Source organism: Cavia porcellus, unplaced genomic scaffold, assembly GCF_034190915.1.
Source record: "Cavia porcellus strain 051 isolate PalLab524CR breed Dunkin Hartley unplaced genomic scaffold, mCavPor4.1 scaffold_28, whole genome shotgun sequence".
In the NCBI taxonomy this organism is placed as follows: domain Eukaryota; kingdom Metazoa; phylum Chordata; class Mammalia; order Rodentia; family Caviidae; genus Cavia; species Cavia porcellus.
Genome location: NW_026947511.1, coordinates 29,367,829 through 29,484,334, shown reverse-complemented (window position 1 = coordinate 29,484,334; position 116,506 = coordinate 29,367,829). Strand labels below are relative to the sequence as shown.

The following is a 116,506-nucleotide window of genomic DNA, read 5'->3' as shown; positions in this document are numbered from 1 at the left end:
CTACTACAGCTCAGAATGCAGTGGCGTGGAACATTTATTATGCCACAGATTCTGTATCAGGAATGGGACTGGGCCCTGGTCTGCACCCTGCACCCATCGGGAGGACTCCCAGGCTCTGGGCTGGAATTGCCTGGGCTCCTGACTTACACTGTCTGCCGGTGATGCTAGTGTCTGCCAGGTCCTGTGCTGGGGTTACTGTCCACTGCATGAATGGCTTTACATGGCTGCCCATCGTGCATCACCTGCAAGAGAGCAAGGAGGAAATACATGGTGTTTCATGATCTAATCTAAAAGGTCACATACGGTCACCTCTGCTTCTCTTGTGGGTCAGGGTCTCAAACATCCACCCAGGTTCCAGGGACATAGGTCACCTCTTGATGTGGGACCTGAGGTTACCTTAGGCCTGTCATGATGGGCACTTGATCTCTTTTCTTTATTCTATTTATGTGATACGTTTACATATTTTGGCCTAATGTATATTTAACATTTTGATTTATATACACTAACTTTATTTTCCAAGACGTATCTCTACATCCTTCTAATTACCACCTGTCCTTACAGGCAAAATGTTTTCCTTCTCAGTGGCATATTTTATTGGTACTGGTAATTGAACTCATGACCTCACGCTTGCGAAGCAAGTGCTCTGCTGTTGAGCTATATTTCCAGCCTTTAAATGGCATATTTTAAAAATCCATTCATTTTTTACCTTTTACTGGGAATCTTTAGCCCATTTAAATTTTATGTAAGTACTGGTATATGTATATATTTGAGTTAAACTCTACTGCCTTCTCCTATTAGCCCAATTAGTCTATTTTTTTCCTTTCTTGTGCTTTTTTGGGGCGGCTTGATGCATTTATTTTGGTTGATTAATTTATAGATTTATTTCTTACATTTATTTATTTATTTTGTCTGTTTCGTTTTTATTGGTACCAGGGATCAAACTCATGACTGCCTGCTTGCAAGGCTTAGCCGCTGAGCTAAATCCCCAGCCCCTATTTCTTACTTTTATATGTTTAATACTCGATATTGTATTTACCCACCCACAATCTATTAGATTCTAGTATTATTTAGGAAATTCTCCACTTTCTCAGGTAATGCAGGTGCCTGAAAACATGTCAATTCCATTTGCCCTACCCAAAATTTGTGTTACTTTTCACATGTAATTTAATTATACATTATTTTAAAACTCACAAGCTATCACCTCCTCTTCACAGCCCATATTAATTTCTATCCACTCACACATTTACACCCTGAATTGTTCCTTATTCTTTCCCGTGTTTTCTTCCTCCTACAACTGTTTCTGTCAGCCTGAGACACTCCTTTTGTATCTCTTTTGAGGTCAATCAGTTAGCCGTGGACTCAACTTATTGGTCTGGCGATGTTTTTGAAGTATGTTTCCAGTGAGTCTAGAATGCTCATTGGTGGTTGTTTTCTAGAGAAGTCATTTTGCTATGGTTTGCATTTTGAATCACCAGAAACCTGAGGGTGCACCAGAAAGCATGTGGTACTGGGCCAAGCCACACGAGGAACTGGGTACATTCAGCAGTAGGAAAGGCGGCCCATGGAAGTAAGGTTGGGGTGATGTGCCAGGCTTGGTCTTGTCCTCCTTGACACGTGAGGGTCAAACTAGGCCTTGTTGTGAAAGTGTATGAGCCTTCTATTGCCATGGCAAAGTAACAGACAATTTAAAAGAGGAAAAGGTTTTCCTTGGCTCACGATTTTAGATGTTCAGTCCATGGTTATTTGGTCCTGTTGCTATGGGCCTGTGGTGAGGTAAACGTCACATCAGTGTATGCACAGTGGAACGAAACTGCTCACTCACATCATGGCAGCTGGGAGGGGACCAAAAGAAGAAGGAGCTGGGATGCCAATGTACTCTTGAAAGGCACAATCCCAGTTACCTGACCTCCTCTCAGTAGGCTCTGCCTCTTAAAGGGCATAAAGTTCATGAGTTCAAGCCCATCCTAGGCAATTTAGTAGTGTAGCAAGATTTTCTTTCAAAATAAAAAATAAAAGCAGGGTGTGATGATGCACACCTGTAATCCCAGCACTTGGGAGGCTGAGGTAGGAGGATCCCTGTGAGTCTGCAGCCAACCTATACTACATAGTGAGTTCAAGGACAGTTTGAAGTACACAGTGAGACTGTCTCAAATACAAAACAAAACAAAACAAACAGTGGCAAGTGACAGCTTAGCCTGTGTGTGGTGACATGGAGCTCAAAGCCTTGAGCAGATACACCAGCCCAGTCAACCTGGCTGTCCTCCCCCATCTGACCGTGGTGCTCCTGGCCATTGTCATGTTCTTCACTTCCCGGTTCTTCATCTACGAGGTCACCTCTGCTAAGCACACACAGGACATCTACAAAGAGCTCCTTATTTCTCTTGTGGCCTTGCTCTTTACAGGCTCTGGGTTGGCATCTACGTAAGAGCCTGGCAGCTTCACTGAATTCCTCCTTTTGTAAATTAATTTTTTTAACTGTTGTTAGAAGTGTGCCACCTGCTGCTCACAGTAAAAGCAGATGGGAGGAGGAAAAGCCCCACCAAAACAAACAAACAAACAAATAAATAAATAGTCTGGGGATGTATGTACCAGAACCAATGTAAAGGTTCTGGGTTCGCTTCCCAGTTTAAAAAAGAAAGGAAAAGGAGGGAAGAAAGGAAGGAAGGAAGGATGGAAGGAAGGAAGGAAGCAGTCAAGCAAGCTGTTATTATTACTGTTAGGAAGCAGTGAGTTTCCTGTCTCTGCAAGCATTCAAGCAGAGACCTGGGAAGCCCTTATCTGAGCCATGGTGGAGAGAATTCCCGCATCAGGTGAGGATGGATGAGCTGACAGCCAAAGCTGCCTCTGCCACCCCAGGAGTGTGTGGAATGGTCCTGAAGAGCCCTGCTGTCTTTAGCCACAGGCTCTGTTCAGGGGACCCTCTTTGGGCAGCTGGGGTCATCACAGTGTGATGCTGGGCCTCTGCCCTAGCACTGGCAGCTGGGAAAATGTGACTCAACGACTCTGTCTCTGTCGGGTAGGAGAGGCTGCGGAGAGAGGCCACCACCCCAGGTGGGAAGCAGCTGTGATGGGTACTGAGCTGGAGTCACTGACAGGACACTGCCTTATGCATACACCCTGGTGCAGGCTGCAGCGCATAGCTGTACCCTGGGCAGACAGCAGTCCCATGTGTCAGTCACCTGCTGAAAGGATACCAGCATCTTCTGTCAGTACAAAACTTCATCAAAGAATGGGTGAATTTAGAAGTGCCTTCTACACAGGGTACAGCTGGGAAAGATACCATCTCCAGAGGTAGCAGAGAGCCTCGTGAGCTCCTGCCGTCCTGGCCCATCTGTCTGTCTCCCCTCTAGATTGTGCGTCCTGGGCATGCTGTGTGATGCTCACACCTGTAATCCCAGGGCTCTGGGAGGCTGAAGCAAGAGGGTCAGGAATTCAAGACAGAAACTTAGTGATTTGGCAAGAACTTGTCTTAAAATAAGGGCTGACGATGTAGCTCAGTGCAAAGGCCCTGGGTTCAGCCCCAGTACTGGGGAAAAATTGTTGCACAGCAAGGAAGCCTGCAAAGCGTGGACTCTTGCTCTTCCCCAGGCTGTTTGGGGGCTCCTGACCTCAGGCTTCTTGGCTCCCTAGGACTACCATGGGGGGCAGGGTTATGGTAGAAACAGGGTTGGGACTCAGTTCCAGGAAGGCCTCGGGGCTGGGGGTGGATTGGAGTCAGTCTGAGAGTGGCTTCCCTGTGGCAGGGTGCAGAGGAAGAGGAGGAAGGAGGCCTAGCAGCGGTAGGAGGTGCAGAGGGGTGTGGAAAATCACCCCAGCCCAGAGGCGCTGCACGGGGTGGGGGTGGGGGTGCTGGAGGGCTTTCATCAAAGATCACAGTGGAGCCCCAAGATGCTAGGGCTCGAGACAGGGGCGGCCAGGAGGTGTGGGTCAGGGGCCAGCAGCCCAGTGGAGAGAGGGTATCAGTGACCTGCATTTCTACAGTTACTGGGAAAGCGACACCATTCCTGTGTGTTCATTTGGAGGCTGAGATGTGAAATATTATAATCTGTGGTATTACAATGTTTCCAGCACCCTGTTTTTTGTGTCAGCACAGACTTTCCAGAGGGACTGGTGGGTTTTGGGGTGTAGTCTGTGCAGGTTCTGTTGTATCCTTTGAATGTGTTAAATGGTACCCACACATTATATTTTTAACTAAAATGGGCAAAGGTTTTGGAGACTTTGCTGTCTGACCTGGAGCCATGGTTGGAGTTGGGGTGTCTCTGCCCTTCTTAGGGCTCCATCCAGGCTCCCTTCCTGGACCACAATGGTGACTGAAGGTTGCTGCCAACCAGACAGGGACATAGGCCAGCTGTACCCCGTCGCCCCCTGCTTCAGGCACCTTGCCTGGCAGCCACCCAGCCCTGCTCTTCTGGCTCCTTCTCACCTAGACCTGGACCTGTGAGAGAGGAGGGTCACATTCAGCCTACATACCGCCCCCCATTACCAAGCAGCAGAAGACAGAAAGCCTCACTCCACTCTAGATGGGGAAACAGGCTTGGATAGAGACAGTGTCTCCCACAGCATTAGGACTGAAACCCAGGTCCCCTACTGTCCAGGCAACCACTCCTTGACGCCCCCCACCATCTGTTTCCAGGTGAGCTTCCAAGGTCCAGATGGCAGGAGAGGGCTGGCCTGTGTCAGCGTCAGGCAGACGGTGAGGGTGTCCTGGGGACCCTAGTCTGCCTATGGGTGAGATTCCTGCCCCAGGCCCATTACCCCTCCCTGGGCCATGGTGCCCACCAACCCTACACACACACACACACACACACACACACACACACACACACACAGACACACAGAGCTGTCCTTTTCTCCTTTATAAAACCTCTGCTGGGGAGGCCTCACTGAGTGGCTGCTTGTAGTCCCTGGTGCCCAGCTGGCAGGCAGTCTGAGCTATGGCCTGTGTGTGCATGCTGTGCCCTGCCTGCCTTGCCCCGAACTGGGTCATACGCTGGTTGGGTTACCCATGCGAGTCCTGGCACAGACCCCTAGCCACAGGTCCCATGAAGTCATAGCTGACAGGGCCCACAGGCACCACATACTCTGAGCCTGAACAGGGGTACAATCCCATGGCCAGACACATTGGGGACCCCTGTGGTAAGAAATGTTTGCTCACACGTTACTTCTTAGAGACTTTACCGTCCTGACAGGCACAGGGACTCCCCATGCTGGGCCAAAAGGAGCTCACACGCCAAGCTTGGGAGACCACAGGATCTATTCAGAGCAGAAGGGGCCACTGCAGATTAGAAAAAGATGCTCCCTCACCAGCTGGGGGAAAAGATGACCAACAGACTGACTTTATTAGAACAGGCCCCTTTACTGCCCTCTGCTGGAAACTCCTCAGAGTAAACACACACATTAGGATACCAGCACTGTCTGTGGGAATGGCACCATGCGCTCTGGGTACTGTTACCAAGTGTGCAGCCTGCCCAACTATGCACTGCAGCCCTGGGTTCAGAGCCCCACAGTCTCAGCCTGTGTCTCTTTCTCTTTCTGCCTGCACAATGTTCTTTTGCCCCAAGGGAGGGTTCTACCTCAGCCCCAGTGAAGGGACCCTTCTGATCCAAGGCCTCACCTGTGTCACCCTCTGGCCCTTTGCCCAGCCATGGCAGACTGGAACGCCTGAGACGAAGACAGATTCTGCCCACGCTCATACAGAAAGTGAGCAGGGTTGGATCCAGACCCTGCAGGGGCTGACTTGCTGCGAGCACAGGGAGGTCCGTGTTCCTCCCCAGGCTGGTTTTCTCTTCTGTAGAATGAGGCTGCTGAGCTTCATCATTGCAGGGGTCCCACAGCCCTGAATGACAGTGGCCTCCTTGCCCCCTCTGCCTCTTGGAGTTTAGAGAAGAGCCAGTTACTCCCAGGCTCCAACAGACAGCCCAAAAGATGGCAGACCACAGCCTGGATTTTTTTTTATTAGACTAGGAAATATAATTTATTTCATAAAAATTAATTTTGTTACAATAGGAATGCTAAACGTTATTTACAGGTTGTAGTTTACAGAGTGGAGGTGGGATTGGGGCCATCCCTGGAGTGCTGCACCCCTAGGACATATAACTATGTCGTGGCCCAGGTAGGGTCCAGCCCTTTGTCCCCAGAGCTGTCCCCCGCACCCAGACTCCCGGTCACCTCCTCTCAGAGGACCTGTGAGGGGACCCAGCTCAGTGGAGGCAGGGGGCCCTGGGCCATCCCGGAGATGAGGAGGGTCCCAAGTGGAAGGCTGGGCCCCAAAGGAGGCAGAGAGGCACGTAGGAGATACAAGGACCCTGTGGGCGAAGGGCGGGTGAAGCAGGCACGGGGCTTCCGGGGGCACAGAGGAGGCCACGCCCCACACGCAGGTGGAGCAGGTGTGCACGCTGGGGGGCGCCCTGATGTGCCCAAGGATAAAAGCACACGCATGGGCACACACACGCACGCACGCACACACGCACGCACGCACTCATACAAACCCAGAGGTAAGAGGCGGAACCTTCTGTGCTTGCCTGCCAGGTCCCACTGGCACTGTGAGCTGCTGCTGCCCTGCGGCAGCACCTCAGCAGGTTAGTGGAGTTGGAAAGTGCTTTCCAGGCTTTTCCTACGGAGCTGAACAGTGCGACCCCGACAGGAGGCTCCAGCCCAATGGTCTTGGGCTCCCAGCCCTTGGAAATGGCTGGCTGGACCTCAGTTGCCAGGAGCTCCTGTCTTGGGGCCAGAGGAGAGGACATGGCATCGCAGGCCACCCCAACTTCTGCCTACTAGGGTTCCCTTAGGAAGGACAGAAAAAGGTATGTCAAAACCCAAAGGGCCCAAGACAGCAGCTGTGGGGCCTCTTGGGCATGAAAAGGGTGCCGATGCAAACGCCCAGGGAAGGTAGCGGTATATCTGAGGTCACACAGCGGTTTCGTAGCAGAGCTGGCGCTCCTTGCCTGCCTCCATCAGCAGCTCTCCTGGTGGGAGCCTTCCTGCCAACCTTTTGGCAGGGTCTTAGCAGCCCCTGGCCAACTTCCACCTTATGAGCCCATAACAGGGAAGATGGGCTGGAGACACTGGCTGGGACAGAAGACCAGACTTTCAAAGATCAGGGGTACTCAGGTGGCCCCAGTGGTGTCCAGGGGCTCCTGGCATAACCCTTGGGGCCAGTGCCCAGAGCCTGGGGCATCTGGCACCTCCCATTCTTGGGTGCCAAGGAGGAGCCTTGGATGAGGGCTCTGTGCCCACTGTGAGATCCTGGCCCCAGCGATGGCCATTGGCTCAGAGGGTATGGGGACTCAAACTTCCCCACTCACACATCCCCTAGAACATCCTTGGGAAGTGGGGTCACCTCCTCCACCATGGCCACCCTGGCCATTCAAAAAGGCCACTTTCACAATGGCTTAGGCCACAAGGGAGGAGGGTGCAGATGAGAGCTGGGGAATGAGTTCTGCCCCCCACTTCCCTCCTGGGTGCCCACACTACCCACCCGACAGCCTCTTTATCTGGATTCACGGGGTGTGTCTGCCTGTGGCTGTGGGAGGAAAGGGTTCCCTCCTGTTCTCCTTACCAATTCAGCCTCAGTTTAAGAGTTTGGAGGATGATTTGGTGCCACGACTAAAATCCTGTCTTAGCTGCTCCCTGCTGGGGAAACCGAAGCCTTGTCAGAATTCAGCCCAAGACGGATTCATTAGCAGAAAGCACACCTTGCTCAGTCTCTCCCCCAAACACACACTTGCACACATGCACGCACACATGCACACACTGCTAGCCAGAACCTGAGCACGCCAACTCTCACCCACATACAGGAAAAGTTTTTTCTTTTTTTTTCATTCTTTCTGTTTTTTTTTTTTTTTTTTTCTTAAAAAGGACTTATCCAAATATTTGGATAATAAATTATTTGCGTTTCCTAAGAAACTGGGTTTTTTCTTTTCCCTTGTGGCTTTGGTGTTTTTCTTTTCTCTGAGCCTCACTAGAGTCTGAAGCTTTTTCTTTCCTTCTTTTTCCTTTTCACCGTGGACAGGAGAAAGCGGTTTTCTGGAATTGTACTCAACTTTTCATGAGGGAAAGGGTGTGAGAGCTTTGAGGGCTGGAGTGAGGGAGGGAGAAACCAACAGCTGGGGACAAACCAAGAATGGAATGAAAACCAAGGGGACCCAGAAGTCACAGGGAGAAGGTGGGAGGACTGCAGGGAGGGCCACCTGCTGTCCCTAACTGCTGCTGTCACACAGGCTGTGATCCAGGAGAGATGGCAGGGGAGGAGAGTCTCTGGGACTTCCAGCAATGGAGCACATGGATTTTCTAAGGCTGGTCGTGGTCTGGTCTTGGTCTGGGTTCTGGCAGGGAGCAGGAGGAAGAGGAGGAGCAGGAGGAGAGGAGCGGCTCCTGCTGAAGGCTGGGAGACACAGCTGAGGCTGAATGTCCCCATTGGGGGGCCGTCCCAGTCCTCCCTGCTCCGTCTCCTGCCTGTCTCTGCCAGTCCTCACTCCGGGCACTCAGCAGTCCCCGTCAGTGGCCATGGCCACCAGCATCTCACTCTTGCCCATCTCTTCCAAGGCACTCGCCAGGCTGTTGAGGTCCCCGTCATCCTGCTGCAAAGCTTCCCAGAGGTCCAGAATCACACCAGTGGGGCTCGCTTTGGTGGCAAAGTAATTCAGGTACCTGGCAGAGGCAAGGAGAGGGGCATTGCTGGGGTGCTTAGCACCTCCCAGGATCCTGTGGGTGGAAAGGCTGTAGGTGTACCCCGCTGAGCCCCAGCTGCATCTCTAACATGGGGATGGAGTGAGTCACCTCCCAGCACTGCAGGACCACATCCGAGCCTGGGCAGACACCAGGAGGGACTGTCCAAGCCCAGCCACCACACTCTTCTCATCCAGCCAACTCTGTTCCCTTCTGATTCTGCCCTATGAACTCCCCTGGATAGCAGGAACAGAGCCCCAGCCAGCTCTACAAGTCCCTCTCATTCCTAGGAGGACGTCTTATTCATAGCATCTGCTCAAGGCAGGTTGATGACACATTTTTCAATAAGAACAATGTGACCACTGCTATCCTAAGGGCTGAGCATCTGCAGCTCTGCAAAAGCTGTCACATCAAGGTACATCCACTTAGCAAGTGTTTCAGATGCACCCGCTCAGCCCAGCTACTGTGGTGGTGACGGTGGCCACACCAAGCTTGTGTCCAGGGTGCACCCGATTCTCAGCCCATCCCAGGAGATGGGTGGTGAGCACTTCCCTGTGCCACAGGAGAGTATGGCAGTCACAACCTGCCTTCTTGCTGGCCAGTGCTCTGAGCATGGCCTCAAAGGAGACTCAGCACAAATGGGCACCCTGGGACTGGGAACATCTGACCTGGAGAATGAATTGAGTGGGATGGCCGAGGGCTTGGACACTCACCGGTCCATGGATAGCTTCTGGGCCAGCAGCCGCCAATCGTTGCCCCGTGAGTTGGGGGCATCGAGGCTGTTGCATATCTTCTGTCGGATGGACGCTGGGATCTTGAAGGCGTAAGGGCCCAGCTGGGTGGTGATGGTGCTGCTGGGGGCAGAGCAGAGGGCATCCAGGGAGCTGGCAGGTGTCTGGAAGGGCAGAGGAAGAGTGAGAGGGCCGAGTGTTGGGCATCAGCCCCTCCAGCCTCCCTGTGGGCCTGCAGTGCCCTGGGGCTTGAGTCCTATCCACTACCTCTGGGAGTCTCCAGCTGCCGGGGCAAGGGCTTCTTCTCTGAGGGTGAGGGCTGCACTGTGCTAATGCACTGACCAGGCAAATGCCAACACAGCCTCACAGTCAGGAGGCCCAGAAGCCCTACTCATGGTCTAGACAGCTCATGCTGACCCTTCTCATACACAGGGAAAGTGTGGTATACAAAGGGGAAGAGACTTGTCTAAGATCACATAGCAAATGAGCAGTGTAACTGGGTCGAGATCTGTGCTCAGTGTCTCTCTAGTAGCACAGGCTGGCTCTGCCTCAGCCTCCTGAGTTCCGGGATCACAGGTATATGCCATCACACCTGTGTCCAGTGCTTTTTATACTGCACCAAAAGAAAGATCTGGCATTGTTACCTTAGGTGATCTGGGTTTATAGGAGAGCCTTAGCTTGGAATCCCTGACCTGCGTTCAAATCCAGTTTTGCCACTGTTGTGACCTTGTGCAGAGACCTGTCCTCCCTAATACCTGCTGAATCATCCTGCAGGTGGGGGTCAGGACAACTGTGTCCCTAGTGGTCAGGAGTAACATTACATCACCCAGCACATCCTGGCACTTGCATACCATTCAGGAAACGATGGCTGCTGGCCAAAACTGACCAAGTCCCACTCCTGACTGGAGCGATGTCTTACAGGGGACAGCATTTCTGCCCAGATGAAGGGGGAACACAGAGTCTGCACGCTGCAGCCCTCAGGCCGGAAGAGTTGCAGGCCTCACCTCAGCCAGCGTCGTGTGTAGCTGGAATATCTGGCCTTCCCCCTCCACCTGGCGCACGCAGATCTTGCAGGTGAGCTCGGAGGAGGCCAGGCTGTGCCGCTCCAGGGAGAAGGTGCAGTGCAAGGCCTTCTGGCTGCCGCTCCAAATGTGACAGAAGGGGATTTCCTGTAGGAGGGCAGTCAGGGCTGCCGGTGAGGTTCCCCAAGGCAGGGGTTGGGGGTAGGTCAGGCCCTTGGTTCAGGAAGGCATTGAGAAATGGGCTAGGAGGAGGGGAGAGTGTGTTTACTGCATGTGTGTCTGGGCCGGGAGACTCCATGGTTTCACACTGCAGGGTACGACAATGATGTGGGCACCAGAGATGAGTACAGTCAGGCATGCGCACCACACCCACGTGAAGAGGGCTCTTTGAGGCTCATGGAGACAAAGAGTATGGCAAGGGCAGAAGTGAATGTGGCTGTGGATGGTTCAGAACTTGGGGATACACTGAGGATGACCGGGGGAATGGGCACCAGAGGGAGGAGACAGTGATGGCAACAGAGAGCAGGAGGGACTCGGATCAGCACAGAGCAGGGACCTGGCCCTGCTTCCAGGCTCAGTCCTCACCTGGTACTTGGCCAGCAGCTTGCTCCGCCAGTGAGCGTGGGGGATGTCATGCAGGGACAGGCGCAGGTTGTGGTAGCTGTCCTTGAACATCAGGGGCTTGGGCTCCTCTACCAGGTAGCCACCCAGTGTCCGCTCGAGCTCCAGTACTTCCTGTGGACCAGCAGTGAGAAGGGGAGCTGAGTACCCCCTTCTGCTGTAGTTGGTTATGGGGAAGGGCCCATCTGAACACAGAGCACAGAATCGATCTGACCATTTAGCTGGTGCTTTAGATGATGATTGTAGAAGATGAGTGGGTGAACAGAAGAGCAGAGGGATGGATGCAGAGACTGGGACACATGAATGGATTTATAGGCGACTGTCCACACTGATGGCGTGTGGACAGATGGATGGATAACCGCAGAGATACAAACACGGACACATGGACCTACAAATGGATGGGTATACGAATAGGACACTTGAAAGATACATGGCCGGATGGATGATGGACAGACAAATGTATGGATAGGTGAACAGTGAGGTGGACTGGTAACTGGTGGTCAACTTGTAATGTCAACTGAACTGAATCAGCATGGTGTGAGTGTTGATGGTCCACTGGAGGACTGTTGCTAGCATAAAAAGGAGACCTGGAGAGGAAAAAGTGTGGGTTCTTCTAAGTGCTGTTGTTTGGAGCTTCTGGTTCTCCTGGAGGAGCTTGTCATGCTGGCTCCCTAGTATGAACTTGGCTGCTATCATTGGAGGAACTCAGGACCTTGTCACTGAGAATGGCTGTGGTTCTCTTTGGGGGAGCTCTGCTCCCGACTTTGAGCATTGCTTTTTGCTCCAGAGGGGAGAATGATGTGTCACTCACTCTCCTGGAGAAGCTCATCACGCTGGCTTCCCGATATGAATTCGGCTGTTCTCATTATCAGAAGAGCTTAGAACTTCATTGTAGCTGAGGATGGCTGTGGTACTTTTCAGTGTAGCCCTGATTCTTATTTTGAGCATTGCTTCTTGGCTCCAATGCAGAACCCTTAACCTACTGGCAGAGATCCTTTATTTCACTGGCCTAGACTTTCTAGCTTCCACTGCTGACCTCTGGGCCTTCCCAGTGCAGATCGATGAACTAGACTTGCATAAGTCACTGTTGTGGGTTCTGGGCCTCTAGTTGGACTTGCAGGAAGCATTGTCATGGACTCTGGACCTTCAGCTGAACTCATGCAGGACACTGCCATGGGATCCAAGCCCTCAGCTGCATTCTCTAGGTCATTAGTGTATAGACCTACATTTCTTGTATGTAACTCTTAAGTGGCTATTACAAACTAATACTGTGAGTTATGTGTTCTGTATTGTCTTATTCTCTTGCAACCCCTGACTACAACAAACAGAAAAATGGAAGGATGGATGGATAAATAGATGTGAGGTTGAAAACCCAAAGGATGCCACCAGGCCAAAGTGTGGCCCCTTCCTTCTTGATTTTCATGTTATTTTCTGGCCAAAAGTAGACATCAGCCAACGCCTCAGTACTAGGAGATCTGCTGAAAGTGTTTCCCAGAAGCCTGCACCCCATTGTGAGACTCCTGGAATTTCAGACCTGGTGACCCCAGCAGGAGACGCTCCTTTTTCCCCAGGGCCCTTTCACCCATGTTGCATCAGTCCACATCGTGAAGTATGAGTCAAGTCACATGAGACTGGTAGACAAGGACCCAGGGGGACCAAGCCCAGGCAGGAGCTACAGACAGGACCACAAGGCTTCATGGCGGGGTGGGGTGGGGGGCTTTGCACTTGGTGGGTGGTGCATACCAGTCCCCTCTCCTCCCCTCCTTTTCTGTCCCACTGATTCCATGCTTGCCATGGCCCCTCCCTCACTTAGGGGCACCATCACCCATTCTTCTGCATCCATCATGGGCTGGCTGACAGCCCCAAGCGCTCCGATTGTGCATCCCACCAGCCCCAGCCTGTCCATTTTACCCACTAAATGCAGTCCAGGCCCCTCTCCTGGCCCCGGTCATTCCCTGTAGCCCAGCCTCCCAGCTGGCCTCTCTGCTTCTCATCCACACACCCCACAGTATAGCCACAGAGGCTCTCTGAAAAGCTCCTGTCAACTGGTATCTTCAGGCTCTACCTCTTCCACTGAACAGGTTCCAAGGCTCCCGAGGAGCTGAGCCCTGGCACATCTGCCTTGGCAGCGGCTGTTCTGACTGCCTGAAATGCTTGTCCCCTGGGGCTTAGGTCCATGGTCAGCCTTCTCAGCCCTTCCTCTGGTGCTTCCTAAACCCTCTGCAGACACTCATGAGTAGCCCCAAGAACTTTCCCTGTCTTTCTCCACCTTGGGGTTAGAGCCTGGTGTGGCAGGAAACATGGCCTCACCTCTGCCCTAAGAGTCCCATGCTGTTTCCATGTGGAGGGGATGAAGGAGCCCACAAGGTCCCATGCAACTGGGCAGGGGAAGGAAGGCCAGAAGAGCCCCTGCAGTGTGCCAGATGTGGGCGCCCACCTTCAGTGCCACGGGCGTGTCCTCCAGGCAGTAGACCCTGAGGTTGTACTCCAGCGAGGTGCACAGTGCAGGCGCGAAGATGGCCAGCTGGAGCCGCTTGATGGCCGAGTGGGAGTAGGACTCGCCCGTGAACACGTAGGTGCCCAGCTGGTCCAACAGAATATGGCAGGACCTGGCCTCTAGCTGGCAGTAGCAGGGGGTATTCAGGGTCTCCTCATCCAATGTCACCACCTCCTGTGGGCCAGGGGAGACAGTCAGCCTCCCAGGCTGTGCTGGGAGGAAAAGCGGCTATGTCTCGCCTCCCTGGCTGTGCTGCTCACCTCCCAGTGGCCCTGGTGAGCCTGGGTCTTGAGCTGGAAGATCCAGTCCCCGGCACTGACTTCCGCACAGTGGGGCACGGTGAGGATGACGGGGCGGCACAGCAGGAGACCTGTGGGCCCGCAGGTCACCGAGGGGCTCAGCACTGTCTGGGTCCCTTCTGAAATGGGCCTGGGGCAGGGCACAGGGAAGAGGCAGTGAGGGGCAACCAAAAAACTCAGCAAGGGCACAGAGTCCAGCTGGCCCCCAGCTCTGCCTGTGGCCTATGTGCGGGCAGAGGTTATGGGGATGGGTGGAGGGACAGGGAAGATGGATAAACTTGTCCCTAGGTGACACCATAGTATTCTCACGGCCAAATCTCTGGGTGCAGTTCCAAAGGTCCTGCACTTTTGGATCAGTCTTGAGAGATACTGCTAGACTGCCCTCCAGAGAGCTGGTACCAATCTACCCTTCCCAGCACTCCGGGGAGGGCCGTGTGCCTGGACTTTTGGCAGCAAGGGAGAATCATTGTTTGAAACATGAAATCTTGCAAATCCTTAAGCAAACAAAACAAAAACCTCCCTGTATCTCCTGGCTGTTTTCTTTGACTACAAATGAGGTGGAATGTTTCCTTAGAAACTTCTAATCACGTGTGTGTGTGTGTGTGTGTGTGTGTGTAAGAGAAACAACGTGCAATCACTTGTTCACATCTTGTGTCTATTTTTATACTGAGGCATTCAGTTTTTCTTAGTTTATAACAGCTTTTTACATAGTGGGGATATTAACTCTTTGTGATGCTGGTAGCTAGTTTGTCAACTGCTGTTCATCTGTATGACTTAAGCTTTGCATATTTTGAATGACTTGGTTTTGCATGTTTTAAATATGGACATAAGGTCAAGGCCTTCCTTCCCCAGAGGAACTCTAAGCTGGGGGACCAGGCTTAACAGCGAGGGGCAGAGGAGGCGTAGCTGGGTCAGGGAAGAGATCTCTACTCACAGGGTGCTTTCGGCTTTGTTGATAAGCAGGTACATCTCATAGAACTTGCCCTGGGGAATGGCTCCATTGGGCACCAGCAGGCTGACCCCTGGGGGGAAGAGGAAGGTCAGCAGGCAAGGGTGGAAGGCAGTGTGGGGCTGGTACTCAGGCAAAGAGGGATGGAAGCCAGTATAGCTTGTGGCAGGGACAGATGACATCTGAGCTCTGGGTGATCTCCAGTCAGGAGGAGGGAGACAGGATCTCAGTGCCAGCTCCATGCCCAGCTCAGGGCAAGACTCCAGAACACTGTCAACCTGCTGGGCTTGCAAATTGGGATGGGCAGCCCTGCCCTTCCTGCCCCTAGAACCCACACAGTGCTCTGTAAGAATGTAGGACTCTATGGGGCTACGCTCCCAAAGAACAGATAGGGAAACTGAGGCCTGGAGAGTGGCTGGCCCATAGTTACCCTGCTCTGAAGACACATGCAGGCCTGAACTTGTGTCTTTAATCAGACTTCTCTATTCTTTTTTTTTTTTTTTTTTTTTTTTTGGTACCAGAAATCAAACTTAGGACCACACGCTTGTATTGCTGAGCCATATCCCTAGCCCTGACTTCTCTATCTTATGGTCCCTTCTTATTCTCCCCATCTGAGCAACAGGATGAGGACAGCACTGCCTGACACTGGGTGTGTCAGGGCTGCCCAGTGAGGATGTGCTGAGCCCAGGGTGAGAAGCAAATGGCGCACCTGTGCCAGGGATGCTCAGCCTCCCGCCCAGGCAACCGAAGGTGCCGCTGACACTGCTGCCGGGCTCTCGGGGCAAGCCCAGGAGCTGCTGGGACCCGAGGCTGGCACTGCGCAGGTGTAGGAAGTGGCTGTCCCGGGAAAGATCGCCAGGGTAAGTGCCGGGTGGCAGGACGCCCAGGAGGTCAGTCCCATCAGGCAAGCCAGGCCTGGGGCCGGTGGTGCTCGAGTTGTAGACCTTGATCTTGAGGCCAGGAAGAGGGTCCAGCAAGGGAGAGTTGGTCATGGGGATCTTGTCAGCCGAGTCCTGCAGGGCGTACACAGGCCCTCGGTAGATGCCAGCGCTGGCCGTCAGGTCGGGAGGCATGGATGGGTGCAGCAGCTGTGGGTTGCCTGCAGAGGGGTGATGGTCACGCTCTGCCCTGCAGCCCTTTGCTCCTGCAGGGCCTCCTGTCCCACTCAAATGTCTACTGTGAAGGTTCCATTGCCACCTGCTGCAGCAAGCTGGGAACAAACTCTGGGAAAATCTTGGGAGAGAGTCAGAAGGAACAGTAGTGCCCTCCCTCCAGGGGCCCTTAACCGACCCGCCACCCTTGGCATCCTTGGGTCCTTACCGGGCCTCGAGGTCTTAAAGTTGACTGGGTGGAAGCCACCAGTGAGGGCGGCAGACGAGTCAGTGATGTCAGTGTCCATGTCGCGGCAGTTGCGGCGATATACCACCACTCCCACTGCCAGGAGGACCGCCACCACCACGAAGATGGCCACCACGAGGCCTGCATACAGCGCCACATCACCTGAGGACTCCAGGACTGCAGGGACAGGAGGATACATGAGGCACACACCAAGACTGCCAGTGAAGGCTAAGGTCCTGGGAAGGGCCAGGGCTTGGGGCAGACTGGCATGCACGGGGATCTGAGCCCTGCTGCAACAGGGTGGTGACCTCAGGCAAGCCCAGGGCCTCTTTAAGCCAGTGTCCTCATTAGAAAAATGGTCTCAAAACCCTTTTGTGCTTTCCACCCACCCTCTCAGAGTAGCAGTGAGGCAAAGGAACAAACATGATCACACTATGAATGAACTCACAGCTCCCTGTTCTGAGACCTGGAACAATACAATTTGACCCACTGGAGCTGAGATTTAAACTACAGGATCTCATACCCAGCCTGCAGCCATTTTTATAGGACCAAAGGTCCTGGGGCCCCCTAAAATTTTTGTAAGTAACCATTGCAAGCTTTCCCCACCCTGTGCTGAGAGATGGCAGTAGAGATGGGTGGTGGAATGGGGTGAGATGTAGGCAATGGGGTGGCCAGGTGGTGAGCAGGTAGCAATAAGGATGGAGTTGGCAACCCCATAGCTAAACTTTCCTTCCCCACAGCAGGCTGAAGTTAGATGTAATTACTTATGGCCAAGTAGGAAGGTGGTAAGATCAATGGAACATTCTATGGTGGCCAAACTATTAAGTCTGTGCAATTCCGTATGCAGCCTTTAGATACAAATGGCTGGCGCAACTGAAGAGCTGGATTTTAAAACTGATTTAGTTTAAATTAAGTTAAATATGAGTAAGTAGCCACATATGGCTGGGGTACCACAAGGTAGGCCCAGGCAGAGCCAAGATGGCGGTTGCCAAGATGGCTGCTCTAAGTACCCACCCTTACTCTCCAGCCTGAGGCGTTCTCCAAAAAACAGGCCTGCTTGCCCTGCCAGGTGTCCTCCGAGCCCTTGGTTCAGCCTGAGCCCTCCAGCACATAGGTCATGGCTCTCTATTCTGAATGTCTGTGTACTTCATGTATCTGCCCATTCCCCTCATTTTTGGGCTCCCCTCGAAGGATCCCCCTCAGGCCTGGGCTCCCATTTCTCTGAAGGCTCCTGCCCAGCAGGAAGAAAGCTCTTCCAGCTTTGCTCTGCATCTTAATGTTCTTGCTCACACGGGGCCACTTGCCTGGTGATTTATGCTCTCTAATCAGCCACCAGTTTGGTCCCCCAGTGAGCTGAGCTGAGGGCCGTAATGCTGATTTTATAATTCCAGAATTATTTGGAAATTGTGGTTTAATTACCACAGGCCAATCTGCCGAAGAGGTTTTATTGCTCTGATATTACTGCAGTGGCAGGAGCCCTTTGGGGCCGAGGACAAGGCTCCCCTCGGGAGCTGATGCAGGGTGGTGGCCTACAGATGGCTCAGGAGGCAGCACTTAGCAATGTGGGCCACAAAGGAGGCAGATGTGGTGCTGCCCAGTTCCTGTCCCAGAGAGAAAGGCAAGAGCACAGCCTTGGCCACAAAAAATACTGGGGTTCAAGTCCTGTTACTTCCAGGCTGGGCCCTAGGTGAGTCCAGTCTGCGACTCAGTTTCCCACACTATAACAGGAGGGTCATGTGAGTCCTAGGCCCTTTCCGTGAGCAAAGGCCAGTCTGTCTGTGGCAGAGGAGGAGATGCTTGGAGTGCCAGGGGCAGGGGTTGGCACCATAAGTCTTCCTGCCCTGCTCTCCACACTCAGGAAAAGCCAGCCAAGGAGGACCAGACCAGAGCACCCGAAGGAAAGACAGTCATGAAAGGGGACTTACGGTGACTTTTGGGGTCGCTTAGAGTTCTCTTATCTGTCAAGGGAAATAAAGGGAAAGACAATGACACAGGTGATAGGAAAAGGATGACAAAAAAAGGTAATGGGGACGTGATGTAAATGAGATGATAGGAATGGGGTGGTGGAGGCTCTGAGGGCAGCCTCACGGCAGGCCCCACACCAAAGCCTGGGCTGCTGGGGTGGCGGTGCGGGTCCCTCATCTGGCTCCAGATGCCCCTACCCAGAACCCCACGCCGCGGGGACTCACTCTGCATGCACAGCCCGTCGGTGCAGTTCTTGGAGTCCAGCAGTGGTCCAATGCAGTCACGGCCTCCGTTCTGGGGAGGGGGCGCCATGCACTCGCGGCTGCGCCAGTGGGCACACTCGGTGCTGCAGGCGGACCACTTGCTCCACTCCGTCCACGCCCCGTCCACTGTTGGCACGGTGCACAGTTAGAGAGCAATGTGCTGACAAGCGCGGGCACACACGCACACCCCGGGGTGGGGAGAGGAAGCTGAGACACATGCTCACCACTCTGAGAAACCATGTTGGGCCCACTCTGTCCTGTGCCAGCGAGCCGTCAAAGACACATGGATCACTGGCACAGACGTAGCCCAGTGCACAGTCAGAAGTGCAAAGATAGGAGCTCAGGGTGAAAAACATCCCCTCAACTCCGCACATCCAAAAACAGAGAACCAGTCAGATGTGCACGGCGATGGGGACTCACAGACAGGAAGAGGCAGACAGAGAGGGGAGATGGCTGTTAGGAGCATCAGGGTCCACAGACAAGAGTTCGGTACGGACAAGTCTGGATCCTGGGTCAGAAGAACCCAGTTGGAGGGGGAGTCTGTCCAAGACCGCAGTGAGCGCCTGGCCTTCATTTTCCCAGCAGCCAGGACACAGCATGATGTCAGAGGCCAGAGTGCCTAGGCCAGCTCGAGCTGCCGGCTGTGGGCCATGGGGCGAGCTTCTGCCCTGTCTCAGCACCATCATGCAAGTAGGATGTCTTGGGGCACGGTTGGGTGGGCAGGGTGGTGCCCGGCCAGTGGCCCTCACCTGGACATACAGTGGTGCATGCGGTCTTCTGAAAGGCCTGACCCTCGCAGAAGGCACCTCCGTTGAGCGGGGCGGGGTTGGTACAGGTCCTAGTGCGTTTCTGCCAGCCACGGCCACACCGGTTAGAGCAGGGTGACCACTCTGTCCAGCTGGACCAGCCGCCATTCACTGTAGGGATGGCAGCCATCAGCGGTTAGGCCTGGCCCTGGGACTCTCTGGCTTCCCAGCCCACCCCAACCCTGAGGCGTGGCTTGCTGGTACAACTGTGTCCTGGCTGCAGGAACTTGGGACATCAGCTTGTCGCCCTGCGCTGTCACTGTCAGCACAGGAAAGATGTGGAGGTCACTGTTTTGTCCCTGGCCCCCTACAATGATGAACTTCCAGAGAGGGCCAGCATTTATCAGGGACATGATGGGGACCTGGGACTCAGGCTGGGGTCCTTGGATAATATTTTGTGGTCTCTGCAGCTGTGGCCCTGCCCTCGCACTGCTGGACCAGGGGACAGTGGAGAGCACTGCTCAGGCCCGGGCAGCAGCCCCAGCTCCCCTGTGTGATGGAGACCTGATCTCAGAGCACCGGGTCTTCCCCTTCAGAGACAGCCAAGGGGCTCCGAAAGGGGACAGCTCCTGGCTGGGGACCCAGGGGTGCCTTAATTTTGCCATGTGGCCTCAGTCAATTCACTTCTCACTCTGTTGGGGGTCCTGAGTGGGGGAGATGTGTGTCGCCAGGCCCTCTTCACCCCCACCCCAGCACCGCACCATAGACGATGACAGTGGCTGTTGTGCTCCGGCGCTTGGCCACGATGTTCTTGGCCACACAGGTGTAGTTGGCTGTATCCGACAGGCGGGCCTGGCGGATGATGAGGTTGTGGTCGATGGTGAGCAGGAAGTTGGTGTCCTGGGTGGGGTCAATAACGTCCTCGTTCTTGAGCCACTCCACCTGTGGGAATGGGTTGGGGCAGTGAGGACTCAGGCCTGCCTCCCCTGTGGCCCACTGCAGAGAGGACAACACCTCAATAAGGACATCACGGCAGGGGCACTCCAGGTGGGACCTCCACAGGGCCACACTGTGGCTGAGCACACCCTACCAGCTGGGTAGCCCTGGGGGCACTTACCACAGAGGCCTGGATTTACCAACAGCATCTGCCCCCAGGGCTGCAGGAGGACACACGGTTAGCTCAGTAAGTACCAAGCATGCAGTAGCTGCCAGTCCCCATCCTCGCTGTCAGGCCCAGGCTGGGGATTAGGAACATGGCTCCTTGGGTCAAATTCCAACTCTCCACTCACTAGCTGCCCTCCCTGGGTGGCCCCCTGACACCCCAATGTTGTTTCCCAGCTATTCATCCACCTTGCCAGGCTGTTATGAAGTCTGGTGTGCCTAGGCCCAACCCTCATGGCACTCTGACCACAGCAGGTACGTGTCTGCACTCGTTTCCAGAGGAGGCCTCAGAAGGAGGAAGGCAGAATTGTAGAGTGAGGTTTTGGGGTTAGACAAGGCTGATCCCACATGAGAAACCTGTTCTCCCTAGTTCTGGGCCCCCAGGGGTGAGCCCATGGGGGAGCCCCAGGGGTGTCCCCCATGCCTGGCTCCAATTCCTGGGCCCCTGAGCAAGTGTATGAGTGGGAAGGGGCACATGCTGGCCACCCAAGGAAGGGTGGAGGGGGAATAGGCAGGGGCACTGCTAAGGGACCCAAAGGCCATGTGACCAGCAGAAGGAGCTGCCAGCCTACGGGGTGGTGCACATGATGATAAGACACTTGGGCATCCTTGCTGGGCCTTGGGTTCTGGGTGGGGGCAGGTGGTGCTGGAAGCAGGACCTGGGGCCCTGCTGGCATCTGGCCTGCATTGAGCCTGTAGAGGTGGCTGACTCTTCTCAGTGACAAGCCTTACTCTCCGGGTCTGTTGCTCTGGGAGGCCGTGGTACCATGGCTGGTAGTGAGTACCACTGCTGGCGTCCACTTTGCCCCGTGTTCCCGCATCCTGCTCACCTCAGCCACTGGCACACCCTCTGGCGGGCGACACTGCAGGAGGAGCTCGTGGTCCAGGGGCACTTCCTTGCCCAGGGGCTCCTGGTCAAAGTTCTTGCGGAGGTCTGGGACAAGCAAGAGCATCAGGAGGGAAGTCAGGTGAGGGCAGAATGAAGACCTGCAGTGCCCTTTGTGGCCACGAGGGGGCAGTGCACACCAAGGAGATGTTCTGGGACAACTAGTTTCACCTGGGCAGGTTCTGTTTCGTAACTAAGGGAACTGGGGGTCCCTCCCTGACTCTGGGATCCTTTGTTCATGGTAGCCCAGTGTGCGAGGAGGCTAAAACTTCCTTGTGTAGGTGAGACAGCCTTTAGAAATCTGATACAACCCATCTGAGCTGTACTGGTGTGCCCAGTGCGTGAGGTGGGCATCTTTATTTAGCAGGGATGTGGGAGGCTCTGCAGTGTGGAATTCCCTCCCGGACATCTATGGACAAGGAAGGAGGCAGAGGTGGTGGGGGTGGCATCAGGGAGACATACAGGCGATGCGGACGTAGGCCCGGTGACTCTTGGTGGTGCCCGCCGAGCTCCATGCCACACACTGGCACCAGTAGTCCTCCAGCCCGAAGAGCTCTTCCACCTGCTGCCGGGACACCTGGATCTGCACATCTCGCACCCGCAGGCCTGGGCGGGGACAGCGCTGTCACTGTGGGTTTCCCTCTCACCCCTCGTCTCAGCTCTGATCCCACCGCCACCCACACCGCCTGGCTGGCACTGCCAGCGCAAGCCCTTGTGTCCCCAGTACCCCCAGCCATTTGCCAGCTGGCAGCTGCTGTGTGCTTTGCAGGATGCATAACTGAACCCGTCACTCCCCTGGTTACATCTGCATGTCCTTTGCATTCGGATCAGATCCCGGCGCCTCCAGGCCTGTACTCCACTCCACAGCACCCTGCAGCCCCACCGGGACCCCCTCTATGCAGGTCAAGCAGCCACAGGGCCCCACCTGGACCATCAGCCCCCTGCCAGAACTCCTTCCAACCCTCTGTGCCCGCTGGATTCCCAGCCACACTCAGGTCTGGCTCGGCCTCCCTCCAGCTCTCAGGATGTGGCCAGCACTGCCACTTGTGATCATGCCCCTGACAGCACCCAGTACCACCGTTTTGGTTTTCTTCTATTGTTCTTTTGAGGCAGGGTCTACCATGCAGTTTCACTGGGTCTGAACCTATAGCGATCTTCCTGCCTCAGCCGCCCACCTCCTCGGATTGTAGGCGTGGCCCCCCTCCCATCAGTTATCTATATGATCTGGATATGTTCAGTGTTGCTTGTCCTGCTCAGGCTGTGGCTCAGGCCTGGTGCAGAAAGGGGCTGGACACGGTATGGCACCCTCACTGTGCTACGGGGTCCCCCAGCCCAGGCAAGGGTCACCTGTTGAGCTGCCCGAGACAGAGCCCTCCGTGGTCAGGAAAGGAGTGGATCCATGTGGAACTCCTCCTTGAAGCTTGGCCTCCTCTTCCTTCTCCAGGAAGCCTCCCTGATTGCCCACCTCATGATTCCCAAGGCTGCCTCTTCTCATTGCATATGAGTTGTTCGGCTCTCTGAGAGGACTGTGCATAGTGTGGCACTATACATGGACCAGGTTATAGCACTGGCTAGGTTTCAGTACTGATCCCACCCTCGATCCCCAGCTGTGGGACTTTCAGTAAGCCACTTAGCCTCTGTGAGCCTCAGTTCCTTACCACAGTCAAACACACAGGTCTGAGTCAGTCATAGTGAGTGCTGTACCACAGGGGATCCGAGTTGCCTCCAGCAAGTATTTGGCTCTCATCTAGCTCTTGTTTGAAGAAACTGAGGCCAGTGAGGGCAGATGACAAGCCCAGAGTCCCCTGGCAAGCTGCCAGCAGAGTGGGGACCGGTTCACTAGAGTGTTCCCCAGCTTAGAGCCAGGGTCTCAAGGGGAGCTGCAAGGTGTCTCCCAAAGACTCATGCACTGAGGGCTTTAGTGTTCACAAGTGGTAGGGGCTGAGGTGCCGGATCCTCAGGGGATTAACCCACTGTGAGTAATCACTGACTGTGGTGGGGGCGATGGCAGGAAGCAGCTTGTCGAGGAGTGACTTTGCAAGTGGATCTTGAGCCAGTGTGGTGGTATATGCCTGTAACCCCGGTGCTTTGGGAGGCAGAGGCAGGAAGACTGCAAGTCTAAGTCCAGTCTGGGTTACTCGGCAACTTAATGAGACCCCGTCTCAAAATGAAATAAGACCGCAGATGTAGCTCAGTGTGAAGGTGCTGCATTCAATCTCAGTCTGGCACCAAAGGAGGGGACGTCCAGATGGGCTATTCCCGTAGGAGGGCCCCTCTTACGGGATTCTATCTGAGACAGAGCAATTGAGAGCAGGGCAGAGGGAAGCCAGCAGCCCAGGAGCTGGATGCCTTCCCCATGGCCGCCCACCAGAAAAGGCACAGGAGGAGGACTGAGCTCTCCCAAGCTGGGTGGCTGGCTGTCCCTCCTGTGCTGAGGCTGCCGTGTTAAGCATCAGGGTTAAGCATCAAGGCAGTGGAGCCCACAGCTGCAGAGCCTTGTGTGCGGGCCACTGTCCAGCACGGGAGCTAACAGGGACAGCAGTGCTCCATCCCTGCACCTGGCAAGCCCGCGTGTCTGTGGCAGGAGGCGGGAACCATGTGGCTATGAATGACCTCAGGCCCTAGTCACAACCATGAAGAAGAGTGATCTAAGAAGCCCATGGTCCCCTTGCTTTCCCTGGACCCCAGAGCTGACATCTCAGCCAGGGGGGCTTGGGACAGAGAGCAAGGCCTGGCTGTGAGAGGAAGACAGAGAAAGAGACCAGAGGAAGCCCAGAGAGAGGGCAGTGAGAACGGGCCCTTCCTGCTGGGCCCACTGTGCAGGCTCCGCACTGCTCCATCCCTGCTGGGACCTCTGGCTCACAGAGCATGCGTGACCTTCCTAAAGCCCACAGTCCCTTCCCAAAGCCCACAGTCCCGCAGTGAGCATCTGGGTGGGGAGTTTGGCTTTTCCTTTTGTTTCTTTTTTTTCAAGATTCTGGGTAACAATGGGACTTCAAATCTATTTTTAAAATTATTTTAAACTTGTGGTAAGATGTATATAACTTGCCATTTTAGTCATTTTTAAGTACACAGTTCAGTGGCTTTAAGTGCATTCTGGGATGTGGTTTTCAGTCTGAATGGATCTAAAATTTGGACTTTTTGTGGCAAGAGAAACTGAAGGAGGGAGAAAGGAGAGAGAATGGGACATCAGGAGGAAGGGAGCAGAGAGCAGACAGACGTAAGGATTTTTCTGTTGCTGATTTTTGAGACAGAGTCTTGTTACAATTTCAGGCTGGCCTTGAACTTGCATCGATTCTCATGCTTGGATTCCAGTTTAAGACAAACAGGGAGACACACAGAGGCCACTGAGATGAAATGGGGGGCAAGCAAAAGAGGGGGAGACAAGAGACCTGAAAATGAGAAGGACCCAGCTGGCACACCTGGGAGGAAGGGCCCTGCACCCTCTGCTGTGCCCGGGGGCCCGCCTTAGGATCTGGCTGCACCCCGCCTGAATGACGACCTACTTAATATTATGAGGTCAAACATCCCAAAAACAAAATCTGAAACCCTCAGAAAACCAAAACTGTCTGAGTGTTGACATAGCACTCTGAAAGTTCTGGAGCATTCTGAATTTTGAGTTTTTGGATTAGGGATACATAACTGGTGAGGTCCATGCAAACCCCAAGTCCAGAAAACTCTGAGATCAGAAACACGTCTGGTCCCAAGCATCTCAGTAAATGATAGTCAACCTATATTAACCACTTTGGGGGGGTACCTAAAACAATCCCCTGTCCTCGTATCCTTCCTTTCTTTCCTCCCTTCTGCAATGTGGGAGTTGAACCTAGGACCTTTGCACTGACCTACATCCTAGCCCTTTTTGATTTTATACTTTGAGACACGGTATTGCTCAGTCACTGAGTTACCCAGGCTGGGCTTGAATTTTCGATCTTCCCGCCTCAGCCTCCCCAAGTGCTGGGATTAGAGTCATCGCCACCACACCTGACTAGAGCAAAGGTATGGCTGGGAATGGACAACAGTATCACTCCCCACAAACAGAAGGGCCTTTAAAAGTAAGGATGGTAATGAATTCTGGTTTGATGGTGGTGGTGTGGGCGTGGGGCGTGGGACAGCGGCCTGCTCCTCTTTGTTAAATTGGGGATTAGCAGCCATGGGAGGTAACTTGCTCCCTGATCCAATTAGGAGGACAGAAAGAAAATGGCACAGGGAACAAACGCTTAGCAAAGGCCTCAGCAAAGGCCTCGGTGCTGCTGAAGGCAGAGGCCACGGTCACCGGAAGGCCAGGCTGAGACCAGCAGATGCCTTGGGGAATTTGGATCCAGGGTGAACCCAGAGCACAGCCAGGGTGCCCACTGGGGGAGGACTCACCAGTGGCCTCGTCCCGGCCCTCCTGTGTGACGTGGTCGCTCTGGCCTACCCACTCGCCATTGCACTTGAAATAGATCTGCGTGGCGGGGGAGGCACGGCAGTGCAGCTCCACGGGCCGGTTCTTCACGATGTAGGCGTCCTGTGGCTCCAGCAGGAAGTGGGGCAGCGGCTCTTCCGGCACCGAGGGGAGGGAGTCAGGGAGCACCTCACTGCCTGCGTCAGCACCTGTGGGGGACAGAGAACCCATGAGGCCAGGCAGGGAGGGCCCAGGCAGTGCTCACCGACCGCAAGCCCCGCTGAGGAAACAGAGCTGCCAAGGTCCTGCTCTGTGGCCACTTGGGCAAGATCTGCACTCTGGAGTTCTCAATTTCCCCATCCTGTCCTGCTTTTAGGAGGCTGAGCTTTAGGACCTGTTGCAGTGATGTGATTGTGTTTCTTTACTTAATAATACTATGTATCCAGGCTGGACTTGATTTCATTATGCTGCCCAGGCTGGTCTTAACTTGCAGCCATCCTTCTGCCTCAGCCCGAGTGCTGGGTTGCATCCTGGTGATGCTGTGTGATTCTACGCCCTCACAGCAGGAGAAGCCACGGAGGCCAGATCTCAGGACGAGGACACCCCTCGGCCTTCCCCAGTGCCCCTGCTCCTGCCTTGCCCCGCCTCACTTCCATTTCCCGTGGTGATGCCATAGTATGTGACAGGCTGGAAACAGGACTGACGCTGGCACTCAAACCAGGCCAGCTCTGCCCTGAAGCCACCACTGCCCTTTGCAGCCCAGCCAGCCAGGCTGGCGACATGGAGAGACAGCTGGGACCCTGGGGCAAGGAGTGGGCTGGGGTGGCGGTGGCAGTCTGAGCTCTTTGACATTTGGTCCCCTGCAGGCCTCCCCCTTGAGGAAGCCGAAGCACCCTCGGGGCAGGATTGAGGGTCTCCACTCAGAGCTGGGCTCCTGGTCTGAGAAGACCCAGCCAGCCCACAGCCTCTTCCCACCGCCACTGCATCCACAGGGGGAATGTGAGGACTTCACCACGGCAGTCTCCTCCCTCAGAGGGGCACATGGGGACGCCCGTGTCCCTGGACCAAGCAGCACCTCGGGAGGTGAGGCAAACAGGAAGGGAGGGGGCGGTCCCCGCTGACGCGCTGAGTGGGAGGAAACCAGGCCAGGCCGCCCATTGGCTTACGACTCACTTTGGAAAATTGGCTTTTGGTGCCAGATGCAGACAACCGAGGGGGCTGGGGTCGAGCCATGGGGTGCCAATCTTTCTCCACCCAGTGCTCCAGAGGAAACAGAGAACTGAGCTGTGCAGTGGGCATGTCTTCTGGTCTTACCAGTCAGGTAAGACTTGGCAAGTGGACCAGGGTCTGGGAGACCTACGTGGGGACCACGTGCTGCTCTCCAGCTAGGAGGCTGCTTGTGGCTCTAGAGAGCCCCCTCCAGGCAAAGGGGCTAAGGATGCCTGGGTTTCCAAAAGCAGAAAAAGCACAACGTGGCTGGTTGTACTTTCTCTTTGTGGACCACCCTGCCAGGACAGGGTGGCTTTGGGGATGATGCATCATTGTCACCGGCTACAGGCCACGAGTAGTGCATGCATGCGTGAGATGCAGATGGACAGACAGACCCACCAACAGAGGGAGGGGAGGGTAACCCTGCCAGGTGGGATGAGAAGCAACTCTTCAATGTTGGTTGACTCAGACAGGCTGCCTGAGTCCTGTGCTGCTCTGAGAAGGGGACGTGGCACACAGTAGGTACACGCTGCTGCATGAAAAGAATGAGTGATTACTAAGCATCCAGTGCTATGGCTTTAGTCCTTTAGCTATTTAATTTTCCCAACAACCTTATAAGGTATGTTCTTCTAATCCCCATTATATAGATGGGGAAACTGAGGTTCAGCGAGGTTAGGCTTCTTGCCCAAGCTCACACAGCTAGTGAGAGACAGACTGAGCCAAGGAGAACCCAACAAACAGACATCAGCAGTTGGGAGATGCCCCAAGACTCTTCACCTGATTGCTGTAATGTTGTGGGTGTTCCTGCAGTGGAGAAACCTAATAACATCCCGAGGCTGGCCAGGACCTTACAGTTTACGGCCTCTCTCATCAAAGGGCCAGCAAGCCTGGGACTGTAGTTTTCACTTCAAAGCTGACGACATCAAAAATTATACAAGTGGTGCCAATGACTTGCCCAAGGCCACCTGATGAGTGGACAGCGGCACAGAACACTGAGACACACAGTGACCAAGCACAGTGCTGGGAGCTGGTCACCATGCCCACCTTGGGTTGGCCACAGAGGCCTCCTGACAGGTGGGCAGCAGGGCACCAGCCAGGCCCCGGCCACCTCTCGACACCGTTGGTCCTGAGGGAGGACGGCAGGGCTGAAGCTCTGGACACCCTGACCTCACCAGCTCCTTGCATGCTCAGGCAGCACATCCAGGAAGCGGGGACCCCTTCCCGCTGGGGTACATATCACACAGCCTGCCCCTATCTTCCCTCCACACCACCTCCGCCCCTGCGGCACTGCAGGCTGTGTTTACGACTTTGTTTTATGACCCTAATGCAGCTCATTTATAAAGTGCCCAGACTGGGAGGACGGAGGAGTACAACATTAGACATCCATTAGTGTGCTGGCCCCGCTGGCCCCGCCCCACCCCACCGGCCACTCCACCAGCTTGAGCCTGCATTTCTGGCCTGCGAGGGGATGTGGGCCCAGTGTCCCCTTCGAGGCCTCTCTATACTGGCCCAGATGGCTCATTATGCAGTGGTTGCTCCCATGCCCGCGGCATCCTGAGGCAGACAATGCCAGGGGGTTAGGAAAATGAATCAAAGGTCACCTCTGCTGGCCCGCACGCAGCAGGTGTGGTCACTGCAGAGTTGAGCCAGCCCTGCCCTCACTTCTAGCCCTGGTGTAGGGGTGGGCTTGAGCTTGACTGAGGGGCCTCACCCTGGAGGTGACCCGAGCCAGCCCCTGAGGGGGAATGAAGGAACTTTCTGGAGTCTTCTGCCAGGCCCCGATCAGAGGACATATCCCAGCCCTTCAGAGCACCTGCAGAGGTGCCTGGATGTTTCTGTCCCTTTAGTATCTCAGTACCTGTGTTCTATGGTATTCAGGACCTTAATGAAAGTCCCAACGGTTTGGAATTCATTTAGGAGTTGAATCCAAATGGTCCATAAGTATTTATAGCATAGGAACTTAGCAGCCATTGGAAAAATACTTAGCCTTAATTAAAACAAAAAAATGTTCTTATTCCATTCCTAAATAGCCATATGGTTTTCTAACGAGGATATGTGTGTGTCAGCCATGGCACAACTTCTCACTGTGGATCTGGAGTGGACACTGCCATCCCTGTTATTGTCCCGGGGTAACCCCAACTGCTCAAACCCCAGCTTTGCTAAGATATGGCATCAAAAAAAGGGAAGCAGAGCAATGTGATGCTGAGATTGTGACTGAGTGAGCCAGTACCTGGGACACTGTAGACAGCTTTAAGAACTGCTGTCTCCCTCTAGGATTAAAACATCCTGCAGTACCCACGGTAACTTGGCCCAGAGTGGCGAATCACAACCCCATGAGTTAGTTCTATTTTATTCTCTCTGAGAGACGGAGACCCTTCTGCACACTCTGGGCACTTTAAATTCTTCACCTGTCAGGGTGTGGATACGTCCCATCTATCCACCCATGTGGATGGGGGTATCAAGGGACAGGATCAGTCACAGGCCAGCAGGAGGCAACCAGGCTTGGAGTCACATCTGTTGGCTTCCCTGGTTCCCTGGCATTGCTACACTACTCTCCAAGACTCCGTCTTTACAGCAGAGAACAAAATCCCTGGGAAGGGCTCCCATGGGAGAGACCAGGCCTCCGCCAGGCTGGATGTGGATTTCCTCTGGCTGGAAAATTTCCCACACTATTTTTTCCCCTAACAGTAGAACTCTCTTGGGCCTAAGTGGCAAAGGTGCAACTTGCCTTTAAAGCTGCATATGTGGGTGGCCCAGATACGCTAGAGGAGCCCCCTGTGCAGATGTAGCTGGGTGAACCACAGGCAAAGGCACCTTCTGAAGGCAGGATCCTGGGTTTGCATTTCCAGGGGACTGACACTGTGGGGTGGCCTTCCCTTCTGACTGGAGACCACATCTATACTAGAAGACTGGCCAAGCAACTCTCCCAAGCCTTACTCTGATCCCAATGCCTTGACATTCTCAGATTCCCCTATGGGGCATCTGTCCATGTGTGAGAGTGCACTGTGTGAGATGCATCCATTTTTTTTTCATAGAGCAAAGCTACCTAAGGAAGGGTCATCTTTCTCACCATGGCTAGTCTTGGCTCAAAACTCTGGCACACTCTGTGGTCCTAAGGGAGTCAGTGGATCCAGAGAAAGCAGAAAGAGAAAGAGGAGGGGGAGGACAAGGAGGAGGAGGAAGAGAGGTGAAAGAGGAGGAGGAGGGGGAGGAGGGGGAGGAGGAGGAGGAGGAGGAAGCCTTTGCTGTTGGGTTCTCCCAGTTCTGCTCTGGCCACCTATTCCAGGCCTCAGGTCAAAATGACCAGCGGCCCACTGGGTGGAACTTTCTTTGGGAGTGATTCACAAATTTTGGCGTGTGTGTGGGGTACCAGGAATTGAACTCATAACCTCTTGCTTGTCAGACAAAATCTCTGGCATGGGAGCGATTCAAACCACCCCTTCTAACTTACCCGTATCTACTTGGAGATGGTCTCTATGGAGGTTACTTAAAGGGCCATTTCATCCCACATCCCCTGTCACCCCTCATGCAACTTTAACTCACACATCTCCAGGCTGGAGCACTGAACAACGCCCCTCTTACTTAAGTTCTTGGGACAGATCCAACAATTAGAAAGGGTCTTCTTACCTGCAGCTGCAAAGTGCTACCTGAGGCCTCAACCATCACAATCCTCACCTGTGAGGTTACACCAGCAGGGCGCTTCCTCTTCCTCTGACAGATTCTGCATCTTGGAAGCTGCAGCCTGCCAGTCTTGGCCTTCTGCCTTTCTCTCACATACTGTCTGTGAGACACAGTTTTGCAGCCCTTGTCCTCATCCTGACTTCCTTAGGGACAAATTCCATTTTGCTCACAGTTCCTTGACACACAAGGTATGTGTCTTAGTTATTTTTTTTTCTCATTGCTGATATAAAATATCTGACACCTAAAGTTAAAGGAGGAAAAGCTGGCTTACAGTTTGTAGAGGTTTTAGTCTATAATCGGCTGACTCCAAGGCAAGGTAGCATGGCGGCTAGGCATGGCAGAGGAGAGAGAAACAGTTCACGGTGTGCAAAAGCTAGCAAAGCAAACAAGAGATGACCACAGCTCTTTTTCTCTCTCATATCTTATTTAGGCCACTTAGGATGGGCAGCCCTTATACCCTTCATCTCAGTGCCCTTGACTTTAGTACTGTACTGTGAATCAATTTGAGTGTCACACCCTCTAGATCCAGCCACCTCTGGAAAAGCCCCATCTAGAACCGCGTGAAGCGTTGGGAGATACCTAGACACAAGCCATAATGGTCTGTCCCTATGCAAGGGACAGGTCTTTAGTCTATTTCTAAGAGTTGCCAAAGTCTTAACAGTTTTAGCAAAGTCTAAGTCTAAAGTCTCTTCTGAGATTTAAGGAAAACTTTTTAGCTGAAAGCCCCTGTATAAATGAAAAGAAAGCTAAACACTTTTAACATTTAATAGCATAAGATAGGCATTTATATTTTAAAAGTTATAAACAGGGTGATAGTAAAGAATGGAACAAAGCAAGACCAAAATCTAGCAGGCCAAACATTGTTTCTAACAGTTTTATATTTTAGCATCTTTGGCAGTCTGTGGAAAGTTGTGAATTCTAAAGGGTTTGGGTGACTCTGCCCCTGTGGCACTGCTTGCTGGTGTAGCTTTCACAGCTTCTGTCTTGGGCCAGTTTTGCTCTCAGTAGCTTTTAAAAAATGATGTTTTTGAGCCGGGTATGGTGGCGTGTGCCTGTAATCCTAGCACTCAGGAGGCTGAGACAGGAGGATTGTTGTGAGTTCAAGACCAGCCTGTGTTACAAAGTCAGCTTAAGGCCAACCTGAACTGCATAGTGAGACCCTGTCTCAAAAAGACAAAAAAAAAAAAAAGTAGGGAAGGGGTGTCTTTTTTTTTTTGGTACCAGGGATCAAACTCATAACCTTGCGCTTGCCAGGCAGGTGCTTATATCACTAAGCTAAATTGCCAGCCCATAAAAGGGAGTCTTTAGCAAACATTTGGCTTCACGCTCACAGCTTTCCACACTGCCCTCTCAGAGGCACAGTGCCTAGCCTCCCAGGCCTTCTTTTGAAATCTGAGTGGAAGCCTTTCTGACCTGACAACTCTTGTATTTCGCATGTACCTAAAACCAGCACCATGTGAATGGTGCCAAGGCCCACTGCCAGCAGGTGTAGGAGCCAGGCCTCCTTTTCCCTTGGCTGTAGGGGTTCAGTGCCAATGAATCAAATTTTGAGAAACAACTTTTTAAGTCACTGCCATTTTGGAACATGGTGCTCTGGAGTTTTTAAAAAATTTTTTTTTAACTTTTGTAATTTTGAAGCTGTAAAGGATGATGTCCTGCTATTTTGTGTGATTTTTTTCTAGGCTTTCCTTCTTTCTTTTCTTGTTTTAGTAATCAAGATTTCTTCTGCTTTATCTTTGTAGACTATAGCTTTACTGACGCTTTCTTTTTGGTCAAACTCACAACATTTTGAATCATTCTGTTGGCCTCTGTGCTTTTGATTTTTAACACAGCTCTGGCTAAAAGCCCTCAACAGTAGCTATGTCACTGCCCCAATATCAGACTGCCTTAAATTTTTCTTCTCTCTCTCTCTTTTTTTGTAAGACTTATTAGTCCTTTACCCTTAATCTCAGTCTCAGGCAAACTCTCTGGACACAAGCACAATGCAGACAAACTTCCTGCCAAGCCATAACACACATCGTCTGGAGTCCAATGGTCAATCCAGCCTTTCTTTCCAGCAGAAACCTCCCAGGCCTGGTCTTCCAAGCTCTAACCAGAATCTCTCATCAAGTACAGCATAAGGCATTCTACTTCTGCTTTTTCAGCCAGCGTCTCTGAACCTTTCCAAACTCTTTCCATAAGCCAGTCCAAGGCTCCTGAGCCACAGGGTCAGGTATAGTTACAGCAATGAGCCCCCTCTGGGTTCCAAATTCTGTCTTAGAGAATTTAGAGAAAAATTCTGTTTTCTTGTTGCTGAGACAAAATATCTAACACGCAAAGTTAAGAGAGGAAAGATTTATTTTGTTTGCAGTTTGTAGAGGTCTTAATCCACAACCAGCTGGCTCCATGGCAGACAGGCATCACAGAGGAGAGATAGCCATCACAGTTTGCAGTGGGAACAAGGGACCATCATAGCTCTTTTTAGGACTTGTATTTTATGTAGGCTATTTAGGGTAGGTAGCACATATATCCTTAATCTCAGTGTCCTTGATTTTAGTATTGTACTATGAATCCATTTTAGTGTCATTCTATATTCAGCCACCTCTAGAAAAGCCCCACCTATGACCACATGAGGCATCGAGGGGGACATTTAGACATAAGCCATAACAGTGGGTATGACCAGCAATACTGTCTGCTTCTGGAAAGAACCTCTGAATCAGCTGTGGTTTGAGCAGGTGCTCCCAGAGGGCAGGGACAAGTCACACCTTCCTGTCCCCACGGTATCTAGGTCAGTGTACCTCTCTGGGATGGGCTGGGTCTGAGCTGTGCCTGCTGAGAGGTGCCAGATCCCACGCACCCATTAGAACATGCAGGTGGCAAAGGAACTGCTGTAGGATACAATAAAACTATTTCCCAGAGCATCCAAGAGGAGGAAGCAGCCCAATCATACTTGAAGGGGAGATTGTCACTGTTTCTTGGCGAAGCCGGAGTTTTGTGCCCTTTTCGGTGACTTTGACCTTGGGGCCCAAGCCGGCTGTGTGTGCACAAAGCAGGCTGGCCAGGGAACACAGAGCTGGTTTAAACCCTCACTGTACCAGGAGACCCTTAGGAAGGTTGTTTACCACCCAGGGCCTCAGTTTCCCCATCTATACAGCACAGGATAGCAGCCCTGCCTGTTAACTTCCATATATTATAAAGGTTAACTGAGAAACCAGATATAAATGTGCTTGCCTGGCTGGGTGGTGAGTGTACCAGAGAGAGAGAGAGAGAGAGAGAGTGAGTTTGTCCAGCTGGGCTCTGTGTGGGGTGCCTGGGAACCTTGCACTGGCAGGTTCCTCTACCTGTTATTCCCTGAGCCCCGAGGCCAGAAGTATAGAACATTGATGCTAACTGGGGGCCTGGAACTCTGCATTCTCTAAGCTCAGAGAGTGAAAAGTAATGACTGCAACATTATACAGCAAATTAACAGCCCCCCAGACCAGAGGCCGCTTTCTGGTTCATGGTTACGGGCGAACGCTTTCATTTACTTCTCATGCCTGGGATGGAAACATCACCAGCAGCCCGGCTGCCCAAGGAAGGAGCCTCAGAGCCAGGCTGCAGTGGTTTGGCAGGAAGGCCTTGACACTCCCACTACTGGCCTTTGTCCCCAGGCCTAGGGCTCCTCCTTACCCCTGCCACATCTGTAGCGAGCAGGGCCACGTGGCTCCAGGGCTGGCTGGTGCAGGATTGAGAGGGGAGAAGGGGGGCCGGTGGGAGGTGCGGACAGAGATGCCCCACGCTGGGCACATTTATCATCAGCAATCACAGCCTTTCTCTAGCCCCTGGACACTGGCTAATTCTCCCCAGACTTGACCTCCCACTGCATGGAAAATCTCTTCCATTCACCATGCGGCTGTTGGGCTCGATGGAGAGCCGGAGGAGAGAACCTAATTTTTTATTATGTTTTAAAAACACCCAGTCCCACGCTGATGGACCCTTCCCTGTTCACAAAGCCCTTCCTCCATCTGGCCCTGGCTCCGTGGGGCTGTGGGTATGGGGCTGGGGCCCCCCTCAGAGATGGTTACAATGGCCGTTACTGATGACAAATGAGGGCTGGTGAGCTGGAGGGACACAGAGTTATTCCTGACAAAAGAGGCCCTTAGCATAGTACTTTCCCACACCCTCCACAGACCATCGTGCCATGATGTCACTTCCTGTGCTGGCCACAGGAAGCAGCTGAGCCAAGGTGGCCAGCTGGAGCAGGAGCCTGCATCCTGAAGGAGGGTTTAGGAGCCCGTGTGAAGTCCCTCCCCTCTAGGGACTGAGGGACATGTGGCAGGATGGCTGGGAGGCCAGGGACAAGGCCCCAGTGATGGGCTGGAGTAGTCCACACTGCTTACTCTAGGGAGGGACAATGCAGTCACTGGGTCACTAGGCCAGCCAGGTTCACAGCGGCATGAAGGGAGGCTGTCCTTCATACCCTGCCTCCCTCCTGGCCCAGGCCCTCCCTCCACACCTGTCTCTGGCTTCTGGGCTTCCTTGCCCTGGGCCTGGGACCCCCTGGGCTGACAGGGTCACTGCACTAAGGGTCCTGGTCCATGAGGATGGGCTTTCCACTTGCTGTTTTCTCCTGACTTAGGAGCCTGAAGCCCTTTATCACTCTCACTTGCCATAATGAGCACATTCCTGCATGCACTTAAAAACCTGTGTGCCTTACCGGGATGACACATCACCTATGCGACCAGCCTCTATACCTCTTCCATTTCATTTACGTGGAAACTGAGGCTCAGAGAAGTTAAATGTTCCAGCTTTCAGGAGACCCACAGCTCTTCCCATTAGGCCACAGGGACACTGAGAGAATAGCAGGGGCAGCTGTTCTTCTGTTCTCTAACTCTGTCCTGTACTCCTTCCTCTTGGACCTCACCCTTAAAAGAGATGCATGGCAGCCAGGTATAGCCTCCCCCCAACACCACACATGCACACTCGTGCCAGCAGCACCCTCACTCCACCCGAGCTCACATCCACAACTGTCTCCCCGGGCTCCCTGAAAGCCCCAGCAAGGAGGGATGGAGAGGTGGTGTTGGAGATGTAATTTCGGACTCCACCAGGCACTCAGTTTTGGGGTCCAATACGGGGAGGTCCCCTGTGCCCCTTCCTTCACCCCACAGCCAGCCCAGTCTCTAAGCCGTAGCTTCTGCCTTGCCCTTCTCCCCGATGCTCTTGATGCTTCCTCTCCCCGCTAAACTCTGCTCTCCTGCTGGGAACCGGAGTGATCTTGTAAGACCTAAACCATGGCCCTTGGGTGGCTGACACCCTCCAGCGGTTTCCCTCTGCACCTGGGAGACGGTCCTAGTCCCCACCAAAGCCTCAAACCTTGACGCCCACGTGGCATTCCTGCGCCCTGAGCCATCCAGGCCTGCTTCCCGTCTCTGTGCCGTGTCTTGCTTATCCCCGCTTCGCTGGTCTCTCCTTTCGGAATGTCCTCCACCCCCATGTTTTCATGGCTGACTGTCACTGTGACCTCAAATGCCACGTCTCTGTGGCCTTCCCTGGTTTTCCTGTGCCAGCTCCAAACTCTCCTGTTCTCATGTCTTTGCAGCACCCACCTCCCGGGACTGTGTTCTTTTCGTCTGTCCTTTGTCTGGCAGGCAAGTCCCTGAGGGACTGGGACTTTCTCTGCTTGTGCTGCCCAGCTCCTCCAGGGACCCCCAAGGTGGCAGGGACAGCCAGAGAAGAGGGGTTGACCTGGCCACAGGAGCCCTTGAGAAACTCTGCCCTGAAGGACACTGATGATGGGACTTCAACTTTAAAATCTTTCTTTTGCTTCTGGTGAAAATACTTTTTCCTGAATGCAAAGACAATCCTGTCGAATTGCAAAAATTATTAAAAGATAAAGATGGAAAATAAAATCCTATTCCCACCACAGCTGCGTTGCCACTGGGTATTGATGTTAGGTCACAGCTGAGGTACAAACCCATACAGCACTGTAGCCTATTCCTTTGGAGCCTGTTGAGTGAGGCCTTTCAGACAGAAAGCAAGATGTACCTGGCATCTCTCTCCATCTCTTGCTCCTGCTCTGATGTTCCTGTCTCTGGAGCCTGCATTCTCTCGATAACTCAAGCGCATACACAGTCATACACAAGCAGCTGCACACACCAGGTGGGTATCGGCCAGCAGAGCTAATAACTGCTCCTGGTACAGCACTTAGGTCACTGGAGGAGCCACAGGATGCAACGCCGGGTGCATGGGCAGCCAGCTTGGCAATGACATTGTGTTAGCTCTGTGGTTTGGGCACTGGCAGAAAGACTCTCAGTGTCCTGATCCTTTCTCTAGTATGTTCCTGGGCTGGGGTGGACAGGACAGGGGTCCATCCATCACCTTACCACCCTGGGAAGTCCAGGGTCAGGCCTGCTTTTGAGCACGTGGGGCATGAATTGTGCCTGTATTGTTTGACATTGGGGTTTATGACGATTGCAAAGTGGGGGAAACTTACAAATACATCGCCAAATAGCAAAACTGCCCGTGGTTGTCTGCACTGGTACCAGCCCCTGGGGTTGCAGGGTCCTTAGACCTGAGTCTGACCCCTCCCTCAGCTTCTAGGTGGGGATCCTGAGGCCAGATGGACACAGTGACGCATCCAAGGACAAATAGCCCATCTGTATCTGCAGGGCCCCAGCTACCTGAGCATCAGGTGAGGATGCAGAGTCACAGCAGGAAAGAGAAAGGCATCTGGACCCTGATTTTGCCAACCTGTTAAATGAGATGTCGAGGAGAAAGAGTGGGGTGAGATGGATGGAGGGTGAGTTGGAGTCATGGGGTTGGGTGATAGAAAGCACCCTGAGAGCGCTTGGCAGTGAGGCATTGAGTGGAAAGGCCTGTGACTAGGGAGAAGTCTCTCCTGAGACTTTTCTTGGACTTGGAATCCATATGGATTCAGTCTCCAGTGGCAACAGGGGGCTGTCCAATCTCTGGTCCCTTTGAAGACCAAGACTGGAGCTAAGGTTCTGGGGCCCCAGGGAGGACAGGCTCTGTAGACTCAGGCTCCCAGGAGCACCTGGGACTAGAGGGGAGAAATAACTTGCTTCAGGTCACACAGGAGGTTGGAGGCAAAGCTAGAACTGGACTGTGGGCAGCCTGGCACCCTGCTCAGCATCCTGAGAATCCCAGTTGTGGGGAAACCCCTGGTGCTGAGCAGGGATGATCGGCTAAGTTGTTGGCTGATGAAGATGTGGAGACAGGTGGTACTGGGCACGGGAAAGGCCTGTGTGGCTGTTCAAGAGGGGAGATGGTGGGCAGGGACTCATAGAATTTATCAGACACTTCCTGAACAGCCCCTCAATGAGAAGGAAGGTTCAAGGTTAAGAACACAGACTCTTAGACCAGCACTCGGTCTGCCTCTAGCTTAGCCCCACAGTCAAGCTGTGGTTCCTCTGCTTGTTCCATCACTGCAGAGATACACCACAAGCTGCATCCTAATTAGTATCCTCCTCCTCTAGGAAGCAGGCATCCAGCATAGCAGGAGTTCCTCATTCTCCGCTATATGCACTTAGCCTGAAACACATGGGTGCTATCAATTGACTCATGACACAACCCTGGGGAAGCCTGAGCTTTAATTTCCCCTTCTGAGAAATGGGGCCATTTTTACTCACTTTGCCTCTCAGGACAGTTGGGGACATCGAGGTCAGAAGTATGAAAATATTTCGGCAGCTGGGCAGCCTCGTGTGTGCACTGGTTCTCACTAGTGCTTCTCACAATGAGAAACGGGGGGCATGACTTCCAGGCTGCAGGGTGCAGGCTGACACGTCAGCCAGCAGCTCCAGGCTGTCCTCTGAGTTGAGGTGCCAGTCAGGCACCCCCCTCAGCTCCCCGCACTGCCCAGCCTCTCTGTGATGACACGGAGTGGCAAAAGGCTGATGCAAGCTGGAAGGAAGGAATGAAACAGACTCGCGTGGGGCGGATGGTGCCCGCTGCCTTCCCTCAGGGACGCCCGTGCCTGCTCCCGCCCGCTTGTTTGTACCTGCTGATGTAATCACCCGGCCTCCTTGGCTCAGGGCTGGGTCTCCTCACTGTGTCCTCTAAGAGGGCAGCCAGAGGGAGGGTGCATGGGCAGGACCTGCCACAGCCACCTACACTTGAGGGAGGGCTGAGCCCCTGGTCAGACCCAGGGGGACACAGAGGGGGGCAAAGAGCTGCAGATGCTGCATGAGGTTACCCAAAGGGCACACACTCTGCGGGGGGCTGTCCTTGCCTCTGAGCCTGGCTCCCCTCCTGAATGCAGGGCTCTCATGGAATGAGCCTGATACATACAGGCCCTCAATTTGTCAGTTCTCTTCTAGGGAGAAACAAGGAAGGGGGAGAAGGAAGGATGGAAGAGTGGAAGGGACATTCCTGGGTCAGCCACTAGGTCAGGGGTCACTCTGGGCCCCTGCTTTATCTCCTGTGGACTCAATCTGCTTATCTATAGAATGGTCACACATCACCGAGCCTGCCTCAGACTTTTGTGGAGCGGGGAGCAGAGGTGGGAAAACATGACTTGATGCTGAGGCATGTGGACAGCTTGGGGGATCTGGGGACAGCTGACAGTAGGCATTGGGGTGCTCACTTGATGCCAGGAGCTCCCAGAGGCTGGGCAGACTCTTTCTAAGCAGTGCTGGACAGGGGAGGTGGGGCCACGAGCTGTACTTCATGCCTGCCCAGCCCCGGGAGCTTCCCCTTGGGGAGGAAGGCATGGAAGAGAAGTGCACGGGATCCCAGGAGGCCTCCATGGAGCTGTTAAAAACATGCAGCAGGGGCGGGGATGCAACTCAGAGCACTTGCCTAGCATGTTTGAGGCCCACAAAAATCAATCAATCAGTCAATCAATCAATCACACAGATGGACAGGAAGAGAGCAAAGATAGGTCCTTGGAAACTGCAAGGCTGTAGTTGAGGAAAGAGCCTGACCTCTGAGCACTTCCAGACCAGCATCCTCAGAGCTGGCCATCATGTGCCACCTTTGTGCTAACCCTGAGAAGAAGCAGGAATAGATGTTGGCTCGTGAGTCTCTCCACTTGCATTTTGGCTCCTGTTAGATGGCACCAGGTGGAGATGGGGGTGGGGAGAGATGTCCACCTTAGCCATCCCTATACCCAAAGCCTGGGGGAGGGCTGTCTTTGCTAACTGCCCTGCAGCTCTGTCAGGCTGTCCGGAGGACGAGCTTCCCGCTGGGATTAACGGGCTTCCCATTCCCAGCCTTCTCAGTCCTGGCAGGGGTACAGGAAACCAGTATTGGTCACCGTTCACGGCCTTAGCATTCACTATCAATCAGGCTTCCCATAACCATTGCAGGTAAGTACTCTTCATTATGCCCAGTTTCAGGTGAGGAAACTGAGGCACAGGGAGGTTAAGTGACTCGCCCAGGATCACAAGCAGGGTTGTTAGCACCTGAATCTGGCGCTCTCTGCCTCTAAGCCAGTGCTCTTTAACCCCTTAAAGGCAGCATGCCCAATTCACCTGGAGAGACCACTAAGAGACCCACCTAGGTACCGATGCTGTGCAGTGGTGTGAGGAGGGCTCATGAACGTGTATTGCTTCTTCTCCACCCACCCTTTTTTTTTGGAGACAGTCTTGCTATATAGCCCAGACTGGACTTAAACTCACGGTGATCCTCCTGCCTCAGCCTCCCGAATGGTGCCACCACACCCAGCGAAGGTGCACCTCTGACTCCCTCCTAGAGGCTTAGCCTGTCCACTGTTCCACTCTCTTGCCTCCCCAAAGAAGTCTCTAACACTCAGTGCACATGAGGGCTTTCTGTACCCATCAGCTCCTTTCCCTTAGATCTTGTGTGATTCGGCTGGAGACTGCCACACAGTAACTGGCAGGTCAAAAGGCTTCTGCACATGAGGCATTGGTATCACCACTGTTCTTAGCTGCATCATCTAGAGTATCTCACTGACTTGTTTCCAGAGTTTTATGAGGCAGGCAGGTATCACTAGCCACCTTGACTCTTTACTAAAGTCACCCTGTGACTAGGCGTGCAACCTGGTGGCAGGAAGTGTCATTAGCAACGAGAGATGCTCACTCTGGCTGCTCCCCCACCGAGGACGGAGAGTTATTTTCTTGTATTTCCTGTACTTCCTTCTAGCTCACATCTCTCCCTAGCCATGTCTTTTAGCTCAGGGCACATTCAGTGTCACTGTGAAGGAAGAGTGTCTGGAATGAGACAGTGGAGATTGTGTCAGCCACAAACACTCGGTGACCTTGGGCTGTCAGACTCCTGCCCTCCTTATCTGTCCCTCTGTCCTTTGGCCCCTTTTTGGGTACCCTGGAAGCTCACTCAAGGGCATCTGAGTACCAGGTGACCAGCTTCTCCTGAGAGCCCCTGCCCCCAAGTCCCCAGAGTTTCTAAGTTCAAAACAATAGAGGCTTCAGGTTGCCCTTGATGTAAAGGTCTAGTGGGTGGCTAATTTTAGCTGAGAAAAGCTCGGCGTTTTCCCAGCCGCTGTCACTGTACTGCGCTCCGAGCTGGACAAATGGCCTGGGTTTTCCTCCCTGATTGTTCTCGGCTGGGGGCTGGGGACTCACTCCAGCACAGGACAATTCCCTTTGTGTCTGTTTCCGGATGACTCTTAAGAACTCAGAGAAAAGGATTGGACAGACTGGAGTTCTCAGTCCAGCTCTCCAGCACCCCACTGCTGCCCTGGCTTTACATAGTCAGGGGGTGTCCCCCAAAGAGGCATTTGCTGTCACAGTACCCTCCGGGTTGGGGCAGAGAGGGAAGCTGTGGGCGGAAGGCATCTTCCTTTGAACAGATGTGGAAGTCGGGCCCAGCGAGAGTATGAGCAGCCTGAGTTCACACAGAGCTGAGCCTGGACTTCAAGTCTGCAGATTTTCAGCCCAGCACCCTCTGCATGACGCTGTGGAGGTGAAATCCTGTCTTCTCCACCCGAGTGCAACACCTAGGAGTGTAACCTGCTCACGTGCAGACCTCCTGTAGGTGCATCTGATGGACGGCTGCCTTCCCATGCCGGCTGCCCCCAACGGGTGAAACCTCTCTTCTGTATCAGGTCTCACCTTAGAGGTCACTGCCTCTGAGACCCCTGCCCTGACTGGAACCTCCCACCTACACGGGGGCCTGGTTTGCACCTGGCATTTCTTTCTGGGGTCCCAGGAAGTCCCAGAGGGCAGGTGCTTGGCCACACCACACTTAAATACCTGTCTGGGCATCACACAATCAAAGTAGGTTCTGGAGCACCTGTTGTGGCAACCAAGGCCCACGGAGTGATTGGGACAACAGGGGACACTCAAGGCAGGGGACAGTGGCCATCAGCCATCTAATGCGGACATCTTCGAATCTCTACTAACAGGATACATTACTGTGCCTTCTACCTGTGTACTAATGCTGGCCAGGGTGTCTTCAAGTGCTGAACTCAGCACCGGTCTGGCACACCCTGGATGCTTAACAAACGGTCCTTGCGTGAGCAGATGACCCTCCTGGGCTCCTCTGGGTCCTCTGCTCCCTGAGGCAGTGGCCTCCGTTTCATCTGTGCCCCTTCCCTCCCACAGAACCAAGAGGAATGAGGTGCCTTGGGGAAGGCACCTGGGGCTCAGGGCAGGCGTGTCCCCCATCCCTTCACCCAGCCAGTTCAGGGTCCCTCCCAGCCTCCACAGGCCTGCTCTGTGGCCTCTCCTGCAACTGCTCAAGCCGGGACCCAGCATGTTATAATTAGAGTCCTCCTTCCAGGCTCTGGTAATGAGGGGTGTCGGGTGCCAGCCGTAATTACAGCCTGGTTAAAACGAACAGGAGCCGCCTCCAAGCCAAATTACAAAGTCTGCAGCCGGACTCCCTCCTGCCCGCTCCCTTTTTATGGGGTTGGTTAAAGGGAGGCACCAGGAGTGGATGGAGAATGCAGGCTGGGGCTGCGGTCTTGGGAGAGCTGAGAGCTGACAGTCTGGGCCTGTGTGGCTTTGAAACCATCTTCCCACCTCACCCCACCCCATCCTCTTCAAAATTCCCATCAAAGCGAGGTCAGAACGGGCAAAGGCGCCAACCGAGGCTTCTCATCTTACCCTTCCCATCGGAGGCCTTGGCGAGGGGCTGAGTGTTCTACACCAGGTCTGGGTCACAGGCTTTACACAGTTTTATTTAAGCAGCACAGTGACTCTTTGGGAAGACACCATCACTCCTATTTACTAACCAAGGTTCATGCTTAAGTAACTTGTCCCGGATCACACAGCTAGCCAAGGGCACACCCAGGGCTCTGGCCAGGCCTACAGTGGGGGGAGATTTCAGGACAAAAGTACACACTATCTGGTGCCTTTCGCTGCATGGGCCCAGGCAGGACCTAGGCTCAGTTAACACTGAGAGGGATGTGGTTTGCAGACTGAAGCTAGAAAGGCCTGATGGGATCCTCTCCCTTTCAGAGATGAAGAATGTGGGCTGAAGCAGAGTGGGGTGGCATTTTTTATTGGTATCTCAGGATCCACAGAGGCAAAGGCTCCAGCCATATGGAGGTCTTTTCCACCCTAGGCGGGGCCTTGCTGGTCTTAGAGTCTCGGAATAATAGAGTGTGGAAGGGTTACAGAGGAAATCTAGTCTAAAGGCAGAGGCATGGCTGCCTGCCCGGCTCAGGCTGTGGCAGGCATCACTAATCAATGGTGGCACATCCGTGAGAGCCTCAGATTCCTCCCCACGGAACTATACCCAGCCACAACCAGTTAAGTGACGAGGAAGAGATTCTACCATCCCTGATCTGACTTTTATCTTTACTGTACCCAAGGGGGAAACAGGGTTCAGAGAGCTGGGGTGACTCGCCTCATTAGCTGAACACTCTTATTCCTTGATGACCTGCCTCTGGGTTCTCCCAACCTGCCACCCTCAATCCCTTCATTCAGGGCAGGAGAAACTTGGGAGACTTAAGTCCAGGACTTGGTACTATCCCAGTGGCAGCTCTGACCAGGACTATGTAGCAACTTCCACAAGGGCTGTAGGGCACCAAGCTTGCTCACCAGAAGAGGTGCCCCAGTGCAGCAGTGGGCACCCTGCATGGTGCCCAGTTGCCCGCCCATTCTCCTTCCTTGGGCCTCTTGGCTGGGGCTTCCAGCCTGAACACCTGGCTCCAGCTGCCTACTGCCCACTCGCCACAACTGGCCTGGTGACTCAATCCCAGCGATACCTCCGCCTCCTCCCACCTCCTGCCCCAGGCTCCCATGAACCTCTTCAATGGCGTCTTTGATCCTGGCTCTCAGGGCCCTTTAACAAGCGTGGCCCACTCACTGCCTTCAGTGGGGGTGTGGGAGACAGCTGCTCCTGGAGAGCGGGATGAGGACAGGGTGGACACTGCCTGATGTCCCCAGCCTCACCTGTATGGCCAAAGGCTGAGCCTAGGGGGTGCAGGGAAGGCTGAAGTTCCCTGAGACTTTGGGGAGGTGCCTGCTTACCCACAGTGCCAGGCCAGGACCTGAGGGCATTTCAGAAGGGCACTTTAATTAGGAAACAGGGCAGCCAGCCAACGGGACTATGGGCCTCACCCAGTGCCATCAGAGGCCTCTGTGGGTCCCTCTGGCCTCCACCTATTGCCACCTCTTTCTTCCCTGAGGCTTGGGGAGTGGCCCCAGCACCCCTGCTGCTTTGCCCAGCAGGAGGCCAGGCAAGGAGCTAAGGCACTCCAGTGTGAGTCCTCCAGCTGGGCTCTGGGTCACAGGAATGGAAATGGGGTGGTGGGCAGGCCAGCAGAAGCCAAGAAGCCACCCTCAGGCAGGGCACAGGGGAGCACCAGCCAACTCTGTGCTGGGCTACAGAAAGGAATGGGCACCAGTGCGCCCTAACTCTGTGTGACCCCACCTTCTTACACAGGAAGGGGTAGTGACAGACGCCTGCCTGGCAGTTGGGTTGTTTGTGTCCCAGATGCTCTACCTCAACCCAAGGTGAGCTGTTCCAGGTGTCGTCCCTAGAAGACAATGTGCTCCCACATCTGGAGGGGCCCGGGCCGCTTCCCTCATAGGTCAGGAGTGAGACAGGCCCTGAGCTGGCAGGGGCCCTTGTGCCATCCTCCTCCCTGTGTGACCCTGACCAGTCACAAGTCTCTGTTTACTCATTTCCTCCTCTATAAAACGAAGTGGTCCACAGGAGTCTCCAGACGTGTTGGTAAGGTAAAGAGAGTCACAATATGACCGTAATCATGCTGACGGTGGGTTAGGTTCCAGTCCCCCCATACGCTACCAGCCTGCAGTGTGCCCACTGGCCAGCTGTGTCACCCCTGAGTCTCAGTTTCTCAGATTTTGCACAGGGAACACCATATTCTTCTTTTGGATGCAGAAGAGCTTTTGCAAACTGCAAAGGGCTAAATCTAAGATTAGTTATTGCTGTTTTCCTAGTGAACCAATACACCTCGCCTCCTCCCACCCCGCCCATTTCTGTGTCAGCTCACCCTGGGAACTTGCTGTGAGTGGGCCCACATGACCCCACAGACCGCCCACTCTGAGGCTCAGCTTCCTCCGGGACAGGGAGGTGACTGGACATCCTTGAGTGGAAGAGGAAAAGTTTTGCATGCTAGGTATTGTGCTGGGCTGGGAAATAGCCCCAAAAGAAAAGGCCATGTTGGGCAGGACCTGGGTGACCCGGGGCAGGGGAGCGGTAGGCCCAGATGGGAGCTTGCAAGGCAAAACCGTGCTTGGTTGGCTCCTTTGGCCTTTCTCTGAAAGAGCTCCAGAAGGATGACCTGAGATGTCCCCAGCCGTGTGACTACGGACAAGGCCTCTCCCACTCTGGACCTCCTTCCTTAGGAAGGATGCTGTCCAGGTACATGGCTTGTCCTGCCGTCCTGTGGCACCTGGCCCCATACACAGCTCTTGATGAAGTCAGGGTGGCTGGAGGGCCTGAAGGGTTGGGCTTGGTGGGTCACCCTCATTAGCAAGAATGGGTGAGGTCTCCAGACCTTCATCCCGGGCTCCCAGTCTGCAAGCCTTCTTTGCCTGTCCTGGCCTAATAAGCAGAGGGATAGGGACAAATACGAGGCACTGCACAGATTCCTGAAGCCTAGGAGGAAAGGAGGGAGCCTGCCTCTACCTGGAGTGGAAGACACCCATGCCCCACCCAGGGGAGAATCTCAGCATCAAGAGCTGTGGAATTTTAGGCAGGGGATTTTGCCTCAGCTTCTCTACCTATAAAATGGGGCTAAGTCCCCAGCATGAAGAACAAGAGGGAGGGATCTGTGCAGTCTGGTGTGGAAGATCATTAGGCGGGCAGCACAAGGGGAATGCTCACCAACAGTTCCCGGGATAGCACCGATTTCCTCGAATAAACAGCCCAAGTGTCTGGCCTCTGTCTTTTCATCTAGAAAGTGGGAGTAAAAGCATCGCCTGCCTGGGAGACCACAGGCCTGTCACATGGGCATGGCAGCACTCTAAATGTTTATGGGTGACACAGGCCAGGTGATCTGGCAGACTTCCCGGCACACCTGGCCATGGCTTGCCCAGTTCCAGGGAGGGGACACAGCCTCCTCTTAGCCTTGCAACAGGCTCAGTTGTTTCCTGGCTCATGGTTGTCAGGCCCAGATGGCTGCTGGGCCCCTGGCCAGGGGCAACACCTTCCAAACCCACACGGCTCCTCTGAGGAGCACCTGCGTGAGGAGGAGGGAGTTCATCACCCAGCGGGGTCACCTTCCCGCCAAGGGCTAGGAAGGGAGCTGGGGAGGCGGCCCTGCTTCTGCCCATTTTCCATCAGGGCTCCCCACAGAGGTGCTAGCTACTTACATGCCTGGTCTGGGTCCTTCAGGGGTGGGGAATGAAAGAAGGGCCGGGGCTTTACATACACGGAGTGAGGCAGCCTCTACTCACTAAGGCTTAGGATTCTCTGCTGAGGTTCTAATTTGCTCTCTGGTACCTCCCACCTGCCTAGTGGGATGGGTAAAATTGTTCCATTGAACAGATGTGGAAACTGAGGCTAGGAGAGTGCATGGGGTTGAGCTGAGATGGGAAAAGGTGAGATCCAGGTGCTGGTGATGATCTCAGTGCCTGGCACGGAGCTTCAGGAAACACCTGCTGTGAACAGGCCACCATCGGCTGTGGTCCCAGGGACCCCTCAACCTTCCATGGTAGGATGCTCTGCACAGGTCTGCTGCATGGGGCAGTCCACGTCCTCCTTGGCAAGCTTCTGTAACCCCTGGATCCTGGTGGCACCCCCACTCCATGTCCCCTGCTTGGTCTCTTTTCTCTGCCCTACTCCATGGCATGCTGGCTGGAGGGTTCCTGTGACAGCCCAGGGAGGTCTTGTCTCAGCTCAGAATGGACATGCTGTGTGACCTTGGACAAGTCCCTTGGACAGGTCGGGGCCTCTGCTTCCCATCTACCATTGAGGGGTTGGGTAGGAAACTTGGATATCTTATAAATAACAAAACCCCCACACAAAAATACAGGCCGAGTTTCTGCTGAGCAGCTGGCTCTTTGAGCTCTTGGATCACCTCTTGGCTCCCTCCTGGGGCCCTGGAGAATCTGGACCAGGGATGGGCTGTTCCGCACTGCCACCCTCCACAGCCTCGAGTCCCTGCCTGGGCTCCATCTGTTCTCTTGGAGCCTCTGTGCCTCCGTCTCTGGCCTCTGCCCAAATTCCCTCTGCCCCCATCCTGTCCTTGCCTGTAGGCAATGGTGGCCACCCATCCTGGAGCAGCTCCTAGCAGAGTTACTTCCCTCTGTGGGAGAGTCCATTAGCCAGTAAGTCTATGGGCTGGGCAGGAGCTGGGGACAAGGGGCCATAAATCACACGGCTGCTCAGCCCAGCCCCTTCCCCAAGGACCTGGCTGGGATGGAAGTGTTAGCACAAGGGGAGGTGTGCTAGGCACACAGCCATTGTGCTGGACACCTGGGCATGACACAGTGACTATGGCATCCCAGTTCCCTTGCACAGTGGTATCTGGCCATCTAGAAGTGCCCATGATCAGAAAGCCTTAGTGTCCCTGTCTGTAAAATGGGGCAATCATACCAAGTTCACAGGAGTCATGGAAGATCACCTGGGACTCCACCCTTGCCTGCCAAAAAGTGCCCAAAGTGGGGTCTGCCAAAGAGCTGGGCCCCCAGGCAGTCATGATTGCCCTTCCCCCCGGGGTGGGGGTGGGGGTGGGGGCTCCGAGCAGGCAGAGGCAGCCTGCTCCTCTGTGTTTAAAGCCACATCTTTTACCCATACTTTCCCCTCATAGCTGGACAGCAGTAACACTTTTGTTTGGCGATCCTTCAAGCTGCTAGGGCCAAAAGAAATCTCAGAGAAGCTCCTAGAAATCAGACACACTGTCCACCAAGAGCCAGAACTCAGCCCAGGCTGGAGGAACACAGGAGCTTTTGGCTTCCTCTGTGAGCAAAGTTTGGTTGAGAAAATTAAATGAGATCACAGGGGTGATATTAAAAGAGCAAATTACTTGAAAGGGTTTCCGCTTCGCTCCAGATCTGGCTGCAGATGGATGGCGCTAATTATGGACAAGGCGTGGCTGGCTCAGGCAGGCAGGTCCCCTGGGGCCCAGTGCTTCTAAGTTAGGGCCCCTGGAAGTCACAACCCTGAGCCTCTCGTCTCCCATTCATGTTCCCTTCCTGCATGATGTGTGGGACCTGAGCAAGCGTGGAAGCCTGTGCTGTCTGGGAAGTGCTTTTTACTACCACCCCCACCTGTGTGCACCCACTGGGACATCTGAGAGTGACAGTCTGGGGTGCCCCTTACACTGTTTCCACAGAGCGATGTGACATGTATAAAGCAGGGCATGTCTTTAACCTAGACTTCCTTTTCTGGGACACTCTAAGCCCTGAGCATGAGGATGTTCACTGCGGTGTTGTTTACCTCGGTAAAGCACCCAACAGTGGATGACCAGTTGAGTAAAGCCCACTCACAATGGCACTCAGGCCCTAATGGTGCCCATTATGAAGTCTATGAAGCCTGTAGAAGAAAGGACTGACATTCAGTGGGGACCAGAGCATAAAACAAAATGTAAGTTTATGATGGTACCATAACACGAAGCCAGGCACGCACCACACAGGAAACACACCGAGATGCAAGCAGTGGTTAGGCCTGGTGGGATGACAGGTGATTATTTTTCAGGCCTCTGTTTTGTATCATTTGGAGAAATATGGCAATATCATCTGGACAGTAAGCAAACGAACTAACCAACCAACCATTTCTTGGACCCAGAGCTACTGGGTAGAGGCCAGCCCTGGTGCTGTTTCAAAAGCCCCAGGGTTTCTGGCAAGTGACCCAGAGACTGCTGTCCTGGAACACAGAATCTAGCTTATAGAGTGCACAGGAGCTTGGGCTGGAGCCTGTGGGGCCGAGGGTCTGTCCACTCTGCTCTGTGCACCTGTCACCACAGGAAGTCCCCTGTGCGGACTCCTCATTGTTCTCCGGCCAGGAGGAAGGTGGGGGCCGGGAGAGTGGCTAGCTCCAAAGCCAGGAAATAAATCTTCCTCTCCAACCCCAGGTTTCCATTCAGGCCAGCTTATTGATGGGGACCCAGGGGGCCTGGAGACAGTGAGCTGCCTTCCCAAGACTCGTGAGAAAACCTCCTTGTACCAGCCCCACGCCATCTCAGAGACTCTGGGGGCCCATCCCAGAGGCTTCCTCTGGTTGTTTCCTGGCATTGTCAGCCCCATACTGCCCCGCAGCAGGACACTAGGCGCCCATGGTCCCAGAGTCCCCTCCTTACAATCCTCCCTTCTGGTTATGGGTAAGATGATAGCCATGGGCTTTCTGGGAGCTAATAGTCTGTGCAGAGGAGATCCCATCAGCTTTACTAGGATGTATGGTTCCCCTCATGCTAGGTGTAGGAAGGCACGGGCATTTGCATGTAATTTACATTAATCTGCATAACCACCTGCTATAGTGAAAAGAGCACTGAACCGGAAGTCAGATCTTGGCGTCTAGTCCTAACAATACTACTAGACTGAGTGACCCTGAGTAAATTTCTTTCTTCTCCAAGCATCAGTTCCCTGTCTGCTGATCTGGGAAATGGATGGAACTGGAGTGACACAGTGGCACTAACAGACACCCTTAGAGTTGAGAGGGGTCCTTGGGACTCCCTTGCCCTGGCCCAGTGAACCCCACCATGGGCAGGCACACCCTGAACATGTGTTTCCTGGGAGACCTCCAGGCATCCATGAGCCAGCCTTTCTGCTGCCTGGCATCTGTCCCCTGTCCCTGGGTGGAGTGCCCACTTCTAGTCCCCAGGCTATGGAGGTCTCCAGGGGGACAGATGCTCATGCTCCTGCTCAGCTCTCCTGTCCCTCCTCCTTTCCTTGGCAGCCCTAGGGAAGCCAGTAGTTTTGACTCACTGGAAATGCTTTCAGCCAGGTGCCAGGGAGCCTGGCAAGGCCCCAGGGAGCAGGAAGCAGGACCCTGCGTTGCCCTGGGAATCCGTAAACTCAGACACCAGCATGCACTGGCCCCCCATCGTCAGCCTGGACCAACAGTGAGGGAGAACTGTCAGCAGACAGCACACTGACACCTGCCACTGATACCTGCCGACCGCTACAGGTATTTTCCAGGCAATGGAGGAGGAGGAGGAGATGGAAAGAAAATCTCAACCTAGGGAGCTCAGCTCTTGCTGTTCCTTGCATCAGGGCCTCCTGGGCATGGTGCTGGGGGAAGGGCAGGATACCAAAACTCTGGGTGCCACTGATTAAGATGGCAGGGTATGGCACTCTGTTATTAGGCTGGGGTGGTGTTAGAGGGCACCATGGAGCTGGAGTCTGCAGTGAGCAGGTATGAGGAACAAAGAATGCAGGCCTAGGGTCCCAGGCTGGTGAGGGTGCATGAGGTGGGCAAGGGGTGGCTCCGGGGCTGAGGTGCACAGAAACAAAGAGCTAAACAGAAGTGGGGTCCCAGGACCTGGGTGCCGCCTTCTCTCCTCCTGTCCCTGTGTTCCCAAGAGAACCGCTTCCTCTCCCTCAGTCTCTCCCTGCTGTCCTCCCTGGAGAACAGACTGCAGGCTGGTGTCAGGTCCTGGTTGTCTCTGTGCCCCTCAGTCGCTTGCTTCCACCTCCAGAACGCACTTCACAGCCACCAGTGGCTGTGTCTCCCCACAGTGCCAGCTGCATGAGAGGGTGGCTGCGGGCACAGCACTGCACTTCTCCAGGCCTGTTTCCTTCATGCATCAGGGCCTGTAGGGCCCAGCACAGTGCCTGGCCTGTAATAAAATCAAGGAACTGCTAGTGGTGGTCATTAGTGGTCACCTCTCCAAGCCTTGGTTTTCTCTTTGTGCAATACTAGCCTCAATCTCACAGTACAATTTCAAAAAAGAAATAAACAATCTGGGGACAGAAGCGGGCAGTGAGACTGAGGGTTTGGAGCTGATGTTGGGGAAGCCAGTCAGCAGGCCAAACCCTGTTAGCTTAGCATGGAGCCACCGAAGAGAGCCACTTCTATAGCCTGCTACTCTATCATGGTTTCTGCTGCCCAGGCCCAAAGTGGTGCCATTTGACAGATGACAACCTGAGGCCCAGAGAATGCAACAGATCAGTTAGAGTCACACAGCGAATAAGCAACTCAGAATGGTTGAGATGTAGAAGGATGAAGCTCAGGATCCAGACACCACTGAAGAGAGTATTAATTGCTCTCCATCCCCTTTTAAAAGCACAGACATTTGGATAAATACTGTAATATAAAGAATACTTACTTTAACCTGGATTAAAAGTCACTTTTTTGTTGGGGAGGTGGGATGAAAGGAGGTAGCACATAACACATTTACTTCACAAAACTATCATAGTGACCCACTTAAACAATGCAGTTATAGAGAGGTATGGTCCATTTGAGAAGCAATGAAACAGAGGCTGAAAATACAGATCCCCAGTCTGTGGACTGCACAAAGAATCTTGACAGAAAATAAATGTCATGCACAATTTTTTTTCGCCTAGGCTCTGCAGGGTGTGCCGTGTGGCTCCCCCAGGATAGGAGTTATTTCTTGGTTCACTCTTTCACCTGTGCAGCACTGGCAGTGTGGCCGGGGTTCAGCCAGGGACAGAGCTCTGGATCTTTGTAGGGACTATGTACACTCTGCAATTCTAATCACTGTGCCTGCAGGTGTGTAGGAAACATCTTGAGATGTTTAAAACACTTGCAGTGTTTAAAAGCATGCCTGTTATCTTGGAGGCCACCTTCCTGACACAATGGTTCAATTTCCCATTGTGGAGCAAATGGAAAATTGCTCTTGTACCTGGGGAGGTAAATGGCTCTGTGGTCTGTGAGTCTCAAGTTCAGAGGAGTGGCCAGGAGAAAATCTAATTTGCCTTTAAACACTGTGTACAGAGTGTTTCTATTGCACCAATCACCTGCCATATGAAAGGATAAAAGGTAACAGTTTAAAGACTGCATGAAGACTTATGAAGACTGTAGCTGTAGGGACTAGAACCAGACAGATGCTTCAACTACCTGCCTGGCTGGGCTCCCTTAGTTCCACAGACCAGCCAAGGAGGATGAGGTTGTCAGAGGAGAAGACCAAATAGTGTGTGTGTGTGTATACTTATATGTACACAAGGGTTTTATATGTTTCAGTGACAGCATGAGTACAATAGACTCCTTATCCGTGATTTTGCTTTCCATGGTTTCAGTTACCCATGTTGACTATAGTTCAAAGATATTAAATGGAGAATACCAAAACTAAAGAATTCATAACTTTTAAATTGCATGCTCTTCCACGCAGTGCAGTGAACACTTGTACCATCCTGTCTGGAATGTGAATCATTCCATATCCAGCGAATCCACCTTGTATATGCTACCCTCCTGTTGGCACTTAGTATGCATCTCAGTTACTATATGTATTGTCATGGCAACACATTGCTGTGGTCAAGTAGCCCTCAGTCTATGCAGTACTGGCCCTGAAGTGCAAGAGCGGTAATGTCAGCAATTGGATATGCCCAAGAAGCCAATAACCACGTGCTTTAAGTGAAAAGGTAGAAGCTCTAAAAAAGAAACAAAAATCATATGCTAAGGCTGTCAAGAACTCTAAGTCATTGCTGTTAATGTCTTACTGTGCTTAATTTATAAATTAAACTTTATCAAGGCATGTATATACAGGAAAAGACCCAGATTATGTAGACTTCAGCACTGTTCACAGCTCCAGGCATCCACTGGGGTTGGACAGGAACTGAGAGAGAGCTGGGTAAGGGAGAGCTACTGCATACAGGTACAAGTAGATGTATATTGGAAAAACCTCTGCCTTCCTTGCTTTGACTTCCATTAGGGGGATCCTCTAGGAGGAACTAGATTCTCTAAGCATTCAAGCAACTAGTACTTCTGCTTACTTCTTTTCTGAGTCCTGCTTTCCATAAGAATAGCACAGTACTACTGCTGCCATGCCCTAGCCCATGACAGACATCATTAATTGACTGCAACTGTCTGAGAGCCCAATGGAAGTTTCAGGATCAGTGCTACTTCTGAAAGACATTATTGTTTGTTTGGAATTGTGGGGAAAGGAAACCAATTTGCTCTCCTTTAGTGATCTCTTAAAATTTTCCTACCTGTAGCATAAAATCCCCCTGGTTTCTCCTGTGTCTCTACACTCATGTTAGGCTCACAGGAAACTAAGGAAGAATATTCTCACTTATAAGAAAAGTTACAATCTGCTTTGGGGGGCTGGGACCTAGGAGGTGGATAAAACTTGAGGAAACCACTAAACAAGAATAACAAGCCTCTGTAATTTGGCCTTGAATCAGTGATGGCAAATACCTGAAATGAATGTCACCGTGTCCCCACCCCATACCACAACAGACATTGCTAATTGGTGTTGACCTTTGCAAATGAGTCCAGATGTGGCCTTGGAATTTGTCTCAACATGACGCACCAGGCAGCCACCCTTGGGCTTTCCAAACAACCACCTGAGATGCACTTTCCTGTCACTGCTGCTCGAGGTTTGGAGTGCAGCTGCACAGGTCAGGGGAGGCTGACTTATCAGAGTCACAGAGGCTGGGTCTGAGGAAGCACTGGAGTCTCCATCCAGGCCAGCTGGATGAGGAGGAAGGGGAGACCAAAGCTGCAGGCTGGGGATGGCAGGGGGATTCCGGAGGAGCCACAGCAAATAGCCACTAGGGAGGGGAGCATTTTGTTTGGAGCCAGCAGAATAAGTTAGTGGCACAGGATCAACCCTGGGGACCCTGGAAAAAGGGTTTTGATGTTTGCTCCACTGCAACTACCTTCATTAAAGGCATTTAGGGGACAGGGTGGGGACCCATGTGGAAGAGGCCTTTGACAGGGGAGTGGCCCAGTTCTGCTCAGAGCTGCTCAGGAGTGGCAGATGCCTGGTGCCATGTCAGTACCCCATGGGCAGAGGGATGTGGGCATTGAGCACCTGGCATCCATGGGCCATTCTGAGCCTGGGTCAAGCTGCCTCCACCCCATCAAGGCAGCTGGACCAGAGAAAGAAGAGGGAAGTAGAGATTCCAAAAGGCCCTGTGGGTACTGGCAACCAGAGCCAGTATCCTAGAAGAGACCTTTTCAGAAGATCACTAAGTATTCTGCACTATGACCTAACCTCCTGCAGCCGCAGTTTCCCTCTGCGTATAATGGATGCCCATATTGCCTACTGTGCTGCCTGCTTTACCCTCCTTGTTTTCTGTGGGATGGGAGGGAGAGAAAGGGAGAGGAAGGGAGCCGGGGACCATGCCAGGGGCTCTGTTGCACTTAGGAATGACAGCTGGGAAGCACCTCCCAGGGATAGCTTCAGATCCAAAAGATCCTCCATGCCTGGACAGCATGGAGCTGGGGTGCCAGCCTTCAGAGCTAGGGCCCATCTCCGCTGAACAAGCTCAGAAACACACGCATAGTGACATCACTCTCTGTCACTATTGTCACCACTGCCTGTGCAGCCCTCAGCCTTTGCAAGCTGGTGCTGGGGCAGCTGGGCCAGGATTTAGAGGGCAGCCGGGAGCTGGCAATCCCCCTTTGACAGTGGGACTGTATCAGGGGAAGAGCTCAGAGCCTTGCAAATTCTGGTGCCAAGCTACCAGGCTCTGATGCCAAGGCCAAGGTGGGCAGCACGCCTGACTAGCCCAGGAGGAGTTTTCAGGTGGTGCCAGCCTGTGGCAGGTGAGCAGGCTGGACACATGGCCACAGTCATGTGTGCATGGAGCAGTAGATCCTGGGGTTGCGTTCCTGAATGGCTGCAGGAGGAGGGACAGAGAGCTAGGACACAGAATGGCCCATCTGAATGCCATGCTGGGGCCACCAGCCTCTTTGCCAGAGGGAGCTATGTTTGGGACCATGAGAACAGCCAGGGCAAACGTAGAGCCCGTTGGAGCTCAGAAGGGGTGTGGCACAGGTGGCAGTGGAGAGGGTGGTATGGCAGGAGTGCATTTCACATCCGTGCATGTGTGTCAATGTCCCCGTAGGAACAGACATCCTCATCTGTGCACCGTGAGCGTGTACACAGGTCTGTGTGACACACGTGCAGAAGCCACTTCTATAACAAAGAGGATGTAGTACCTCTTAGGTGCATGGAGTACAGCAGATCTCAGTAGCCTACTGGGGGCTATTATGCTAACTGCGTGTCCATTCTGCCTAATACATAAATTACTAATGTAAATTAAAGGATAATTGAAGCCCTTTAGGCCCAAATATTTAAATTATTTAACAGGCAGTGAGGCATAGGAGAAAAAGGCAAGAGCTGAGTTTAACACCCAGAAAAAAAAGTGCTAACTCAGGGGAAGGGAGAAGGCGGAGGAGGCAGCCCTCTCCTCCCCGTCTCCGGCGCTTGCTTCTCCTGGATGGGGGTCCTCTTCCTGCCTTCTCTCCTGGCTCTGTCTGCATCCCCTCTCTCCTGGTTGCCCAGCCTCCCAGGAGGGCTTTCCTGCCTCGTAAGCGCTACTGAGGCCAGAAGCAAGGTGGCCCACCTGAAGCTTGGACGAGGTGCCTAATTCAGCTTCTGCTCCTTGGAAGCAGGACCCAGGAAGATCCCAATATACTGTGATCCAAGAAGCCCCCCAAGATGCTGCAACCAGGAGCTGAGAGCTAGTGACTAAGTGCTTGCATGGCTCCAGGGAAAAATAAGCATCCCCTTCTCCAAGAAATCCTGAGCCCAGAAGGCAGTGCCAGAAAAGAGGGTGGCTCTGGGGGGAGTCGCTGAGACCACCCTTTGTGACATAGGGGGAAAAGAAAGACAGCTAGGAGGCGGAGAAGGAGCAGCAAGTCAGATGGGACTTCTCCATCCTTTCCTCCTTTCCCTGAGGGCTTTCAGTGGACTTCCCACAGGTCCTGGGGCATCGCCAGGACCCAAGACTCTCAAATCATTAGACAGCCTTACTCTGCTTGGGGCCCTATCCAGGGTAAACTAGATAAGGAACCAAACCCCTCCTTAGGCCCTCTGTCTAATTTCTATGGAAGCTGAGGCACAGAACTCCAGTCACGCAAAGCTTCTGTTTGGTCACTGCTCATGTCCCAGTCAGCTTCTGAGGCACAGAGGCAAGGAAGGCCCAGAACCAGGTCTGTGAAGCAGCCCAGCCTGGGTGAGGAGTGGGTGCCAGGTTAGAGTGCAGAGGGTCAGGTCGTGGAGAGCCCAGGGGGTGAGGCCTCCAGCAGATACGCGTGCTGCCTACTGGGGGGCCTGTTCAAGAGTGGAGCCTGTTCAATGGGCCCCAGGCTCCTCTTTACACACAAGCATCTGAACCAGGATGCCTTTCCCTGAGTGCTGCCACCTGCGTGACCTTTGTCCTCAGATAGCAGTGGTGCCTTTGGACTTTGACTACCCTTGTTATCTCAAAGAACCTCTGCCAAACAGCTGGCGCTCAATTACTGTCTGGTGGCGGAGCTTCCTGGACAATCTGCTGGGCCTAGACATGGCCCCTGTGGAAAAATCAGGACCATCAACTATCTCACCACGTCTGTGGGAATCCTGGCAAAGGCCAGGCGAGACCAGGGCTGCCTGCAGGGTGGGTCCTGGTCAGAAGGAGTGTGGCCAAGGCAGCACAGTGGACTGGAATGTTGGGGACTTACCCAGAGGAAGGCGGCCCCTGGGTCTGGAGCCTAGCTTTATCCTGTGACAGGTACTGTCTCAGCTTTATCTCCCTCGGGGCAAAGGCGGGTGGCCCTGAAGGTGTTGGGATGATTCTGCTCTTTCTTCATCCTCTCACTTCTCCTTCTCTCTGTCCATATATCTACCCTCCACCCAGATGTCTGTCCATCCTCCCCTCCCGTTCCCTCCCTATCTCCCTTCCCCCTCCCCCCCCATCTTCCCTTCCCTCTTCCTTGATCCCTCCCTTCCCTCTTCCTTTCCTCTTTCCTTCCTTCCTGCCATCCCTAGCCAGTCACTTGGCTCCCTGAAGCCTAGTTATCAACAGTGTACTTTGTTGACATGTGGCCTGGCCACCTTCTGTAGGGAAAGAGCCCACAGTACCTTCAGGCAGCCTGATTTTCCTGCGGAGACCCCCACCATCCTGAGCCCCATCCCATCCCTCTGGAGAGAACCTCACAGTCCTCTGCCCTGGGGTTCCCCCTTGCCTGGGACCTCTCCATGTCCCTTTCCCCCTCAGTCATCCTTCTCTGGGGATGAAGTACACCTTTCTCTTAGCTCCCACCCTGTCCAAGATGCCCTGACAGATCTACCTTTGTGGGGGGTGGGGAGCACCCACTGGCACTGCTAGCCTTCCCCAGGTGCAAGCCTTATTTCCCCAGCCGAGCCACCAGCTGGCTAGTGTCCAGGACAGGTGTCTGTCTACTGCCTCCACCAGGACGGCCTGCAGCCATCCTCCTTTGCTGAGATTGGAGAAGGGAGACCTAATCTCCAGCTACGTGTAGTGGATTGGATGGTTTATACAACTGTCACAGTTGGGGTTCCTCTGGTCTCTCAGGAGATGAGTAGCACCAGCATTATTTGCTTTTTGGGTGGTTGCAGGGGCCCGGGGGGATTGAACCCAGAACTTTCACACAGAGCTACATCCCCAGCCCTTTGAAAAATTTTATTTTGAGACAGTATCTGGCTAAGCTGCCCAGATCCTCTGCCTCAGCCTCTGCATAACTGAGATTACAGGAGAGTGCTATCATGTCCCATCCATTTGCTATCGCCAGAACCATAAGCTGGGTCACACCTGGACAGAATAACCAGACTCCATGCCAGTTTTGTAGGATGGAGGACCCCAGGTACCAAGAATATCTGCAGACAGAGAGAACCAGTCAGTCTTCAGAGCCAGCCAGGGATGGGCAGGGACGGAGAAGCCCAAAAAGCAGGCGGGGCCAACCAACTTCATCCCGCTGCATGGCCAGCCTGGCATGGCTCCTGGCCTGTGCTTTGCTGCCTGCCAGGGTTGGGAGGTGTATCCTCTGGGTGAAACCACCCCCTTGCCTCACCCCACCCTGGCTATGGGGCTGTCCTCTCCCCTAGCCCACCCAGGAGGAGAGTTCAAACCCCAAACCCTGACATTCAGGGCCTCTCAGTCTGTGCCCCCAGGCCTCCCTACCTGCCAGCCCCAGCAACTAGGCAGGGCTGCAGGCAGGTACTGATCCCCTGAGATCTGGCGCACTGACACCTCTGGCTCAGGCCTGGGGCACTGCTGGTACTCCACACTCCCAGCAAGCTTCCAGGCAAGGCTCTAGCAAAGGGGTGAGCAACTCTGAGCCCCAGCTTGCCTGGCAAGACAGACACAGCAAGTACCACACAGAAGAAAGAGAAATCTTTTCCAAAGTGGTCCCTGAAGGGGTGGGGGTAGAGGTCAGAGAGGAGAGAGCCTGGGGACAATAGTGAATAGAGTTGGGATTATTTCCTGAACTCTGACTCCTCGTGGGAACAAGGTTATGAAAAGCTTCTCTTAAAATGGTTATTATTTAGTGGGCTGTCCAAAATAAACACACACACGCACTGCACGGAGTCAGGCAGGAAGTGAGAAACATCTGGGAGACATCTGGCTGCTGGAAAACGGAGAGCGGGGAAGTGGGTTGGGGAGGGCCGGAGGGAACTGGAGACAGCCTGCTTGCCATGGTCACCCACAGTTACACACTGCCACGCCAGCACCCCCTCCCCCCATGACGCAGCTCACAACGCACACATACACATACACGCACGCACAGACACACGCGGGACCAGCACGACTCGGCTTTCCATGAGCAGGCGTTCTGGGAAGTGGACATCCTCGCTGTCAGCATCCTTCCCTCCGCCCGCTCCTCCTGATGCTGCTGTATTTATGACCCACAGCCCTCCCTGCACAGAGTGTTTTTCTTCCACCTGCTCCCTGGTGATCCTGGACCTGCAGCTGAAGGCAATGTAGACAGGCTGGCTCCTCAGGAGCATGGGCCAACCTGCTTTGTCCTGGGTCTTCATTGCCTCCTACCTTGGGTTCGTCCTCTGTAAAGTGGGGTGTGACCCTCCTGCCTGGCTCCCAGGCTCCCAGGAGAGAGGAGAATATCTGTCCAGCTGATACACACTGCTGACCTTTTGTGGTGTTCGGTAACCGGCAAGGTGCAGGGTGTCGTTTTACTAGACAATGTGAAGCCTCAGGACTCACGTTCTGGGTGTGACCGCATCGCCTGAGTGTTCTCAGTGTGGGCAGCAAATTTGCCCTGGGGGGCACTGGCCCAAGCCTCATGAAAAGACCTGCCACCACCCCATGGAGACCAGGGCTCAGGGGGCTCTCCTTGGCTGGACATTGGGGCACATGTTACCTGTGTGGCAAAACAGAGTGCAGAGGCAAAGGGGGGGGTCCTTCAAGGGGACCCCCTGTTATGCACTTCTGGCTTCCAAAATTTCTAGCCCACTACTGAACCAGGGAGAATATATAAATACAGCAATGTGAGTTTGGGCAAAGAGCACAGACTCTGGAAATAGACACTTGGGTGTAGACACTGGTGCTACCATACCCTGGCTCTGTCACCTTGGGCAAGCTATGTGCTCGGTGTGGCCCTCAGTGTGTTCAACCATAAAATGAGAACAATGCTTAGCCTCAAGAGTTAAGTAGATTGACAAGTAAGGTCCCTCACACTGTGCTTAGTGTTTGGTTAGCACTCAACACATATTATGAGATCCAGACTTTAAAAGTGGTCCCTGCCCTATGACCTTAGGTGACCACTGTTGTTGTGACTCTTAAACCCTGACCACAGTCCTGGGGACGGGGAAGGGAACCATTCTCAGCTGAGTGGCTACTGTGTGCTGCGCACTTGACGGATGACAACTTCCCAGAAGCCTTTAGTGCTGTGTGCTCCAAACTGGTGGTCACTAGCCACGTGTGGCTGTACAATTGAAATTAGAAGTTTTGTTCCTCCCCCACTCTAGCCATGTTTCCAGTGGTCCAGAGCCCTAAGTAGTTGCCATATTGCGCAGTGCAGACAGCATTTCTATCACCATGGGGATGCTCTTGAGAAAGATGGATAAATGGGAAATGAAGCACAAAGCCCAGGTTCTTCCTGCTTGGCACCAAAGTAGCCCCCAGAGAGCTCATGGATGAGCTGGGGTCCTCATCTGGTATTCCATGCTCCTACCTGCTGGAAGGCAGGGACACACCTGCTATTCTATGGCTGGCAGGATCGAGCCCAGGGCACCAAGGGTAGCACACATGACCCACTCTTTCCCCAGCCAGGCCCCACCAAGTTGCTCCTATATGTATGTGTTGTCTTCTGGGGACCACTGATTATGATCTGAGACCTAGGGCTCCACAGGAACAGATATGGCACAAAGGGACAGCAGGCACTCCTGCTCTGCTAGGCCAGAGCCATGACACTATGCAGGACAACCAGGGCCATGCAGGGACCCTAGCCATACAAAGGCCTGAACTTCAGGGTCACTGCATTCCAGCTGCAAAGAGATTCCCTGAAGATCTTGTGTCCATGCACTGTCTCTGTCCCTCTCAGGGGACTAGAGAGGCAGTCAGTAGTCCTGGTACTCTCCCTGCCCCCAAGGGAGAAGAGGGCATTCTGGCCTGATGGCGCAGAATGCAAATAAAGAAGGAGCTGCCTACTTGGCTGGTCGGCCTCTCTATCTTGGTGGGTTCCTCTCTTCCGATGGAACTTGCTTTGGGACCTCAAAGCACCTCATGATGGGTTTTACTACTTTATGACTAGAGTGTTTGGGGCAGTTTCATCTGTACAAGGGGGACCATCTTAGCAGCTGGCAAGGTAGGGTACACTCATGTGAGGTCCAGGACTTGGTCAGTGAGTACCACTCAGGAAGGAGAACACAAGAGGCTGAGACAAACTGGCCCACTGGGCATCACTCCCCATTCACTCCACACCCAGAAAGGCATCAAGGCTCCACAAAGCAGATGGGCAGGGCGGCTGCTCTGCAGGCTCTCTGGGCACTGGGCTGAGTGTGAGCTTTTCACTGCCAGCCAGCGCTTCTCACCTCTTCGCCAGGGGACGCTATGCCAGCAAAAGCCTCACCAGGCTATGCGTAGATCCACTGTGATATGCAGGATGCCACCTGGACTGTCATTATCCCTATTGTCAGTAGTTTCTGACTACTGTGGACCTGGCTTCACCTGATGGCCCAGGGACACCCCTGTGATCTTGTCCTTGGGTGGCACTGAATGGTTTGGGGCATTGCCTTGGGTGAAGTGACAGGCCAAGGGGGAGATGGGCCTGAGGTCTTGATGCCACCCACTATCCTCTGTCTTGTTCAAGTCCCGGTCCATCTGGGGACAGTGGGGTAAGCTTGATAAGCACATTTCCCCCTCTGCCCTCCCTCTCCTCAGTCAATGCAGGGGCCCCAGGCTTCCTGAGTAGCACTTCCCAGGAAGACAGCAAGGTCAGTCCCAAGGTCCAGCTCTTGGCCCCAGTGCCCATGTTGTCCCTGGCTTCTTCCCTAGGGAGACCCGTGCTACTGTGTATGCCATCAGCCACCTGGTCTGTGACCCAAGCTGGCTCTCTGACATGACAGGGTAGTGTTGCAGAGCAGACAGAAAGGAGGTGTCAGCAGCGTTGGAGGAGTCCATGGGGGGTGAGTACTGTGGCAGCCACTCAGTTACCATCCCTTGAGGGGGCTCCTTGGACATAGATTTTTAGGGCTGCTGACGTAGCTTCCCTTCTATCTGTTGAGTTACGGGCAATTGGCCCTCAAAACCCAGGGGCCTTAGGAGATTGGGTCCAGGATGTGGAACCCCAACCAGGTGCCTGACTTCTCTGAGCCTCAGCGTCCTCATCTGTTGAAGTGGGGTACAGTTCCTCCTACAATGGCGTCCACACAGGCAGAAGAGTTCCCAGCACACCTGGGTAACAGACTCACTGCAGCTCCAAACCCAGACCAACCAATAGTTCCCAGAGCCCTGACTCCCAGACTGTTAAATTATCATAGCTTAGAAGGCCACTGTAGGACTTGCCCTCCAGGCAGGAATCCCCCGGAGAAGCCTTCTTGGCCCCTGCAGACTGTACCCAGGAGCCTGCCTTGTTTCTTCTATGGGCTGCTAGAGAACCTCGTTCTGGATTCTCAGCCGCAGCCATTCTGTCTGCCGAGACAGACAGATGGCCAGAAACCTCAAACACGCCTCTGCTTTTCCCCTGCCCCATCCTCCCCTGGGTCTCTTAGAAAAGAGACGGAGAAGCAGAGACCCAGCGTGTGGGAGGACACTGTCTGCTGGGCCCGGAGGAAATCATTGCTGATGGCCTTTGGTCACTTGTGACCCTGGAAGGAAGCCATTGTGTGGGCCCCTTGGGAGGTTGGAGTCTTGGGAAGCACAAAGCGGGACTGGAGGTGGGCATGAGACCTTCCAGACCTTTCCATCTACACCTACTTGCTGGCCTCTCACACACAGTTTGAGCCTGCCAGAGACAGGCATGAGCATCAATGGCATGGCTGGGGCCTCCAGTTCTCAGGGACCATGATCCTCCTTCCCAGACAGTCTCCTGCCTGTTCTCCTGAGGATACTAGGTCTGTCATGCAGAAGCCACATCTACCACACACTTCCCCCACCCCCAGTCTGGTCTATCCTACCCCCCACATGACCACATAGGGCATCTGCTCAGTTTCCACACACTCAAGGCCAGTCCCCTCAAGATCACCAGCTTCCTGCATACAAGCCCAGTAAATTATGTGCCCAGAGTTGCGACAGTCCTGCCCAGGCCAGGTCTGTGCATGCTCGCATAGAACTCATGGGACAGAAATCTGGGACACTAGCCTGAGGAATCTGGGCTTTGGGACAGCCACTGCCTGGGGCCCACTCACTCAGCAGGGGCTTGCTGCCCACTGTCCAGGGCACTGTGCTCTTACAAGAGGCTACTCCAGCTGGGCTCTGTCCTGCTATGCACCAAACACTAACATCAACACTAGGAGAGTACAGCAGGCACTCTGGCAGACCCTCAGGTCCCATAGACCCTCACCGACCTCAGAGGGTAAGACCTCTGGGCATGGGGAACATGGGATGACGAAGGGACCTGCCAGGGATGGGCGTGAGGAGCTCCTCACTGCTAGGACCACAGCCTGCTGCCCTGCCTCGTGCATTCCCTGTGCAAGGCCTTGGGACCTACAGGGACCCTTCCCCCATAACCTGGTTTTTGTGGGAGCATTCCCATCCCATAACCCCAAACTATTCTACTGCTTGTCAGCCCGACTCTAGTCCAGGAGGAGAGAGGCTTGGGCACCTACTTGATGGAAGAGAGGAATTGGCCCCCCTTGGGTTACAGTCTCCCTAAGGACAGAGCAGGGGCTTAGGGTGACAGGAGAACAGGCCATTCAAACCTGACCTGACCCCTCCCACCACCAGACCAGGGCAGCCCAAGAGAGGGAAGCATGCACAGAGTTAGCAGACCCCAGTTTGTAGGACTGAGCACAAGAAAGCCCAGACCCTTCCCTCCAAAGCCTGGGTGGACATGGGGGACACATACGACAGACTCGTGTCCATGGCTTGAGCCTGCACAGCAGCGAGGAGACACAGAAGTGAGGAAGACAGTGCAGAGGGGCCATGTATCTCTCACTAGGTCTATGGGCAACACTGGACATTGTGAGGTGGGTGATAGTGGCCAGGAAGTCCTCTGCTGCCAAGGTGGAGCAGCCCTGGAGTGATCCACGCAGAGTTCTGTCTCCGCGGGCCTTGATCAAACTCTGGAAGGGTCTACCTGAGCCCTGCCTGCAGCTTATCTCACAGGAAGGCAGGCTGGGGTCCAACAGGAGCAGGCTGTCCACCTGGGCTGGGGACCGATGCCTTCTAGGTTTTAACAATCATACTCCCGTTTACTCAGTTCTGAACGGCCCCAGATTTCTGCCCGAGGGAGTCCCGGGAGTTGGGCTATTTGTGGTGAGGTTAATGAGGCGAATCGAGGCAAAGGAAACTGCCTTGCCTTCCCTGCACCCCGCACCCCGTGGGAAGACAGAGGAGGCTCCCAGTGCCCAATTACCTGGGCGGACAATGGCCTCTGTCCCCTCCTCAGTTCAGGTTACCGCCCCTCCTTCTCCAGACCCACCTGGCTGAATATTTGCAAAGACAGAAAAAAGGACTTAGAAAGTCCCAGTAAGGAGCATCCCTACCCCCGAGATAAAGCTGCTCCTTCCGTTATAGAGGCCACCGCTGAGACGGGGCTTCCAGCACAAACTTTTCTACACACCTACTTTGCCCTGGTGTGCAAGCACTTTTAACAGTGAACACAGTCACTGGCATGTGGGACGCGCCAGGCTTTGTCAGAGGCTTTCATGCGTGGACTCGTTGGATTTTCTCTGCTCTTACCTCCACTCTACAGAGAAGGAAACTGAGGTCTGAGGAGGTGGGCGATCAGTAAGTAAGGGCTGGTGGTTAGGACAGGCAAACACAGGTTTCCATCCAGGCTACTGATGCCAGAGACCCCTAAGCGAGGGGGGAGACTGCTCCTTCTGTATGCTCTCATTGAAATTTCATGATCACGTTACAGGACGATTGCTATTAATTCCTTTTGCGGTTGAAGATGAGTAAATAACTCAGATGAGCTAAATAATTTTTCAGGGACACCTGGTCAATTAGTGGGGAGGATGGGCTCTGAACCCAGTCTGTGGCCAGAGTTTGTCCATGAGTATGATCAAGAAAAAGGCGTCCTTGGGGAATGTGGACCTGCTTATTGGGGCTCTGCTTATTGGGGACTCTTGTGCTCTCACACTGGAAGGGATCAACTTTGACCTATGCTGCCCCACGGTCACCCTGGGGCCCTGATCTTCCTCCACTCTCGAAAGGGCTCTTTGCTCACCTGCCCCCACTTCTGCTTTCTTTCTGGAGCCCTGTCCACTCTCCTCAGGGAAACGTCTAGCCTCCCAGCTGGACACTTCTCTTCTGTAGGAGAGAAAGTGTGAGCTCTCCTACAAGGGCATCCATCTTGGGGGACAGTTTTGGGTCCCCTTGGATCTAGGCACAGAGAAGGGGACCATGCATGGGAAAGGAGTGTTCTCAGGAGTAAAGGGGTCCCCTTGGGCTCTTGAGGCCACCACAAAATTTCAGGGGCTCCTGAGCCTGGGCCTCCCCATCCATTCCAAGAGAAACACAAGAGAGGGGAAATCCCAGCACAGCTCACAGTGAGGATGGGGAGGATGCCCAAGTGGCCGGGGGCTCCTTTGGTGGGGGATTGGGCAGGGAGGTCGAGGAGGGGTGGGGAAACCCTGGGCTCAGCTTGGCTTTGAGAAGCACTTGAAGACTTTCTAAGTGGGTGCTGCACTGACAGCTTAACAGCCGGCTCCTCCCAGCTCCAGGCTGCATGTTTACGAGCTGAAAGGCTCCAAGGGGAGGCCCAGGAATCCAGCCACTTCACCTGATCCTCAGACTCTGGCTCTGGGGCCAGGAAGCCATAAAAAATGATCTTGAGTCATCGCTTCCCTTCCCCCAAATGGATTTTTAGGGGGTAGGGAGATTGGGGGTAGGGAAAGTGTGAGGGCTTTTTCAAAGCCTGCAGTTTCTGAACTGCCATGGAGGGAACCTGCTATGCCTCTTCAACTGGCTTTCCCCAGCCCCAGGGTCCCGGCCAGGGCCAGACTCCTATTTATGTGGCAATCTCATGAAGATACCCAATAACCCCGGGGAAGTTTGAAAAGCCTAGGAGACGGGGTGTGTGTGGGCTCATGTCTCCAGTTTCCTCCTGTTCCCCTCCTGCCTCCTCTGTTCTCACCTGACATGTGTCAGGCCCAGAGAGGGACAGGAACTTGTCCAGTCATACAGCATGTTAGTGGCTGAGCGTGGTTCTGAACCCAGGGCTCCCAAGGTGCACTGCTGTGAGGTCACAATGCAGACTCCAAGAGACAAGAGATTTTGATGTGCCAGTAGGAGAGGGTGAAGTTTTCTTATGTTCTGAACTGGCCCCCCTGTTTTTATGCTGCCTAAATGAGGTGCTGGTCTCAGGCCAGCTGGTGGGGAGCAGCCCCTGGTTTCCAGACCAAGCTCAGGGATCATAGCAGCCCTGGCCATCCTCGGACCCAGTCCCCAGAACTGCAGGCTGGGCTCTGGGAGCCCCACAGGACACCATTCCTGTCCCTAATTGTCCTACGTCCCTGTCTGGCCTGGGAAGGCCATCTCCCACAGGATGTGGCCTGGCTGGCTGGCTCAGCCTCCACCACATCCCCTCTGGGCATAGTCTAGGCCCAGTGCTGACCACGGAAGTGACCCCACCCTCTGTCCCCAACCCGGCCCACTCTGGCACGGCCCCCAGGCCACAGAGACACTTGAAGTGGATCAGTCTGACCCAGGGAAAACAGTTCTCAGCTCCACACTGACCTGGTGGCTCAGCTCTGGCTTAGCAAATGGTGCTGGGTGGAGGGGGCCTGGCCAGTGGGGGAGGTTGGTTGGTGGCTGCTGGGCCTCTCTCAGTCCCACCCCTCCGGTCTTTCTCTGAGGTCTGGGCCTCCTCCCTCGTGGCCCCCTGGTGAGGGGCTGTCTGCAGATAATCAGGGAACAGATTCGGAAAGAAAGAGGAAAAAAAGCACTCAGGCGCCAGACAGGATCCTTATCTTCAGGGACGGAATGTCAGCAGCAGCAGCAGTGGGGCAGGGAGTCCTGCTGCAGGCCCAGCATCTGCAGCCTGAGAGGGTGGAGGGGACCCCCCTGGACCCTGGGGAAATGGGGGAAGGGTGGCTGGTCCTGGACTAGACCGACAGGAATGTGGCCTGCTGGGGAGGAGACCCGGATGTCCAGTCTTGCCCCCTCCAACCGGCTCTCAGCGCTCTCCCCGATGCGTTCAGACTGGTCTGGAGCCTCTACAAACACAACAGGGAGGGGGCTGATGTGCCCAGTCTCTCTGGAGTGGGGCATGAAGTGCCAGTGCCCCATTGGAGCGATGAGACTGGCCAAGTTTTCTGACCAGCTCCAGCTTGGAGCTCTCACCTACCTGCAGGGAACAGTGTCCTGCACCAGTTGTTGGGATTCTCTGCAAGGTACCCTCTAGAAAATGCCACTCGGGAAGGGCGTGTTCTGCTTGGGGCATGGCAGGGCCCTTCTCAGAGTGGAAAGCAGGTTTTCTGATGCAGCCTGGTGTCCCCAGGGTGGTCTATAAATCACGGAACTCACCAAATGGACTTCCTGGCCTGGACTTCTGGGTCTAGGCTGAACCCTGGGGATACAACCTTGCCTGTGTGGGACCCAGCAAAAGCCAAAGGAGAGCAATGTCAAGTGGTGGGCAAGGATATAAGTCCTAGATCTGGGTTCAAATTCAACCTCTGCTACTTTCTGGCTATATGGCTCTGGGCAAATATACTCAACTCCCCATTGCCCCTGGTCTCAGCATCCTTGCGCCTATAAAACAGGGTGACGTCTTCTCAACTCCAACATTCTGTGATTTTACACTTGACCTAACAGTTGGGGCTCTGCTTCTGAGAAACTGGAATTGTATCAAGAAGAAGAAACAGAGAGAGAGAGAGAGAGACAGACAGACAGACACAGAAAGAGAGAGAGAGACACAGCGAGAGAGAGAGAGAGAGAAACAAAGAGCCAGGAAACACATATACTCACACAACATAATCAAAGAAGCGCAAATATGTGCCCATGTTTTATGGAGCATCCTTGGGCCAGCTGTGTGGATGCTGATACTAATTTCCCTATGGCCTCACCCAAAAGCAGTGACCAACGCATGTGTTAGGCAAGGAAGCCAGAGGAAGAAACGCAGCAAGGGTCCTGACAGAGAAGGGCAGACTTTTGGTCGGCTGGGTTGGGCATTACAGGCATGGGGCTTCCCGGTGTTCCAGCCCCAGCCCTAAGGGCCTGGCTGGTTTGTCCCGCAGCTGTCCTCTGTAGGACCTAGTTCTCCTTAGCTGCTGTGGCAGCTGGGGGACTGGTGGTTAAGGGGAATTCTATAGGCTGCAGGGCAGTGAACTAAAGCCAGGCAGGGATAGCAGCCACCTTTGGGGTTGGAGAGAGAGACCAAGGAGGGGAGGGAGAGGAGGTGAGATGTGGTAGGTGAACAGGCCTGACCAGAGGAAGGGGCAAAGGTGAGGGCTGGCTGGAGCCTCCAGCTTTTCCGGGCTGTTATTCTGAGCAACTTTTTATTTATTCATAGGTTGGGGATGCGGCTTAGCATCTGTCAGCTCAGTATTTATTACAGGCACATCAGCCTTGTTCCGCAGACCCTGTGATGGGTCTGGTGCAGGACCCCCTCCCCCCACCTCCTCAGTCAGGATGCACTGGAAAACCTGCAAAAGAAAGCTGGAAGCTCCATCTTCCAAAAGAAGACAAAGCAAACTCTTGGTTTATCTTCAGGGAAACAGAGGCCGGAGGCAGAAGCAGGCTAGCTCAAGGTCACAGGGCAAATGGCCCTTGATCCTTGATTTCTCAGCTTTCAGTCCATCAGAAGAGACACGTGCTGTGGGAGTAAAAATACCCTAGACCACATTTAGAGTTGTGACACTGACCTGCCTGCTGGTTCCAGCCTGGTGCAGGTAGAGCTGGGTGTAAGGTCACAGCTTTGTGTGCAAAACACCTAAACTCTCCATGCCTCAGTTTCCCAATACTCTGCATAAGCAACATTATCAGACCCACCGCACAGCCTGGCTGGGAGGACTGCAGGAAACACCAGGGAGATCATCAAGTCCCACACAACTGGAATTTTTTTTATTCATTTATGTTCTGCATGGGCTGGGCTGGGCTGGGCTGGCCAGAACAGAGGCAGGATGGGGACTGATGTCTACTTGTGATCATCAAATCCCTTCCTTGTCACAGCTTCCAAAGAAAGCAGGAAGCACCTAATAAATCAGCAGCAAGAGCCCCTTATTAACTGGCTGATGACATGTAAATGACCCAGTGCAATGCTGGGGGTGCAACTGGCGGAACTTGTGGTGATGTCATACGCCATCCGGCTCCAGGCCTTCCAGCAGCCTGAGGTCAGCTCGCAGAGCGGTGGTACCTCCCCCATCAGCCACGTGCTGAGCCAAGAGGAGCCTGGCACTGCCAGGGCTGGGGCTGGGCCACCAGCTCAGATTCCACGAGTGCCTCCTCCCTCACACACCCGCCCTACGATCACATCTCCTCCAGCCTCCTCTGACTGCGTCTCAGAACAGCATCCCCCTGAGCATGAGATTACTGCTTCTCATATAACACATAAACTGTGGTGTGAACTTCTGGTAAATGAAGATCTTATTTAAAACTATGTGCTATCAGGGGAGGAGAAGAGACAGGTTCCAACACAGCTCAGCTGTCTTGCCAGGAAAAGGAGGTACTGGGGTTGTTGGGGCCCAGGGCCACCAGCCTGGGAAGTCATGAGAGGAGCAAGACTCTACACAGCAAGACTCTACACTCACCAACAAGGGTATCTACTGTCCCAGGAGGGTTTGGTGAGACAAACACCCTGATGGGGAATCAATCAAGTCTGTCATGTGGAGTACACGGTAGCTTGAGTTTTTAGGGCTCTCCAAGAATGGCAGAAACTGGGATCAGAGAGGCCTTGGAAATCACCGGATTCTGGGATCTTGAATTTCCGCTGTATGATAGAAAACTGAATAGTCCCAATGCCCATGCCTGGCCTTACACCCCACTGATTAGAATCTTCAGGTAGACCTAAGTGCCAGGTGATATATTGTCCAGCTAAGGTTGGAAAACATCGACCTAGAATTAGCTGTTGTGGCTTGTCAAAGTCCCTATGCCCAAGCCTGGCCTAGATTCCCAAAACTTGACTCTTACGTACAGTGTAGGTTATTTACTAAGAGTGCACTCTGTACAGGGCACGATTCCGGGCACTGGGGTTCATGAAGGAGTGTGTGGCAAGCTCCTGCTCCCCTGGCGTGCTAAGCCAGCAAACATATGTTTGGGTACACGTAACAATCCTGAAGGCAGTAGAACAGTAAAAGAGGCACGGGGTCAGGAGGTGCTCTCTGATGAGGGGATGTTCGCGTGAGACCTGAGGATAAGGAGCTGGCCATGGCAAGGTCAGGAGAAGGCACCCACAAAAGGACACACTCATGGGTGTAGAAGCACAGCTCGTCCTTGTGAGTGCAGAACCCGAATTATTGCCCATCTGTCACCGCGCCGTGTTTAAGGGCTTCTGGTTGGACTACAAATGCTTGGGACAGGCCGGTGGTTGTCACAGCAGCCCCATTGGCCCCTCAGGAAATTCTGTAGGCTGTTGGGCTCAGAGAACTTTAGATAACATAGAGCTAAAGGCGGTAAGAAATGAGCCCACTACTCCGCCCCTTTCGTTTAACAGGTGGGGAAACTGAGGCTCAGAGAGGGGATGCAGTCTGCTTGGATGTGGCATCTCAGCCCTGAAAGGGTTAAACGGGACAAAAGGCTTCCCTGTGGTGGGGCTCACTGGCTGCCCCTCCACCTCCAAATGCCAGTGGCCTGTTGCTCTCCTGTAAATAATCTGTGTGTTCCAGCCAGGGTGCAAGCCCGGGACACACCCAGAGAGTGGGGCTAGGAAAGCCTTTCCTCTCACCCTGGGGAGCCCATCAAAGGCCAGACAGAACGGTGCCAGATAAGGCCATGGAATCTGGAATTTGGTGGATCTGGAATTTCCCTTCTAAGGAAGACTGGCCCCAGCTGTCCCTGACAGGAGCACCCAGAAGAGGAGTATGACACACTCTGGGCAAGGAGGGATGGCTCAGGTCCCCAGGGTCAGAGACCCGATGGCTCAGAGGACAGAGTGGGTGAGAGAAGGTGGCTGGGAGTCTTTAGAATGTCCCTGCCCCAGAGAGGCCAGCTGGTCACCAGGTCACCAGGTGGAACAACTACTGAAATCCGTTTTTAACTTGGCCACTGGCCTGTCCTGGATCAGCCATGTCCACCTTTGTGGTGCAGACCAGCCCCTTGGTTTCAGCTTTGCTGAGCGTCTGGGATCAGTAGCTTCCCTCTCTGTGTCACACCCTGGAAGTGAGTTCCTGCCCGGGGAACAGGTCCACCTCCCTGCCCAGTCAGAGCTAGAGCCACTGCTCCTAGTCTCTGGCTCAGGGGAAACAGGATACCCTCTCAGGGCGACCCAGAATAACCTAGAATGCTTCTTTAATTGGTCTTTCTCAGTCACCAACTTGCAGCAAGGGTGGGAAAGTGCTGGTTTGGGTTAAAAATAGCCAGCACCCTTACCACCCTGGGAGGTAACTCAGGCTGGTCACCCTCTCTCCACATCTGCCTCACTTCCTCCAGCTGTAAAATGGGAGCAGAAACAGTGTGGAGACACCATGGGGCCGGTAAGCAGCTCAGAGCTGACGCACAGGTGGTTCTGCATGAAGTGCTCTGTGCCATGGGTACAGGCACCACACTCACCCTGACACGGGGAGGTGGCAGGAAAGCCAGGGAGGCCATGAAGTTGATTCTCATGCCAGCTGTCACCCAAGCCAAGGAGACACGTGCCCCTTCCAAGGGATAATCATTTTTCTGTTGCTGGAACAAAATATTTGATGCCTAGGGCTTTCAGGAGGAGAGCTTTATTTTGGTTCACAGTTTCATTTCATGATTGGCTGCTCCAAGGCAGAAACAGCAGGGTGGAAGGGCGTGGCAGAGCAAAACTGTCCGGCTCAGGGCATCCAGGAAGCCATGTGTGAGCCCAAGAGGAAGAGGGCAGGGATCAGATATGGTCCCCAAGTTCAGGTCACTGTGACCCACTCACTCAGCAGTTTAATCTCTTAGACTTCTCTCAAGCCAAATCCAGTTGATAATCAAGATTAACCATACCTGAAGTCCACCAGGCTGCAGTGCCTGAGAAGTTCTGAGGATGGCACCTCCTGCCCCAGAGACACTAGAATTCCCTGGAAGAAGCCATGGAAAAGAAACCCAGGGAAGTGAGGTGAGGACACTCCAAGCCGGGAATTTCTGTTCTGCTTCCCTCTGCAGCAGAGACCAGGACCTCCGGGGAATGGGTAAGTATACTTACTAGTCCAGGGGGCCACGATGGGCAGGAAGAGGACGATTTGCTCTAAAGTCCCAGCGCTCTACCCTGGGAGATCCAGACCCTCAGCCAGCCCTGCCCCCTCTCCAGCAAGCCCACAGGATCCGGGTGGGTGGAGGGCACTGTCAAGGGTGCAATTAGCAACTTAATCGACTGGTAGGCGGTGCTTTCTGGGAATCCTACCTTCCACAGGCCTGCCAAGGTCCCTCCTGCTCTGTGGAGGTCCTGAGGTCTGGCTCAGTCCCTACCCTCTGGGCTTCACTGACCCACCCCTGGAGCTGCACTGAAGCACACTTGCTCAGGCCACCGTTCAAATGGCAAAGGGGCTGTGTGACACTGCACGGGACTGGTTAACAGGAAACCACAGTCCATAGGCTGGCAGCTCTAGATGCGACCACAGTCTCACAGGTAGGGGAGTCTGTACTTTACCACACACATCCAAGTTCTTGGTTCACTCAGCATCCAATCACTCCACACATAATCACCAAGCAGCCAGCACTTGCTAGAATGTGAAGGAGACATACCCGGGAAAAGACTGGCCCCTGCTTTGGGGAGTGGATGGAGCATGAGTAAGCCAGACTGGACTCTGGCACTGAAGGCTGAGATTGGACAGGTCACTTCACTTGTGCAAGCCCCCACCCCGTGCTCTTCTGCTAAAATCTTTTCTTCCCAGGGTCATCATAAGGACCAAACGAGACAGCACACACAAAATGACCAACACGAGCACAGAGCAGGCCTCACGGTGTTGCTCGTGTATTCAAGCTCGAATAGGAGACAGGCTAAGGCCTCGGAAGGCCTACAATGCACCTGGCACACAGGTGGAGGCCCTGCGGATGGTCTCTTACTGCCAAGGTAAGAGAAGCAGCCGCCTCATCGTCTTCCACAGCTATGCAAGGAACAGAATAGTGTGTTTGACAAGGGACCAGTAAAGCAGGACTCACTGAAGGCCCAAAGAACAGCCTGGATGTCTTGTATATAAATGACAGATTATACTGCACAGCAAGCAAAGCCCTTATTAACTGCCATACATCAGTCCTGCCTCTCACCTGCAAAGCAAGTGTTTTGGGATTCATAATCCCTGTCCTACAGAAGAGGAAACTGAGTCCAAAAGGCTGAAGGGATGACTCCTGACCAACAAGTCACCATCCATCCTGGGGCAGCAGAGGGAACCTGGCCCAGAGCCAGGCTTGCTGCTTGGATCCATGAGCAGAACGGGGAGGAGCCTCTGAGAGGAAGCAGGGTATATTCAAGAGGCCAGGACCAGGGCTGGGGCTGGAGCTCAGTGGTAGAGCACTTTGTTTAGCAGGTGCAAGGATTCCATCTCTGGTGTGCACTTTCATGTGTCTGTGTGCACACATACATGCAAAACTATCAACAGACAAGAAAGGGGTGTCTTTCATGACTTTTTCACAAAATGGAACATGCCTACTTTGCTTCTTTCATCTGTAAATCCTAGATGTCTCTCTGTATCAGTCCACTGAGAACTTTAGTATTCTCTTTTCACAGCTATGTAGTGCTCCCATCTGAGGGCATACCATTGTTCATTCACCTACGTCCCTAAGGCACTCGGGTTATTTTCAGTGCTGGACTGAGTAACCCTGTGTACCTGTATTTTGTACTGAAGAAGGTATACCTTCAGGGAAGATTGCTACAAGTGGGGCTGTGGAGTTGAAAGGTTAACATGTACAGCAGTGCCTTGGTTCACAAACGCTTTCCTTTACCAACAATTTGGTTTGCAAATAAAGTATTTGGCAAAATTTTATTTTGTTTGCAAACTCTACATTAGGTGACAATCACAACTGTGCTCGTCTTTCTCACACAAACAGAAACATAGCCATCTTTTCCTAAATTGCAGAACAAATTAAATTCACGCACCGAGACACCACTATGTGTGGTTTTGTTAGGTATCACCAAATTTCCAAGCCAAAAAGCTGGACCAATATGCTTCCCACCAGAGACATCTGAATGTCCCGTGCTCCTCCACATGGTCCCGGTGTTTAACGTCTTCCAGTCTGATAAGTGGGAAATGGTATCACACGTTCACCGGGCTCAGCTCACAGGTTTGTGTTAAGTGATACTTTACATATATGATTTGAAAGTCACTCTTGTGTATTTTCTGTGTCTTTATTCCTATCTCTCTGCCAAGTTTTGATCCCTTGATATTGAGAGTCCTTTATATACCAGGACTTTATAAACATTTTTGCCCCTTGTGTATGGTTTGTATATGTCACAAGATATTTTCTCTCAGTTTACCAAATATGTAGTCTACTGACTTTTTGGTACTGGGGACTGAAGCGAGGGTCTTCTGCATGTCACCATTGAGCTGTACCCCAGCCCACTCTTTCATCTGCAAGGTATTTTGCAATTCTTTTTTCAAAAAAATTTTAGAAATTATATGCACTAAAAATGATCAAACTTTTATTTTATTGCCTCTGGCTTCCAAATCACAGTTTAAAAGTCTTTCCTGGAGAGATCACCTGTATTTTCATTTAGTAGTTGGATCCCTGTTTGCAGTTTGGCCCTAATTCCTGTGTAGTTTATTTTTCTGTGTAATGTGAGAGGTGCATCGAAGGTTACCTTTTTCTGAATGGCCACACAGTTGTCCCGGCACCATTTATTAAAAAGTCTGTCTTTACCTCCGTGAGCTGATAAACTGCCCTCGTCCTGTATTCCCATTTCCACACACATTTGGGTCTAGTTCTGGACTTTCTGTCATGTACTTTGCCACACGGTTTAAATTACAGAGGTATTATCATATGTTTTACTCTTTGGCAGGAAGAGTTTTACTTGTTCTTCAACCTCTTCTTATGCTCCTAATTGATTTCTCCTGCTTAATGGGCTAATGGCTGTAGCAGAGATGGTGGGGTCTGTCTGTCACTGATCTGAATGGAAACGACTGTAGTGTCTTCCCATAAAGACTCTGCCTTGGACTCTAGGAGATTTATATATATTCTGATTGAGCTAAAATAAATCCTTTAATTCCTATTTTCTTGAGTGCTTATGCCATGAACAGGTATAGGATTTTATCCAAAGTGTTTTCAGACTCCACGGAAACAATCACATGATTTTGTTTCTTTAAGTTCTTTTTTTTTTTTTTTTTTTTTAAACCAGGAATTGAACTCACAACCTTGCACTTGCCAGGCAGGTGTTGTACCGCTGAGCTATATCCCTGGCCCTTGTTAAGTTCCTCCTCCTTCTCCTCCTCCTCCTCCTCTTATTTTTGTCTTTTGAGACAGGGTCTTGCTATGTAGTTCATGCTGGCCTTGAGCTCACTTTGTAGCCCAGGCTGGTCTTGCAAAGATCCTCCTGCCTCAGCTTCCCAAGTGCTGGGATTACAGACCTAATCCTAACCACACGCAACTTCCTTAAATTCTTTAATAACCATGCATGACACTGATTTGGCCTATGTTATCAATGTTAACAGTTAATTAAAAGCAGGGGGTACTCAGGACTGAACCTGGAACCTTTGCACCCCCAACCTCCCCCACTTTGGAGACAAGGTCTCACTAAATTGTATGTGCTAGGCTTGTACCTGCAATCTTTTGGCCTCCCTTCTAGAGTGCTAGACTTACAGACCTGTTCCACCTGGCTTAGATCCTTAATGGGCTAATTTTGAACCAAACTTGTATGCCTGGAATAAATCAGATTTGATGAGGGTGCATTATTTTAAAATGAAGGAGAGGATGCAGTTGGACACCAATGATCACAGCCAGCATTGTGGAACCTTTTCTCTGTTTCCCACATGAGTGACATGATCCAGTCCTTAGAGGGCCATGTGAAGAAGCAGAATTCATTAATCCCGTTTCTCAGATAAAGAAGATGAGACCACAATGGCGACATCACCTAGTCACCAGCGTGCTGCTAGCAAATGGAGACAAGGTTAGATCTGGGGTGTCAAGGATTCTAAAGACTGAGGTGTGGGCAGCGTTGCCCATTTGTGGGAAGGGGAAGACAGGCGGGACGTGGAAGCATAGGAAAGGGACCTTGCCCCTACTTCCCAGAAGAGTACATGGTCCACCTTAATTAGCCCAGGCTCAACAAAGAAATGGTGTGAGGCTGCGAGGGGCCATCAGCAGGCAGGGTTGGGGAGCCCCGTGGCAGGGAAGTGATCGGGCCAGCCCCCTGGACATGCACATGCAATGTGGAGATTGAAGTCCGTCCCAGGGCGAGGGGGCAGCAAAGGAGAGAACCCTGGGCCCGCCCAATCCTTCCTGCCCCAATTTCTAAGAATGCACCACCGGCTGCGGCTCACAGAACCTCCGGCAGGCGTGGCAGATGGTGTGCTGGCCCAGCCCGCATTCGAGCAGGCACTGACACTAACTGTCCCTGACATGGCACCCGGGCATCTCTGCTCTGGAGGGCTGGACATGTGGCAAGGCATGGAGAGGATGGAAGGGACCCAAACTTTCTGTCATTTGGCTCTACAGCCATGGCTGCCCAGGCACAGGGAGAGGCCAGGGCCCAGCCACCAGCGCGCAGAAATGGAACATGGGTCTCTCTCCTCGATGTGCCCGGGTCACCATGCTTAGGAGGTACTGCACAGTCCCTGGGGTCACAGAGGCAGCCTCACAGGGTCTGGAGGACGGATGCCAAGCAGCTCTCTGATGCTTACTTGTCCCTGCCTGGCATTCGGCTTAGTTGTTCCTATTGCTGAGGGGTAAATTGAGACTCAAAGCAAGTGAATGATTTGCCCATCACACAAGGGCAGGCGTGGCTTTAGAGCTGAAGCTTCTAGCCTCTTAGTCCTTGCTGAAGATCTCCTCATGGGCCAGCCACAGCCAGGTGTGATGGAGGTGTGGGGAGGAATCTCAGGAACCCAGGAATACCCGGTCTACCTTATGTCCAGGATACCTCAAAACAAGTGGATAAAAGGAAGGGAAGGAGGGAGGATGACCCATAATTTGTGGGCAGATTCCCTTGCAGGGTAGGAAACTGACTTTTATTGTCTTTGCCCAGTTCATTTAATCTCCCCACCAGCCAATCAGAGGCTTCCTTTATACTAAGATGCAGGCTCAGAGATTTGCAGTTAGCAATGTAGCCAGAGATTGAACCCAGGCTTTGTAATTCCAGGATGGACCTTGTTTATCTGGACAAAAGTATAAGACAGGGCAAAGGACTGGCCCAGCTACACCCAGCAGATGAGCTGCATAGCTAAGGTTAGAGTTCAGGCTTTCTAATTCTTAGTTCAGGACTTTTCTGCCCTTCCTTCCTTCCTTTCCTCCCTTCCTTCATGCATAGGTGAGTGTATACATGTGTGTGTGTCTGTGAGCCTGTCTGTCCAGAAGAGGGATGGATTAGCTGGAACATGTGAGGCCAGACCATATTTACTGTAAGGTTCACAGTGCCCAGCTCTGGCTGTCCTGGATTACCAGGCAGGAATTCCAGATCAGCCTGTGGCAGGGACTCCTGGCAGGGGCCAGTGGTCACCCAACTGTGAAGGCAGAAGCTGGTCCAGGTTTAATGCTGCCTCGGCCAAGGGCCTGGGGATGTTTAATCTCCCAGGGATGCTATGTGAATGTCAGTGCTGGACGTGGTGCCAGGGAACGCTTGTGCAGCCAGGCCCTGTGGCCAGAGCCACTCTCCTGCACCAAGCTCAGCTCCTGCCAAGAAGCCGGTGGCAGTTGCTAGGGAGGGTAGGGGCCTGGACTCAGCACCCAGCCACTGGCCTGCAGATGCACCCTTTGGCCCACACCCGCTCACAGGCTGCATGCCTGTGTCCATGCAGGGGACATTCTCTGGAGCTTAGGCATATGAACAGGAAGCAAATGTCTAAAGGGGCCTGGACTACGTGCCTTGTGCAGATCACTATGCAGCTAAGTGCAAAGCACACAGGCTCCGCAAACATCACACACTGCTTTCCTCACACCAGGGCACTGGACAACAAGACTGGATTAATTCCTGTGGCTCCACTGCCTTAGGGAAGGGGCTCTGAGCACTGAGGACTTGGCTCTGACTCCACCGTGCTGGGCAATAGTAAACATCGAGAGAAAGGCGGCAGGCACAAGTGTGACCAGCGAGAGGAACAGGAAAGCAGGAGGCACACAGCAAAAGAGCGGGACTCTCCCAGTCCCTTGGTTACTCGTCTACACACGACAGGGACAAATCACATCATGCTCCTGGGTGAGCCTGAGCCTAGGTTCTCTATTCATGCATCCTACATGTGCTGAGTACTGCATCGGTGCCAGAGACATACAAGTGAGCGCATCAGACCAAGCCTCCCTAGTTATATAAGAATCCCTGCTGCTCTCCATCTCCTCCCACTGCTGACCCTGCCTCTGGGGACACCCCGGCATTTACAAGCACGGGGGAGGGATGCTGGGGTACTCACTATGAGGGCTCCACTCCTTTGGTTTCCAACCTTCCCTTCTCTATTATGACCCAGAATGACCAGAGACAGGGTGGGGTGGGGCCAGGAACAACTTTCCTGGAATTTCTGAGTCCACTTCTTGTAAGCTCCGCATCTCCATGGGTGCCCAGGCCCCAGGCTGGCTGGCTGGGCGCCTCTGATCACATTAAAGGGCTGCCATCCTTCAGCCTGTCTCCTGATGCTGGTAATGCCTCCAGACGCCACTTGGGGCCTCCAGGGGCTTCAGGCTCCAGGGATGGCAGCAGAAGAAGCTCCATCCACTGTGGGGCCAGGCAGGCAGGGTAGGCACCAGGAGCAGAGTGGCCTCTTTCCTCCTCCTGGCTCGATAACCAACCTGGATGCTGCTACCAGGAACTCTGTTCCCTTGTTGTCTTGCTCAGAGACTAAAAGCCTAGCCCCCACCAAATGTATAGGCTGTGGCAGGAAGAGGAAGAAGGCACTGGAAATTGGTGGAGCCCCCATGCCTGTACTGGCTCCATTCATATGCCCTTTCCCCAGGGAGAAAGCTGGGATTCAGAGAAGTGGGATCCCCTGACTAGGCATGGGGAGATTCAAGTCCTATTGATTCTAAAGCTTTGGGCCCTTTCGGGTACTGAGAAGAGCTCTCTGGTCCCAGAAGTCTTGTTTCTAAGACGCACCTGCCCTCTCCAGCCCTATCTCTGCTTATCTTTCAAGGACCACTCAAGATCCATCCTTTTCTCCTCCAGGAATTCTTTCCTGACCACCCAGGCCCACAAGACCAACATCACAGGCATTTCTTGTCATGCCATCCAATGCTAGGCATCGATGTTGACAGTGAATGTTATTAAGCACTTGAGAATGTGCAAAGTATTTTTATGCACTTTCATATTTATCCCTACAACAATCTGATGAGACTGGTGCCATTCAAAATTCCACACATGAAGAAACGGAAGCTGAGTGAGGATAAGCAACTTGCTCTAGGACACACATCCAGATGGCAGGTACTTGGATTTGAACCCAAACAGTCTGACTACACAGCATGTCCTCTATACAGGCCTGGACTCCTCCCAGAACATATATCTTGGGTTGTTTTTGAACGAGTCTCTCTCTGTTGCAAAACCACACCCTTGCCTTGGACCCCAGCATCACAGGCCTGGCACATGCTTCATACTTTTAAAAAGTGACATAAACCCATTAATTCTTCAAGGGTCAGGCCAAAGCTTTGCCCATCTCAACCCCTTGAGCTGGCATCTGATCAGTGAATGAATGCAGGGCTGGGCTGGTATTTCAGTATCTGCGATGACCAGGGTTCCTCAGCTCCCACACCAAGAAGTGAGTGGTCTGGGCAGTCTGTCCTTCCCTTCCCAGGGCCCCTAGCACCCAGGGTGCCTTGCCAGTGGGTGGGCTCCTTCTCTGCCTCCTGGGGCTCAGTCTTTGAGACAGGAAATACATACGGAACAGAAGAAGAGGATGAAGGTCCTGAAGGGTGATTTATGGCTTGAGCGAGAAACACACACACACACTCACACTCAGGGCCCATAATGTGCACAAGGGCATTCCGGTCGATATATTGACTTTCTAGAGGGGCCTCTGTAAACACAAGTGGTTCTGGGCCTCAGCCCCCTTGCTGGTTGCTGAGGCCTCTTTGAATAGAACTGGACAGAAAACCCCATGGCCATTAAGGATCAGCCTCCCACCTCTCCTGGACTGCAAATTTCCGGATAGGGAAAGAGACCAACCAACCCAGACTTGGAGAGGGAAAGGCGCTGGTCCAAGGTCTCATAGCAGAAGAAGGGCCAGAACCTCACTCTAGGCCAGGAACTGCTGGACTGCAGACCCCAGCCCTGCTGCTTGCTCCTCCTCACCCTTCAGTCCCTTGGACCAAAGCAACTTGGGCTCTGCCTGGCAAGGTTTCTCCTGAGCCAACTGTACACCAACAGCCCAGTGGCCACCGAGTGCTGGGCACTGTGCTAAGGGCTTTATTATGTATGAGCTCATCTGAACCTCAAAAGATCCTGTGAGGATGTTATGGTTATTCTCATTTTGCAGATGATGATAAAGCAGCACAGCATAGTTAGGTGAATGGCCTGAGGGCACCGAGGTAGTGAGTGGCCATGCTGGGAGGCTATGTTAAACTTCTCACTGTGCCAGCTGCCCTGGCCCTGCCACCTGCTGGGTGGGGGCTGGTCTGTGAATAGGGATGTGCCTAGGGTCTGGGGTGCTGAGGGCAAGGGTGAGGGAGCCCTGGCCTCTGACTGGCTCCTTCCTCGCCTCCTTCCCCACTCTGAGTTCTTAGGGAGTAAGGCAGGCCTTCCTGGTGTTTCACATGTGTTTGATGGGCTCCCTCCACTGCCAGGCGCATTTCACCCCCAGTCCCTCCTGGGGCCCAGCCCTGCAAAAAGAGCCAGCGGGCAAAGCCCCAAGGCCACCCCATTCAGTGGGACTGGGATGCTGGTGGTGGAGGTGGTGGAAATGGAGACAGGAGTAGTTCCCCAAGGATCGGTGCCCACCCCAAGTTGGTAGCCAGTTGGAATGCTGGCAGGGCCATACTCTTTATGAGTGAGAGAGATGGGGGTGACACAGTGCCCAGGTGCCCCAGATAGTCAGCCATCCCCACCCCATCCTCTCCAGGAAATGTTCTGGGAAAGACAGAACGGAGCCATGCCTGACTCACAGAACTGCTGCCAGGAAGCCCAAGGCTCAGGAGCTTCACTCTCAGCTGTGTTCTCTCCTCCCCATGTCAGCTGCTGTCTTCAGGTTGCCTCTGAGACTCTTGGAACATCATTTAACATTTCAGGAGAGCACATTAGCACAGCCCACAGTGATGAACTTAAGGGCTGAGCCCAGCAGCCCACCTCTCCAGCTTCCCAAATGGGCATCCACTTCACCAAGGGGGTCTTTGGGGGACAAAGCGAGTCTCCCACACCCCCACCAAAAAAGGACTCTGTAGACTGTAAAGCAGCACATGCATTGGTGGGGCTGTGACTTTCTTGTACATCTCCCCGCCTCTGGACCACACATCTTATCTTGGAGTTGGTCCTCAGTGTGGACAGAACTGAGAAGACTGGCAAAACCTCCCAGAAGCAGCATCTGGTGTGTGTGTGTGTGTGTGTGTGTGTGTGTGTGTTGTGTGTACTCTTGTCTCCTTTCTTCCAATTGCTTCTACCCAGAGCCCCAGGATCCTGCCCTGCCTGCCTGTACTGCCCCACCTGCTTAGGAGCTGCTTCTCATCAGGCACCCCTCAGTCCTGCTTTACAGGCCCCTCCTCAGCAAATTCCGGAGGACACCTCCCTCACCCCTGCTCCCTTCCTGAGGCAGATGAGCAGAAGCAGGACCTAGGTCACAGAGCAGACCTCCAAACTGCAGCTACTCCCATGGCTCTGGGTAAGATAAGAGCAGACTTTGGAGGCTTAGGATGGGACCCTCTGACCTGGGAGCTGCAGCTCAAGCTCATGAGCTAGGTTCAGGCCCATCTAGGGCCACTGTGCTTGTCGCTCTAAAGACCTGAGACCTGTTTCAAGCTGCCCTGTCCCGAAGCCCTCAACAGGGAAAGGTGCTCCTGCCCTCCTAACAGTAGGATTGGTTTCTGGCCACACCCTGCTTACAGACAGCCTGGGCAGGTGCATGCAGGTCAAACCCAGGTCTCCTCAGAGCAAAAGCCAATGGGCCAGGGTCCCAGTGAAGAGGCATCCCCAGCAGATCACAAAGCAGGCACTTCCTAGGCCTGGGGGTGACTCACTGCCCCCCATTACATACACCTATTTATACACAAACACTACCACCTGGACCATATGACAACGCACACACTCATACATATCCGCGTACAACAGCTACAAACCTCAACACAACCCATCCTTCTGCACACTTAAAACACTCCCACGAGTTGCAGTGCCCACCACCCACCCTTCTTTCCCACCTCCTAATACACATCCCCCTACACAAACACTCCTTGGTACACGCGCTCACACCCACAGACTGCTTTCCCCAGAAGTGAGCGCTGGGCGCAGGGGAAGTTGCGAGGTGCCCGCCAGGGGCAGCCTGTTCCGGGAGGTGGGAAGCAGGGGGCTCGGGGAGCTGCGCTGCACTGCGCTCATAAAAGAGGCGGGAGGCGGTAGCGTTAGAGCTCCCGGGGCTCCAGCAGACCGATTTAGCTCCGTTGGGGAGGGAAGTGGCAAGGAAGAAGAGAGGAAAAGTGGGGGGAGGTGAGGGGCAGGGGAGAGGGCGCCGAGCGGAGCCACCTTGCACAGCGCCAACTCCAGGTAAGGCGGGCGAGGCAGTGCTAAATCCAGCCCCCGAGCCACAGAGATGCTAATCAGGCGGCTTTGTCCCAAAAGGGGTGCAACCAGGAGCTTCTAGCAACCCAGCGCTTTTGGAAAGAAGGAAGTGGGGGGAGGGGTGGGGCGCTGATTTATGCCTGCACTTTAGCAAACGGTTTTTCTTTCTTTTTTTCCCTGCCATTAGCATCGCCAAAGACCGGGAGCGGGAGAGAAAGAGGGGGCGCCACGGGGACCTGTGGCTTACCGAGCTGCCTGGGCTTGTCGGCTGGAGGAGGCTGGGGTTGCTCTGGGCCAGAGTTCCCATCTATAGCGTCACCAACCCAGCGAAGGGCCACAGTCAGCTCAGGATGTCAGTCTTTTCCCCAAAGCTCCAGAGTGGGTGGGCTCGCCAAAATGCCTTGGGCCTGGGGGATAGGATGGGTGAGTTTCCCAATTGCCCAGGTGGGCAGGTCCAAAGGGGTCAGGAAGTGGTCTCCAGGCTCAACTCCCGGAGCCAAGCAGGGTGGGAAGCACCCTTCCTTCCCTGCTCACTAGAGAAGGCCCACTCCTTATATTATTCTAATTACAGTATTTTTAATTTATTTTTTTAAAGAAAGAAAAGCACGGAACGCTCTTGTTTGGTTTCATTTTGCCTTCACAGCTTTAATGACTCCATTTGTGGAAGCTGTTTAGGAAACTGGTGAGGAGGAGGAGAAGGCCAGCAAATGCGCCAGCTCAGGCCTGGGTGGCAACCTCCTCATGCCCTAAGGTGAGGACATCTGCAGGGGCAGCAGTTTCTCTGGGCCCAGGGCCACCAGTTCACCCTAGACCCAGACCTTTTGTCCTTTCCTGCAGGTCTCAGTGGGCTACAAGTCGTCTTTGATCCAGCTCTCAGGTTCAAAAGACGATATTGTAATAGAGAGGCCCAGCGAGTCTCCAGTACTGTCCTTCCAGGATCACTAACTTTGTTCGCCATGGACTTGGGATGGAAAGGATCCAGTTTGCCTCATGCTCACCTCCAAAGCCCTGGGCAGCCTACAACCCTGGGAAGCAACCTCTGGCTCAGAGAAGGGGAGTTGGAAGGCCAAGCTTATCTCAGGCAAAGCCAGGAAGGGCACCTTCAGTCCAGGACAAACTCCACGGTCACATGGGCTGTGGAAGGCTTGGGATCCCAAAACGTAAGGACATTATGCATATGTGGGATGCAGTTATACAAATGGGTGCAGAGCCCTACAATACCATTCAGCCGCTGCAGCCCAAGAGAGCTTGGTTTGCAACCGTCTTTTCTTTTCCTGGTCAGGGAAGTTGCTAAGAGGTCAGGGTGGGGGTTTGGAACTAACTTTGACCCCTAGCCAGGTTTCAGGAAGTTACTCCAGACCTCTGTCCTGCCTGCATATCGCTCCTGGTTTGCAAATGGACACATTTCCCCATCCTGCTACAAATCTCAGTCTAACCTGGCTACCAAAGCAACCACCAACCACATCTTCAGCAGCCTGAGGTGGTGCTTCAGTCTGAAGACACTCGCCCTCCTCCTCCTTCCCTAGCACCAGACTGAAGTTTATGAGGATGGAGTTCAAGTCCTGACTCCTACCGGAGTCCCAGTGACCTTGGGAAAGTGGAAAAGCCTGTCTCAAAGTTTCAGCAGTTAGATAAATGGATTAGAAACCGGGGAATTGTTTGGTCCCACAGAATCCCCTGTTGGGGAGCGGGGAGGAGACAGATCTGGAGGAGAGAGATTACAGAGAAATTCCTCCCCTGCAGTAGCAGTTTCATGTTAATGAGAAAGCCCATTAAGATACTTGATTTTCCATTTAAGTGAGATGGGTGCTTGCTATAGTGTTGGGAGAGATGAAGACAAGTCACCACACAGCACAGGAGGACGCACACCACGCAGAGATGGCAGGAAAACACTGATTTTAATTGCACCTTTAAAAGAAAAAGAAGTATTATGATACCTCCGTTCCTTCTCCATGGTCCCAGCCAGAGACCAAGGAAGGACTCATTAAAAGCTCTAGGAAGCACTGAGTGGGGAAACCGAGCGATCCCCAGGGCCAGCCAGAGCTTTTGAAGGGGCTCCCCTGGCCAGTCACTTCCTGACATCTTTTAGGGGTCTGGGGTTTTATGGTTCTAGTTTTGATTTCTCTACCATCAAACTTTTAGCTTAAAAAAATTCTCAGGGCTGTAAAGGAAGCTCACTGCCATATTCTGGGGATGGGGCGGGGGGGGGGGGCAGAGAGGTGTCCCCATTTCACAGGAGTCTGGACACCCAGGGAAGCTCTAGGTAGGGACAAGCTTCTACTGCCTCAGCTTGACAGGCGAGTTGGGCACGGGATGGTCAGGGCTCAGAGGAAGGGTCAAGGGTGGCTTGAAACACCTGACTAGCGGATAGGAATCCTGCATGCAAGTGTGGATGGGTGTCAAGTGAAGGCAAGATTTGGGCAAAGCGAGACTTTGGCCTTGGTTTTCCCCTTCAGTGAAATGGGACTTATGATGGATCCATTGGAAAAACTCCCCAAAATTCTGAAAGAAACATGCTTTGTGCCCAAGGCAGTAAAAAAGAAAGGTTATGTGGGAGGAAGGGGTACATTTTCCTCCCCAAGGCAAGTTTCTAAGGGCGGCACATTCGGGCAAACAGAAGGCTCAGGCCAACCCCGACAGTTGGCCCCTCTCCAGGCTGGTGGGCAGGCAGCCCCTGCCGCGCTAAGTAATGAGCACAATTCCAGCACAGCTTCTGCCCGCTAGTGAGAAATCAAAGCCCGGTATTAGAGGCCATTTCTGGCTGGGCACAGGTTCGTGTCCAAATCCATCAAAGCCCTGGGCCTGGGGTTTCTTCTGGAGAAGATGGGGGTTGGATGCTTTGTTAAACAGCAAAAGCAGGCCACCTCCAGACTTCCTGCCCAGCCCAACCAGCCACAGAACTCCAGGCCCACCGCTCAGGTCTGCCTCCTAGCTGAGTCCCCCACCATCCCTAACTTTGGTATTTATTCCCGATTCCACTGCCCTGCTGGTACAAAAACAGCTTCCCAAGACACAAGCCTGCCCATGTGGCATTTACAGGCTGCACCGTACCCTTCAATCACCTTCTCAAACACCCTCAAAGTAGAAACCAACACCCCAATCCAACGCCTCCCACATCTAACTGCACCCTTTAAAACAAGGCTGGTCATTCAGCAGCTTACCTCCCCCCTTCCCTTCATTACCTCCCGACTTCAAAACACTGCTTTAAATACCGAGTCTGCCCAAATCATAATTAACTTGGATCAAATGATTGAGTGTTGTAACTTTACAGCACAGGACTTGGAAAAATAAAGGCGTGTGTGTGTGTGTGTGTGTGTGTGTGTGTGTGAGCACGCGCGCGCGCGCTAAAACCAAGCCCTCGCTCCTGGCCGTGGGAATCATTAATTTCAGAGTGAGGGATCTTTGGTTATTGCAGGGGAGGGGGGAGCGGATGTCCACATCGCCGCGGAAGGTGGGAGGGGGACGCTGCGTCATCTGCAGTTCACTTTCTGCCCCAGTTATCCTACGGGATTCTGGGAGAGGTGTTCTGCAGAATGTCCCTTTTGCCCCCACCCTACAGGTCACCTGCTTGGGTTTGGGTACCAGAGAGATTGGATCCAGTTCGTTCACCACCTTCCCGGGGAGACACAGCTCACTTAGCGACGCGTAGTCCAGCTACTGGGCAAGTGAGACGCTTATACTAACAGGGCGCCAGAGACGGGTTAGGGACTTTATATTAGGAACCCACCAAGCCCCTCAAGGCCTCTTCCTGGGCCCACAAAAGGTGACGTACAGCAGCCAGCGCACCTGGTCAGTCCCCGGACAGCGAGAAAGTGTGTGACCCATTTAAAAGGAATAGGCCGGAGCACTATGTATCCCCGCCCTCTTCCAATATGCATATTAACACCTAAGGAAAAAAATCACCTTGCAACCGGGGGACACCGAGATCTCAGAACAAATGCATACGTGGGATTCAGCCCCTCCCCCCATCGACAGCCAAAGCTCTGCAACCCGGCCTCCAGCTGCCGGCGCGGGACCCGCGCCTCCCGAGCTTGCAGGTCCCTTGCTCCCTCCCTCCCGTCTGCAGAGTGAGGTCGGGGCGGCACGCAGGAGCCTGTGCTGGCCGGGGCTCGAACTAGGAAGTTGCAGGGAACAGGAGCGAACGCACATCTGGGTTACAGAGCGACGGTTCTCTTCGGAGCTTTTGTCGCCGGGCACGGCGAGAGCCACCGGTCCGCTGGAGGTGATTCCTCGCGGAGGCTCAGACCCTGACTCAGGCACCCGAAGAGGAGAGACGCTTCCGGCTTACTCCACCCCCACCCCCGGGCAGGGTCCCCAGCGAGGCGGCGGCGCCAGCGCCCACTTTGGTGGGGCAGAGAAATCCGCCTTCTAACTTGGGCGTCCTGCCGCTTTCTACGGGCGCAACGACTCCGCCTCAACTTCGGAGTTGAGCGCAGCAGCAAGGCGCAGGGTCCTCGCATCCCCTTCTCCGGGCAGGAGCGCTCCCTACCTGCTTGGCTCAGCCTCGGGTTCCAGCAGAGTAGCAGCGCCAGCAGCAGCGCGCCCCGCGCTCCGCTCCGGACCCACATGCTCCCGCGGCCCGGCTCGGGCGCCTCTCCCTCGGGGCTCTCTCCCTGGCCCCAGCCTCGCCGCCGCCGTCTCCGTCGCCGCCGCCTCCTCCTCGCCGTCCTCCCCGGCGCCCGGCCGCGCCAGCCCGTGCCCTCCGTGGGGGCAGCGGCAGCCAGGCTGCGCGGAGGGCCGCCCGGCGCTCCGAACGCGGTGGATGCCCAGTGCCCGCTCTGGAGCCAGGCTCCGGGGCGCCCTCCGCTGCGCTCCTCGGGCTGCGGGGCTCCGAGCGCTCCCCGTGCTCCTGCGCCCTGCCTCCGAAGTTGCGCGACCGAAGGTGAGCGCGCTCAGTGGCGCTCGCAGCGGCCGGCGCCGCGCCGTCCGAGTCTGGGTGTGCGCCTCTCCGCGCCCAGCCGCTCCCTGCGGCCCCGGCGCCCTTGCCGGCCCCCGCCGCCTGCCACAATGCCAGCGCCGCCGCGCGCCCGCTGGACAGAGTCTGCTGCCCGGGAGGGGCGGGACCGCACGAGCGCGGGGCGGGGCCTGGGGGCGGGGGCGGGGCGGGCGGGGCTCCTCCAGGGGGGACTCCACAGCCTGCAAGGGCTGAGCTGGGGATCCTCAAGGGGGGACCTCGAAGAACGCTGGGCCCAGTGGGTTGGAAAACCCGGCCGCTGGAAGTTGGCTGGGAGCGGACTCCAGTCAATTTTAATTTCCAAAAAACGAAGCCAGTGAAGTCTATTTTGCGCTCTTCCTTGGTATGGCTGTGTTAGTCTTCACCTCTGATGGAATGGAGGACTATCGTTTGTGGTGTGCTCTGTGCTTTCTAAATGTGATCTTTCCTGTAAAGGCTTCCTAAGTGAGATAATCTCAGATACCCACTTGCTGGTTGCAGGATTCACTGTTGGGTGGACTTGAGCATGGATGGGATTCATCCTGGTGACGGACCTCCGGGAGTCCTCCTGAGCTCTGAAGCCAATACTTACAAACCAGTACCCTAAGTTTTCTACTCAGTGCAAACTTAGGCTCTGTCCCTTACCCATGTAACCTTGAACAAGTTACTAATTTGCTATTTTTTTTAAAATGTACTGGAGATGGAACGAACCCAGAGGTGTTTTATCACGGAGCTACATCCCTAGTCCTTTTTATATTTTATTTTGAGTCAAGGTCTCACTAAGTAACCCAGGCTGAGCTCAGACCTATAATCCTGCTGCTGCAGCCTTCAAATAGCTGGGATTTGCAGGCATGTGCCACTGTCCCCGCATTACTTAACCATTCTAATGCTGGTCTCTGAATTATCATCTGTAAAATGGGAAATAATGATATTTCCTTATGGAAACTGAGTGGATATATATATATATATATAGAGAGAGAGAGAGAGAGAGAAAGACAGAGACAGGACAGAGACAGAGAGACGAGAGAGACTGTAGTACACATGTCAGTAGTTTTTCCAAGATTCTCCTCTCCCAGCCAGAGTGATTCTTGGTGAAAGTCCTGATCACCCTGGGATGGGCCCAGGAGCCTGAGGGGCCAGGTGAGGTTTGTCTGATGGTTGTTCCTAAGGACTAAAATCCAGAGAGATCCCAAAGGGTGGATCAGGGGTAGAGACCTCCAGTGAGCTCGGCACAGGACTAAGCACTTAATATGCATCTCAGCTAATTTCCACAACTCTATCTATATCTCTATTTTACAGGTGGAAGAACTGAGACAGAGATGTAAAGCACTTGCCCGAATCAGCCAGCTGAATGTCTGAATGAAGGGGCCAGGGTGGGTGAGACTAAAAGGAAACCCTCTGAGCCAGGGAGTCTCCTCCCTGCACACCTTTCCTGGGGCAAAGTTGGCTGTGCAAAGGGGCTGGCACCCAGAGGGAATGTCTGCTAGCCCGATCTGTCCAGACTTACACTTTCCCTCCTTTTCAGAGCTGTTATCTGGAATCAGTCCTCAAATACAGATGCACCAGCTGCTTCAGGAAAGGCCTAGTGTTCCCGGAGATGTCCCACAGGCTGGAGAAGGCCTTGGAGGCCAGACCTACGGCTAGAAAGAGACCAGGTTGGTAGGGCAAGGGCAGAGAAGCAAGGAGAGCACAGTTCCAGTTGTGTCCCCAGAGGGGACAAAAGTAGGCGGCCAGGACACCTTCCTGCACCTCCTCCAGGTTGGGTTCTGGGGCATCTGGGGGAGGCGGTGCATGTGGTCAGTCACCTCCCTACTCAGCTCTGGCTGTGAACCCAGCATTAGAAGGGTGGGTATGGGTGGAGTGGGGCTCTCTGAGAAGGACTTTGGCCAATCTAGAAAGCTGTCAGTATGCAAAGGTAAGTGAGTTATTTTTATCCAGGCCTGAAACAGCCCAGGCCAGGGCAGTAGATGAGTCAGTAGCTGACCACACCCCGCCAGCCCCACCCATCCACTAACTGCAAGCCCATGGGTAGACACTCAGCCCTAGACATAGTTACAGGCATGCCCCATGCGTATCTGCAAATGTACACAGTGAGCACACAACAGGGACACACAGGTGCAGTGATCCTCCCTCCCAGGAATGTCACATGCACACAGATAGGCAACCACAGAGACACCCACAGACTAAAAAAGCAAACACATGCACTGGCACACACATCTAAACTCACAAGTAGGCAGACGGCTCTAAAGACAGTAGGTGTTTAGGTTCTTAAGTACCACCAGGAGCCATGTCCAAGCATACGGGTCTCAAGATTTGCACCTGAACATCATCCCCTGGACAGAGGCACATGGTCAAGGGCACTGTGCCAGAGCTCTCACGAGGGGCCTCAGCAGGGTCAGGGCGTGTGGGGACTCCAGGCTCAGCCTCCATTCACCCCCACCCCAGCCAGTGAAGCACTAAAGACTTTTCTCAGAAGTTCCAGTCCTTAGAACTTTGCTGTTTAGGCAGGAACATGTACCCAGCAGGCCAAGCTAGCCCCAGTATCAGGTGTCAGGGCTTAGTTTAAATTCCTGCCTGGGGAAAGTGTAGGGGTTGCTCAAAAGGAAGTTGGTCTCTTCCGCCCTAAGCACCCCCTACACACACTTCATGTATGCTCTTGGAAGGTCCAGAGCTTGCTATTTCTCGGGGGCTCCTGCACAGGGCAGAGCGTGTTGGGAACATCTTGATAACACCCTCACACTCCTGTCTGGGGGCCATGCTCATCTCTAGTCACCTGCTGCTGTCAAACCATTGCAGATGTGGCTTCTCGCCAGCCCAGATGTCTGAGTGCTGTGCCTTGAAGCACTGCTCCCCCAGCATGGGTGAAGAGCAGGCAGTTCTGCAGTAGCTTCACTGGAACTCACCCAGTACCAGTGTGTCAGACTCACTGTGAGGGGCACTGCTGGGAATTAAGCAAGAGGACCCCCACCAGACCCTCTTCAAGGCAGGGGCCTTGTCTTTCCATTTGCCCCAAGTTTCTGGCAGATGCAGATGATACTGGTTGAGTGGATACATTAATGAGACTGGGGGAAGAGGGGCTCATTTTTTGAGAGCTTAGGGGCCTGAGGTTGCAGGACTGGCAGGCTTTGGGTCCTAGGGCTACTTTGATATCAGCCCTAGAGCCAGGTCTGATTCTTCAGTGGAGGCTGCAGCAGTTTCCAGGGGCGCCTCTCATTTCACCCGAGCCAGAAATGCGTGGAAGCTGGCATCTAGCTCACGGTGTGACCCGGGTCCCCAGGGCTGTTAGTACTTGCCCTGCTGGGAGATCTTGGGCCACTTACAGAACCTTCCAAGTTATCACTTTCCTCCATTGTCAAGTGGAAATAATAACTACCTGTGGGATTAAAAGGAATGCGCATAGAACCCCTAATCTAGCCGAATAAAAGGTACCTATTTTGTAACAATTATGATTTCCAAAGCAGTTGTAGAGGCCTCCTGCCGGGTGGCTGGCAGCGGCGCTTGGCTCCTCCCTCCCGGGCGGATCGCGTGCTCGCAGCTGCCACTAGGCGGCGCGCTGCGGCCAGAACCTCCCCTAGAGCCCAGCGATCTCCATTCAAAGGCGCTGGGCCTGCGGGAGATCGGTGCGCGCAGGACCCCACCCGGGGTCACCTGGTAGAAGGTTTCCTTTTGGGTAGTAAAGGCAAAGGGACTTTCAGATGACTCCTCGCGCGGAAAAGTTTGAGGAAGCGCGCGTCATCCCTGCCCTGGCCCCCCCAGAACCAGACTCAGGCGCTGCAGAAGGGAGGCGCTTAGGGCTGAAGTCCTGAACGGTTTTGCAGTCTCTCCCGAATGGCATTATCCCAGCCGGCGCCGAGCACTGTCCGCGTGCCAGGCGCTGTCCTAAGTCCCTTCCATGCTGACAACCTATGTGACAGGTGCTGTCATTTCCCCAGTCTGCCAAGGCAGGGAATGAGGCACAGAGCCGTGACTCGCCCACGGGCCCACCCAGCTAGCGCGCGGTGCATCGGGGAATCCCAGCCAGGCAGAGCGCATCTCAAGCTGGTACTCGTGTTTTTAAAAAAATGAGACGACATTTACATATTTTATGTAAATGTTGCATGCATTTTCCATTTTAACCACTTTAAAGTGCACAGTTCTCTGGTTTTTAGTATATTTGTGATGTTGTGGTGTCATCACCACTATCTAATTTGAAAAAATTTTCATTACCCCCCAAAGAAACTCCGTTCTATTAGGCAGAGATGGCTCCCCATTCTCTTCTCCAGCCCCTGGCAACCACTAATCTACTTTCTGTTTCTATGGATTCGTCTATTCTGGACATTTCCTATAAATAGACTCATAAAATATGTGGCCTGGGTCATTATACCTGGACTCTTAACCCCTGCTAAATCCTGAGACAACCCTCTTCCCTCACTTGTTCCCAGTCTCTCTTTTCCCCAGAAGGAGGCCTTCCCTGGGGTACTCAGGCTGGCAAGAACTTAATCACAAAAGCCTTAAGCCCAGGGAGATCCGGGTTCAAATCATGCCAATCTTGGACAATCTACTTATTGTCTGAGCTGGCGCATTCAGTATAGCTCGAGGGGGTCAAACTGCCCTGAAGAGAGGGCACTGAGAACCAGACCCAGGGTGAGGAGGAAACTGTAAACATGGAGAGAACTGAGGAGAGTCTGCAGGCAGCAGCATGAGCAAAGGCCCCAAGGCAGGAAGGTAGTGATTCGATTAGGAAACTGCCAGGTTTTGGTCCTCCCATTGAAACAGCATAACCAGATACTACAGGAAGAAGAGGCTGGGAAGGTAGGAGAGAAATATGCCGGCCGCAGCCGGCCTTGCTGTCTTGAGAGATGAAAGGTGGTTTGGTAGAAAGTGGGGAGTCACAGGTGCTGACAGAACTGGGGACCATCTTTGGGGTCATGGCAAATGAGGGGGACAGTCAGCAGGGTGGCCTTTGCATGGTCCTGGGTAATGCACCCTGGCCTGGGGTTTCAGGGGGCAGACTTGGAGGCCCCACAGAGGGAAAGAGGGGTGTCCCGCTTTTGCCCCAGGGAATGTGGGGATTTGGATGGGGGCGAGGTGTTGCAATGAGGGGGAAGTTGTGCTGGGGACAGGTACGGACTTGGGGTTTGGGCACCATAAGCAAGAGGTCCCTGGCAACTTCCTAGCATGTGCCGTGAACACAGGACAGACTGGTGCCTGCACCATCTTAGAAAGTAATAATGCTGGCCAGTGCTCCACAGGGGTGGGCCTGCTGTCCCAGGGTAACCTTGAGGTGGGTGGACTCAGTGGGCTCATGAATCCCCATTTTTAAAATGGGGAAACTGAGACTTGGGTTTTCTGCTTAGCAAGAGACAGAGGTCAGATTCCAAGCTGGGCAGCTGGTTCCAGAGCCTGCTGTCTAACACACTGCTGCTCACCATTCCCTGTGGGTAATTCCTTTATTTTAGGGACCCAGTTTTCATGGATTATCTCAGTCTGTTCTTGGGAGTAGGTGTTAATCACATGCATTGTAATACAAACAAAAGTTCCATAAGGGAAAAGGATTTGTTGAAGGTCAGCGTGGGCACAGGTGCCAAGCTTTAAGTTTTGTTCCTACAAGGAGTCCACACTACCAACCTTGACGAGGTCCTGTTTGGTCAGCGAGGGAAGCTGTCTACTGATGAGTGAGGTGAGAGGAGAAGACACACTCTGCAAGGCTTAAAAGCTATGAAATAGCTGGGCGTGGTAGCGCACGCCTGTAATCCTAGCACTTGGGGAGCCTGAGGCAGGAGGCTCACTGGGAGTTCAAGGCCAGCCTGCGCTACTACCTGGCAAGCCTCTCTCAAAAGCAAAACAAAACAAAAATCCAAAAACAGAAGTAACTCCCCCATAGACCCTTTATTTTTATTGTTGTTTTTTAAAGATAGATCTCTTAAACTTTCTTATGTTTGATTGCTTAAAATAGTTCAATTTAAATGTTCAGGTGACTCTCAAGTTCCTTCAGGTAATAAAACCATCAAGGCACTTCACATTTGTCTTAAAGGTGGGAAAACATAGCTGCTGACACATACAACTTTCCTCTGCCATTTCCAGCACGTCCAGTTTCAGTAGTGCTACCATGATGCATCCAATATAATTGATGTAATAAAGGACTCTTAATGAAACTACGCACAATATTTCTACTACCCAAAGAAAATAAGCAGCTGTACATAATTCAGTCAATAATATCCATATTTAAATTAACTTTCTTTACAAATTACTATTTTGAGAATTGCAATGCTGTAAGGTTTTTATTTATACAAAAGTATAATCACTTAAATGATAACAGCTCTTTAAACTAAAAATGAGAACTAATTTAGCTGGGTTTGATGGCACATACCTGTAATTCTGGCTCAGTGGGAGGCTGAGGCAGGAGGGTTGCAAATTGAGCCTAGCTTGGGCAATTTAGCAAATTTGTGAGACTCTCTTAAAAAAGAAAAATAAAAAGACTGGGGATATAGTTTGATGTGAAGGCCCTGAATTCAATCCCCAGAATCACAAATAAAGAGATAGGGGAGGGGAGAGAGGATTCAAAACAAATTTGGAAGAAAAAATTTGTGGTTGTGGATTTTCAGTACTACTGTAGGTTCTTTTGAAGTCTGAGCTGGCACTGAAGATAACTGACTATTATTTTCAGGATAAATGCCAGAGAACTCCTTCAGTGGGAAGAAATCTTGAGGTGATTCATGCATCCTTTCGGAAAGGGCAGGAGGAAAAAAGCTCTTCATATTGTGAACTATCCTTTCCATGTGTTAGTTGCAAAGACCTTTTGATTGTTTTATATATACGTAGCAAGCCTGAACCAGTTTAAGTGTGCAGAACAGCAGCGCTGAGTATATTTTGGAGGAAAAGACAGAGCAAAGAAACCTTACAGTAGTGTGTGTGTGGGGGGTGTGAAAATTTTCCTCTCTGCTGAATTCTGAGTCTTCGATGAAGGACCATATTGGATGTACTCCTATGATCATTGTTGGAACTTCAGCAGCAGTAAGCCAAGTGTGATACTCGCTTATAATTCCAGCACACGGGAGGCTGAGCCAGGAGAGGCTCCATGAGCCCAAGGCCAGCTTGAATTATAGGGTGAGACTGTGTCTCAACCCTCCCTCCCCAAAATTCAGCAGGTAAACTGTGTTTCGACACCTAGCTTTGCTCTTTTGCCATAAAATCTAGCCCGCCCTGGTCTACGAAGCATCTGTCTCGCTTTTCAGCATCTGCGTCCTTACCTCTGTGGGCATCTTTAAGCGGGGCTTACACAGACCCTGTTCTCTGAACATGGCTAAGATTACCAAAATTTACCTTCTCTTTCACTTAGTGATTGTATGATGTGACATTTTTCAACGAGCGAAAACTGTTTCGTAGTAAGAGTGTTGTAAAACAAATTCTGATGCCCAGGGCCTACAGCACCACCGCCCGAGACAGCACGCGGAAATCAGGAGCTGGATGGCTGGGGATGTCGGGGGGCTGGGGGAGCCGGGAGAGAGTCCAGGTGGAGCAGGGGAAGGGCGCACACAGCACACCCTTATTCTGTTTATTCCCCTCCCTCTCCCCACACAGCTTCCTCCTTCTGTCTCTAGATCTTCTGTCCCCATTTTCCTTGTAGTTACTGTTACTTTGGATTTCATGTTTGTGGCATATAATGTTTTTGTTCATTGTGGGTGTTGGGTACATGCATAAGACACATCTTAGATCTTTTTTTTCCTTAAGTATGGAACACGTCACGAGTTTGTGTGTCCTCCTTGCGCAGGGGCCGTGCTAATCTTCTCTGTATCGTTCCGAGTTTAGCATATGTGCTGCCAAAGTGAGCACCTTGAAGTTCTTTATGTCACCTCCTCCCCTTCTGCTTCCCCTTGGTCTCTTAGTCCCCTTCCTGTTTGCAAAAGGTCTCTCTCCCTGTGTCCTTTTTTCAGTGTTTTATTTTGCTCTTTATTTGTGCTTTGCATTGTTCAAGTGAGTGAAACCACCTGGTATTCATGCTTGTATGTCTAATTTGTTTCACTTAGCATTGTTTTGCAGATATATCTACTTTCCCACAAATGCCTCAAATTTGTCCTTCTTTGTAACCAAGTAATATTCCATCGTGTATAGATGCAGCATTTTCTGTATCCATTTGTTTGTTGTTGGACAGATAGGCTACTTCCAGGATTTAGCTATCATTAATTGTACTGCTGCAAACACTTTTATGCATGTATCACTGCAATATAATGTCTTTTATAGGAGAGGAATAGGCGGGTCTAATTTGAATTCTCTGAGAAATCTCCATATTGATTTCCATAATGGCCATAGTAACTTTCATCCCCATAAATGCAGAATGGGTCTGTTTTCATTGCAGTCATGTCAGCATTTGTTATTATTTGATCTCTGCCATTATTTGATGACTGCCATTCTTTCTGTTATAAGACGAAACCTTAGTGTTGCTTTAATTTACATTTCTCTAATGGCCAGATGTGTTACCTATTTTTCATGTGTTTATTGACCATTGTGTTTCTTCTTCTGAGAAGTGTCTAATATCTGGAATACATAAAATACTCAAAAAACAAAATTGCTGGGTGTGATGGCTTACGCCTGTAATCCCAGCACTTGGGAGACTGAGGCAGGAGGATTGTTGCGAGTTTGAGACCAGCCTGGGCTACAAAGTGAGCTCAAGGCCAGCCTGAACTACATAGAGAGACCCTGCCTCAAAAAGACAAAAAAAAAAAAAAAAAAAAAAAGGAAATCACCCAAAATAAAAGAGCCGGTCAAAAAACAGGCGAGTGAGATAACTTCTTTAAAAACCCATTCTCTTATAGTAAACATTTGGATTGTTCCCCATTGTAGTCAGCACAAACAAAGCCATTCTGAGTATTCTTGAAAAATGTAACGGAAGGCACATGTTCTCATTTCTCTGCAAGCAATACCTGTGAGCCAAACTGGGAGGTCTATCAGGCTGGTGTGCGCTTAGCTTCATCAAAGTCTGCTGGAACCCCAGGCTAGCCTTTCACTGCCTGCCACCACGGTGTGGCTCATCTCGGCCCTGGCTTGGTATTGTCTATGTTTCTCATGCTGACCACTGGGAATTAAGTCACTTAAAACTTGAGTTTTATTTGCTGCTCCTCAGATGGCTAGCGGTGTTGACATCTTTGTGTTTTTCTTAGGCAAGTCATACTTTTTTTGAGTGAAAGGTCTAATTAAGGCTATTGTCCAACTTTTATTATGTTGTCTGCCTTTTATTATTGATTTATAGGTGTTCCTTAAATATTCTGAATATATGTCTTTTGTCAGCTATATGTTCGGTAATATTTTCTCCTGGTCCATGAGCTGCTTTTTTTTTTTTTTTTTTTTGGTCTTTTTCCTTTTTATCGGTACCAGGGATCGAACTCACGACTGCCTGCTTGCAAGGCAGGCGCTTATGCCACTGAGCTAAACCCCAGCCCCTCTTTTTTGTTTTGTTAACAATGTTTTTCAAAGAGTTTTAATTCTGATAAAGATCGGTTCTTCCAGCATTTCAATTGTGGTTACTGAATTTCGTGTCATGAAGACAGTATCCTGTGTTTCTTTCCAGAAGTTTCATGGTAATTTGCTTTATGTTTGAGTGTATTACCGTCTCTGATTACTTTTCCTGTACGTCATGAGGCATAGGCTTTTCTGTCTGATTAACCAGTTGTGGCCGCATCCTTTTGGAGAGGTTTTTTTCCTTGTTGAGTCAGTTTATTCTGTTTCATGAACTTATTTATCTACCCTTATGCCAATACCTCTGCATCTTTATTATTAAAGATTTTGGGTTAAACCTTGGCTTCTCACCCTGTTTGTGGTTTCAGTGTGACTTTGATACTTCTATTGTGTGTGTGTGTGTGTGTGTGTGTGTGTGTGGGATCGAACTCACGATCTTGTGCTTGCCAGGCAGGCACTTATGCCGCTGAGCTAGGTCCCTGGTCCCTTTGATACTTCTAAATCATTGATATTTCCCTTACTATCAGAATCAGATTGTTAATTTTTACAAAAGAATATTTTGGATTTTGATGGGATGGCATTGCATATATACATCTATTTGGGTAGATACTCAATTTTCTGGAAGCACAAATAGATGTATCTTTCTATTGTCTTAATTTCCCTCACGATTGCTATAGTTATTCATATAGACAGTTTGCACAGCTTTACTACATTTATTTACATGTATTTTATTGATTTTATGCTATTATAATGTTTTCTAAAATTTCGTCTTCCAAATGGTTACCGTGGTGATACAGTTGATTTTGTACAGTGTATTGATCTTGTCTACTACAATTTACCAAGTTCACTAACTAGTACTATTTATTTTATTTTTAGTGTCTTTGGGCTCTAAGACATACGTAAGCATATCATCTATGAATAAAAACATACTATTCATTATTTCTTTTGTTTCTTTAGTACTTTCCCCCCAAAATCTATTTTATTTCAAGAAGAAAAAGAAAGAAAAGAAGAAAAAAAAACTAAAATAAATTTCAAAACACGTCAATCAGGGGGCAATAATGGTGTATACATTGTGCATGGTCACCCCCAAATCACTCACCCAGAACACAAGACAACTGCATTCAGTCATTTGAACAATACCAGCACAAATCTTTCTCTTCAGTGAACTCAGAGAAATCAGTAGTGTAACCATGTTAGCTATTTTTATATAAATATACATATGCACACATATGTTGTGTCCTTCAGCTTCTCACACTGAGACAATATGATGTTTACACATGTGTGTCTGATTTGTTTCACTTATGAGTGTGGTCTCAAGTTGCATCCATTTACCTATAAAAGTCTCCAGTTTATTTTTTATGGCTGAGTAGTTCTCCATTGTATAAAACTGCCGTGTCCTTTTTATCTATTCCTCAGTGGATGGACATTTAAGTTGTTTCCAAAATCTGGCTATTATTACAAACTATGCTTCTATAAAGATGGATGCACATATTTCACTGTGGTATGATGCTTTTAATTATTTTGGGAAGATACCCAGCAGGGGAATAGCTGGGTCAAATGGAACCTCTAATCCCAGTTTTTTGAAGAATCTCCACACTGATTTCCACATGGTTGCACCAGTCTGCATTCCCTCCAAAAGTGGAAAAGCGTTTCTTTTACCCCACAGCCCTTCCAGCATTTGTTATTGCTTGATTTCTTGATGGCAGCCATTCTTTCTGGAGTGAGGTAAAATCTCAGTGTTGTTCTAATTTGCATCTCTTGAATGACCAGTGATGTTCAAAGTTTTTTCACATACTTATTTGCTGTTCATATTTCTTCATCTGAGAAATGTGTATTCATCTGAGATGCCTATTTTTGGATTGCGTCTTTAAATCTGGGAGGACTGATTCTTTTGAGTTCTTTATATGTTCTTGATTGTAGTTTCCGATTTTTTGTTTTTTTTTTGTACAAGGAATTGAACCCAGGACCTTGCATTTGCCAGGCAGGGACTGTACCACTGAGACCAATTATTATGAATTGTATTTATTTCTCTTGCCTTATGATACTAACATCTTTAATACAATGTTGAACAAAAATGGTGAGAATAGATATTGTTCACATGTTCTCTAACTTAGGTGGAGGTACTTACATTCCACTATTCAGTACATTAGTTCCTGGATTTTCACAGCTCAGTGTTATCATATTGAGGAAATTTCCTGCTGTTCTATTCCTATTCTGGTGAGTTTTTAAAAAGCCTTTGTCAAATGCTTTTTCCATATTTACTGAGGTGGTCTTATGTTTTTAATTCTTTTGTTAATACGGTGAATGACGTGGATTGGTCTTCAAGTGTAATCTAGCTTTCACTCCTAGGATAAAAAACACTTAGTCAAGATGTGTTATCCCCTTTATTTCTAGACTCAGTTTGATATTTGGCTAAAAATGATTGCAGTGATGTTCATGAGGATTTGGACTGTAATTTTTTGCAATATTCTTACAAGGCCTTGGTGTAGTAGGGTCATGTTGATGTAGTAAAATGAATAGAAAAACTTTGCCCTTTTTTGCTTTTGAATAGAGTTAGTGTAAGATTGGTATTATTCCTTCCTTGTACTATAGATAGAATCCAGCATTGAAGGCCCTGGGGACCAGGTTTTAATTATGAATTCAATTCTGTAACACCTGTTGAGGTATTAGTACTTTTTATTTCTTCTTGGACCAGTTTTGGGAAGTTGTATTGAGGTGGAATTTATCTATTTCATCTAAATTGTCATATGTATTAGTAGAGTTTTATAATGTCTGTACCTTCAGTGATATACCACCCTTGTTCATAATGTTGGTAACTTGAACATTCCCTATCTCTCTCTCTTTCTCCTCTTGTTCAATCTAGTTAAAGGTTTATCGATTTTATCAAATTTTTCAAATAATCAAATTAGTCCTTGTTGAATTGTTCTATTTTCTTTTTTTTAAATTTTATTTTGAGGGGCTGGGGTTATAGCTCAGTGGCATAAGCACCTGCCTTGCAAGCAGGCGGTCGTGAGTTCGATCCCCAGTACCAAAAAAAAAAAATTATTTTGAAAACAAAAATTTTATTTTGAAAGTAGTGAAAATGCAACAGCACAAGACAGAACAAAGCCAATCGAGACAATGCAGTGAAACTGGTACAGGATTTCACAGTAGGATATGGGATAGTAGTAATAGGTACTATGGTATATCTCCTTAACTTTACAATAGTTGTCCAGTCAATTAGGTATAGCAAAATCAAACCAAAAAAAGACATTATTGTGATAGCTCGGACCATGGAATAAAACCCAAGGAAGCAAGAAATTAAAATTTGGGGAGCAAAGGCTTTATTTTAGGCCAGGCCTGGCGACGCAATCTCCGGGAGCCAATTTGGAGACTGTGTGCCTCACAGTTGGGGAGTTAGACTTTTAAAGCTGAAAACCACAGGAATGTTGTAATCACTGACACAGTACAGAACTTCCTGTAATTTCCTTGAAGTTAAGTACTTCTTAAAGAACAGCACATTTTATTACAGATAGCTGGATGAGGGGTAGGGGAAGGGGTTACAGGAAACTGATACCTAAGGCTTTTACAGCTTTCTCAGGAAATTGAAACTTAACCTAGAAAGATAGGAAGGGAAGGGGGGTGGTGCTGAGCGGCGCATACAGAACAGAAATGAGGCGCAATGGTTAGAACTAGGCTATAACAATTATAAAACCAATTGAGAATACTGAATAGAGCAAAAGAAACATAACAAAACAAAACAATGAAAATAACCTTTGCCTTCAAACAGAAGATAGAAAGAAATCCCCCCCCATTTTTGCTATACTGCATATGGTTATCCTCCCAAGAGATGCTGAGACATCTATCCCCAGTAGCTATGGCAGGGGTGAGGGTGCTTGATTTTCAGCCCTCCTGGCAGTAGGCTCACAGGTAATTGTCCTCCTCTTGGCCATCACAGCAGGCCCTTACCAAGAGGGCGTGTGAATAAGCTGCTTGAGTCCCACCATGGCTCTGGAGTTCTGAATTGTTCTATTTTCTATATTATTATTTTCCACTCTATTAATCCTTTCCTAGTATTTATTGTGTAGTCATTTTGGTCTTCTTTGTCTTATTTCTTAATATAGATGCTTAGAACATTAATATGAAATCTTTATTACTATCTAAAATAAGCATTTAAGGTTATATTTCCTCTTTAGGAACACTTTACTTATAAACTATGAATTTTGATGTTTTTGTTTTCCATTTCATTTAATTCTTGCAAATAACCTACAGAGGAATGGGGGAAGGAAACAGTGACAAGAAATGGAATAAACAATGACAAAATGGCAGATCTAAGACTTCAATTGTTATTTAAGTGAAACTAATTTGAATAACAAGAGACAGAGATTGTCAGGGTGGATAAAATATTACCTAAGTGTACACTGTTATAAGAAACTCACTTCTATAAAGCAATATAGGTAGGCTCAAAGTTAAAAATGGGGAAAATGTACTGTGTAAATATTGATTTAAGAAAGCAGAGGAGTTACATTAATATCAAATAAAGCAGACCTCAGAGCAAAGAAAATTTCCAAGGACAAGAGGCATTAAATACTGATATTAAGAGATAATAAACCAAGAATAAGATAATAAGATATAATAAGAGGTAATAAACCAGATATTCTAAATGCACATGTACCAAACAACACAGATTAGACAGAGCAAAAACTGATGAAACCAAAGGAGAGATAAAAACAGACAAATCTGCAATTATAGTTGGAGACTTTCACATCCTTGTCTCAGCACTGGTGGAACCAGTGGGCAGAAAACTGTCAAGGAGAGAAACTAAAATCACTATCAGTCAATAGGGTCTAATATGCATAGAAAGCTCCACCCAACAACAGTGTAGTAACATCTTTCTAGTGCTTGTGGGAAATGTACAAAGTAGAGCATATCCTAGGTGGTAAGACAAATATCAGCAAATTAAAAGAATTGAAATCATAAAGAGTTTGTTCTTCGACCATAGTGGAATTAAACCAGAAATCAATAACAGAAAATAACAGGGCAATCTCCTAATGTATGACATTTAACTATTTAAATAATTTGCAAGTGAAACAGAAGGTAATTTAATTCTTTTTTTAAAATTTTTTTTTTAAAGCCAGTCAAATTTAGCAGTGTGGGGGGGTGGTGGTATACCAACTTTAGTGACACCAATGTTAATAAGTTCTGATAACCCACTGCCATCGGACCAGCTGGTAATTTAATTCTTAAAGTAAGAATTTTAAAAATACTTAGAATTTTTCCAGGTGTGGCGCATATGCCTGTAATTCCAGTATTCTGGGAGGCTGAAGCAGGAAGATCACAAGTTTGAGCCCAGCCTTGGCAAATTAGTGATTAATAAGAACTTTTCAAATGAAAAATAAAAAATGGGCTGCAGATACAGCTTAGTGGGAAGGTGTTGGGTTCAATCCCCAGTCCCACCACTAAACCAAACCAAACCAAACCAAACCTTAGAAATGGATGATAATGAAAATGCAGCCTATCAATTCTTAGGAGAAATAGCTAAGGCAGTGCCAAGAGGGAAATTAATAGCAGTGAATACTCATATGGGAAAGGAGCACAGAGGCTCAAATCATTTACTTTGACTGAGTTACAATCAAGTTGTTTAGTTTTCCAAAAGGTATTTTTGGTTATCTATTTTTATTAATATCTAATTTACCCTAGGGGGGAAAATATCTAATTTATTCAAGAGTAGTCACAAAACAAATTTTCATGATTTTGAGCTTTCAAAATTTATTAGAATTTGTTTTCTGCAGGAACACATATAGTCTATCTTGATATGTATATATGTAAATAATGTATTTGTGTGTATATCTAAATATTATAATCTGAAGTTGTTTAGTATTCTGAAAAGTAGTTTGTTAGTGGAAAACAACAAATTGACACTTTTGTTTAAATCTATATCCTTACAAATGTTTAAATCTATTTCTCTATTAAATACTGAAAATACAGTATTACCTGTTCATATTGAATATTCTTTCTGTCATTTCTGTGAATATTTGTTTCACGTATTTAAATCTTTATTATTAAGAGGAGAATATTTGGGAATGACATATCTTCTTTTTTTTTCAGAGAATCCTTTGTCTTTAATATCTTCTTGTCAAATTGGTTGCTTCTTGCGGTGCAGTGCTCCCTTCTAATGCTGGAAATAGTTCTTTCTGGAATATAGCAACAACAAACCAAGTGGTGGTGCACGCCTGTGATCCCAGCACTAGGGAGCCTGAGGCAGGAGGATCCCGTGAGTTTAAAGCCAGCCTGGGCTACATAGTGAATTCAAAGCAGTGTGAACGACATAGCAAGCCTGTCTCAAAAGAAATACACACACATATATATTTTCTTACATTACAAAATTATTTTATACGTTACAATACAATATTGTAAATAGAAAATAATGACATTTGAACATTAAAAGAAAAAGCAAATAGCTCCATGTGAACTTTACCTATTCGTTGTACGTGTGAACCATAGCATGTACTCTTAAAAATGCATATGGCTTGACTGAAATACACTCAAAATAGAATCAGCTGCACGCACATAACATGTTACCATTTGCTGAGCTCTGAATATGCACTCGTGCATGAAACCACTGCCGTGGCCAAGACAGCGAGCAGATCCGTCCTCCTGAGTGTTCCCCTGCCCAGAGCAACCTCCCGCCTATGCTTCCCACCCTCTCTGCTCCTAGCAGGCAAATGCTGTTCTACCTTCTGGTACTGCATCTTACTTTGCAGTTTTAGAAAGATGAGCCATAAAATATGTATTCTTCTTTTTGGTTTCTTTTACTCAGCATGCGTCTCTTGAGAACTATTCATGTTGCTGAGTGTATCACAATAGTTTATGTATTTCCTTTTGCTGAGTACTCATGTGTTGTATGGATATATCACAATTTGTCCAGTTAGCTGTTGATAGACATTAGGGCTACTTTCCATCTGGGGTTACGGTAAGTAAGCCGTCACCAGGCTTGAGCACACGTCCTGACAGAGCTAGATGCTCTTATTTCTTTTAAGCAAATATCTAGGAAACAGAATGCTTGGATTGTATAGTAAGTATATATCTCTAAAAATGTAAGATGCTGACGTGCTCTCTGCTGTGGTTTGACTGTGTTCCACTTGTGTGCTCCTGACAGTTCACATGACTGGAGGTTTGATCTCCCAGCTGGAGGAATTGGGAGGCTCTGGATGCCTTTGAGAGCTGTGGTCTGGGGTTGCTCCTTTTATAGGAATTTCTGGGGAGAACTTCAGCAAGACCCCAGCAAGACCTCCCACTCTGACCTCTTGTCTGATGATGTACTCTGCCTCTCCTGCTGGCTTTCCCACCATCCATGATGGAGCCATGGCCGAAGCCTGTGCAATACCCTTTTGGGCTTTCAGCATCCAAACCTATGAGCTAAATAGCCCTCCATTCTTTCTTAAGTATCTGACATCAGGTAATTTGTTATAGCGGTGGAAGGCTGATGAGGACACCTTCCCAAGGGTTTGTACTGTGTTACAACCCTCCATAGAGTGGGAATTCCAGTTTCTCCACACTCCTGCCAATGCTTGTTATGGTCAGTACTTTTAAATTTAGCCATTTTAACAGATGGTAATAACATATCATTGTGGTCTTAATGTGAATTTCCCTAATGATTGAAATTTAGCATCTGTTCACATACTAGAGATTGAACCCAGGGGTATTCTGCTAATGAGCCAAACCCTCAGCCTTTAGTTTTTTGTTCGTTCGTTTACTTGCTGGTTTGTGTTCTTTTTGGTACTGGGGATTGAACTCACGACCTCACACTTACCAGGTAAGCACTTGAGCTAAATCCCTGGCAATTTTTATTCTATTTTTGGAATCAGCAATTGAACGCATGACCTTGCACTTGTCAGTGCTTATGCTGCTGAACTAAATCCCCAGCCTCCTTTTTTAGTTTTGAGACAAGGTCTTACTGAGTTGGCCAAGTGAGATTTGAACTTGTGACCCTCCTGCCTCAGCTTCCCTTAGTGCTGAGGTTGCAGGTGTGTACTACCACGCCTGGTTTCATTTTTATCGTTGAGATTCAACTGTGTATATATATTCTGTGTTTGAGTCCTTTATCACATATATACTTTTAAACAATTTTCTGCCACTTTGTGGCTTGTCTTTTCAGTCTCTTAATTTGAAAAGTGCAAGTTTTCCATTTTGGTGAAATTCACTTTTCAACTTGTTCTTTTGGAATTACCTTTTCTCCTCCCTGTTGTGGTGCCAGAGACTGAACTTGGCCTTACACATTCTAGACAAGCACTGGCCACTGAGACAATCCCCAGCCCCATCAATTTGTTTTTGTATAGATGATGTCTTCGGTGTGAGGTCTAAGAAACCACTATGGTGTGAATGTCTGTGACTTCTAAAATTCATATGTTGAAACTTAATCACTGAGCTGATGATACATATAAGAGCTGTCACAAAGGTTCCACACTCACAAGTGGATTGTACCCTTCAGGAAATGCCATCTATGGAACAGCTGGTAGATCTGCGGGCACTGTGACCTTGGACTTTCCTGCCTCCAGACCATGAGAAATAAATTTCTATTATTTATTAACTACCCAGACTAAGGTATTTTGTGACACCAGAATTGGACAAAGAAATATTTTTTCATAAAGACGTTTCCCTGTGTTTTAATCTAGAAGTTTTCTAATTTTAGGTTTTACATTTAGGTCAATGAGTCATTTTGAGTTAACTGTTTTGAACATGGCAAAAGTTGGGGCTCCAAGTTCTCCTCCTCCTCCTTCTTTTCCTTCTGACCCTTCCTCTTCTCTTCCTTCTCCTCATGTTCCTCTTGCTCCTTCCCTCCTTTCTCTCTCTCTTCTCCTCCTCCTTTTTGCCTTCTCTATCTTTATCCTTTTTTTGGTATTTGGATGTGCTATTGTTCCAGCACCACTTGTTGAAAAGACCACTCTGAGTTGTCTTGACACTCTGGTAAAACCTGCCATCCCTCTCTGTGTGGCTTTATTTCTGGCTTTATTTCTGTCTATCATTACTTTAGTACCTCTCTGTTTTGATTGCTTTATCTGTTTAATAAGTCTTGAAGTCAGGTGGTGTCATCTTTCCAACTTTGCTCTTTTTTTTCAAGGTAGTTTTGACTAGCCTGTCTTTTGCATGTCCATTTGAATTTTAAGACAGCAGGTGGATTTCAATGCAAGGACCTGCTGGGACTTTGGGATTGCAGCATGTGCCTAGCAATTTTGGAATATCTCATATCTTAATATTAGGTCTTTAATTTCTGTTAGCAACATTTTGTAAGTGTTAACTAGTCAAGTGTTTCATATCTTCTGTCAGATAAATCTCTGAGTATATTATATTTAGACACTGTTGGATATGGTGTTAAAAATTTATATTTATTCAGCATTAGTATGTAGGAATATAACTGATACTTTGGTTTTGCTTTGTTTCAGATAGGGTCTTTCTATGTAGCTCATGTTGGACTCAAACTCCCAGCAAATTTCTTGCATCAGCTTCCTAAGTACTTCCTAAGACACTCCAGACATGTGCTACCATGTTCAGCCTACAATTCACTTTTAAATATATTGATCTTATATCCTGCCATCTTGCTAAACCTACTTTTAATTCTTCTAGGTTTTCTGTAGGTTCTTTAGATTTTTTTTTTACAGAGACCATTGTGTTGTTTGCTAATAATTTTATTTATTGTCAATTTGGTTGCTTCTGTATTTCTCTTACTTGCCTAAATATACTGGCTAGAACCTGAATAATGTTGAATAGCAGTGGTAAGAGTGGCCATCCTTATCTTGTTTCTTATCTCCATTTAGCTCGTCACCATCAAGTACATTAGTTGTAGGCTTTGTACAGTATCCTTTATTAGATTGAAAAGGATCTTCTCTGTTTTCTATGCTGAGAATTTTTCTCAGAAGTGATAGTCAAATGCTTTTTCTTAACATTCATTGAGATGCTTTTGTGGGCTTTCTATTTTAGTTTATTAATTAATATAAAAACCTTCTTTAATTGATTTTTAAATATTAAACCAACTCCACATTCCTAAATGAACTCTATTGGTTATAATGTATTATTATTTTAATTATATCATTGGATTAAATTTTCTAAAATTTTCTTTAGACATTTGTATTTATGTTTATAAGGAACACTGTTATGTTCACATAATGAATTAAATTCTTTATGATTACAAAATGACTACCTTTGTAAATGTTTTCCTTTTTTTATTTTAAAGAGAATAAAACCAAATGAGACAAAACAAAATAGAGTCAATCAAAACAAAAGGATGGACACAGTATATGACTTAAAAACAAAATACAAGGTGATCTACAATGGTTGTCATAATGCCTCTTGTTATCTTCAAAAGAATTGCCCATATCATCAGGCATAATAAAATTGAAGAAAACAGTACAGAAAAAAACAAAAGAAACAAAACATTGGAGACCTTATAGGATTTCAAAAGAAGATAACAGTTAAACCAGAATGGGTATCATAGTGAATCTTATTGCCTTCAAAGTAGTTGTCTATACCCTCAGACTTGATACCATCAAACAAAACAGAATAGAATAAAATCAGTCAAAACAAAACAGTGAAAGCAATACAGGGCTTCAAATCAAGCTAATAGGAAATAAAAAATGGTTGCCATAATACATCCTGCTGTCTTTGGGATAGCTAATCTAATACAAGTAGACAAACTGATACAGAATAAAACCAAACTAAACAGAATGATGAAAACTATGGGTTTCAAATCATGATACAAGATTAACAGTGTCCTCTGCCTTCCCTTTTTAGACAATTTCTCCCCTTTCACTTTTGCAGGGTGCACTGTACTTTCTGCATCCCACTAACTCCTTTAGTTTTTAGATTAGGGAGGCAACCTGCTATTCACCTACATGATTCTGAACCTTTTTACCCTTGAGTATGATCTCAAGTTGTATCCATTTACCTACAAGAGCCTCAAGGCTTTCTTTCTTTATAGCTGAGTAGTTCTCCATTGTATAAAAGTGTCATGGCTTTTGGGGGCTGGGGATTTAGCTCAGCAGCATAAGCACCTGCCTTGCAAGCAGGCAGTCGTAAGTTCGATCCCTGGTACTGATTAAAAAAAAATTCTAAGACAACAAAACAACAACAAAAGTGTCATAGCTTTCTAACCAATCTGTAGCGGATGGGTAAGCTACCCCCACTTTTTTCTGATTCCTTGTCACATACAGCATTATTTTCTCACCTTTGACTTTCAGTCTATAAACTCTCTTTCAGGTTAATTGTTTACAGTTTCTTACATAGAGCATCTTGATGGACCCTATCTCCTGATCCACTCTGCCTGTGTTTCTTTTTATTGATAAATCGAGGCCATCCATGTTAGTGATTATGCCAACCTTCTTTGCCTCGTCTCTGCCATGCTATTTTCCTGTCGTTGTTTGTCTACTTTCCCCCTTCATTTTAATGTCTGCCCATTCAGTGAGCCCCCTCTGCCACTATTCCTGAAACCATGGCCTTTTTTCTCTCTCTCTAGAATGTCCTTCAATATTTTTTGTAGGGTTGGTTTGGTGGTCATGAACTTACCCAGTTCCTCTTTGCTGTGGAAGCATCTTTTATTTCTCCATTAATTTTGAAAGATAGTTTTTCAGGATGCATCAATCTAGGTTGGAGGTTATTTTCTTTCAGAACTTTGGCATACTTCACTCTAAGCTCTTCTTAATTTGATGGTTTGTGTTGAGACGTCTGTTGTGATTCTGACGGGTTTTCCTTTACAAGTGATCTATTTCTTTTCTCTGACAGCTTTTAATATTCTTTTCTTGTGTTGAATTTCTGGGATCATGATTATTGTATGTCTGGGTGTAGATCTATTTTGGTTATAGCTGGCTGGAGTTCTGTATGCCTCATATATCTGAATATCATTTCCTTTTACTGGGAAGTTTTTTTTTTAATGTTTTCTGTAAATAGCCTTTGTGTTTCATTTGTGTTTACCCCTGCTTCTTCACTCACATTTTTTATCCTTGAGTTATAGATCCTCTTGTTGTCTTGTAGCCTTTGTATTGCTACTTCCTGGTTCCTTGTTATTTTTAAGAGATCTTTATTTTCACAATTGCTAGCTGTAAATTTATCTTCAAAGTTTGATAGTCTATCTTTAGTTTCTCTCAAGCAGATTTGCCAGCTTTCAATGGAGTTTTTAATTTCCTGGTAATCTCTTTGAATCTGTTTCATCTATTCTAAATTTTAAAAATATTCTTTATTGAATGTTTCCCTCATTTTTCTATGCTCCTCTATTCTTCCATCTGTGTCTTCTTTAGAGGTGCTTTGCTTAGCAATTCTTTTATTATGTTTCTCATTTCTTCTTTTAATGGGGATAGTATTTTTGTTCTAAGGTTTTTTTATAGCCTCTTGAAGTTGTTTCTTTATTTCAGTTGCTGTTGCTTCAGAAACTGCAGGTGTGCGACTCCTGATCTCATCCATGTTTACATCTCCTGGACCAGTACTGCTTGGGTTGGAGGCCAGGGACTGCCTTTTGCTTCTTCCTCTTGTCATGTTCCTGGTTTCTTCCAGACAAGTGGGTGGGGTACCCAACACTTCCTGTGTTGGCTACAGTTTCTCTGAAGTGAGATTGCTTGCTTTTTCTAGCCCATGCTGGCTAGGGTTATCTGATGGTGACCACTGGGTGTGCTGGTATAGGGCTGTTTGCTGCTTTTCCCAGCCTGCTGGTGGCTACTGGAGTGCAAGCAGGGGCCGGGCAGGCTGCCTCCTCCCTCCCAGGCTGGTTAACTGCAGGGAGCCCGCACCACTGTAAAGTAGGAACAGGGCAGGTAGGTTAAGGTATGCAAATTACACACAGGGCGGGCAGAGCTGGTTGGGGATAGCATTAGGGAAACATGGGTGATGGCTGTTGGACTGCATACACGGGCAAGACTCAGCCCAAACAATTTCTACCAGTCTGGTTGGAGCTAAGAGTGGCTGAATGAAGCTGGCTGCAGTTCTGGTTCTGGGCTTATCCTGCCCGACTCCAAAATGGCACCCGGCCAATCTCCCACTCCTGCAGGAGAACTGAGTCCCCCACACTCACCACCAGCCAGTGCAGTGCTCTGGTCCGCTGCTCCCCTCTGCCACCACGTCTCCCCACCAAGGCCTTCGGGTTTGCCAGCCACCAGCTTCACTGTGCCCATGGGTCCCCAGGTTCCAACAACATTTCTCACACAGTGGGTGGGTCCAGCTCCAGTGAAAGTGGTGCCAGCTGCCGCCTTCTGATTAAGCTTTTCTTTTTCTTTCTTTCTCTCTTTCTTTCTTTTTTTTAAAATTATCTCTGTGGGCTTCAATTTTCACTTTAGTTTCTTCCGGGATTGATGAGACCCACTTCTTTCCTTCTTGTCTTCTCCAGAATGCTGTATTTCAGCATCTGGACTGTTTCTCTCAGAGAGTTAGTTTACTCTGCTGCTTACTGTTCCACCATCTTCCCAGACTAATATTTTTTTTCTTACATGAAGAAACTAGTTAAAAAAAATTGTTTTGAGTCAGTGTCTCACTATACAGCTGAGGCTGACCTGAACTTGTGATCTTTCTGTCTTGGCCCCTTGGTTTTATAATATTCTTTGTTCTGAAATGTATTTCATGTGAAATTAATATAGTACTTCATGTATTTACAGGGACAGGAAGTAGATTAGAGGTTTCATAAGGCCAGGGAGAGGTATAAAGGGGAGGGGAAGGGTGTGATTGCTAATGGACGTGAGATTTATTTTGGGGTTAGTGATGATGGTTGTGCAACTCTTTTGAAACACTCTATCTTGTCACTCTTTAGGCCTATGCTTTTCTGTGTATTCTCTAAGTATTTTCATAATAAAATTCCTAATATTCAGTTAACTATGTCATCTGTGGATGTGCTTCTAGTGACTGTTTTTCTCTTGATATGGGTCATTTATTCAGCAGTATGTTATAAATGTTCAGCAACCAAGCCTCTGAAGAAGAAGAGCAAGAACAAGAGAAAGAAAAAAAAAAAAGAAGAGAAAGAGGTGGCAGTGGTAATTTGCTTGATTTGCAACGTTAGCCAATTCCTCTTGTACAGTCTTTCCACCATGGCTGAGTTCTGGTCACCCGTGCAGTGGAAGAGTTCAGAACTCAGAGTTGGGGAAAGGTGGACACAGCCGGCTTTAGCACAGTACTGCTAACTGTGGATCGAAGCTTTGACTGGAAACACTGGGAGATGGCTGAGCGCCTGAGAAGTCTCTCAGAAGAGTGTTGCTTAGAGATTGAGCGAGGAGGTTGTGGGCTTGGATTGCTTGGATCGGGACCCAAATTCCTCTCATTGATGGCTATGTGACTTTGAATGAGATTCAGCCCATCCCGGCCTCCGTGGCTTGGGTGGGAAGGGATTGTGCTCACTCTGTGGTGCTGTTGTGAGGAGAGATGGGCCGGGCGCTGTGACAGAGCAGTGCCTGACACAGTCCCCTCCAACAGGGGACTGTGTCCCAACAACAGCTCTTCCATCCTCTGAGGACAGGGACTTCCTCTTCCCTGGAGAGCTGTTGTTGCCTACCTCTTACACAGTGGCAATGCAAGGGAGGCCTTGTGGGGCTTAATTCCCCCTTAATTTCTGCCTGCCACGCACGGCACTTGCTAAAGTTTATACGCAGCCGTCCCCCAGGAGCCTCGTGACTTTTGTGATGTGATTGAATCACAGAGGTTTTAAAGCTGACTCGCTGTTGGGAGTCAGATCTGGTTGGAAGAGATGGGCCCCGGGCTGTGACCTGAAAGGGTGTATTTCCCTTCCTGCTGCTTCCTGGCTGCCGTGACATGAGCAGCTTTCCGTCCACCTTGCTTCTGTGCCACGCCGACCGCCTTGGACCCTCCCCACCGTGCACTGTAGACATCAGCTCCTCCTTTAAATTGCAAGTGTCAGGTACTGTGTTTTCACATTTTAACATAACACAACTACATAGTAATAAAGGAAATATAAAAAGCACCCTTCTTAATCTCTGAAGGTGTTGGGTATTGTGTCTCAGTGACAAGGAAAGTGACTAAGAGTGAACTTAACACCCCAGGTTACACGGCTTGATGTGGACAATGAGCATTTCTTCTGGTGCTTCTGTAAAAGTACGACTGAGAGCTGTGTTATAGGTTGATTTGTTTCCTCTTCTCCAAAAGCTGTTTTGAAGTGCTCGTACCCTGGTCCAGCAGAACGTGACCTTATTTGATAATGGTGTCTTTGTAGATATAAAATGTAACCATGGCATCATGAGGTCATGGAGGTAGACCCTAGTCCAGTGTGACTGCTGTCCTTATGTGGATTTGCAAATTTGGCCACAGACACACATGGAGAAGATGACTTGAGCGCTGCAGAAGAGGGAGGGCTGGTGCATTGTAGCTGAGAGTAGGGGTATCACAGCCACACCCGGAGGCTAGGAGGAGGTGTGGGAGGTTTCCACTGAGACTTGGGGCCACAGACCTGCCTCACCTGGAACTTGGAACTTCTAGCCTCTTGAAATACAAGCACAGATCTCTGTTGTTTTAAGTTAATCCACTTGGGTACTTTGTTCTGGCAGCCTTGGGGTGCTCACACAAGCATCGTTAAGAAATAGCCTCTTTAAAAATAAAAGAAATATCTTTTAAACATTTTGGGAGGAGGTATGGGGATTGAACCCAGGGCCTTTGCTCTGACCTACATCCCTAGCCTCCTTTTATTTTTTATTTTGAGACAGGGCCTCACTACTAAGTTTCTAAGTTTCCCAGCCTGGGCTTAAACTTGCAGTCTTCCTGCCTCAGCCTCCCAGGCTGGAAATGTCACCTTTGACCCTAATATACTGTGCCATGTCTAAGTGCCCTGCTGCCCTCTCTGGGCTCCCCCATCTGAGAGTTCCTCAACCCTATCCACCTGAGCTGAAATGCTGGAGCTGTCCCTGCCACCCAGAGAAGCAGTTCCCAGGCCCCACACCTCTTCTTTGGCCACACTTCCCCATCGGTCCTGCTCTCACCTTAGGGACTGTTTCCCCCCTCCCCAGGAGGGGGCTTGGACCTACAGGAAGGCCAACTCCACTGAGTCCCTCCTGAGCCAGGTAGACCCATTGATGCTCGCAGCTTTCCATGGCCTCAGATGTAGATGCTGAGGCTCCACAGGTTGGGTGACTCACCAGAGCCCAGGCTGCTGCTGGCCATGCCCTGGGCTTCTGCTTTCCCCAGCCTACCCTGGCAGGCCTGCAGGCTGGCTGCAGGAACCCATTCCCTTCTTGGATGGGCTCTGTCGGGCCTAGGGTGCCTGGGGTGAGGACCATCTTTTCCTCTTGGCCAGTTAGTGACTGTTCCCCACAAAGTCACTTCAGGGAACACACACTAGGAAACAGGGAGCTGCAGCTCGGAAGACAGCGTGTCCCCAGGCCTTCTCTTCTCTTTTTTTAAAATAGCTCTTCCTGGGGTTGCGTAACAGCCTATTGATTTTTTTCCCCCCCTCTTATCATCAGACCTGAAAGTGCCAACAGCTGCCTGGATCTTTCCAGGATGAACAGGGCCCCCTGCAAGACCTGGGACCTGCTTTGGATTTGTCCTTTTGCCTTTTGTGTGACACAGGCAGGTCACCCGTTATGCTGATGGCAGCCATACGGGTGCTGTGTGCTGAGCTCCTGCTGTGCCCTGGGCATTTTGCACACATTCCTGACCCCCTCACAGGCCCTCAGAGATGGCAGCAACACTATTAGCTGAGGAAGTGAGGCTCAGGCGGGCTCAAGGCCTCCACTGAAGCCAGCCTGTGGGTGACAGGCAGGCTGGGACCTAGCTCCATGCTGCTGCTACTTCCCCTCTGGTCTCAGGCTCCCAAACTGGAGAGGGATCAGGCTGGGTGGTTCTCAAGCCATTTTCTAGCTTTCCTGGATATGCGGCAGCATGGTAAACCCAGAACACACACAACTGCTCACTCTGGTCTCCCTAAAAATCTCCTCTCCATCCAGCAGCAGCGACCCTTCGAAGGTCACCTAGATCCTCCCACTTGGCCACCTGCAAGGCTTTGCTTGCTCACTGTGAATTGTCCCCCAGAGCAGAGTCCTAGCACAGAGCACAGAGCAAGGTACTTGGTGCAGATTGTGGATGGGGATGAAGGGCTCAGCTTGGTGGCTGGGTGGGTGGCAGGGACCTGGCAGGGGAGGGAGGCAGGCTTGCAGGGGGAGCACGGTAGCTCCTGACCAGCCCTGCTGGGAAACCAGTTGCAGATGGTGACAATTGATGAGACTGGTCTTTGGTCCCTGCAGATGCCCTCCACCATCCCCCCAAACCTCTCTGTGCAGATACTGGGTCATCCCACCAGCTCCTACCTGGTGAGCTGTCCCTGCCCCTCACAGGCTCATGCCTGGGTTTCAACAAGATCCTAGCGGCACACAGATTGCGGGGAGCCAAAGGCATGTGGGACTAATGGTACAATTTTAGACACTGCAAAATACCATAAAGAGATATTTTGGGACAATTAGTGTCTAGGCGGTACCTCAAAGCCTTCGTGGTTTGTGGTGACTCACTCCTGAGGGCGACAGCCACCTGAGGGAATGTGGCGGCTCCCAGGCCATCTGTTTAGGGAAGGGTGGGGCCGGTCCTGCTCATGCTACCTCACCCTAACGCTCCCCTGTGTCCTCGGTAGGACTGTGATCAGCTCTTCAGACTCAGCCGTCCCAACTCCTCACTGCCCCAAATGGACCCGAAGCCCAGAGAGGGCAGTAACTTGCCTTCGGCCACCCAGCAAGACCGTATCCAGTTCTATGCTATCGTATCCAGTCCTTCTGACTTTCAGTCTTTGCTGAACCTCAGTGTTTCTGAGCTGTGTTCCAGGGAGCCCCAGGGATCCCCAGAAATATCTTAGAAACTGCTGCAGTGGGAGGGCTGCATTCCAGGCTCCCCACTTACTTCTTCACACAGGCGGGTTTACTCGGTGGGGTCTGTTTAAAGAAAGCGCTCCAAACCAAAGGGTGTGGTGGCCTGGGATTGTGATCCCAGTGACTTGGGGGCTAAGGCAGTAAGATCACAAGCTCAAGGGCAACCTGTTCAACTTAGCAAGACCTGTCTCAAATGAAAGATAAAAAGGGTTGGGGATGTAGCTGAGCGATAGAGTACTTATCTAGATGCAGGAGGCCCTGGGTCTCATCTCCATTATTGGAAAAAAATGTGGAGGGGGGGTTTCAGGGCCAAGACATAAGTATCCAGAGATTTGGGGGAGGTGGAAGGACAGGAAGGGGGTATCTATAAAAGGCAGAGCAGCCACTGTCAGCATTGTGTGGCTAGGCGCAGGGAGAGACTAGCTGGTGATCCTCTCAGGGGAGAACAAGATCTGTAGAGGAAGAGCACACCCACTGCCTGGCACAGAAGGAGGATGAGGGGGAGGAGAAAAAGAGTTTCATGTGCTTCAGGCACCATACCAAGCATTTTCCCAAATAGATGTTTGTTGATTGAACAAGCCAACCAGAGGGGCCTATTCCTGTGTTCTGATGAGGGGAAGTGTTTGAAGAGCAACAGCAAGCAGGAAGGACAGCCTTCACTTGGTACCTGGGTTTGCCAACCCAGCCCTTCACCTATGCCACTGCCTGTGGCTGTGTTTGTCACTGCTGCTCTGAATTCCTGTCTCTGAACGTGCAGGACTTTCCTTCTGCCTCTCTTTCTCCCTACAAAGGTTGGACACGGAGTGTGGGAGGTAAGAGGGGATTCCAGGGAAGTCTTCTGACTTCAGAAAACAGGCAGAGAAGCAAAGTGATTCTTCCAAGGCTACACAGTAATTCCCGGCTGATGCTTCCCTAGAAATTGCTTTGTCCAGGAGTTTGCTCACTAGATTCTCCTTCTGTGACAAGGACCAGGCCAGAGATGAATGCTAGGATCAGATAAAAACTTGGGGAGTGTCCAGAAAAAGTGGGGTCAGGGAGATGGGAATACGCCAGGCCGGTTCCTCCCAAGGCCTGGGGCAGGTGTGGCCACAGCCTCTCTCCCCTCTGGGAAGTTCTGAGGAGACCCAGGGCCTGAGGCAGGCTCTGTGTGCTGGCATCCTGAGCCTGGACATTTCCAGATAAGAACTAGAGTCTTGTTTCTTTGGCCTGTGTATTCTGTCTGCAGCATGTGAACTGATAGGTCTGACAGGTGTCACCTTTGAGGCACTGTCCCAGCTCTTTATGCTCCCCTGGGAGCCTCCACCAGCATCCAGCTTGCAGGGGACTGTGCCATGTGACACCTGTCTTGGGCTGTGCAGATGCTGAGGAGGGAGGAGGAGAGGGTAGCCATGCTTGCTTTGCATGCCTGGCTGCACTCTGAGCTTCTCAGGAGTGGGGGGGGCTGCTGCTGACCCCTCAGGGCCTGGAAACAGAACCCAGCTCGGACACTCCAGTCCTTCCAACTCTGGACATCTTGAATGAAATACTCTTACAACCTTAGACTCATAGCACTCCTCCCCCACCTTTGATGTTGAGGCCAACACAGGGTGGTCTGAGGACAAGCACACAGAAGGGACCCTCTGCCTTCTGGGGAAGCAGGGAGACTTCCTGGGGCTGCATTTGTCAGAGTCACTTAATGGATAATGCATATTTAAGTGCTGAATTTAGGCCAGCACTTGAGACCCTCAGCACTGTCCAGGAGAGATGTAAAGCAAGTCACATATATGTGTGGGTTTTTGACTGAAGGTATTAACAAGTATTTTAATGAAGAAATGGGTCCAATATGTGACAAATCTTCCAAGGCATAGAAAAAATAATGAGCTCTGTGCAACACATTTTATCAAAGCCAGCAGGAGATGGATAATCAAACCTATCAAGGACAGTGTGAGAAAGAGAATTCATAGACCAATCTCAATTATGAACATACATGTGAAGTCATAGAAAAAGATGAGCAAAATAAACCTAACGTCAAAGGCAGGTAGAACATAACAAAGAGGGTAGGACTCCAGGGAACGAAAGCCACACAAGCAAAAGCAAAACTTCTCAGTCAAAAGCTACTCCTTTGAAAAGGTCCATTAAACAAATACATAGCTACACTGATCGATGAAAAAGTAGCACATATCATCAGAGTTAGAAGTCAAAGAGGTATTATC

General features: G+C 51.1%; 1 protein-coding gene, 1 long non-coding RNA gene and 1 other non-coding gene across 4 annotated transcripts; 1 reads left to right on the top strand and 2 right to left on the bottom strand.

Moving 5' to 3' along the window:
- Positions 1-5,938: 5,938 nt before the first annotated feature.
- On the bottom strand, positions 5,939-86,765 carry Unc5b (unc-5 netrin receptor B). Of its 2 annotated transcripts, XM_003473767.5 has the most exons (17): positions 86,632-86,765; positions 25,514-25,738; positions 21,608-21,751; positions 21,090-21,193; positions 19,860-20,040; positions 19,102-19,269; positions 18,314-18,478; positions 18,050-18,082; positions 16,107-16,301; positions 15,496-15,885; positions 14,772-14,859; positions 13,799-13,967; positions 13,479-13,712; positions 11,006-11,155; positions 10,403-10,567; positions 9,381-9,562; positions 5,939-8,649 (listed from the first exon to the last, which is right to left on the bottom strand). In XM_003473767.5, exons 1-17 carry the CDS (start codon positions 86,708-86,710, stop codon positions 8,484-8,486), a joined length of 2,838 nt encoding a protein of 945 aa, XP_003473815.1. In that variant the 5' UTR covers positions 86,711-86,765; the 3' UTR covers positions 5,939-8,483. The 2 variants fall into 2 exon arrangements, with proteins under 2 accessions (XP_003473815.1, XP_005005370.1); XM_005005313.3 differs by lacking the exon at positions 18,050-18,082.
- Positions 81,985-84,298, top strand: LOC134473646 (uncharacterized). The gene is made up of 3 exons (XR_010043998.1): positions 81,985-82,127; positions 82,786-82,893; positions 82,980-84,298. It is a non-coding gene; the product is annotated as an uncharacterized LOC134473646 (long non-coding RNA).
- Positions 86,766-94,780: 8,015 nt separating the features above from the next.
- On the bottom strand, positions 94,781-94,887 carry LOC111758014 (U6 spliceosomal RNA). Its single transcript, XR_002792258.1, has one exon. It is a non-coding gene; the product is annotated as a U6 spliceosomal RNA (small nuclear RNA).
- Between the last annotated feature and the right edge of the window lie 21,619 nt (positions 94,888-116,506).

What these genes read in the sequence shown, in the direction of transcription:
- Unc5b (XM_003473767.5), bottom strand. Translation starts at nt 86,710, where the DNA reads ATGTGGGTCCGGAGCGGAGCGCGGGGCGCGCTGCTGCTGGCGCTGCTA. An exon ending in ACACGCCCGTGGCACTGAAG is followed by an intron (nt 11,156 to 13,478) that starts GTGGGCGCCCAC and finishes GCTGGTCCACAG; the next exon opens with GAAGTACTGGAGCTCGAGCG. An exon ending in TACACACGACGCTGGCTGAG is followed by an intron (nt 9,563 to 10,402) that starts GTGAGGCCTGCA and finishes CTGCCCTTCCAG; the next exon opens with ACACCTGCCAGCTCCCTGGA.